Source organism: Garra rufa, chromosome 18, assembly GCF_049309525.1.
Source record: "Garra rufa chromosome 18, GarRuf1.0, whole genome shotgun sequence".
Classification (NCBI taxonomy): Eukaryota; Metazoa; Chordata; class Actinopteri; order Cypriniformes; family Cyprinidae; genus Garra; species Garra rufa.
Window position 1 is genome coordinate 27,570,757 of NC_133378.1, and position 144,179 is coordinate 27,714,935.

Below are 144,179 nucleotides of genomic sequence, written 5' to 3' on the forward strand. Positions count from 1 at the left end.
ATTGTATAAAACTGATACAAATGTTTTAAAAATACAATTCACTTAAGCATACTGTAGCAGTGATTCATATTTCAACCACAAAAATTTGATTTTTAATTTAATACAGTTATTGCTATAATTGGTCGCACCACATGATAAGTGGTCACTCCACATGACACAAAGACCTTATATCACTAAAAATCTGTTTAAAGAAACGTGTGAAAAGTGCAGCACATGACATTAACTGCAGGCATTTCTTTAGCCCCAGTTATTTCTGAACTTTGCCCAGTCTTGGGTGCTCAATTGACCCTTTGCCAGGAGTTTAATTGACAGGCAATCTGACCAGTCATAATGCAGATTCTATAATTTGTGTCCAACAAACCCGACAGGAGAGTAGATAAGCGTCAGTGAACATATTTTATGTATATTAACCATCAATTAAATATAAAAGCACAAAAACGGCCAATCTGGGACATATATCTATAACAGAAAACACTCAGTGGTCGCACCACATGACTTTTCAAATTTAGTCAAAAATTACAAGCGCAGAATTGGCCACCTATACAAAACAAGCTAGCTTCCCACAAAAGGTCACTTTGAAATTTCTAATAAAAATAAATACTTGTAGAAATAACTTAGTATTCATTGTTTTTTTTTGTTTTTTTTTATGTTTTTTTTTTTTTTGGAGGTCATACCACATGATATCCAAATTTGGTAACTACATACCAGCTGTTAAAAAGGTTATATTTTTCCAAATTTACAAATCAGCTTGATGCTTCCATGGGTCCTTGGCAAATGGATATATGATGCAATGTCCTATCTTTGAATGGATTTCAACAGAAAATTCACAAAATGGTAGTTTCTTGATGGTCGCACCACATTTCATATGAAATTACAAAACACTTTGGTAATAATGCCAAATAGTGCAGAAAATTATTCTGAATACATTTAGGATAATTTAAAATATTTTTCCAAAACAAAAATTATGGCAGGGCGGTCACACCACATGATATTTTGATACTTTGAACAATAGAAAAATGACAAATAACTAATGTCAAATAACTAAGTTAAAGCGAGTACATACATGGGAGAGGTACTTAATATATATATGGCATCTTTTTTGGCCACCCACACTCACAACAGCTCTTCAGTCTCTTTTTTTTTTCTTGACAAGAAGTGTGTTTATTTAGTCGCAAAATGTCTTTACGACCACATCAAACAGGAGACTTTTCAGACGTGCTTTCCAACTTCACTTTAGCACCAGGTGCTAGTCAAACGAGTGCATGAAAAGTACAGGTGACGAGGAGCTTTACTAGAAAATGAGTGAACTGTGGTCAGATGAGATGTTGTCAGACCATATGTCAGTAAAAACAATTTTACCTGTCCTCTCAGCCATTATACCATTATACGTGCTTGTAGCACGCACGCTTTAGTTGACACTTTGCAAACAGGATGATTGACAGGCAATCTGACCAAACATAATGCCGAATCTGCCAGGAGAGTAGGAATCAGACAGGAGAGTAGATTAACTTTTATGGACTTAAACTTGAAAAATTGTATGTATTGACGTTTTTCTGTGGTTGAACTAAAATATATTCTGATTAATTCATGTTTATTTAAGTAAATAGGAAAAGACCATCGTTCACTTGTTGATTGATCTAAGGTGGCAATTCAGTAATCTATCATGACACATTGAAGAGCTGCAAAACGGTATTTATTGTTTGAATTTCTTACAAAAAATGACATTTTTAAAGTGGAGACCATGTTTTATACCAGAAGTAACCTGCTCTGTCTTGTCTGTCAGTGTATAGTTTCCTCATTGTTTCGTGATGTATTTTTCACTGCGTGAGAACATATGTAGCGTAAGAGCGGCATTGTACATAGCAACAGTAACTAAGGAGGGTGGGTTTTTGCGAATGGTCACAAATGCCGCGGTGCGCCCTGTATCATTTCTTATTAAACCACGAGTTAAACTACAAGCATGCGTGTCAGATCTGTGTTACGTTCAGCAGCGGCAGCTCTTAAAGTAGTAGCAGCCAAATAACATCATAACCCAGCTGCTGTAATGTCTGTTTATCAAGGAACAAAAGAAAAAAAGAAGGAAATCAATTACTTTTGTAGCTTTATGAATTCGTCTGTATTTAATGTAGTATTTAGTGTTTGATAAATGTATTAATTTTCTTTATATTTCCTACTTGCTGAAGGGCACAGGTAAATAATGCTGGAGAATGTTTTAAGTTAGTCTTAAATTAGTTGTTATTTTTAAAGTCAAATAAATGGTAAAATTGATAGCTTATGATTCTACTGTAATGTTGAATGGCTATAGTCAATAGTTAAATATTAGGAAAAATAATTTCCTAGAAACATCAGTATATTTAAATATTAAAATACACTGTCTTTGTTATTTCTACATTAATTTGAAGATTGAATGTGAAATTATTGCAATATAAAAGTATATTTAAAAACCTTTTAATCGTGATTAATTTTAGGAAAAAAGTTTTTAGCATTTATTAATACATTATTAAGATCAAAAGTCATATCTGTTCATATTAGTTTATTAAACCTGAGCAAATGTGAACCAACAATGAAGAGTTGTATTTTTAGGTTATACTTTATTTTACTCTGGCCTTGTTCCAATGTAATTATGTATTTAAGTATTGAGTAATATTAATTAAGTACTGTGTGGCTAGGGTTAGGATGAGGGTTTGGTTTAGGGTTAGTTGCATGTAATTATGCATAATTTATTGCTATTACAATAGTAAGTACATGTAATATATGTAACAAGGACAACTTAAAATAAAGTGTTCCCTGTTTTTGTTAACTAAAGTTAAAGATGAATAAATACTGTAGCAAATTTATTGCTCATTGTTAGTTAATCCTGTACATTAAAGGTCCCATATTGTACACATTTCTGGAGGTTTATTTTAGTTTTAATATATATTTGCTTTATAAGTGCCAAAATCCATCTCAATATATTTTTACAGCTCCTTTTTTAGGAGCTCTGTCAAAAACACGTCGATTTTGGCCCAAATAATTAATATTCATGAGCCTCTCTTCTGATTGGCCTGTTGTTTTCTGAGTGACGCACAGCCAGGCCAATCACAGGTAACTACGGTCATGTATGCTTTAGCCGAACCCAGAGCCATAGAGAGAGCCTAGCCTGCTGATACTCAACAGGATTTTTCAGAATGATCATTAATGTGTTTTCTTTTTCAAACACCGAATGCAGTAAGCTACATAACTGTTGCTTTAGTAAAGCCCCTTTCACAATGCGCGCTGATTCTGGAAAATTACGGGAACGAGCGCTGTGTGAACAAAAGCCAGAACCATAAAGGCAGTGTTGTAGTGATAATGCACGTTACCCTGTGACTCTTCACAACGAAAAAATACGTGCAAAGTGGAATGAAGCGGCGATTGGGCAGAGCCAGCTCCTCACTATCAGCGCTGAAGCACAGTTTGTTCAGGTTAGTTTAGTTTTAGTGAATCCTACGCGTCGCATTACATCTCGCATCCAAACGTCACGTCTTTATGGGTTGTGTGTAAAGCACGCACAGATTCCAGAAAACAACTGTGAATGAACCAAATTAAACAATTCAAGAACAAATCATGGGACACATTATCCGTGTATTTACCGGAATCGCTGTGTGAAAGAGGCTGAAGTTGACGTGCCACTGGTCTCTTATATTAACGTTGTTCTGAAGCCTGTGCAATGATGTAGTTTCGACATCTATAGACTGAACAGGGTTTTCTAGATTAGTTTTCGTGTTGTTGTTGCTTAGCAATGTTATGGACGCGATGTTGTCTGGGTTTGACAAAAGGAGGGTGGGACGTGATTGGTGCTCAGGGTGGTGACTGAAGGCGGTGACTGAGTAGATCGGACGTCACATCGTTACGGAAGTCACAGCGGCTCGTGAAAATGAACAGCTACTTTAACTCCCTGGGGACGGCTGTATAGCAGGCTGTGTGCAGTTTACTGTGGATTGACTGTTTTGAAACTCATATGGTAGTTACATTGCCCCTAGACCTCAGTTATTATGAAAAAAGCCAGGAAATTTCGATTTTGACAATATGGGACCTTTAACAATCATTGGCTAATGGAACCTTATTGTAAAATGTTACTAAAACTTTAAATACAACTTTCATACATTTCATTAAAAACACTTATTTAACTACTTATAACAAGGGCATTTTGTGCCTTTGCATTATGAAGCGCCTTTTTTCTTGTAATGTCTGTAATGACCTTTGGGTTTGAAATGATTATTTTAAATCCCACTTGGTAAAGTTGCATTTACTCAAGAAAGTGGCTAACTAATGCACACAGAGAAAGGACCTGTTATCACTTGCTCAAAATTGCTATTAAAGGATTGTGACTTTGGAAATTTGGCACTGTGAGATATGTGTGTATCTCAGACGGAAATTCTTCACTTGTTTACGTGCAGCTGCGCAGCTTCAAGTAAAAACTTGCGTGATTTCGACAGGTGTGTCTTTAGTTAATGTTCAGATAAGAGGATATTAAATCATTCTGAGCTTTGGTTTTTGCTTTTCTGTTACACTGATTTGCCAAAATCAGAAATGCTGTCTGCTGAATGAGCTGGCTGTGTCTGACTACACACATTTAAAGTCATATTTATGCTGAAATCTCCCCTGATCCAGAACATAATTGAGCATTTCTCCTCATTTCAGTAGACATGAATACAGAGAATAGCATTTGTACATAGCGGGCCTGTGACATTACCGCCAATAAGGTCTTGTTAAAGTTAAATTGGCTGAATGTGTGTCTAATTCTCTTTTTCCTTTGGGGTCCCTGAACTTAATTTTTCACACAAGCAGCAGCTGCTACCAGTGGCACGGCGGCTTCCTTATGAATCCTTTTTTTAAACTCGGACCAAAGGTCTCTTTAAATAAAGCCATGCATGAATGGAAATGGCAAAATGAATGTGAATGCCAAAGGTTACGAGGAAATGGATGAGATTTACAGACGCTAAGTCAAAACAGAACAATGCCGCAATTATACGCACAAATGGAATGATTCTTTCAATGTTTATGACAAGCATATGAAATGTGATTTGTAGCCAAACAACTGTACGCTTCTGAATCGTCAGAAACGCACAGTTGTTACAATTTGTTTGTGGGTGTAATGCAATTAAACAATGCAATAAGAAACTAAATATACACACGGCTTTCCCGTGAACTCGATTGCTTGAAATATTATGCTTGATTCTTGTGCATCCTAATAGGTTGTGTAGATGATGTGTGACCACCGCTGCTGTGACATATGTACAGAACACCTGTCGCATGTTTCTGGGCCTCATTGTTCCTCATGAGCTGCTGCTGTTGCTGCTGCTGTGTCTCACACAACCTGTTCCTGGAACATCAACCCTCAGTACGAGTCAGATCCAACCCCGGTATGACTACACACACACGGCTCATTATGATGGGATTGACAAAAAAATAAACGAAACAAAAAACAACAATTATTTTAATTTCACGTATGGTGGTTACATTTTTGGACATGCATGCCATGTATGCATTTCATTTTCATTGTCACAGAACAAACAGAAAATCAAGAGCAAATAATGCTAGATATTTTTTTAAGAATGAATGTTTTTGCATTGTCTGAACTTATACTTAATGCTTCTGTTTAATATTATTACAGTATATTTAATTATATAAAATTCTAATTGTGTATATATACACTACCAGTAGGGGTGGGCGATATGACCTAAAATTAATATCACGGTATTTTTCATCTTTTGAACGGTGCCGGTATAATATCACGGTATTACTTTTTTTGGTACATTTTCGGAGGAGTAGCCTGTCCTGTCCATTTAGTATGTGAATAAAGTTAATATTTTCATAATATAATAAGTATATGGTAGGTATCCTTATCAAAAAGAGACATGGGAGAGTATTATGCATTCTCAACATATTTATTTTGCAAAAAACCTAAAGATCTTACTTAACAGTGTACAACAAAACAAAAAAATATTTTTTATTGAAATTTAATTTCTGCAATATTTACAACCTTTAAATAACTGGGGGAAATCAACCCATGGCAACAGTTTAAAAGTAGACCAATTCTGTGGGGAAAAACGCAGACTTGACAACCCTGCATCCAACAAGAGTTGCTGGAGTTAATGTCTTTGCACACATGAGTACGAAATTTTCGTCCGACATTTTTGCACGTTAAAAAAAATACAGGTTATGTTAATAGAGTTTACACACTGCCTCTGAAACTTTCGTCCGTCATAAAAAAATTTGGATCGTGTTTGATTTTCTGCATTTTCACATCCATAATAAGCATTTTGATAAGGATGGCGAATATGAGAAAACTAAAAAAAAAAAAACGCATACGAAAATCGGACTCAGTGTACAATGACCTTTAGATTTGAATGATCACGGGTCGAAAGTAAAGAGAGATGACAAAAATAGACTGGAGGATTTGTTGCAATCTTGTACTCACTGACAAATATCTATTATAAGACGTGCTGCTCCCTTTACAAAATCGAAAGTAAAAGTTAACAGGCCGGTCGCGTTCGCCTCGCGCCTGCTCAATTTGTGATCCGCTGTGTAAATCCTTTTGCTGGCCGACCGGGAAAAGTCCCGGTCGTCCCGATTGCCACTCCGCCCCTGGTATAGGCTACAGGGCCGACCTTTCACGATGTTTCACCAGTCGTTTAATGGCCACTCCCCTTTTACCACCTGCAAAGCTGATACGAATATGTTTTACTTTTTTATTTACAACAAGATATATAGTATAAGGACAGGTATTCAGACCACAACTGAACGTTTGAAGAAAATTTAATGTTTTAAATATACCGGTATTGACGGTATTAGAAAATCCATGTCGTGGCGCTATCTCACACCGGTGATGACTATGACACCGGTGTACCGCCCACCCCTAACTACCAGTCAAAAGTTTTAGAACAGTAAGATTTTAATGCTTTTTTAAGTCTGCATTTATTTGATTCAAAGTACAGCAAAAACAGTCAAATTTTGCAATTTAACTGTTTTCTATTTTAATATACCTTAAAATGTAATTTATTCCTGTGATTTCAAAGCTGGATTTTTAGCATCATTATTCCAGTCACATGCTCCTTCAGAAATCGTTCTAATATTCTGATTTGCTGCTTAAAAAAACATTTATTATTATTATGTTGAAAACAGTAGAGTAGATTTTTTTTCAGGTTTCTTTGATTTATCTGAAATAGAAATATAATCTTACTAACATAACAGTATAAATGTCTTTATCATCACTTTAAATTTAATTTAATTAAAATTTAATTTCAATTTAAAGCATCCTTGCTAAATAAAAGTAATAATTTCTAAACCAATTATACAACAATTCTACTGACTCCAAGCCTTTGAATGGTATGTGTTACAAAAGCTTTTTATTTCAGAAATGCTGGTGTTTAGATTTTTCTATTCATCAAAGAATCCTGAAAAAAAAATACTCACCTGTTTTAAATATTGATGATAAAAATAATAAAAATGTTTTCTGAATGGCAAATCAGCATATTAGAATGATTTCTGAAGGATCATGTGACACTGAAGACTGGAGTAATGATGCTGAAAATTTAGATTTGATCACTGGAATAAATTACATTTCAAAATATTGAAATAGAAAGCAGTTATTTTATGCTGTATTCTGGATCAAATAAATGCAGGCTTGATAAGCAGAAGAGACGTCTTTAAAAAACAAAAAAAAAATTACTGTGCAAAACCTTTGACTGGTATAGTGCATATATACACACACATTTATCATTTAAAATTTTTGGTTTTGCATGAAAAGCATGCTTGTGCTCACTTGATTTGTCATTTGACTTTCTTATATAAACAAATGCTTGCATTTTTAATTGTGGCTTAAGTGTCCAAATCATGTTTGCAACATCATTTACATAATTGGATGCAATTTATAATTTATACAACAAAATCAGAAATTATTCTATCCTTTTTTTCTTCCCTTATAATTTAGACAATAAGGTGATCTGTTGTTTCAACAGCAGCCTGCGCTAGTTTGGAGGTTGTTTCCGTCTGGTTTTTGTGTAATATAATTTCCATAGTTGTCTTTTTTTTTTTTTCAAGATTATATGCAGGATGCCAGCTGGCAGACAGATGGTGGTGGCTTTACACGTTTTTATTTAAAGACACATCAGAAGGAAGAGGAGGGTGAGGCAAGAGAACAGCTGTAGCGAGTGGGACAGGACGGTATTTGCTGGTCAAAAGCGACGAGCAGCCTGAACAATGAAAGAAAAACAAACAGAGTGCTAGAAACTTTCCCAAAATGCACCAGAGAGCATTTGCAGCCTAAATATGGCTCCATGACTCTGTCCGAGTCAGAATTTTATGAGCTATTGTTTGTACATAGGTACTGGCTATAGAGGAAAAGTAATAGAGATGTTAAAACGCTGTCTTCTTCAGTCAGACCGGCGCTGTTGGGTGTCTTCTGTGTCGTACCACAGACCCAGGGCCTTGTGCCCTTTAGCGGTGTTCGTCTCAGCGGGAGAGGGCCTTATTAACCACAGTCTCGTTAAACCTTTTCGCTACTGCACAGCAGTGCTACCTAAGACTAACCGCACTGCATTTCGGGACAGCAAGCCATGAGATCGAGAAACACCGTGTGGAACATTTGCATTGTTATAATAATTAGAATTTCTTTATTTCGACTCTTTACAAATCCTGCTATTTTACACACATAAAATGTATTCAAGTGCACAGTATCTCCCAGGCAAACAGCTGCTTCAGTGTGAGTCCTGCGCCTTTGCACTTGAGACCAGAGAACAAACGGCCTGTGAGAGGGGCATGCCATATGCAAAATACATAAGTTCAATTAAATAAAACAAACACCAAAACAATAGCAAACAAAGAGTTGTGGATGGTATTAAATTATGCAGATATCATCGTTATTGTGATCGCACATGATATACAGCTTTGAAAATGATGACTTTGTTGCGTAAACGGTAGAAACACACTCCAATGTTCAGTGCTACAATAATGTGACTCGTATAGATTTAATTACCACTAATTCCTCTACCACTATGGGGAAACCATGGTAATAACAATAAAACCTCACACACACACACACACACACACACACACTCTTACATACTGTCGCACACACACACATACAAGCAAACTATACTGGTGTTAGTTCAGTTTTTAACTTTTTATTCTTTATTTTTCCTTTTTATTTTATTTTTAAAGGAAGCTTTTAATCAAAGAGCATTTTTGTTCATATATAGTTTTTACAGAAGAAAATACTATACAACCTTTTTTTTCCTCCTGAAACAATATTGTCGAAGATAACCATCTACACATTTAGTTGCCTATATTATGTTCAAAGCCGTGTTTAGGAAATAATAATTTCCTCGCCTCGCTTTTCTTTGTTTATAGTCAATGGAGGCCAAGCAAACAAAAATCACTCTTCTCTCTTTTTTTTTCTTTTAATTTGGAGCGAAGCACTGCAATAATTTCCTCTGTATAGAATTCATTTAAATTACAGTCATCATTAGTGTTACTCGTTAGGCAAGCCAGGTTCTAGCATACCTGTTTCATATTGAAATCATCCAATCTTGGAAGCAAAGAAAAAACTTTTTTTTTCCTTTTTTTTTTCTTAAATAAAACACAGAACAACAGTTCTTCGTCACACTGAAGACTATTTGTGCATCAAAGCAAAGTGAACTAAACAACATTGTAAAGCAAATTCCCTGTTAAAAGATATATGCCATAATTTCAAAAGGTAAAAATGAACCTAAAAAGTGCAAAAAACACCCTAGAATTTTCTCATTGCAAGGTCACATAAATATTAAATAACTTCTTATTATTGGAGCGAAACCACAGCTGTTGTAAAGAGAAAACAAAAGCTTGAAACATTGTTTTCTGTCTGTACAATTCATAAAATCCACACACTTGCCATCACCAGCGTTAGCATTCCTCATGTGATGCCTGTCCTCCATTCAGCCCTCTAGAAAAAAAGTCTCTTTCCTCCACGTTTCCTCTTCTTTTAGAAATAGATATATGATGCTTCTGAAAAAAGAAGCTTGAAAAAGCCAGTCTCCATCCTCTGACTTTGTTGCAACTGTTTTTTTTTCTTCTCCATGCTACAGAAACTGCGAAGGGAAAAGGAAACTAAAATAACACCAACAAATGTCTTTTCCCTACATTCAGAGACGCTTGTCTCCTGCTCTGTGTTTGATGGACACTCTAGGACATCTATTTGTGGATCAAAACAAAGACATAGCTGTAATCTCCTCCCATTCATACTGGGCAGTAGCACCATCATCACATTACAAACTCTCTGAAACACAGGGGGCGACGACTCTCGCCTTTGAAACAGACCCATTTACAGTGAGACACCCCCACGTCATCTGGTCATGCCTGTGCAATTACAGAATAATGCAAAAACAAACAAACAAACAAAAAGCCATAGTAATGCAATCAATGTAAAAGATAACAAAACTTAAATAGAGGCTTGAGTATCTGCTCTCATCTATACAAAAGTGCACTATGAATATGCAATGCCAAATGGGTCCTCATTGAGAAAAGGAGAAGGAACAGAAATCAAGTGAGAGCTAGCGTTCACTGAGATCAATGCTTTATGGCCTGAAGCTTTGCAGTCACTGGTCACTGTTTGTTTGTCCTGAAGATGCAGGCGAATCTCCACATGGAATGGAGCCTATGACACCACTGACCATGACAGCAGGTTTAAGTGAGAACTGTGATAACAATTAAAAAAAAAATCAAAATCAACGGAGAAGCATACAAGTCAAAGCACTGATGCAGGCCCCTGCACTTCAATAATATTAATAATAATAATGACACAAGGTGTTTCTGAATTAATTATTTGAGCAACATTCTTTATAAAAGATTTCCTGCAATGTACGCTTTTCGTCGCTTTCGGGTTGGTACGAGGGTCCTGCAATCCAGTGACTGCAATTAAAATGTACATTAACATCCACACACATCTACTTTTTATAGATAGTCATATATAGAGAGATTGTTTTTTCCTTATTTTTTTTCCACACACAGAAAGTAACAAATGAAATCAAATAAATTAAAGTCAAACATGCACACACACAAAAGACTGATGTGTAGGAAAAAGGTTTACATAGCCACCCATGTGTAAAAGAGGGCCTCGTCTGTCTATTTCTCTGTTCATTTTTTAATGCATAATTAAATTAATAACGTTGGTCATCTTGTAAACATCATAATAAATCATTTTGGGCCTTCACTTTTCTTGTAGTTGGTTGTTTTCTTGTCATCTGCCGCGTCTCTAAGCATGATAAATGAGGCCACTCAAACTTGCGTTTGTTCAGGGAATTCATACAGTTCTCCTTCTACAGCATAGATTAGGGCTCAGCCTCCGGCTCCTCTTTATCCAGTTGGGAAGTCTCGGCGTGGTTCATGGAAGCATCAAAACTCTCTCCAATGTCTTTGTCTACTTCTGGCTCTGGCATGGAATCTTCATACGAGTCTGTATTCATGTCCTCCTCCGCTTCCTCCTCTTCATCGTCGTCGTCGTCGTCATCGTCCTCCTCAGCCATTGGCTCTTCCTCGGCTGACAGGTCGTCTTCGGGATCGCCGGATGTGCCGGTAGTGTCGTCCTGAGGGTTGCCCAGGCCCATTGAAGCAGCAGGGCTGGAACTGGTGACAAGGGACAGTGGCTCCCGGTGCATCTTTTTGCTCAGGTCCATGGAGTCACTGAGGCCCAACCCAGCAGCGTTTTTCAGGAAGAACAAGGAGCTGTTGGTGTCCGTCCCCAGGTTCAGGGAGCTGTTGAGGTTGACCGCTGAGCCCGGATGCTCGTATTCACCGGCGGCCCCTGCCGAAGGGAGGTACATGGCCATGTTGTTGTGGACCAGCCCCGGTGTGCCAGGTGAGGTTGGGGGCATATTCATGGGCATCGGGGGCATGACTAGGCCTGCGTGGTGGTGGTGATGGTTGCCTTCCTGGTTGGGGGAGACCGAAGGCAGCTCTCCCCTCTCCTGCTTCTCATGCTTGCGCTTGTGGGAATCCATCTGTGACATGCCCACCACCGTGTGCTTGCACTCGGGGTAAGTGCAGTGGAAATGCGAACACTTGAGCTTGTACTTGCAGTCGGCCACCTCGCAGTCCACGCTGGAGCTGAACTGGCAGAATCCGGCGGCGCTGATCACATCCTGCTTGCCGTGGTGCTTGCGATGCGCAGTCACCTTGGTGCTGTCCGTGCAGCGGAAGCCGCAACGCAGGCAGTGGAAGTGGGTGCTGTTGCCGGAAAACTGGCAGTCAGGGAAGTTGCAGCACAACGACGACTTGAAGCGCTTGAAGTCGTCCAGGACCAGGTTGTCTACGCGGTCGTGGTGCTGGGCGTGCTTGTACATGTGGGTGCGGCCGCAGAACTTGTAGCCGCAGTTCTCCCTTGTGCAGTGATAGTGGGTTACCTTCAGGGAGAACTGACAGGCCGAATCCTTGCAGTCCTCATAGAGGTCGTAGCGGCGGAACCCTTCCAGCATCATGCCTTCGTCGAGCATCTTGCGAGATGACGCGGTCTTGCGGCGTTTACCGAAGGGTGACATGTCCTCAATGATCCAGAAGCGTTTCTTGGCGCCAGTTGCAGTGGGAATAGAGATGGTGTTACCTGTTTGCAAAAGAGGCATATATACAGGTTAGACTTTAGCCACCTGCGCCCTACCCACAAAGGTTCCTCCTACAGCAATATACTATATAATGTGATTCCATGCCATAATCAAACATAGGCAGTCCCATTTGTAAAATGTACTGGTGACATTTTAACGTGATTGTCACGTCTAGGTATTGGGAGAGTTCAAAGGTGCTTCCGTACATCTGGCTTTATGGGAGAGCAGGAGTCCCTCCCGTAAGCCTGAGGTCAGTGCTAATGATGTGCTCCCTGTCCTAGCCGGCAGGAATCACATGACTCTATTAAAGCCTGGCATGATTAAACCAGCCCTTTACAGCCGGCTACTAATGGACAGCATTTTGACAGTGGACCTAATGGCAGGTGTGCAATGTACTACACAAGACTAAAACCACCACCACAGTGGCTTGTATGAACTGCACTGCATGTGTAATATGCTGAAGAGTTTTGTAACTGCGAGATAGGTACCTGCGGCGTCCTGCACTATAGGGACGTCATTTTTAACCGAAGATGAAGTAGGAATGATGGGGCTGAAAGCTGGTGTGTTGGTTGGCATGACAACACTCCTAGTGGCTCCGAGAGAGGCGCTGAGCAGAGAGTATGACAGACAGGATGGGGAGAGGAGATATGGGAGCGAGGGGAGTGGCGGCCGGAGAAGAGCCGAGGAGAGAGATGGCTGACTCTGGAGTGCAGGCTGATGAAGAGGTGGAAGAGGAGGTGGAGGAGGAGGTGCAGATTGAGAAGGAGGAGGAGAGTCAGCAGAGGTAGTGGTGGCAGGGACCTGACAGCCTGGTCCTACAGAGACACGGTGCCAAGGAAGGATGGAAACAGAGACAGGAAGGTACAAGACACAAGGGTGGGGAGGTAAAAAGGGAAAGAGATCAAGTAATGAAATAATGAAAGCCAAATGGTAACAAAAGTCAGACAACAGCCAAAAGCAACAGTGATGAGAATGGAAGATAACATTTGAAATCAAACTATAAAAATCAATTCAATGAAGGAAAGCTCAGATTCAAAGAGCAAAGGCCCAGATTTAAAGGTGCCGTAGCATTGTTAGCCAAATCCCTAACTTATGCCTGTAAATTAGACCCGTCACCCAACTTTTCAATCAAACAAGCTCTCTCAAAACCACCCTCTCCACAGACAATAGCTGTGTTTCTTCTGCTGGATCTTAGGGGCAAGTAATATGGCTTCTCCAACTTAGTGATATTTAGTGCCATCAGGAAGTGATGATTTTTTTCTATTGGCTCATTGGATGGAAACTGCTTATTTGCAGATGTTTTTTTTGCAATATTCCAATTTTGCAAATATTCGCAACTTTGGATGGAGACCCTGCTATTGCCTGATAAGCCTTCAATTGATTGGCTAAAAAAAGCGCAGACCGGACCCAGATGATTTTTTGCAGTTTATAGAGTCTAGGGCTGTTCCCAGGGCACATCTGTATATTTTATGTGTCCTATTCCCAAAAAAAAACACTTTACGCCTAGAGGAAAATGGTTGATTACCTGTGCTATTTCTGATTTCAATGACAGGAGAGTTTCTATTTCAATGACAGTAGAGATGAGAAAAGTCTGGGATGTCTCTCCTATGTAGTCGCCACAGGGCTGGCATTAAACTGAGCTGTGTGTGGAGGACTATATAATAAATTTAATGCTTTATAATTTAATAAATATCATTACAGTGGAAAACATTTGGTATGAGTCAACTACTAAGGAATACAGAGTGGGTGTAGGTTTTAACATAAGGAATACAAAGAAATTTGGTCTGACTGACCAAATAAAGCTCTACATATTTGCTCCATTGGCTACATCGAGCCTGTATTTTCATTAAATCTCTCATACATTTCCTATAATATAAGGCTGAAAATTGATTGTAATGAAATAGTCGCTACTGAGGCCGACTCACCTGCTGGCGAACTATCATTGCCCACGGGGGTGCTGGTGCAACTGCGGTCTTGGTTGGAGGACTCCGAAGAGAGACCCAGTGGACTTCCACCAATGTTGTAGTCCATGTAGTCATCATTATCCTCCATCATGCTGGAGAAGTTGGCGTTCAGATTAGGGTGGCTGCCTGCCATGCCGGATGAAGCTAGACCGGCCATGTGCTGCATCTCCTCAGGTCGTGAATGAGAGACCACCTAAAGTACAGAATACCAAATAATCCAATAAATGCCCAATGAATAAAATAATTTTCACATTTTTAAAAGATAAAGTCATTAATTTCTTCTTACCTGGGAAGGAACTCTGTCAAAGTTTTTACCCAGCATCCTCCTCATGTGTTTGCGGGCATGGGAGGTCATCTGGTGCTTGAGCAGGAACGAGAACTGACAGCCCTCACGGATACAATGGAAGTGGCTGTTAACTTGGTTGTATTTGCACCCTGCAAGAGACGAGCGACAAAATTAACTTGAGCAAAGACCATCTTCATCGCGCCTGGGTTTCAGGGACAACATATATCATGGATTCTCAACGAGGTAATGAGGACATTGTGCTTCCGTCCCGCGCCTGCATAATGCGGAGAGACAGAGCAGATGAGTCCAGTGTCACACTGGGAAAGTCGAACCTTTTGAAGATTAGACCTGTGGTGCTCTTTTATTACAATGACATCTTTTATTCAATTTGGAATTTACATAAATACATTCTGCATTTGGAGAAGCAATAATGCACAACCCTGCAAACCAAAGTAAACACACAATTATTTCCATATTAAATTCATTTTTCACGACCTATCTGTTGCTGCTGTATTTCCTCCCCCTCACGTCTGTCCCCTTGCCTTTTTTTCATTATTATTTATTTTTTTCTACACAAAGGGCCCTACAGATTTTAATTGCTATATGTTTTCAAATTTAAAGACTGCCTCTGCGCACTAATCAAATATCGTAGGGTGCTCCTAATAATTTTATTGTGAATAATGCGTGCTGAAATAATTGAAAGAGTAGCATTCAGGGCAGGTGCGGGCTTGTCCGTTACCATGGCACCCGTGGCGCCGTGCAACAAGCCGCCTGTTGTCAGATTGCTTTTGTACACAAGGGTGATATACTTTAAAAAGGCAGAGTTGAGTAAATATGAGCACATGCTGAAATATCAGGGCTCTTGTGCCACCAGATCCTGGTAACCTCATCGCCGGTGTTCTGTTTAATGTTGCTGCCATGGATACCACTTTCCCGGTCCAGCTGAACCATCAATTCTTTATGACTCTACGGCTTGCTTTTGTCATATGTCCCTGGTTTATGCCACTAACAATGCAACAGGAGAGACCTTATACTCTGTGGACACTTGTGATACTTTCCACTCTTTTTTTTTCTTCAAAGATTTGTTATTTTTTTTATACAATTACGGCTTGGAATATATAAAACACTTGGACCATAAAGACACATACAGACCTCTTTTCATCATGCTTTTGTGTTCTTTTATGGCTCAACGGCACATTCCCCATTTCTTTGTGTTCCACAGAAGAAAGAAAATCAGATGGGGTAGGCTTGAAAATGAGGATGCACAATTTTTGGGTGAACTCTCCCTTTAAGGGGAGGGAAGTGGAGAGAAAATAAAATACAAACTTTTAATCTGCCTGCTCGTGATGATGATCGAGGCTTGAAAAAGAGCAACACAAACAGACTGAGCTCGACAGGCACAGTAATTAACAAACATATGTAATTGCTCATTCCTGACAGGTTAAATATACCCAAGAAAACAACCTCTGTTTGATTGCCTACTATAAATACTGAAGTATTAATGTATGACAAAAAGGCAGACACCATTTTTCTCGGCCTGTTTTCTGTAATATAAATAAAACGTCCCCAGTTTTACAATGAGACAAGACCATCTTTAATTCCGCCAAACGTGTTTGTTCTGCAAAATGTAAACGGCTGCTGGCGCGCTGACTCTGTTGTCAATGTAAACCGTTCAATTGACAAAATATCAATGCGCAGATACTAATGAGATAACAGCTTCTGAGAAACATACTCAAAATTCAGTGAATAAGTGTGAAGCGCTGCCGTTTCACGCTCTGTATGTTGTTGTGCTGCGAACAGCATGGCAATTAGTGACTTGACTAGAGGAACAGCACTTTTCCTGTAGCCAGAGCCAGTGGAAAAAGTGTTTTCATCGCAGGTGATGGCATCGATATGAAATTACAGTTACATCATCTCTGATTTCACACCATCTCTGATCCTTCCAGCTGCATTACAAACGTCGAGCTCGCAGCCGCTGCTTGAGAACAACGTGGGAGATTGTTTGGAAACACGAGTAACTAATGTGAACGGTGATTGAAACAATGAAGAGTGTGGGAGGCTGGGACATGGAATGTTTGTACGATTTCATGATGCTGAATTCACTAAATTACTTAGCAAACCACACCGAATCAAGCCAATTAGATTTCCAAAGGGTTGAGAGGATTAAAGGAACAGTTCACCACAAAAATGAAAATGTACTTTCTCACATTCTTGCCGTTTCAAACTTCCATGGAACACAAAAGGAAAAGTTTTTGAAAGATTTTTTTTTTCAATTACATGAGCGTGACTAAATGTTTTGTGTGAACCATCCTTCTGTGACCTAGGTGCTTCTTTTAATACATGAAAAGCTGGTTCTTACCTAGTCTGCCACATTCTTCTCTCTTGGTGAAGTATTTAAAGCCGTTAGCGGCACGCCTTTCAGCTTTCTCGTGCTTCTTGACGTGCCAGGGCAGTTTGGTGGTGATGTTGGTGACGAAGTAACAGCCAGGTCTCAGACAATGATAATGGCCCCTCATGCGAAACTCACAGTGCTGTAGAGAACAGCAAATAAACAAAACTCAGACCGAGAACATCTCCGTGGTTCAGTTTTCCACAACCCAATTATTACATTCATTTACAATCATGACTAAACCAAGCATCTTTTGAACAAAAATGGGGTCTGATCATTTGTCAGTTAGTTACTCATTACTCAGGGTACCAAAGGGAAGAAGTAGGTTACGTGTGCTCATTAAATCCCTTTCCCAAAGCGTGGGACAAGACCGGCCTCACTGACCAGCGGAAGTCTGAAGTTTAGGTTCACGTCGTAGCCGCTGACCCCAATAACAACACACCAATTAGTTCATTTGGCGATTCATCTATTTCTAAAACAGCTCTTTTATCAATTCATTAGTCTGCGTGTGCGTGCATGTGTGTGTCCTCCGCAATGTAACCTGTTTCTGCACCACCATCTGTTTCCAGAGAGGCTGTTCCCCCAGGAGCACATAAACAGAACCCACTCTACTCTGGAGAGGAGGGGGGAGCTCCGAGAAGTGGGGATGGGACGCATAAATGAATTCATTTAAACAGGTTTTGCTCCAAATGCAAGTTGCAGGAAGGGGAGGCTCTTTTTCTATTAATGATGGAATTTTTGATGAAAAGCAAAACTTGTTTATTTTATACAGCTTTGGGGTCTCCAAGGTGGGGTTTTTTTTTCAGTTAGTTTGTTTGCTTGTTGTGGAGAAATATATACCTAGGCTTTTGTCTACAGTGTTTTAAATGTAATCTATACATTTTCTGAAAAAAAAGGTGTTTGTGCAACAGCTGTTACCATGGTGCTATGGTTGTTGTTGGTGGTTGTTGTGGTTTTAGCATATTGTTGTGAATTGCTGAGCGGTTGCTATGTGATTGTATGCAAGAGATTTCTAGGTTTACAATTTGAAATCATTTAGATAATTTTATAATTTAAATTTTCTTTAAATAAGAATATTGTAATTTATGGGTTAAAGTTAAATTAGGACTTTTTGATTTGTTTAAATTGATTTGTGCAAGATCTAAACTATCATTCAGAAGTTTTTTTTTAAGAATTAAATATTTTTATTTAGCCTGGTCACATTAAAATAATCAAAATATAGACAAAATATGGCAATATAGAAATTAATTATGTTACACAGTATTTCTATTTTGAATAAATGTTGTTCTTTCTATTCATCAAAGAATCCTGAAATGAACACTTAAGCAGATAATCAACATATTAGACACTAAAATTTGGAGTAAAAATTCAGCTTTTTCAGAAATAAATCACATAAGTTATTTTAAATTGCAATTGTAATATTACTGTGTTTACTGTATTTTTTAACAAATAAATGCACACATAAACAGAAAGACATAATTCAAAAATATTAAAAACTTGGTCCTACTTTATATCAGGTGGGTTTAACTGCTATGAACATACAGGTAAATTAATCATTTAATACAGTGCACTCATTGTGTACATGGGCAAAGACAAAAAGGGTTAAAGCATTAAAACAATAGTGTAATAATGCTTTAAATTGCTTTTGCCCCTCCCTCCAAAAAATGTGAACATTTTCTTTAAAAAAAGTTTAATTTAATTGCATACTGTATCATACATATATAATTTTCCTTAATTTACAGAAGACACCCACTAAAATGTCATTCAGTATAACAATCTTGCCAGAATTTAAAAGTTTCAAATTTGCCACTATCCAAGGTTTTGCCCATTTGTATTTTTTTAATCAATTTAAAACACAATAAAATGTAATATTCTCCCTTATTCTTTTACAGATTTTAATATGTACAAGAATAAGCATGTTGTTTAATTTTTACATAAATATTGTGTAACACTAAATAAAAATGTAACATTATAACACCCAAATTCTGACATTTTATTCCCCAAAACGTATTTGAAACCTTAAAAGTAGACAATTTACTTACATTTAATGTGCTTTCTATGGACACAAAACACACTGTACTTATATTTAAAAATAAATAAATGCATGTAATTACATAATTAATTTTTGTAATTACATTTATAATTACACCGTTGACGCACCTTAACCCACCCTTAAACCTACCCATACCACCAGACCTGTCTCTAACCTTACCCATATCCCACCTCAATAGCAGCAAGTGTTTTGCAATACAGTATGAAGACAATAAGTACACTGTATTTATTTTTTTGATGTAAGTGCATAGTAGTTAAGGCCACCTAATATAAAGTGGGACCAATAACTCAATAAACCTTTGAATGGAAGTGTAAAGTATATGCCGCTAATAATGAATGTTAGGATACCTCTAAAAGTCAAGCTCACCTGGTTGGGACAAAGACACTGCAGAGAATAGTAGGAGAACTGGTCTCGCACATTCACCAGGTTGTTGTTGGGGTTAATGTGGTCCAGGCAATGTGATTCAGCCTTCCCGGATGTCTTACACACATATTTGCAATTTCCAAACAGGCAGTGGAAGTGGAACTTATTCGAGTATTTGCAGTCTGTGGCCAGACAAGGATCACTGTGGGAGATAAGCGTGACGAAACGTCTGTCAGATATTTAAAACTGCACAGAAGACATGGAAATACAGGCAGCACAGACCATTCAAATCATACCACCACGGTATCGCCAATTTACAAGAATGACAACGTCTACTCACTTCTCCTGAAACTGCAGGAAGCCAGGCTTGACCTGAGGCTTGGCGTTTTCCAGCGAGGTGGTGGCCAGAGGGGAAGTGGCTGGCATACTGGGCATGGAGGCGGGAAGTTGGGGGATCGATCCGGCCAGCTGCTTCCAGGCTTGGAGAGTCGGGGAAGAGCTGTAGCCCCCTGAAACAGCCAGGCTGGGCATCTCCATGGGAGGCGTCTTGGCCATGGAAATGGGGGCAGCCATTTGATTAGGGGCGCTGTCGTTGGATTCCTTGCTCTCATTGAAAAGGGGCTCTGATTTAACCTTCAGGTTGGCTCTCAAGTGGAAGCTAATGACAGAGAGGTGATTCACCCATTAGATGCGCTTTAATAGAGCTGCCAAACATAGTAGCAAATTAACATTACTAGATCATAATCATGTAAATTTTGTGTACGTGGGCTTGTGTGTTGCTATGAACTCTAACATTTAAAAACTTTGATTTATCGTCATTATGTGTGATTGTAATGCTCCAGAACTGGAGTGCTCCTCACTTGGCGTGCTTGATGGCTCCATCCACCGTGCTGAAAAGCGCCCCGCAATCCTCTACCAGGCAATGAAAATGTATCTTGTGCAAGAAATCGCACTGGGCTTCACAGAAATCGTCAGTGTCATACCTGTACAAACATGTGAGACAAAAGGAAACTTTAATAGAACGCAAAGAGTCGAATTGCTTGTAAATTCAGGTCAGTTGCTCTCGTATTCTCAGTTTAGCTCATCAGGATCTGACTTTGAATGAAGGTGGTTTTTTTGGCGAACTATGCCTGAGCCAAAAGCATCAGGTCTCTGGCTGGGACGTTTTGCTAGGGCTTTGTAACTAAATACTGTACATAACATCACATGCTCTGGATAAATCTTCTCTTTCCACATAACAACCCGGGAACAAACACTGTGGATGGCACTGACAAGCAAAAGGGTACATCATAAAGACAGATGGTGACAAAAACCAGACACCACCTTCAACAAAACACCAAGGATGGGGAGCCAAGACATGGCTGTGTTTTCTGTAATGGAAGATCTATTTAGGCATACTGGTGATAGCAGCTGACATAAATAACATGTTCTTGATTTAAGGTTACAATTTATATGTATGTATAAGGGAAAGTGTGCTACCGTTCAACCTTTCTTCTCACGATTTAACTTCAGTTCTAAGTCCTGTAGTCTGAGAATTTCATTTATTATTATTACTATTCTATTAAATTGATTTATTTTACACCATCAGCACTTAATAATGGAGTGAGCATACAGCGTAAAATTATGAAGATTGAAAATAAATAAATAATTGAATGATTGAATTAATAAAGAAAATGCAAATAAACAACCTATATAATAAAGAAAAGCAATGAGAAAGAAAGACCCACATAACTTTAACTCACAACTAGTGTAGATGAGACTTTGAAAAGTAAAGCTAAAGCTGGAAATGACACTATAGGGATACAAAATGATTTCAGGCACCTGTGCAGGTAGGTCCTCCACAGCTCAGTGTGTTTTTCTGGGTTTGACCTCTTCATTACCCTACTGAGATACTGAGCTGCGTCTGAGCCGTCTGCCGCCTGAGCTCCCTCCAGCTCTGACTTCAGATCCAAAGCACTGAAGAAGCCAGGATTCATCTACACACACACACAAACACACGCTTAGGCATGTTTCATCATCACACAGTTTGCAAAAAGACTAGTTCTACTTGAGGACAGACCAAACACACAAAAGAGTTTTCGTGCGCTTTACATTTGAGGCTTCAAATGTGTTTCCGCTCAGTTTTGTATATGAAGCCGAGAGAGCGAGAGAGAGACAGGAAGAGAGAGAGAGAGAGAGCTGAGCTAAGCCGTCAGGAGAACTAGAGCGAGTTTTCTATTTAAATCATCAAGGTAATGGTACATGCACACCATTTATATTAGTCATAGAAGATGTATGATTAAAACAATGTCCATTTTAATCCCCACAAAAACACACAACATTTAAATATCTGTTCGGCACCATTTCGTCTTTTTAAAAAATGAGGGTGACAGTTGCTCTTTTTTCTCAGCGCTGACTTTTTAATCAAATAATTTACAAAGTCCATAAATAAAGATAGAGCAGATGGAGGAGAAAAAGAAGAAAGCCTGGGAAAAAAAAGCACAGAGAGTTCAAAACAGCTCATCAAAAAACAAACATCTCTATATATCTGCCGTGGCAACCGGCTCCTGCTTCATTATATTAATTTGCGAGCGGCGGGCTGAAATTACACTGTATGAAAAATGGCTGGAAAATTTAAATGATACAAACTCATCCTATTAGCGGTGAAACATTAAAAAACAAACAGCCCCCTCTGCATCCTGCTAATTTGTCTTGGGATGAAAAGCGTTTGATGGATGAATCTTACCTTATTCATAAGTGAGGATAAAAGAGATGTATTTCCCGGCGCAGGGTGTCCGTTTGATTCAGCGCTAGAACACGCAAAACGAACAGTGTTTAGGCAGGATTTGCATGAGAACAGTAAATATTATAATTTATCCGAGATTGTGAATATACAATGAAGAAGAAAAAAAAAAGCGAAGGAGGCTGGAAATTAGGGTTTATGCAAACACACTTTCATCTAAATGAATGTGCAAACATGTCATGCCTCATACTTGATGTGCATTATGAAAAGAGGGCATTATGGGAGAATTTTTGCATTCGTATGATGGATTTCCTCAAAGGAGGCCTTGCTACTAGGAGAAGGAGGAAGCGTGTAAATCTCGTCCTCCTTGATCACTCCACGGACCCACCTTGCGAAGGGGGTTTTAACAAGAGCACTCACACTAATTAACACAATACGGCATTATTCAAGAGATAAATCACAAGCGGGCGGGGCGGGAGGGGTCTGGGCGCGAGCCGAGGGGGGGAAAATCATGATGGGATACCTGTGGTCCTTCTTGCTCAGGTCCAGGCTGTGCTCCTGGATGGACTCTTGGGAGGCCGCCGAGGCGCCGTCCAACGGCTCCTGCTTCACCTCGACCGGATTAAACCGGCCCGTCTGAGCCGGCTGCCCCATCCCTGAGGAGAGAGAAGGAGAAAAACAAAGTTATTGTTGGTCAGCATTATTCTGCCGTGATGAGATCCAATCTGACTTCTGTCCCGGCCAAGGAGAAGACCAGGAGTGATAATTATTGCGGAATTATGTCAGGCCGTCAAGGCGTTTAAATGTTGATTGAGAGGCAGCAGGAATGAGGGAAAAAGACTCCGTTTTCAGCAGCGCTTGTCACAACTCATTTGCGGCCCTGCCTCTTAACTGGTCATTAAGAGGCATGCTAATGCTGAGGGAAAGTGGCAGATTCAGACTGCCCGCCCCTCCCTGCCGTCGCCGCATGTCCTTGTTGGCCCACCGACGGATGCCACTGAGCATGCCCGTAAGGAACATCTGCTTGTCCGTCAGATTAGAGGTGACAGCCAATCAGATCGGTTCAAATAGCGTGACCTCTCGATCGGATTTTCAAAATAGGTATGCAGACGACGTGGAGAGGAGGAAGGAGGCGGGAGCGACGCTGACGGGAATGCGACCTGGCTTTTCCTCCAATCCCCAAATGATTGAAATATTAATTTGTCCTCAGGCTATACAGAGAAAGCCGGGCTTTTGGTAGCCACTAAGTGGTATTTTATTAAAAAACGGCTAGGAGTTCAGGGCACAAAGACGGAACGCGTTGAGTGCATCTGCAGTGATTGCGAGGCTGTTTGAGAAACCTGAGGAAAAGTGACAGCTAGCATCCACCCTGCCCTTGGCCTTCAGTTCAGAGGGCGTTTAATCATGTGAAAAGAGAAGAGAGCCGCTCCTCTGGGTCACAAAACACAAACGCCCACATACAATGACGAGTTTATCTGATAGTGTCACTCTAACCTTCCCGACGCATGAGATTTGACTCTTATGTGTTGGTTATGGAGGTGAACTAATGACTCATTGTGATGTGTCTGCTTTAGGCGCATCACATTCTAATAAAGTCGGTAGCTCATTCCAGCCCTATTTTCAGTCTTCTACTAATTACCGCCTGTCTTTTCGCCTAAAACTAGCCTAGTTCGTCCACCTCCATTCCATCCAAATCTGCAGTCTTTATGTGTGAGAAGTGTGCTGTACTGATATTAACCTCCCTGCCTGTCCGTAAATGACTCTGCCCTACATCGGCCTTCTACAAAGCTCTCACTTTCTTTTTTTTTTGTTCTGGGTATAAACTGCCTGACGTTAACAAGGGACGTTTAAATAACGACCATGTGAGGAGAGAGTCATTAAACCTTCAGCTTTGCAGTTTCTATGACAAAAATCGGTGATGATCTAAGAGAGTGAGGAGGGAAAAAACGCACATGCTCACGACGCTGTGTTTTTCTGGAAATTATCCAAGAATAATGTTGTACTGTGTAATTACCTCAACAAAGTTACTGAACTCATGAAAGATCATTTGTACTGGGTGTCTAATTAGCGAACCCCTCAGATTTCAAGATCCTCCGAAACACTCTGGGGGTGAGCATGGATTTAAAAAAAAAGAAAAAAAAAAGAGTATTCAACTAGGAAATAACGCCACCTGAACAAATTAGCAAGCTACTCGTTTTACACAGTAAGACTGAGATGTGTTTTCTTTGCAAACTGGCCCTTGACTAAAAAAAAGAGTTTGAAAAAACAACAAAGCTGTTTGAAAATAGCCGCAGTAAACATCGTTCTCTCTTTTCTAACGCTGAGCTCTGACCACATCCTCTTCAAATTTTACCCAAATGTCCTGTTCACACGTCTTTTCTGAGCAAACGTGTAAAATTAGCAATGCCACATTTTGATCTGCACTCTCAATTCTGTCTAGTAGGGGATTTTCTTTCTCTACTTTTCTCGAAGTTACCAAAGGTGCTCACACATTACTCGTTTTATCTGCCTTCTTGTAAGGTAGTAGGACTTTTATGAGAAGATCTGATCTTGCAAAGAGACACGGAGTTAAAACTATGACAGCCTTACAGCAGCCAAAAATCCTTGGATTTCCACAAATACCAGGTTTTTATAGTACCATATACAGTAAATACTCATGGTAATCATTTAGTCCTGTGGTATATATTAAAGTACAGTACCATGACACCCTCACAGTACATTTTTGTAAGGAAACCCTCTTACTCACTTGCCTAAAACGCCTGAAGAGTAAAGACTTCACTTCAGTGTTTTCATAGTGAAACAAGTAGTGCTTTTATATCCACACCAACACATACACACATCCCCCTCTCTGGAGCGCTGAGTCATTTCTGCTTCAACAGTTTCTGATATTTCTTCCTCTATATCAGAGTGCATATAAAAAGCTGCTTTGTACCTCCAATTTCTCAACTTAATATTATTCAGGCTCCATTTGGTTGGAACGAGTGCACGTTCAGATAAGAGGCCGGTGATGAGGAAGCATGTAGAACACAGGCCCTGGGATCCTCCTGAGAATGCTATTAGAGGCAGCTTTACAGAGCCCACTCACTAGTTCAGCACTTATCTGCTAATGGATTGTGGGTATCATGACAATGATCGCTGCAATAACAAGACTGGAGCAGCAAACCAGCCCTTTAATATTTTGCCCTAATCCTGAAATCAGAGATTTGTGTAGCGTCTGTGGATAGCATGAGCAGATGACCTGAAAGTGCCCTTTCGCTGACGGGTAGATACTGAGAAACACATGGACAGACTGACCCAAAGAACTGATGTTCTCATGATTAAACGCAGTGAGGAAAACTGATCCTTTGACAAAGTATCTTTTTTCACTCCTGTTGAACATTGGTAATATCTAGACTAGCGGTTCTCAACTGGTTTTGATTAAAGACTAAAAAATACTTAAATTAAATGTTGAAATTGAATAATATTAGGGATGCACAATATTTTATCGGTTATCAGCCGATATCAGAGTTTTTTTTATTTTTATTTCTCAGTATTAGTTTTAAAATGAATATCCATCCAGCCTAAATACACTTTTTTGTAGAATTTACAATTATTTTATTTTTTAGTGGTTAAATTTTAATTTATTTAGACAAAATAGCATAATTATAATGCTAACCATCTATCAGTTATTGGCCATAATATAAAAATAAATATGGGCTTATTGGTACTGACCAGAATATTAATTAATAATGATATTTAAATTTTTATATTTAACATTAATGATCACATTGAAATTGAATCATATAAAGATTAAAATTTCCATGTATAAACATAATGTTGTGAGGCCTAAATTGTAGTATTTAATATTTACATTTTTGGTCATGCATTTAAAAATAATCAGACAATATCAATACCTGCCACTTATCGGTAAAATATCAGTTATGATAATAAAATCAGTCATTTATCGGTTTATTGATATTGACCAGAATTTAAACTAACATTAAAATTTTAATCATTATTAAATGTAATTACTTTAATATTTAATACAAATTACTAATATTTAAATAAATAATTCACTAAATAAATATTAAAATTACTGTGTGCAACCCACCAGTTGAGAATCAACAATCTTACAAATGAGTAATATGACATAAACAAACCTGCATCTGGGTTACTGGAGGGCTTCAGGGCAGCGGCTGCCAGTCGGGCCATCATGGGCGATATCAGACCCTTGCTGGCCGACATCTTCTCCATAATGGACGATGCAGCAAAAGAAGTCGGAGTGGAAGCTACAGTAGCAGCGGCTGGGTCCCCAGTCGGAGTTGAGGTCTGGGGTAGAGAATCGCTGGGCATGGAGTGACCTCCAGAGGTGGCCGCGGAGATCAGACCGGCGGTAGAGGGCGTAAGCGGCATGGACATTCTGGGAATGAGGGGGAAGAAAGGGTTGGAAGCACCTGCCAGCGCACTGTTGGAAAGTGCCAGGGCCATGGGCACGTTGCTGGGCAAAGCCTGGGAGAGCAGGGTAGAAATGCGGCTGGCCGGAGGCAGAGCGGCAGTGGGCTTGACGCTGTGGCTGGAGGACATGGTGGTGGTGGGAGTGGGCAGCATGTGTGGTACGGTGGAGGACTGTTGGGTTGTTGGAGAAGCACTTAAGCTGGAGTTCTTGCTGCTAATGGCTGAGTAGTCCATGAGGTCATCATTGCTGGACTCTTCCTGTTCCTCTTTGGGCAACAGGAAGGAGGAACCGAGGCCCAGCACGCCCGAGGAGCGAATGTGGCGGCGCTCGTGCTTGCGCTTATGTGAGGTCATCTGGCTGGTGGAGGTAAAGGTGAAGCCGCAGCCTTGGCGTATGCAGTGGAAATGGTTGGTGGCCTTGCTGTAGACGCAGCCTTCGTACTTACACTCTTCGTATTTGTAAAACTTCTTGAAGCCATCCTTGGCGTAAGCGTCGTCTTTGATGTGATAGCTCTTGTGCTTCTCAATGTCACACTTGTTCTTGAAGGTGAAGGTACAGCCTGGACGCCTGAGAGGTGGAAAGGTGAAGGATTAAACTCTAAAATGCTAGTTAGCAGGCATTAAATTGAGCTTGAGCGGCCACCGTACCTGCAGTGGAAGTGGGTGGTCTTCTGCCCGTAGAACTGGCACCCGACCGTCCCACAATCCTCAGTGGCCCGGAACCTCTGGAAGCCATCGTTGATCAGCTGTGCGTTTTTCTTATGGAAGTTCTCATGAGTCATGACATCAGAAGTGCTTGTGTACACCTTGTTGCAGCCCACCTGACAGACAGGAAATGAAAAAAGTGCTTTCATGAGACAAAGCGTGTGCACGGCTTGGAAATAAACACCATGTGTGAGTTTCAGTTTGTTGCACTGGATGAAAAATGCTCAGTATGAAACAGTGGCTTGGTGCTTGAGCTCTTGTAGTCTGCAGGGACATGAAAACAACAACTCGAGATGTGACACAAAAATAGCTCAGTTTGGCGATGAACTCAATGTGGGGAGCAAAGAAACAGGTGACCTAAAAAAATGAACAGGAAACATTTTCTCAAGATCTGAGCTTTGTTAAAAATGTACTCTTGAGACAACAACTCATAAAATATGAAAAGCAAACCCTTTACCCAAAAAAACAGGTGTGCGTTTCATGAAAACAGCTTCAAAGAGATAAAAGACAGGATTATTTTTTTGTGATTTGCAATATGTGGCATGCGAAAGCAGCATGGTGAGGTGGCGTGTGGTTGAAACCTTCTTCCATTTAAGGTTTTAAGTCTATATTAGAGGTCTCTGCTTTAGGAGAAGAGTCAGGGGGGTTGTTCGGGGAGACTGTCACTTAGTTCGGTTTGAAAGGCTCTGTTACTCAACAGCAGCACTCTGGGCAGCAGACGAACGTGAACTAATGTTTGAATTAAAAGCAGCAATTGTATATCATCTCTGGCACTTTTCACCCGTGCAAACAGGGCAACTTGGCCATATTCAGTCAAACAATGAAAAAAATGCCACTCTGTTTTTTCTCCGTAAATCAGGAGAACGGGTGCCAACATCTGCCTGTTCTCACTGCTGTTAAAACAAGAGCTGAAATGTCTAATAACAATTACGCCGTTAGGAAGGCTTTAAAAAAAAAAGAGAGAGAGAGAGAGAATATATCTTAAGTCTTGAGCCACTGTTGCCTGCGGTGAAAAAGTGTTCAGCATGAAAGTGACACCTTGAAAGTAAGCAGACGTATAGAATTAAACAGATCTGGTGGGAAATAATCTTTAACTCACCACTTGGTACTAAAAGATGAAAAATGTTGACTTCATATAAACAACTCACAGAATTTTGTCCATGCCAATTAAGGAGTGAGGGAGAAAGTGACCGATGGGAGAGGAGGGGCACACCCTTTTCATGCTTTTAATTTTTATTTCATTCATTCTGACAACTTGGATCTCATGAATAATGCTTTTCTTTTCTAATATTCATAAAACTGTAATAATTTTGTATTATCTCAAATCCTGCTCAGGTAGGGGAAGTTGTATTAGCATGTGTCTATATAAGGGTGAATGCGCATTTTTTTTTTTTTTTTTTTGCAAACTAGGGGTTTTTGCTGTGGTTTACCTGCATGCAGTGGTAGTGGGTACTCTTGCCGTTGAGATGGCAGCCGTGGTAATACACACTGCAGTCATCCAAAGGGCTAAAGCGCATGAATCCGTGCTGCAGGGAGTTGTCTCTCTTCTTATGCATGTTATAATGCCTTATCACATCCTGCTTACTGGTGAATCTCTGTAAACAACAGATACACATAGTTAGTAAGGTGGGGGAGGTGCTGTGTAGGTTCTGAAGGAAACTAGCAATGAGTTATTTTATTACTCATGCAACAGCTGCAGAGCATTGCGGCAAATTGCAGCCAGGTGGGTGAACGCTGCATAACACTAGCGGTCGTAGCAGCAGGTATAAGGTGTATTCACTGTTCCTAACTCACACTGAATACTTTGAAGGGTGTATTTCATTTGCCCTACAGACTCTCTTAACACCAAAGCATAGCTTTATGGCTCAGATATGACATTATAGCATTTTCAGGCTCACCTGATGTTTGAATCCGCCTAATTTGCTTCTTAAAAAGGTTTCCGAGCTAGACTGTTTATTACGTTTTATTTCACCATTTCTAATTAAGATGGATCACTTGACATGCGAGATCACAGTTGCGATATTCTCCGCTTCTGAAAAATCATGTTCCATGCAGATGGTTTTGGAACGTGCACAGGGAAAAGACAGCAAACAAACAAACAAGGCAACCAAAAAATGTTTCTCTTTTAATTCCCGTCTGAGATACGATTCCATTTTTAATTAAAGTATTAAAGCACAGTTTTGTGCAGGGTTAGACAATAATAATGAGGAAATATGCTAAAATACCCCTCCTCAAAATTAAAATCTCCTACACCACGGAGGGAAAAAACGGAGCGATGTGGGGAAAAAAACCTCACTCTTGAGAGATCAGGGCAACCAAATCTGCAGTAATTGGGCTTGAGCTAATATTACAGGAACTGAAACAAGAGTAGCTGAAATCAATGAGACTCCTCCAACGTAAATCCATATTTTCTGCATAAATGAGCAACAGGAGGAAAAGAAATATGACAGAAACATCCACAAAACCCTCATTGCCCATCTAGGAAGCTTATCTTACAGGCAAATAAATATAAATAAAGATATATAAATACACAAAGATAAATACTTAAATCTTGGCTATATATAGTGTTACATTTCCAATCCTGTTTCAAAAGAAGAGAACTGTATTTATATGATATATGAGTCGATGTCCGACAAACGGTGATGACAGGTATTTGGGATGTCGACAAACAAATAAAAAGAGATAGTGATCTAGATCCGGCCACACTGAGCGGAACTGTGGAAAACAGCAGGAAATTGTATCAGTTGGGCTTCTGTACTTAGCGGAGCGGCCACACGGTCGTGCGGACATTTATTTTAGGATTCCCATCGCATTGCAGGATGGCCATGAAAGGAGAGGCAGGGCCGGTATGAAGTGGAGCAAAGGCTGGCAACCGCAGGATAATATTCCAGCACTGTGTCATGTAACATTTTAATGACTTATCAATTCCAAAAACAAGTTCATCTGAGCCTCACCTTTCTGCTAGGGTGCGCACAGCCTCCTGTCTGTCATTACTAAACTGCCAAGTTTCACTGACGCCTTTACATGCACGAAAATATTCCGGTCACATTCTAATTGTGTAAGTGGCATGTGAAGGCAGTAACCGAATTACGCCAAAGTTACGGGTTTACGTAAATATGAATAAGATCTATAATTATTTACATTTTTTGTGCATTTGGCAGACACTTATCTAAAGCAACACTATAAATTCATGAATTCCCTAAGAATCAAACCCATCACCTTAGGGTTGCTAGCACAGGAATGCTTGCACCCATATTAATCAGAATTTTGGGTTAATCATATCTCGTACCGTAGATTTGCACACTAACATTTTACAAGCACTAAAACAAACTTTATGGCCTAAGTGGATAAAGTTTGTGAAAATTAGCGAAAAAGTGAAATTATAAGAACAAAGGCTTATCCAGAATATCGACCTTAATCAGAAAATGACGTGCATGTACAATGGCGTCGATGAATTCTTAACAGAATTTTTTTTAGTCCCCAACACGGACAGCTTCAAAGGGACTTTTCAGCCGACTCTTCTTACAGTTTGAGGAATTGTTCTTGAATAACAAGAGGCAGCCTGCTGGGCTGAATAAGTCTCTTTTAGATACAACAGCTGCCCTGTTGTCTTCAGCAGGATTCCTGGATGTTTATAATGAAAAATGTAATCAGATGATTAAAAATGAAGTGGGAGATTATGACTAGAGAGGACTTGATAAAGAAAAGACTGAGCGGCTCTCGTTGTGGGAGGATTTTTGATGTCTTCGACAAATGCGCCCGTCTTTGCCTGCTCTTTTCCACCATATGCGCGTGAGCCGCTGCTGTCTGTGTTCTGATCTGCTTAATGCTGATTTTGCTGTGCTGAACATGACAACTCTTGGGACATGGATCAGATTAATAATGTGAAAGGGGATTATGAGTGGCCCAAGAGTATTAGCAGATGTCCTTAGGAAAAAAAAAAGGGAGGCATCGTTTGAAAGTATTTACCATTAACTATGAAAAAGAAAAAAAGGAAGGCCACTGTCTGATTGAGTTTTGAGAAATAGCCCTCATCTATCTAAACCTGTTAATCCAGTACGGTGCCAAGATAAAAGCCTTGTCCATAAGGTTTTGTTTGGCTGTTTCCTTGTGTGTACCCTGGCACGCTTCAATCATTTCCTCTAACAGTTATCTTTCTCTCCTGTCAGGAAGTGATGGGGAAAGAGTGAAGGCGAGCTTTAAACGCTCTGGGCATTATGGATTGTATTTTAAGCAGTGAGGGATGAATGTTTAGGTGCGTTGAACTATGCCAGTCAAATTGAAAAAATGACTCATTTATCATCAAAAAGGAGGAAAAAAGTAAACTAAGACAGCTTGTGGCTGTCGTACTCACCTGATAGTTACATTCAGGGTCCATGCAGTGATAATGCTCTCTGTACTGGTAAGCACAGTGCACATGGCCACAGTGTTGGCTCCCAGAGAACCTACAATCAGACAGAAATATCAGATTTGTGTCATTGTTAGTGTTTTGGCCTAGCATTCTGAATGCAAACATTATTATCATATTGAGCACGAAGATAAACACGATTTGAGAAACAGCAAGTGAGATAAAGCGATCAATTTCAAAGAGAAAAAATCTGCGTTCACTGAAACAGAGTAGCATTTGGCTATTTCTATTCCATATACGAAACCTCTAACAATGTGGGGGCTGATCTTGAAAGGGCAATTTAGCCTTTTATCTCCGCTTGATAGATGCCCTAACACTGACAGAGTCATCTTCACGGAGCTCAGAGTCATTACCAGGAACTATAAACACATAGAGAAAACAGGCCTACGCTTCCTCGACCATACGATTGCAATTCACTCTCCAGCCACAGCAATCTCCACCAAATTAGTTCCATTGCCTTCAAAGGCAGTAGGTAGACTCTTATTAAACTGTAACCCCCGACATAATTCACTCATTTGCTCGTGCTTTAAGCCCTGCCAAATCAGCGCTCAGCTCTCCAGGTTAACAGCCTATGCTTTAATCAGGGAAAGGTTAGGCCTAATAGAAAGGTTTGAGTGTGTCTCTGCACGGCTTCCTCCTCTTCACTCTCGCCGACTGACTCGCCCGGTCTTCCGCGGATTGGCGGCGCTTTAAAGAGGCACATTTCCTGAGTGTTTACAGGCTGATTATAACCCTGACGATGATGACTGTTAAAAACCTCCAATTACAGCTCAAAACACACAAATAAACATTCGCACCGCCGCTGCCAAGAGCACCATCTGCTGAAGTAGAGAAAAAGCTAAGTAATTTTTTTCCCCCTACTGCCTGGATTATCCCTAGACTGCTTTTACAAATCACTTTGCTGAGTTCATTAAGCTAATTGAATGGCGAATCCACTACCTGCTAAACGTGGGTGGTGTTCTGAAGGACTGGGGAGGTGGCAGGTGCTTTCGTTGGCTTCTTAAAGGATCAGTTCACCCAAAAATGATTGTTTACTCACCTACATTTCAATCCAAACCCTTCTGATATTTTTCCTTTTATGGAATTCATTGGCATTTTTTTCAACGCAATTAAAGTCAATGAGGACTAGAGAGTTCAAGCTCCATTAAAAATATCATAAAAATAGTCTATGAGTACATTCCAAGTCTTCTGAAGCCATATTAAAGTTTTATGACAGGTATATTAAAATTTAGGCTGCATTCATGAGAGTTCATCAGAGAAGTAGTTTGTGAATGAATCATTCTTTTGAGTTGGATTGTTTTGATGAATTATAAGATTTGATTCAAAATGAATGATTCGTCAACTAAACTGAACTCAATGACTCACTGATCCGGTCACAGCAGTCAACAGCTCGCTGAAAATAGAAATGATGAATAACACTAAAATGTGTCTGTTTCTCAATTGGACCATTTTAATCTTAAAAGCCTCAGTCCTCAGTCATGGGGAAAAAATGGCCAGAAAAAGAAGGTTTGGAATGACATTGGGGCAGAATTTAATTTTTTGAGTGAACTAGTCCTTTACAAAAGAGATTACAGCACAGGCTGTACAGTATGGTATATCACACACCAGCACAGATGCACGTGTTCAACTCACCCACCATTAGCAGCCCCTCTGCGTCGCACTCAAACATTCCCGGTCCTGTGTACACAGAAGCCCCCTGGGATGGCAGCCCACCCCGGCTGTATCACGTTGCCTCTGGACAATTCCCACTTGCCGCGTCAGGGGGCTAATGGGCCACGCTGCTATTCAGCGGCGGATTAAATATTAATATCACCACGATACAGAGATTGCCGCACATCTCCCGTTACAATAGAGACACGCCGATCAAAGTTTGGCGCAATGGTGGGTACATAAAAGCATTTAGGAGGGAAAACAGTGACTAAACACTACCAGGGAAGCTCTTTAAACATCAAACCGCGGCAGCGCGAGGAGATAAAGAACTTTTTCCCCTTTTGTGGGGGGAAGGTGGGTGTAGACAAGTTTACAAAGCTGCTTTTTAGCACGACTGTTCTCTCATTAGCGTGGATGATCCCCCCCCCCTCCAACCCCCCCGATCCTTCAACAACCCCCCAATACACCAGGCTGCATTTGCCCTTTTTATGAGTCCTCATTTTTCTTTTTTCCCCTCCTCTCTTTCCTTTCTTTTTTTCCCAACACGGAAATTGAAACTGTATCTGGGCTTATCTACTGCCTCCCCGCGCATCAACTGCCGAGATGTTTAGACAAATTTTATGCATTATGCAGTGCAAATATCAAAACAGTTCTTGGCAGTGCCAGCAGAAGCCTCATTAAAAATTCCTTAATTAAATCTTCTTGCAAAATGTAATCAGTCCAAGGAGGGTTTTTGTGTGTGCACAAGGATGTGTGTGTGTCTGTTAGTGCCAGGGCTTTGATTTGTGGCCTTCATGTTACGGCTTGGGAGAGTAATCATTAACGCCAAAGCCACTTTGCCTTTTGAAACGCGCCTTTTTCTCTCTTTAAGGCTAGAATAAATAAACAAATGATAATCACCTTTCTACTGGCGCGACAAAAGGAAACAGAAGCCGATATTGGAGTGCGCGGCATCTATCTCCGTGCTTTGTCTGCAGTCGCGAGTGCCTGTCATTTAGTTGATTCAGTATCTTCATTTGAAGTGCAGATATTAGAAATGAAAGTCTCAACTATCTGTGCAGTCATGCCCAATGACACACAGGCACATGCAGGGCAGTCTAATGTGTCCGATGTTTTCACAAACATTTCATGCTGTTTGCTCAAGATTTTACGGAGTTCGGCTTCAGCGCTGCCAGGGAAACTGACACTGGGGGGAAAAAAATTACTCACTTTCCAGCCTTTAATTCAATTAATTTTCCTTAGTCCATAAACCTGGTGTGCTTACGCGTAATTTATCGTCCACACAGAAAGTGTATTTTCGCAAATCTACGTCCTACTTTATTAAAGCGTAAAATATGTCCTCGATTAAAGAATGTAGTCGTGAAGTTTTGTGAGGGTGAGGATTTGCATACCTGGCGATATATTTCTGGTACACGTTAACGTCCTCTGTGGCAGGTTTCTCGGGAGGAAGGCCATTCCTATCATAGCATGGTAAAAAAAAAAAAAAAAAAAGAGAAAAGGATTAATGGTATGCGTTCCGTCAGTAATAAAAACAAACTGACGCAGTATTTACTTATGAGCCATTTCAAAGTTTGGGCTATCAATATGCATTTTCTTCGATGGAGTAGCGATTTGGTTTGGGAATGAATCAGGGAGGTATATACGCGCGCTTTGATGCATGGCCTCCCAACAATGAAAGCACAGAGGGGAAAAAAATGTTTTTGAATGCATAAATTATTTATGTGTGTTTTTGGAGAGAGCACAAATGCAAAGACGAGGGTATGTGCCGAGTGTCAGAAAGCCAGAAAATGGCTGTGTGCATTTTATTTTGTTTGATTGGCCCTTGTATGAGGGATGACTACGGCTTTTAGGACCAATCCCCATCGATTTACCAGTTACTTGAAGGTCTTGGTTTGGTGGCAGCGTTTGACTTGCATCCCACCTTCATTGAATAAGCACTTAAAAGGAGGAATTCATAATGTAACACATTATGCTCTGCGTGAAGCATTTTGTATACAAGGTGGCAGCGGTTCAGGAGCACTAACTCAGGACTAAAAATGTGAGCAGCTCCAGCAGGGGATGACCTGGGGTTAATCTGCCTCTTTAGGGGTGGTTTTGACAACAAATCACTGTATGTGTGTGTGCTTGCACATGGCCACATTGCTGGACCGCCCAGGGATTGCTGGAGAACAGCCTTTAGGTTCTTGCCAACCTGAACCATTGACAAGGTTGAGAAAACTCGCAGAAAGAATGCCAACCAAAGCCTTACAAACTTGTAATCTTACTTTAAAGGCAACGCAGGTCTTCTGACCCCCACCCACAAGTCTCAGGGATCCATCTAAAACACTGGTTTTTCTCTAAACACTTAATTACAATTTTCAGAAATTGCCTTACTTGACTGAGGAGACAGTTCCAGTAGTAATGGAGTCAGTCTTGGAGAAGCTGGACTTCATGTAGTCAGTGTTAAAGCCGAGGTGGCCCGCCTGGTCTACGGGCAACCCGGGAGGTCCCACGACCCCGGCGGGAGCAGCCGTATTGATGACTGGTGTTCCTGGGGTACCTGCCGTAGCTGGGAGAACGCTAGGCATCATCGGAGGATCAACCTTCCCGGGGACAAGCTTCTGGATGTTTCGAACATCGTACTTTGATGGCCTCCCAACCTTGCCGGTCTTAAAAGCGATGGCGCCGCCCATGTCAGGGTTGCCCTCTCCAGGTTTAAAGAGGTGCAGGAACTTGACGTTCTCCAAGTCGTACTTAGAGGGCCGCTTGTAGGAATTGCCGTTCTGCTGTCTGAGGCTCTCGCCCATCTTCAGCTTCTGAATGAAGTAATCGTACTTGGACGCACGGGACGCCAGATTCTGGATGTGTGACGGGTTGGCTGGGGGTGGGTTGAGTGGGCTTTGTTTGTGGTCCATTCCGGGTGGAAATATCTGACCCTCTGACCCTGTGAGGGCCGGCTGGATGAGGGCAGCGGCGCTCTTCTCCATTTTGGAATTGAGCTCTTCGGGCTTGGTGTGTACAGGCCAGGGCAGGGTCTCCCCGGCCTTCAGCTTGCGGATGTACTCCTCGTACTTGGAGAAGCGAGCTCGACGGGTGGCCTCCTCGCTGCTCAGGGAGGAGGGATCTGAGGTAGCTGCTTTCAGTTTCTCAAAGCTGATCTTCTTGGCCAGCTCATCCCGAACCTGCTGGTCATCATAGCCGAACATGTGTAAGAACTCATTCATGGTGTTGGCGGCGTAATCACGTAGTGCGGAGGCCTCTCCTATAGGAAATACAAAAAAGTATGTTATTTAACAAAAAATAAAAATAATAACAAGGTGGACAGAATGAGGTAAAAGTGTAGTTTACTTGCAGTATAGTGAAATTAATTCTGGACCATTAACTTTCATGTCGGTCTGGAGGGAGGTCAGATAGACGAGCAAAAGGAGACAATTTGGGTTGAAAGCTTCCCATGCTGCTTAACCAGCCCTTATAAAGGCCAAATTACTGCTCTTTCAGAGTCTGTTTGTGCATGTGTGTGAGCGAGAAAGGGACACAAACCCCTCTGGCACCGATGCACTTAGTTCTTGGCTCTGATATAGTGTTTACCACAGCAGATGAATGCAAAAAATCTCATCTTGTCTCAGTTTGTCTGTCAAGAGAGCTACCCCGGTACAAGCACACGGCTCCAAATGACAACTTCACAGAGGTGTCAGATAAACTCCCTCTCCACCCTGCCAGGACCCCTGCCCTCCACCAGACCTTTTTTCCATTTATTTGATTGCCTTTTTCATTGCTGGGCAAATGAGACGGTTAGAGGTAACATTAGCCACGGCCATGGTAATTAATACTAAAATATTTCAGCTTTGGTCTCATATTTCTATGTTATTGCTAAATCGGTCTCTCGCCCGTGCTTTTCACATCTCCTTCTCAGCATGTAAAATAATCCCCAAATTTCCATTGCTGCATTGGGGCTAGTCCTAGCCGTGCTACATCAGTATGAAAGGTGATCCGGGAGATCGAAAGGGCATGAAAAATTTAAGAGAAATGTATCAGGTATTTGAGAGGAAACTCCCTACGCTTTGCCATGCATCATTTTAGCAGCTCCTACTACTGTGTTTGAGCACATCATTTCATCTTAAACTTAAAGATTAGAGCTTCATGACAGTCCTTAAGGGTCTCCACATCTACTTCTTTTCTCAGTTCTTTGCTGCCTTGGAGTATTACTGTCATGCTTGCCAAATGTGGTAAAAAAAAAAGGAACTGAAAAAGACTCTAGGTGTGAAAGGTATATATAAATGTATAGCTTTTAAAGCTTTATTGGTCACATATGCAACCATATGCAGCACGACATGAAGTGCTTAATGTGACTCTGCAAAAAAAAAACTAAAAAATATATATTTAAATATACATATAAAATGATCAGAAAATGCGCTGAAAGCTATAGCCAGATTAGATTTGTGCCTCTAATGCTTTAAAAAGTCATTAGGCACCAAAGTGCACTGTATTCGTGAAAGTGCCTGCTATTTTGACTACGTTTTGACAAAGTACACTCATTTATTGTTAATTAGCCTCAATTTAATCACTGCTGATTCAGCCACAAATACAACACTAACTGTAAAAATAATGAGCTATTATTACTGTGAAGGATATTTAGTGCTACTGTACGAATCTCCAGAACTTCAGTTTGGCAGAGCAAGGCTTCAGTCATAAATTTGGCATCCAGACACTGTATTTTTGTATAGGTCATGACTGCTTAGAAGGGTTTTGTCAGGTCATGTGATTTTTACACCGCTTTAAAGTCAGGACCGGCTCTTTAATCTCTGTCCCTGAACATTTTCCAAGGGCAGCAATCAAAGACACTCCTGCTTTGGGTAATTGGACATATTCCATCTGTACCTTTTTTCAAACAGTTGGGAAACTCCCTTCATTTTCTGACAGAAATCCCCCTCCTGTCTCTGAGTGTTATCAGTCTATCATTAGCATTATTATTAGTGTCAAAAGTCATCTGTATGATATGCAGCCACTATACTGTTTAAAGGGATAGTTCACCCAAAATTAGCAATTCATGTTGTTCCAAACATGTATGTTTTTTGTTTTCATGGAACGCAAACAAAGTTATTTAGTAGATTTATTTTATGTTCCATGGACAAAGAAAAACAGGCGAGTAGATAGCAATTTAGGGGTGAACTTTGTCTTTAAGAGCTTTTTTAACATTTTTGAGTGAACGTCTCTTTAAGATCAATTTGTTGGTATTAGAAGAGATCGGTTGTATTACACAGAGAAAAAGTAATAGCTGTGGCAACAGTAGTAGAAGGTGGTAACAGTAGACAGGACGAGAAGTCTAGCATGCCAGTGGGCGGCTCTGTATGCGTTTAATAGACTATCAGTGTCAGGAGAATGATTGGACTTAAACTGCACAAATTATGCCAGGACCTAAGAGGAGATAACCTTTTAAAACAGCATGTAAATGAGTTTTCTCCCCTCATCCTTATCTCACACGCTCCAAATGATGTCATGTGCATGTGGTTGGAAAGCCATGGCTTTGGGGGAAAGGTACGATTTGCCTGGCTGAACTCCCAGCACTCTCTCTCTCTTCTTCATGTCACTGGAGAGTACAAAAAGAAGTGCTCCTAATCTCGCCACTTCATACTGGCAAATTCCAGCCTGTGACAAAGCCCTTGTCTACGTTTGAGGCAATTAAGGTACATTTTTCCCTCCGTGGTGTGATAACAAATGGGCATTATATCTCCTTTCTGCTGACCAAACATGGCCATCAGAAGCAGGCTGATTCGGTCTTCATGTGCTCCAGAGGGGGTGATGATAAGGACGTACATGTAAGGATCTATATATATATATGGACTTATCAAGAGTCCACTGACAACACTGTCAAAGCTGTCCTCTCAAATGGACATTTCTGACACTGATTTGTTCAGTTTTAGACTCAACAGTTTATAATTTGAAAGATGTAGACTTGTCAAAATATGGAAGCCTGTTTCCGCCACTTAATAAAAATACAAAAAGGTAATTGCAAGTTTTTATCTCACAATTCAGACCTTTTTCTCAGAATTGTGATATACAAACATTTGCAAGAAAAAAAGTCAGAATAGCAGGATATAAACTCACAATTCTGACTTTTTTTCTTGCAAATGTTTGTATATCATAATTCACACTTTTTTTTCTCAGAATTGCATGATATAAACTCCCAATTGCAAGTTATAAAGTCAGAATTGTGTGATATAAATTCAAAATTATGTGAATTAAAGTCGAGATAAAAAATCTGAATTCAAACTTTTTTCTCGCAATTGTGACTTTTTTCTCACAAATGCGAGTTTGTATTTCACAATTCTGACTTGTTTTTGGCAATTCCGAGTTAATATCTCGCTATTATTCCTTTTTTCACGCAATTCAGATTTTTTTTGCTTAGAATTGTGAGATATAAATTAAAGTCAGAATTGCAAGATAAAAACTCTCAATTCAAACTTTTTTCTCGCAAATGTGACTTTGTATTTCACAATTCTGACTTTTTTCCTCGCAAATGTGAGTTTGTATCTCGCAATTCTGACTTTAATTTACGCAATTGCGAGTTTATACGCAATTCAGATTTTTTTTGTGAGATATAAACTTGCAATTGTTTCTAATAGGAGAAAAAAAGAAAGAATTGCAAGTTTATATCTTGCTATTCTTCCTTTTTTTTGCAATTCAGATTTTTTTGCTTAGAAATGTGATATATAAACTCGCAATTGCATAAGTTAAAGTCACAATTGCGAGATAACTCAATTAGAACTTTTTTTTCTCACAATTGTGACTTTTCTCACAAATGTGAGTTTGTATCTCACAATTCTGACTTTTTATGTCTCGCTATTTTTATTTCACGCAATTCAGAATTTTTTTCTAAGAATTGTGAAATATAAATTTGCAATTGTTTTTAATAGGAGAAAAAAGACTGATGTTTATATCTCACAATTATGCCTTAATAACTTACGATTGCATTTTATAAAGTCAGAACTGCGAGATATTGTGAGAAGTTGTGAGTTTATATCTCGCAATTCTGACTTTATTTCTCAGAATTGCTACTGACTTTTTCAGAATCTGAGATCTGAAATCCCAGAATTCAGATTTTTTTTCACAATTGCAAGTGTATATCACGCAATACTGACTTTATAACTTGCAAGTGCAACTATATCTCGCAAATCTTGCAAAAGTCAGAATTGTGAAATAAAATTTACAATTACCTTTTATTTTTTATTCAGTGCACCGATCTTCTGTATCAAAAACACACCTCCATATTTCTTTTCAGAAAAAAATTGCATCAAATTTTCTGTGATTTTGAGAAACCACTCATTAAATAAAAACATATATTAACAGCAGATCAAATTAGCTTCTGTTGATTAGCAAAACTAAAGGTAGCTTAATCGAGCAAGTTGGCTAAATTGTGATTTGTTTTCACTTTAGCTTAATAAAAAAAATTAAGTGTGATCTATGTGTTGTTCTTAAAAGCTTAATTTGAAGCGAACCTTGAGCTGTGTTAGTGTCTAGTTGCAAGAATTTTTTTGAATGATCAGAATTTCAAAATTTAATTAAATTCTATTAGAAATTATTCTGAACTATATACTGTATATATAAGTGAAAAAAAAAATCATTTATATACTTCAAAAAGATACGAGTGAAAAAACATATATAGGTAATATTTTCTTCACTGGTATTTTTACATGATCTATTGCCTAGCCTGGTTGCAAAGCATGGCATGCATTTGACTGCTATGGGAAAGGCATTCTGTGATTTTATGCTGATAGGGATTCTGCTCAGTCCCCTGATGTGAGGAGTTAAATGTTTTGAAGGTCGCAGTTTCTCTCATTGATCTTGCGATGTTTGTTAATTACATTGTCACTGATGTTGTGAGAGATAATTAAGCCACTATGTTTATATGCATAATTATGTGCGCTCCGCATCAGCCTTTGAAAGACAGCAGCACGAGGGAAGAAAAAATATTTTAATTGTGAGCCGCTCAGTAACATGGCAGTATAGATGCCCTAGTTACAATCAACAAAGAGAGAGAGGAGGGAAAAACAACTCAAGACAAGAGTGGTGACTAATGTCTGCTCACTGCAGTCTTCAAACGCTTTTTCTTCATTTTGAGATGCAGAAGCAGTCGGGCCCCAATGAAAGCAAAGGTGTACAACACAAACACATATTTACAGACAGCTTTCTTTATGACCATGAAATAAACACACAATGACTGATTAAAACCACAAAGCACTCATGTTTGCCGGAAAATACTCGATTTTCTGAGAAGCTCTTGGCCCTACTTCTGCAATAGAGGCCACAAGCATATAGGTGCTTCTACCGTAAGAATGAAAAAAAAAAGGGCATGAAGCAGAATAAAAACTGAAAGAAGAAAGCATTTAACAAAAAAAAGCACCAGCTTAACCTGATTTCGGTAGCTATCTGAGAAAAGCGGCTTTTAAACAAAGTGATATCTTTTATCTCCTGTTGTTATCTAGCATAGTTTCTGTCTTGATGTACCTTTGTTGAGTACTGCAGTCTTCCTGAGATAGTCAGAGGTGAAAGTTCATAGAGGTTTTAATGTGGAGATTGTGTCAGTTTCTGCAGATTTTGCTTGCTTGTTATCACTTTGTGAAAGATGGCAATGCATGCTTTGTGTTATCTAAATGATTGTATTGCAAATACAGAGGTAAACGGAGTCTATGTTTCTTTCCATACTGATTTAAAGGTCCACTCGTCTGGCTTTTGCTTCACTCGAGACTTTATTTCTCTGAATCTCTAGGATTTAATCTCCTGAACTGATAGAGACCTGGAGTCTTGGCAGAGTCGGGTCTACTATGTAATTGGGTCCGGGTGGTAGCTACGTTTTGTGAGCTTATAGAAAATCAAAGAGTCAGAGTGTAATCCTGGGTGTAATATGAAGCTTAGCCGGCCTGCCAACACTCTTGGCCCCTCGGCTCCTACACACATACGCGGCAGTCTCTGTAAGCCTCTTCTAAAAATTAATTTCTTCTTTTAGTTTCCGTTTTTCCCAATGCAGATTGTTTCTATGTGTTTGCGGATGGCAACAGCCACTCTTTCATGTTATAACTATAGATTTCGCTTTCCAAGAAGTGCACTTGTGTAGCAGTGGCCCTGTCAAAGTGTCACTGTAATTATGCTTGCAAAGCACACAGGTAAAGTAAGACCTGTGAAAACTGAGCTGCCAAGCCTTTGAGGAGAGATTTTATCTTGCTTATGCACACTTTGTTTTGGCTACACAGAGAAAAATACCGAACAATGTGATCTTAATAGTATTCGTAGGTATTTGTACTGTACATCAAGTGTAGATCGACATGTTTTTTTACACGCTGAACTGCACGAAATCAAGATACAGACAACATCTAAAAAGTAAACGTTTTGAAATTCATAGAATAATAAATCAATGGAATTAAAAGTTTTTTTTTTGTTTTTTTTTATCTGGATTTAAATTATAAAGTTTTTTTTTTTTCATTTATAAAGAGTTTCTCAGAAGCCTATTCATCCCAGTATGAGACTAGAAGTATTGAACTTATTCATCAGGGTAAATATTTGTTCTGACAAGTTGAATTTGTACATTGCCGTTCAAAATGTGGGATGAGTAAGATTTGTAATGTTTTTAATAGAGTCTCTTATGCTCATCAAGGCTGTATTTATTTGATCAAAAATACAGAAAAAATGTAATATTGTCTAATATTATTGCAATTTCTAATATGTGACCCTGGACCACAAAACCAGTCTTAAGTCGCTGGGGTATGTTTGTAGCAATAGCCAAAAATACATTGCATGGGTCAAAATTATTGATTTTTCTTTTATGCCAAAAATCATTAGGAAATTAAGTAAAGATCATGTTCCATGAAGATTTTTTGTAAAATTCCTACTGTAAAGGTATCAAAATGTAATTTTTGATTAGTAATATGCATTGTTAAGAACCTAATTTGGACAACTTTAAAGGTGATTTTCTCAGGATTTTGATTTTTTTGCACCCTCAGATTCCAGATTTTCAAATAGATGTATCTCGGCCAAATATTGTCCTATCCTAACAAACCATACATCAATAGAAAGCTTATTTACTGAGCTTTCATATTCTATGTACATCTCAGTTTTGTAAAATTTAACCTTATGACTGGTTTTGTGGTCCAGGGTCACATATTAGTTTCCTATTTTAATATATTTTTTAAAATAGAATTTATTTCTTCGAGGCAGATGCTGAATATTAATCAGCCATTACTCCAGTCTTCATTGTCACCTGATCCTTCAGAAATCATACTAATATGCTGATTTATTATCAGTGTTGAAACAAGTGTGCTGCTTAATATTTTTTTTGGAACCTGTGATACTTTTTTCTTTGATTCTTTAATGTTTAAAAAATGTAAAAAGAACAGCATTTATTTAAAATGGAAATCTTTTATGACAATAGAAGTCTTTACTATCACTTATTATCCATTTAACACATCCTTGCTAAATAAAATTATTGATTTCTTTAAAAAAAAAAAAATAATAATAATTTTACTGACTCCGAAACCTTTGATTAGTAGTGTATATTGTAACAAAGCTTCAGCTTTGAGAATTCAGCTTTGCTTTACAGGAATAAATTATATTTTAAAATATATTAACATTTAAAACTTTAATTTTAAATTTCAATAATATTTTCAGTATTTTTGGTCAAATAAATGACCTTGTTGAGCATAAGAAACCATTAAAATCTTACTGATCCCAAACTTTTGAATGTCAGTGTATGTCTACAGTTTGAGATGCTGATATTGTACGCAAACATACAAAAATGTGTCTGCAAATGTAACGTGTCTGTAAATTTAACATCATCCTAAAAGTAAGAGGTGATACCTGGTGTGGAGAAGGGAGCTTGGCGAGGAGGAGGTTCAGTGGTGGGCTGGTAGCTGTCGTCCTTGTGCGGGCTGCCCTCCGAGTCCCTGTCCTCGTGATAACTGCCCTCGTGGGAGCCGGGCATGGTCTCGGCTTCTTCTGCGTTGTCTTCTTCATCGCTGCAGCCTTTGGGCTGTACCATGTACACGCCTTCAGGGGGACAATCATCTCCATTGTTGGGTTTGAGTGCCCTGTGCTCGCCCCCCTCTAAGGACTGCGGATCGTCTGCGTACTCGCCGTTCACCCACTTCTCAATGGCCTCGCGCCGTTTCTGGTCCTCCTCAAGGCTCTGGCCCAGGGTCAGGCCCTCTGGGAAGTCGCTTTCAGGCCTGTCGCCCTCATCGTAGTGCAAGCTGCCCCGCTCGCTGTTGTCCACTAAATCTGAGTCTCCCTCGGCATTCTGGGAGCTGCCGTCGTACACCACCTGCTTGCTAAGCTTGGCACAGATCGCATTCAGTTTTAGGCCACCTTTCCTTTTGGCGGCCATCGTGGATTTTCCTGAGGTCTTTTCAGTGCATAAACTCCTCTCAGCTGTTGACGAAACAGAAAGAAAGAACATTTTAGTGGTTAAAAACAAGATTTATGGAAGTCGTTCACAGTTAAAGACTTACTCATTGATAACAGTTGCATCATCCTTCAAGCTAACCACAATGCCTTTCGCTAAAAACCACAAACCTGTTTAACTAAATGCATTTTAACTAAGTTTTTGTTTGCTGTTACTCTTAGATACACACCGGCACTCCTTTTCTACAACAATAGAGAATTATAAAGAAAAAGTCACATGCTTGTCTGTAAGTCGCAGATGTCATTCACACCTACTTTATGAGAGAAGGTGAGAAAAGGAACGAGAGAAATATCTCTTCCTACAAAGCGAAAAGAAAAACTAGATCGCAATCAGACCCCCAATAGTGTGTCAAGCCACCGCTACAGTGAGATTTAATCCTGAACATGACAGCAGAATAGAAACAGCCTGACACTGAAGACTGTCTTCACCTAAAGAGGTCCAGCGTCCTGCCAGTGTGAGCCTTAACTCTGACAGAGCACAGAAAGTGCATCTGGAAGCTGAAAGAAAGAGACAGAAAGCATAAAAGAGACAAACACAGAGAGGAAAAGTAGCTGCCATTCCCTCACCTCACATCACCTCCTCTTGCTCACCCCGCTTTAGTCTCTACAAATGTCACTCAAATTCTCCATCAGACCTTTAAACCTGCTTATACAGTACAGTACAGAGGACCACCACACTAACAGTTTTTTTTTTTTTACCACATAAACAGCTATTCTCATTTCAGTCGACATTTAAGACATCAAAAGAGTGGTTTGAGACTCATACACCAGTCAGATGTACACACTTCCTGTGCATCCCGCTCGAATACAGACAGTTGAGAGCATACTAGAACAGATCATTCACACACAGTTCGGGTTCGCAAGACATTGCCTGGCTGCCGCACACCAAGAGCATTTCCAGTTTCCGATTTCCACGGGTCAACGTTGTAATAATTCTGTTGAAATCTGCATGTGAAGATTCCGCATGGGCCTGGTCATTTGCTATTTCACCCCAATGTGCTATCTATAATATCTATCCCAGTGTCAGCTCCCCCCCTGCAGCTGTTCTGAGTCCGTCCATATCCAGAGATGCCTTTTTAAGGGCAGAATTCTCTCACTGCTAAGTCACCCAAATCTGATGCAAAGATTTAGCAAAGTTCACTTTTAATAGGTTTTCCAGGCTTAAAATTGAGCCCGCTCGTAACGTTAGATGTTTATCATGCAGTAAATAAAGAATGGGAAACCTGCGGGACGTATAACGGTCTGTGGAACGCTTTAGCTGGTAGTTAGACGCTGCGTTGAGATGAGCTATTTCTAAACATCCCATGAAGCTGTCAATACAAAAACTGCTTTGGTTCAAATAGATGCTTTAACAAGAAAACACCACATCGTTTTTGACGCGAAACTGTGTAAAAATGAAACCTAAATGCTTTTTTTTTTCTTGCCATAATGAGGTTTTGAAGGGACTCAAGGTTAGCCCGTTACATATTAGATGGTGCCGTGCACCCTGTGGCCCCCGGCACATGCTTTCTCAGTTACTGTATTTACACTCAACACTTCCTCTCTGAAACAATGAGCTGAGGAATTATGCACGCTCCGCGCTGCACCGCATACATCTAAATGCCTGAAATGTGCTCATTTTTACCTTAGACAATTGCAAGGCCCGGGTTGAAGAGGTCACCCAGTTGAGGACGGCAATTTTGAACCCAAAAAAGGAAAAAAAATATCAGCTGCAAAAACTATTAGGAAGTGGAAACATAAATTCTGAAGTATTTTTTCAGAACACCTCCAAAGGAAGATTGAGGTCATTTGGGCGTAACAGTAAAGGTCATTTACTGTTTACCCTGCTCAGTATTTCACGCTTTAACTAGTGATTTCCTTTGCATTGCAATCTCGCTTTTCCTTGTAGGAAATGACCCCTGAGAAGCGATCTCGTTCCATTACCCACAATTTATGTGTTTTTTTTTTTTTTTTTTTTTAACAATCAAAACACCCATGGCCAACACCCTGCATCTAAAATTAGCACTCGCCATGTGGCAAATGCAAATAAAAATTTGCTTTTGTGAGAAAATGCAACTACTTGTCAGCTGATAATATATCAGGAACTGTAAATAATGCAAACAATACATTGCCGCTCATTGGGAATCATTACGATTTTTTAAAGCTTTTAAAAGGAGATTTTTTTCAAGGTTGTGTTTATTTGATTAAAAATACAGAAAAAAACTGCAATATTATGAAATGTTAATGCAATTTAAAACATCTGTGCTGCTTAATATTATTATTATTATTATTTTACTTTTTCAGGATTCTTTGATGAATAAAATGTTAAAAAGAACAGGATTTATTTAAAATAGAAAACTTTTGTAACAATAAATGCCTCGTTTATTTTTTTCTTTCTCTATCTGAAAGAAATTAATACTACTATTCAGCAAAGATGTGTTAAAGTGATAAAAAGTGATAGTAAAGACGAGAAAAGAAAATATTTCTATTTTGAATAAATGCTGTTATTTTTTTTTACTTTTTAGTCATCAAAGAATCCTGAAAAAAGTATCACAGGTTCCAAAAAAATATTAAGCAGCACAAGAAAACTATTTTTAAACTGAATCATATTCGTAATAATATGAAAAAAGCTGCATTTCTTTCAAAAAAATAAGGCTGTGCACTTGAAAGACATCTTTGTCTAGAGATGAGATCTGAGGTTTTAAATGAGAGAGGATCAGGGCACTAATGAGACGCTCCGGAGCTCGAAAAAGATCACGGTAAACCAGTTAGTAGCTGCTGCATTAAATACATGCCCGGCAATAGATACGCCTGACCAACAATGGGGATCGCTATGGTAACACCGCTGTTTACTCCAAGTCGTTTGTGTTCATGATAGCATGCAGTGCGATAAAATCAGTAGGGACGCAGATAAAAGAACAGCCTCTCCTCTGGGATCCCTCCCACCACTCTGGGGACCGGCACTCAGATTAAGAAAAATAGGTGTAACAAACAGCAAACCTCAACGATTTGATGCGTCCAAACGTGTTTCAGCGAAACGCTATTATTTCAGGGCCTCGAAGACGACTGTCAGCGCTGAATAATAAACGAACGGTGGGGATGATCAGAGCAAAAGCTTGTTTTCTTTAGGAGGTCCTGTTTATTGTAATGCTGACAATATTTTTGACTGGAAATAGTGCAGAGCTGGAATTGCCGTAACGCTTTTACTGTATAAGGAGAAAACCTTTGCGAAAAAGTCAAGAAACTATTCTAAACAGATTCAACAATAAGAGTGAGAGAGCTTCTTCTTTTTATCTGCTCGCACATCAAAGGCCCCACAAGCCCTGTTTCTTTTCAGAAGCGTGAGGCGGAGGACGCCGGGAATGACAGAAAAGCTGCCTTGAACGCGGCTCTCCGGGCCCTGCGTGTCTCGTTTAATGCGGAGCTTCTGTTTATGTGCCGGAATGATATCATGCCCAATCAAGTGGTGTTTCAAATCCTAATAATGCCGTTGGAAGTGCATTATTTGTACGAACGTGTGCTGACTGCAATCAGCCCACCAGAGTGAGGAAGTGGCTGTTAATGACTGCTTAGATTGGCGTGTCCTGTTCTTCCCTCTCTCTCTCTCTCTCTCTCTCTCGCACATTCTGACAGGAAGAGTATGCACGCTAAAGCTGGGATATGACATACTCCTCACCTGGCATCCACTGCACCGATTGTTTTAGAAACAAACTCTGTTTACTTGGCTAAACCCGAATCCCTCGACTTAGCGGTGATCTAACACTCTGATCTGCCCTGTCTGATTTCATGCAGACTTTCAAAATACGTTGACTAATACGAGGACAAAACCCTTGTAATATGGAGCATTCATTAATGCAACAGGCCTAGGCCAGCGTTGGATTATTTTTCATTATTTAGAGATCCTCCTGTCAGAGCAGTTTCTATCTATCCTGACTTTTAAAAGCTTTATTCTGATATTATAAGCCTTTTCACATATTTACTGACCTGGAATGTGTAGGAATGAACTTGTTTTTTTCGTTTCAGGTAGAGGGACCAAGACGAAGCAAATGTCAAGTAAAGGCCCTGCAGTTTCTCAACAAGATGGGGCCCTCATAGAACCAGGTTCCCAGGTCTTTCCTCACCTACTAAAGCTCGGACACACACATATGCTGAAATAATCCCCTCTGTTTTATTTTGCTAATTTACAGCTTGCAGGAAGGAGTTTGTTTCCCTCACCGCTCCAAGGGAAGGGAGCGGAAAAGTCAGCGTCGGACCTGTTCTCCACACACCCTCGTTCCCCAGCATCTGGCCTCTCTTTCGATTTTATTACACAAGAATAACAATAAGCAGGTCTGCGACCCCGTCTACGGAATTTGCCGTATTTTTTCCAACGGTCTGTGCTGATGCTCCGAATTTCCATTTTCTGCATGCATATTTAATTGAGTTTTGTCCCAGTGGTGCGGAAATGATTTGTTTTTTGCTCTCTGTTCACTTGACTCCTCTTCGGAGTCGGTAACCCTGATTAAGACGTTCACGTTAATTTCCCAGCGCACACCTTTTTTTGTGCATTAATGGTTCTGATCGTCTAATTAAAACTTCTCAGCTTCGCTGCTGATCACCGCTCGTTGTGCCTCTGACCTGAAGTTTTAATTGCCGCGTCAGAGGCGATAATAATAATTTCTGGGTTCCGATGATTAAAAACAATGCCATTCCCAACTGCCGGGAAAAGATGGAAGGAGAGGCTGAGGTGAAGCATAAAGAAAAAGGAGGTGAAAGCAAGAGAATTAAAAGGCAAAAGATGGTTATTTGAGGTTTGAAACAGGTTTGTTTGGTATCGCAGTATGAGAGGGGAGGATCGGCGCTCACGGGGCAGGTTTACCTGGTTTTCAGTGTACTGTAAATGAGGGCAAATATGACAAAAAAAATAAAAAGCTTCTCAGAACTGTGCATTCCGCATCTCTATGATACTTATTTTAATAGTTTTGCTTTTGGTCTTAGTTTTGTAATGTAACACGTTGCTGGTAGCTGATGTTTAAAAGCAAGTTGTTGCATTAAGAAGTTGTGCCGAAAATAAACGTCAGCTGACATGTGCATTAATGGCAAAACTATGATGGGGTTTTATAAACTGCTCATACTCATACACACTCTATCATTCTGTCCTTTTCTTTTTTTTTTTGTCTGATGGACTCTAATGGATTTTTCAGATTCCCATGCAGGGATCAATTTTTTAGTGGGAGATACACATCCGGACAAAACAATTATGCTCATGAGTTTTTTGTTTTTTTTCTGACTTTAAAGTTTTTTTTTTTTTGAGAAGGAAAATATGAATGCAGAGGGCATGCACACAAGTACACACACACTCTCACTCAAATCTGTTGTATTATTAATCAGTCCGTTGCACATCTGCTTGCTTGCAGTGTGTGTTTTTCCCCATCAATAAAGCACTTATTGCTTTTAGTCTGGAATGTGACCTTGCATGTTGCATGCTGTCTTTGGACTGACCTTGAAGGACCTACTTTGACTTCTCCCTCTCTCTTTTTTCTCTCTCTGCCAGACTGGAACCTTATGCCACATACAATAATTCAGTTACATCCCGTTGCAGGTAACAAAAACAAACAAGCCGTGGAGAAAAAAAGGCACGCACATACTTGCCGCTGAGGACAATGGACAGAAAATGGCAGATGCATATTTTGACGCACAGACGGAAACGGAAACATTTTGTTTAAGCAGCGCAGTTAGGCAGCAACCCTTCAATTCTGAGAACAAATACATCCCTGAAGCCTAATTATAAGACAAAGCATGTAAGACATCCCCTGAGGATAGAAGGGCTGGAATAGGGAAAAGTAAAGTCTGAGGTGATTCGAACGGTTCTGCACGTGCCCCGATCACGCTCGCAAAGGAAATTTGGCTCACAGCTGGCACAGTGTTTTCTGAAGAATGGGCCTAATTCATTCACAAATGAAATCCTGCCATAATTTATTCAACATTTTTTTTTAAAGTCATTGGACCCCTATTGTATGGGCCAAAAAAAAGGTTCAGTTCACAAGTTTGTGGTCAGTAAGATATATTTTATTATATTTTTTTTACATTTTATTTTATTTGTTAATGTTTTTGAAAGAAATGTTTTTGTAGTGTTTTTTTTAATATATATTTACACAATAAAATAATTTACAATTAACATGTATTCTTAATGGAAAATCTGAATTTTCAGTACATTATACATTAAGTCTTCAGTGTCATGTGATCTTTCAAAAATCCTTCTAATATGCTGATTTAGTGCTCAAAAAACATTTCTTATTGTTATAGTGTTATAGTATAGCATAATGTTGAAAACAGCTGTGATGCTTAAAAGTTTTGTGGAAACAGTGATATGTGTCCCTGGACCACAAAACCTGTCATAGGTAGCAAGGGTATATTTGTAGCAATAGCCAACAAAACATGTCAAAAATCATTAGGATATTAAGTAGACCATGAAGATATTTTGTAAATTTCCTACCGTAAATATATCAAAACTTAATTTTTGATTAGTTTTGCTATTGCTAGGAACTTCATTTAGACAACTTTAAAGGTGATTTTCTCAAGATTCCAGATTTTCAAATAGTTGTATCTCGGGCCAAATATTTTCCTATCCTAACAAACCATACATCAATGGAAAGCGTATTTATTCATCTTACAGATGATGTATAAATCTCAATTTCAAAAAATGTACCCTTATGACTGGTTTTGTGGACCAGGGTCACATATGTTTTGTTTCAGGATTCTTTGATGAATAGAAAGTTCAAAGTTTTTTTGTAACAATATACTGTAAAAGTATTTTTAGTTGAACAAACTCTTTTGAGGGCCTACTGTAAACTAAGATTTTTAGATTTAAAAATAGCACTTGATGGTCTCATCACCCGTTGGGTGTAAGTTTGATTGAAGCGGACCCTGGCACACAGGGTTAATTGACCGAGCTGCCATGTTTGAGGGGCAGCCCGCGTGCGAAGCGAGAATTCGACAGGAATCAAGGTTATGAGGAGAGGCTCCCTTTGCCACTGAAGGGCACTTGAGCTGATATCTGCACAGATTAACTGCTTGAGATGTATTTTTGTCACGAGAAGCCGCGGTTAGCGTGGGGCATCGGGGAGGCGAGCGGACGCAGAAGGGGGTGGGCTACTCTAGTTCCTCCAGTGCAAGGGCACAACGAGAGGTTGGTGGCCGCTGGAGCCGCCCAGACCGGAGTCTGTCACTCAGAGTCATTATCTGTGGGGATATATTTAATTTAGTGGTTCCGGAGCTGCGCTGCTGAGTAAGCCAAGCCACCATTAGGGCCGTCCTCCGGGGGAAACACAGCACACGCCGCTCGATTAGTTATCAATTAAGAGTGCAGAAACCTCCACCTGCCGTGTGAGAGAGAGGGAAAGAGTGGCAGAGAGGAGCAGGACCCGGACCACGTCTGACTTTTTAGTCTGTTTTCCTCCGCCTCTTTCCCTCTCGGGCCTTCCAACGTCAGGTTAACCTTGATATGAAGCGCTGTCAAGCCAGATAACGTCAATCAAGGAGGGCCCTTTCAGATAACCTCAGTGTGAAACCTAAAAAGCAACCTGTTTAGATGTTTAGACATGCCCCCTTTCACCAGCATATGAATTTCATTAAAGAGAAATGAGTTGTGGCACTTCTTTAACAAGACTCTTAAAACATTTTGACAGGCTTTAAGACACTTTGCTGTTAAAAAAATGAATGAATTAACGTGCCATGGAGTAAAGCCTCTGGGTAAGCTAGTAAAAGAAGGTAGAACATCTAAAGGCCTCATTGAATGTCGTATTAGTGTTAAAACAAAGTTTGGGCAGGGTATATTTTATTAAACATATAATTGGTTTAATTGTCACAGTCATGAACCATGATTTGCTACATGTCAATCTGCTGCAGAAGAGGAGGCATTTGATTGGACAAAATGTATTATCATTATTCTTTTTTTAATTTAAAAATGTCATAGTATTCTTTTATTTCTCTACAATGTACTGAGAAAACATTTTGCCTTTGCTTAGAAAAATTCTGCATGTAGGTAATTGTTTTTTAAGCCTCTTTTTAAATTTTTTTTCCTAAACACTGTAGCGGTTTCTTAAAATCTGCTTGCGTTTTATCGCACCCTGTAGTTCCCGGTGCACATCTTCTTCAGAAACAAAATAAGGAGGTGACGTTAAGTCAAAAAAACTACATTTCCAGACAGGAAGCCTTGCTGACAGCTTCGATCCCTGGCCACCATTAAAACATTTGCTCTGCTTCACAGACTCTGACATTTTTTTATGCATTTTATGCACAGAGGAACAATTTGCAGGTGTCCCCTGAACTTCTCAGGTTCAGACTCTCTTACTTCTCTAAGTTCCCTTCTGCAACAATACCTCTTTAAAACAAACCTGAACTCTTTTAATCTAGGCTTTGTTTCTGTGAAATGCGGTCAGTTGACAAAACTGAAAGATCTGAATCATCCTGCGAGTGTCATGAAGCTCAATATGCGTTGGGTGAAAACACAAACAATGCGAACAAAGCACTTACTGTAACTATAATAAGACACTCAAATCTACATGTGATGAATACATACAGCGTCATACCAGTAAAATGTTTCACTTATTACTTTTTAGATTTTTAGAACTGAACAATCAGTATGAAATTCTTTGCAAAATGGTACTTATTTATTATTTATTATTTAATGAATTGTATGATTATATATACACTTAATATTTTTAACATGCAAATTTTTGACTGGTAGCGTCACTGGTTTCAGCTGTATTATATATTTATTGCAAGGCGACGTGCATGATTTTAAACACCTGCAAATACAAGAGTCATTCTCAAAGATGCTTTTACCATTTTTTGCAAGAACACACAAACTCAAGTTCGAAAGTGAGAACATTTCATACCTGTGTACAAAAACAAACCGATACACTTGTGAGGGGAAAAAAAGGCTGTGGCTGCTCTTTCTGAAATCATCGTGAGTAGAAAAAAGCTTTACAAAAGGTAAGCGTGTATATGTGTGTGTGTGTGTGTGCTATTTTGGTCAAAGAACAAGAGGAAGTATTGCATACTGACTCAAACAAAGAATATGCTTTTGATAAAACCACATCAGCTTCTTGTATATTCTACACTAAAACAGGCTGGTTTCCTGATTTTTTAGATGTGATGTGCCCTCAAACGGAAGCTACACAAGTAAACAGCACAACAGCTCAGTGCACAACAAAACGAGCGGCACACAAATGATCACAGACATTGATAACAGTTTCTAAACGAGCAGCGAGGGCAATATCATTAACACGCCGTTGTTTTTCCAATGCACTAAAAATGGCACAAATGCATTTAGAGCTTCAGCCACACATGGGTGGCAATTTTGCATTTCACTTGCATTAGCATTCGACTTATTATTATTTTAAAATGAAAACGGATACTCTGTTGAAGTGCAAATCTGATGAATTACCGTAGCAGATTGCTGTTATCAATTATTAAAGCATATTTTATAAATATTCAGGTCTGTCATGCATCTAATAATGAAGGCTTTGGAGAAGGTTACTTCCTGTGCGCATCCTAACGTGTCAGAAATATCACTTTTAATCACAGCTCTGTCAGGGTTTTTGCATTTGAACTCTAAAAAAAGGAGAAAAAAAAAACAGCACGGCTCACTCTCTCGCTGTCTTTTTCCTCTTTCACTCATTCAGGATGGCCAGTTGCATGACCACATCGTTCAAAGCTGGTACGGGCCATGCACACATGGCCGCGGTGTGCTGCGGCACTACGAGCCTGATCATTTGAGGGGAGAATAATGCATTAACGTGGTTCTACCTTCTGGACACACCTAGTCCCAGAGCAAGTGCAACCATATGGTGCGATGCATATTCATATTCCTCTGTCTGCACCTCTGTAATGCTTAAACAGTACTTCATAAACTTCAAATGGTTGGAAGAGAAGATGAAAGGGAAAGACTGACAAAAAGGTGAAGAAAAAGTTTCCCCCTCCATGTTTCCTGTAATTTTTTTGGTTTCTGCTGTGGATTGTCTTTGAGATAAGGATGGCTGCTGAAACTGATCCTGGTGCAGTGTGTGTGTGTGTGTGTGTGTGTGTGTGTGTGTGTGTGTGTGTGTGTGTGTGTGTGTGTGTGTGTGTGTGAGCCTGAGGTGTCTGGCTGTGGGTAAACTGTGTTGTCAGGTGGGCTTGCCGCTCTCTCCCCAGCAGGGTAAATACCAGGCGAGGACGATGTGGAGATTAACGCTGTCAGATCTGCAACAGTAACCCTTCATTATCAGAGCACCAGGGCCTACACACACTCACACACTGTCCTCCACTGCCTGGGCACATAGTTAGTAATTACCAAACCAACCTCTTCCTTTCTCTCCTTTTCTCTTCCTTCTCTGCTACAGTATCTACCATGTTTATCTTTCTCCCATCTATGTATGTCAATCATTTTGTAGCAGAAATACACATTTTCTCTGTTGGAGCTATGTACATATTAAATCCTGGATTCAATTTACGGTGGGTGTGTTTGCCAGAAATTCACACACATACAAAATATGGTTCTAGGCTTCATGAGATGAAGAAAATCATAATATAATACAATAAAATATTATAATATATTATTATTGTAATAATTTATATTATTATTATAATCACATTATTATATGGCAATATATATATATATATATATATATATATTTTTTTTTTTTTTTTTTTTAATAAAATACAGAAAATATAGAAAATAATTAAATGTATAACAGAAAGTTCTGGAAATTATAGGAGACTTTTTTTCTTTGACTATTTTTTTTTTTACATGTTTACAGTATTTTACAGTAAAATGACATGCATTGATATGTTATCTATACATATATACAGTTGATGTCAAAAGTTTACATATACCTTGCAGAATCTGCAAAATGTTACCATACAGGGATCATACAAAATGCATGTTATTTTTTTATTTAGTACTGACCTGAATAAGATATTTCACACAAAAGACATTTACATATAGTCCACAAGAGAAAATAATAGCTGAATTTATAAAAATGACCCTGTTCAAAAGTTTACATACACTTTGTATGATTCTTAATACTGTGTTGTTACCTGAATGAGCCACAGCTGTTTTTTTGTTTTTTTTTTTGTGATAGTTGTTCATGAGTCCCTTGTTTTCCCTGAACCGCCTGCTGTTCTTAAGAAAAATCCTTCAGGTCCCACAAATTCTTTGGTTTTTCAGCATTTTTATGTATTTGAACCCTTTTCAACAGTGACAGCATGATTTTAAGATGCATCTTTTCATACTGAGGACAACTGAGGGACTCATATGCAACTACTACAGAAGGTTCAAACATTCAATGATGCTTCAGAAGGAAAAACAATGCATTAAAAACAGGGGAAATGAATGAAAAAAAATACGATATTTAGGCAAAATGAGAAAAATGTACACATGTTCACTCTGTTCAAAAGTTTATACCCCTGGCTCTTAATGCATCATGTTTCCTTCTGGAGCATTAGTGACCGATTGAACCTTCTGTAATAGTTGTGTATGAGTCCCTCAGTTGTGCTCAGTGTGAAAAGATGGATCTTAAAATCATGCAGTCATTGTTGGAAAGGGTTCAAATACACAAAAATGCTGAAAAACCAAAGAATTTGTGGGACCTGAAGGATTTTCTGAAGAACAGGACAAACAAGGGACTCATGAACAACATTCACTGAAAAAAACAAAACAAAAAACAGCTGTGGATCATTCAGGCAACAACACAGTATTAAGAAACAAGTGTATGTAAACTTCAGGGTCATTTTTATAAATTCAACTACTATTTTCTCTTGTGAACTATATAACGATCTTTTTATGTGAAATACCTTATTCAGGTCAGTGCTAAATAAAAAATAATGTGCATTTTGTATGATCCCTCTTATTCTGCATGGTGTATGTACACTTTTGAATAAATATACTAAAGTAAATACATTATTGTAAATAGGCTATTGTAAAATTATTTTTTAACAATAATTGTTAAATAAAAAACAGATTTTCATTAAAACATAAGGTAAGGTAATTATAATACAAAATGTAAGGTCATTTATTATTTTTTAATTACAAAAATAATTTATTTAATAATTAATAGTAATGATTTATAAACTTAAAATTAAAGTAAAATTACACACATTGAAATGTTAAATCTATACACACTATACACAAAGTACAGTAAAAAAAAAATTAGTTTGAGCAAACTCTTGAAATATTGAGTTGTGGTGCTCAAGTGGATGATGCAAGTTCGAGTCCAGCTCATGTCATTTCTTAATAAAAAAACTAATCTAAAAAAATAACACGACATGTTTAAATGACGTCCCAGCTTTTTGCCGGGCGGCCTGACACAGTTGATGGCGTGCCAGGCACGGTCACAGTATGTGTGTGTTTGGTGTATTAAGTGGCGCTTTATCAAATTAGTTTGGTACCCAGCTGATGAGTAATAAAGGTACAGTGGAGCCCCCACTGACTCCCAGACATCAATCCTCTGAGCGGGAGCCAAACGCAAGGCCTGGCACTGCCTGAGGCGTACAGAGCGCCTCTCCCCACTGATCAGCTTATGGACTCTCTTCAACCAAACTAATATTAACACTGGGCATGTGGAGGGCTTCAGCTGTCTTACCACTGCGAGGAATAACGCTTAATGGACGCCGTAACAGGTAGGTCTTTTATTCAAACCGTTGCTGTGGGCTTTTGTTTTTCATCTTGTTTACCGTCTTTATCAGAGTCGATGGCCTGCCGCTGTACATTTTTCCAGACGTCGTCCTCTTAAAGCATTGGCTCTCAGGTGTCGAACAGAGGGGAGATGATAGCGAGATCAAACGCAGGACTGGAAGGACGGCGAGAACAGAGAAGAAGAGAGAGAGGGAACTACCGCCGCATGACTGTAATCTCGCTCTTGTTGGCTTTTACACAAATATAACAAAATGCAAAGCGCCAGAAGAAGGTGGTACGGCGGGGAGGGTGGGACATCAGAGGGCTTCAAGCCCGTCGAGGAGTTGTGTGTGTCAGTTCAGAGCAGCCGCTGGGACTAACAGTGGAGAACAGAAGGTAGCAGCAGGCGGATCACAGCCGATCAGGGGCCCTGAGAGAGAATCTGTCTCCTCCACCCCAGAACTGAGCTCGAGTCGTTCTCCGCAGTCACATATTTATCCCGCCCGACTTTACACAACACCCTCTCCGATACAATTCCCGCTAAATTTCACAAGCTTTTAGATGTTTTGCTTGATGCTACTGTGACGTTTGAACCTTTAGACACTATTTAATATCAGAGTTGCAGAGCTTTGCTGTGGCTAGAAAGTTTTTGGCAACAGACCTTGAAAAAAATAGTTATCACTAACATTTTCTAGGACAATTTTTTGAAATGTGGGCCCAATCTTTGATTGGCACCATGCATAGCTTTTGTATTTCAAAGAGTCCTTTTCCGAAGGCCATTTCTGTCTCAGCTACACCTCTTGCACTGGTATTTTTAGCATTTTAATAATGTTAATCTAACTAAATATAAATATTTTAAGACTTTTTGGGCCCCCCTGGAAGTTTTCTGAGGCCCCAGTAAGGCTCGGCCCCTGATTGAGAGCCATTAGAGTAGGATATATCATATACTTAATAAATAAATATGTGACTCTGGACCACAAATCCAGTCTTAAGTAGCCCATAGCCGAAAAATACATTGTATGGGTCAAAATAATACATTTTTCTTTTATGCCAAAAATCATTAGGATATTAAGTAAAGATCATGTTCCATGAAGATATTTTGCAAATTTTCTATCGTAAACATATAAAAAATTTACTTTTGATTAGTAATATGCATTGCTTTTTTGCACCCTGAGATTCCAGATTTTTAAATAGTTGTATTTCGGCCAAATTTGTCCTATCCTAGCAAAGCATACATCATTGGAAAAATTATTTATTCAGCTGTCAGATAATGTATAGATCTTATACATTTTTAAAAATTGATATATATATATATATATATATATATATATATATATATATATATATATATATATATATACACACACACACACACATTTAAATAATTAATATATAAATATTTATCTAAAAATAATTATTTAAATACATAAAAGAAAAAAAAAGTTTCAGATTAGACTCCTTGCAGGTGTAAAAGTTATTTATCAAGGCCTAGGACAATAATCTTGGTTGTCCAAACTGATAATGGTCCTGCCAAAAAATCAGCTACTAAAAATGTCGGAACATCAACAAGTGCCACCAGCAAAGCACAATATCACAATTCCATCTACATTCTGATCGTCAGAACTCTTCGGCTGGAAAAAATGGCTGTGATGAAGGCGAGCGAGAGATCTGAAAGAGGCAGCTGTCGACGTGACGGATCTGATCGAGCTGAAACAAAGACAAACAAAGCTCTCTCTGCAATATGAGTTTAGTTAGCGAGAGAGTTAAGAGAATGAGTTACGGCCGGCATGCTGCTGGGGAAGGGTGTATTTATGGGGGGATTGAGTAGGTTTAAATCCCTGCTAAGAAATAAAGTCATCCCTGTGCAAACTGGGGAAACATTTCACTCAGCCTAAAAGGTAGTTTAGAAAAAACACAAGACCTTTTTTTTTCCTCCAAGCAGAAGTTTCGCCCATGTGCTGAGATGGAGGGATGAGGGATGAAGGGAGCATGAATACTTCTGGTTCCCAAGTGACAGAGGTATAAATGAATTAAAAAGCTGATTCCTGAAATTGCATGCTGTTTCAGTGGAATACCTCTACTTATGATAACCTTATGTCAAGCCTTGAAAAAGAACCAAGAACTTGCAATTTATTCCTTTCCTCAGTCTGTGAAATGCGTTTCCTTCACAGCTTGCTCAAATACACCTCATTTCTGGCCAAATGCCCGTTCATCCCTCCCTACCCCCCGCCCAGTAATCACAATTATTACTTAAAAAGGCTCTATTTCTACATTAACTTAAAAGGCCTATATCTTTTTCTTCCCCTCTTAGTTGGTGCACCCTCACTTACTCTAAGTATCTCAATAAATCAGCAGTTACTGTTAACATGTACTCAACAATTCAGTCATCAATCTCCCCCAGCTCAGAGTGAAAACAGAGGGGAAATATCTGCTCAGTAAAATCTCCCGTGCCCGTGTTTATGCACGGAAACACACACACACACACACACACACACACACACAGACCTCGCTATCGCACAAACAAACAAACCAATCCGCTGGGACATCGGAACCATTGCCAGATCACCACGGAAACGCAAGCCAAATTCAATTGTGACCTCACCTTTCACTGAGGGCTCAATTCCATCAGCAATAGAAACAAATCAACAAGAGGGTGGAAAAGAGACAAACTTCCTTCCTCTCTCTCTCTCTCACTCTCTCTCTCTCTTTCACAGCCTCACCTTTCAGGCCTGCGCTAGGCCCGAAACAGCACATTGCATCCTTGGCAGCGCACTGAGCTCCGTGCAAATGCATGTTTAGATTTAAAGACACTGTATTTATTTAACAAAAAGGGGAAGATCTAATTGAACGCTGGAACAGAGCGCATCTTCCAAACAGAAGCCCTGTGGAAAATCCTCCAGTTGACAGAACAGCTGTATCTAAACAAGCGCGCGAGAGCACGCTCGATACCGGCAGTCACTTGCTTAGCTGGGCAAATAATACCACTTGTCATCTAACTGAGAAATTGTGAGCAATCACTAGCTCAGGCCTTGCTCGTAATTAAAAACAGCAATTTGAGAGAAAAAGTACACAGTGACTAATCCACATCCAATATAAACAAAAATTACAGGAGACTAAACGCTTGACTCATTTAAGACTAATAAATAGTTCTATTTTAAGAACGTTGAAAGATATTTCACACCTGTGGAGTGTATGCGTGAAGTCTGAAAGCTGCTATTATTATGAATAATCTAATACTGTATTTTACAAATAGAACTGTAGAATTTTTAAGGATTCAGTTTAGCAGAAGTTACTATAATAAAATTCACTTAAGGTTAAAACATGTTTTGTGAAATTCTAAAACTTGGGAAAGTACAGAAAAAAATAATATAATATAAATATTTTAAAGTTTTAAAGCTGGAAAACTACAGAACAAACTGCATCAAATTTAAATTAATTAATTAACAAATTAAAAAATACTTTTAATTGTAAGTAAATCATCTAAATAAATGTAATAAACTATTTCACTTCTTGTGAAACTAAACAAGCACATACAATGTCACTTCTGCCCCTAAAAATAAAAATCACTCCTCAACTTCATATTTCCATTCAGTCATCACATCATAGTGAGGTATTATTTTACCAAAACACACAGTGAAAGTAATGAGTGCCTTTGTCATTCTACACCCTCACGCCCACCCCATCCACAGCGTGCTCAAGCCACCAGCATCTCTCACTCTCTCTCTCTCTCTCTCTCTTTGTGTGTGTGTGTGTGTGTGTGTGTGTGTGTGTATGTGTGTGTGTGAGTGTGTGTGTGTGGCGCCTGGCGCAGGTCTTACCTGGCAGGAGACAGCCCTCCTCTCTCTGTCTCACCTCTCCCTGCTGCTTTGGAGGAATTCTCTCCACAAAGCAAGGCATTTTTCTCTTCTCTCCCTGTGCGCCTTTACGGCTGGGCTGCACTCGCCCTCTCTCACTCTACCCTTCTCCTCTCCCTCTCTCTCACTCGCTCTCTCTCCCCCTCTCTCTCTCTCTCTCTCTCTCTCGCAGCACAGATGTCAGGGCTGCGCGTGTTTACCCACTTTACCAGTAGGGGTCCTTCAACACCCTCTGCTCCCCACAGCCACTGTGGAAAAACAGGCCCAGGAGAGTGAGATGGAAAGAAAGAAAGATAGAGAGCGAGAGGAAAAAGGGCCACTTAAGCCGATCTCCCGCGGTACGAGGCTGAGTGAGACGGAGCGGAGAAAGTTAGACTGGTCAGTCACTGGAAGTCACAGTGAGCTCAGGCCGTTAAAGTGAGACGCAGAGAGAGAGAGAGAGAGTGAGTGCCTGCAGCTGACACTAATAATGTGCCACATACTCCTCTCAGTCCACTGAAACTAGATACCACACTCGTACCTTTAAAGCAGACATGTTTTACTTTATTAACCGAATCAAAATCAGCCTGATTAGCTCAACCAATAGCATGAGTTTGGGGCGGGGCTATCTGTTCTAACCCAATAGCTGTGTAGAGAAAAGGAAACCTGTTAGAAAACAATCATTTTTTCTTAAATACTTTGCAACTTTATTAGTTTTGACGCTCAAAAATAATAATATAAAAAGGCAGCAGAAAGAAAAAAAAAACTTTTTTTTCTGAGTAATTGACACAAGTCTGTCAGATTTGTCAGCTTTGGGCTATTCTTCGGCGAGGAATTTCAAGTTTTGCTCCTACTTGTGGGGCACTTTTCACATTGCAGTATTAACGCTGGGGCTGTTGCCCGCCCGGACCCTCTGTCACGTCTAATGACAGCCCTCTCTCTCTCCCCAAGTCGAGTCACTCAGACAGAAGAATTTGAGACTAAGCCTCAAATTAATATCACGGGCCGGACAGCCTCAAACTGCACATTATGGTAAGTGGAAGGTTTCAAGGGTGAGCTAAAAAACAATCATTCTTTAAATACGAGGTGTGTCGACGGAACAGGGGAAATAATGTGGAATGAGAGCAGGGACCTGCTACTGGACTCAAATGGGAGGATGAGCCATGTGTGTGTGTGCGTGTGTGTGTGTGTGTGTGTGTGTTAGGGAGACTCGTACCCTCCTCCATTCGAACGAGAGGTGTTTTGCCTCTCAATTCATTCATGCAAAGATTGATTGATCAACACAGAAGCATTGACCTGCTGAATATGGAAACTTGTCCAGTGTTGTTAAAGTTGACATGGAATCAAAATCGACCCTGTTTGCTTTTGCATATCACTGCATATTATTATTAAATTCTTTATAGTCTTTAATAACTTTCTATGAAATGACTTTGCTTAACCTATAATGCTAACCAATAGTCAAATGACTTCCCAATCATTTCCTAATGTACTAAATAATGTTCCAGTTTTACAGCAAACTATGGATCTTTATCTAACAAAACAGGATATAAAAGTCCCAATTTGGCTTAATTTGCTTACAGCTGTGAGCAGGATAAAAACCGGACACATCATCCTGGACTAACCGCTAATGGCGTTAGAATGAAAGCAAATTGACAGTGTTTGAGTGAAATTAAACAAACAGTGAAATAAATACATCAAACAAAACACTGACTGAAACAGGTTTAACACGTTTCTATTACTTTTTGCAGAGCTATCATTATATGTTTTGGTTTGTGGGCTAATTAAAAAACGGCGACAGAAAAAATGCTAACTTAAAATGTATATTACAAAACAGTCACCGGCAACAAACGTGTACTGTAGCTGTGAACTTTATGAATGAAGGTTTAAGGCAATTCTGTGGTAAAATGACTGTAACGCACAGCCTCTCGAGGCCCATTGCTTTATTATTTCCAAAAGCAAAGCGAGGCAAGTATCTTCTAAGTGTACTTCACATACAAAAGCAAGTTATTTAGTCGACGACCCCAGATCACGGCACTTGCTCTCTCCGCCAGTGTCTGTTTTTCTTGTCTTTTTCTTTTTAACAGGCACTTCTGCTGTCATTGCGCTGGGACGTACGTGTTCCCTCTAAATGGCTTTTCTGACAACTGATCTGTAAATACAGCCAGATCTGCAAGTCTCTCCTTCTCTCTCTCTCTCCCTCTCTTTCTAGCATCAGCAACCCCTACCCTACAGCAACACACACACACACACGCACACACTACACACTGCCCCCATCGCAGCCCCACGGCACGTCCCCCCCTCTCTCTGACAGCCCCCTGCCCTCCTCCCCATCTCCATTCCCTCAGCCACTATAAAAACACAAATATGCCATAACTCAGCTTGCCCTGCCACGCTGCCTCCATCTTGCCCTGTACCAGGGGGCCCCTCAGGAAGGTCACCAACAAATGGCTTTCCGATTCACTGCCCCTGAAATAATTTTGTGTATTAAAACCTGAATCTGCACTTTCTGGCATGAAAGCTTTTCTAATTATTCTGCCGTCCTTGGGATAGACACAGATCCTTCACACGGGGGGAAACAAGCGACGGACCTGGCTGTTCAGCCGCCACAAACATCCGCTCTCAGTCTTTTTTCTTCTCTCTTTCTCTCTCTCGCTCATGCCCCCCTCCTCCTGCCCTCCTCTCATCTGCTCCCCTCTCGCCGCTATATAGCTACCCCCCCAATCTGTTTTCAAAGCGTGCCTGTCCTTTATTAAATTGTTTTCTTTTCCACATTATCAGTTGCCATGGAGACCTCATCTCTCGGATTATTTGAATTTCATTATATCTATTGATTTGGGAGCATTTCATCTTTTTTATTGTTTTTCTGTCAATTTTCGAAACGAATAACCATCTAATTTGCGTCAGTGCTGATTACGTTCGTCCCTCAATAGAGGTCGGCAGCTGCGCCGGGGAAACAAATCAATGAAAAACATCATAAAATTCGAAAGTACAATCAACCAGGATATGGGTGACATTCCATGGTTGCTGAAACTAAGTCATCAAAAAATATATACTTTTTTTTGCGCCTCTGCGTGCGAGCGTGTGTTCGCGCGTGTGCGCATGAGATATATATGCATCTGTGCAGGCGTGTGACTCAATATCAGGCGATGCTATGGTAAACTCAATCTACTCTTCAATGCCCCCCAGACCAAAACAAAAAATGCTTACTTTGTGTTTAAATAATTTATGCAATTTTAGCATTTATATATAAATTTTTTAATAAGCCGCTTGGAGCAAAGTGGCCATTAACAAAATACACAGCTGTCCAGTGGGCTGAGCACTCCAGATCAATTGCACTTTTTTATGACATGATAAAATGCTTTTAAAGCAATTTACACAAATATGGGGGGGAAAAAACCCTGCACCCGGGCTTCATTTATTCATAAGCTGGGGTATTAAAAAAAACGTGCAAAAGCCAGCATGAGAAGATGGTCCCAGGCCTAACTGAATCGGACTAGCTGTCCTTTCTACAAGGACATAAAGTTTCATTACCGATGCACGCAGTCAAAGGCAATTTAGAAAACACAATGTGCAAAAGAAAAACATCAGCATATTGGAGGTGTTTGCGTATTAAGGGGCGCCAGCGCTTTGTTTCCCAATTTTATGTTCATTATTTATTTTTGCCCAGGACGGTTTGCCATTGACACCCCACCCTCGAGGGAAGAGCGAGGGAGGGATGGATGGATGGATAGATGGGGGCATGTCCAAGGTGAGAGAGATTGTTGGGAAATAATAAGAGGTCCTGACAGGAGTCCACACCTCAGCGGTACACACATACACGTGGCAGACGGGTGTCACCGGGGAGGCAAACGCCGGTGTGTTTGCATGTGTGTGTGTGTAAGGAGGCACAAGCAGGTGTGTGGCACCAGACCAACACTATCCATCAGCCACTCTACAAACAGTCCCGGGTCTAACGCTGACATTCTAATCCGTTTCGTAACGCCAGTTTAGTCACAAACACGGTTACATTACGTATGTCATGCGCTGCACGCATAACAGGTGTGCTATTATTTTTAACAAGAGTATTGGGGCGACTTAATTTCCTTTGTTTCATTTCCGTCGATGCTGTTCAAACATTTTAAGCCAATTTTCAAAGCATCATGAAAAAGAAATTGGAGTTTTATGGCTTTTAGTCCAGACTAATAACTCCTAAAAGTTGACAAATCACTTATTACTTTCTATTAATAATTACTACATATATATTTATATATAATATATAGATGCTACCATTCAAAAGTTTGGGCTTGGTAAGATTTTTTAAATGTTTTTGAAAGAAGTCTCTTGTACTCAAATGAAAGCTCAAATAAATTTGTGAAGTATTTTTACAATCTAAAAAGTAATAATTGTTTTTTTTATCAATTATATATTTATATATATATATATATATATATATATATATATATATAAATGATAAAAAAAAAAAACAATTATTACTTTTTAGATTGTAAATATACTTCACAAATTTATTTGAGCTTATATATTAAAAATTATCTAAAAACTGAATAAATAGGGTTTCCATTGATGTATTTTAGGATATGACAATATTTGGCCAAGATAATATTTGGAAAATCTGAAATCTGAGGATGCAAAAAAATAAAAAATAAATAATAATCTAAATATTAAGAAAATTGCTTTCCAAATGAAGGTCTTAGCAATGTATATTACTAATCAAAAATTAAGTTTTGATACATTTACAGCAGGAAATTTACAAAATATCTGCACTGAACATATTTACTTACTATCCTAATGATTTTTGGCATAAAAGAAAAATCTATAATTTTGACCCATACAATGTATTTTTGGCTATTGCTAATATGTACCCATGCTACTTATGACTGGTTTTGTGGTCCAGGGTCACCTTTGGTTCTCAAGTAACATTTCTCATCTGCAAATTATATCCAAAATTAAAATGCATTTAATTTAAATTACTTATTGTATTAAACATTTATATACATTAAAAGAAAGCAATTTCTAAATAATTTTGTATTATTATGTCACAATTACTGTCACTTTTGATCAATTTAATACATCCTTGCTGAATAAAAGTTTACATTTCTTTAAAAAAGGCTTTTTGATGGTAGTTCATACGCAGTAATATTTACAGTTACTCTCAGACCAAAAGTATTGATGACTCACCCTGCACTACAAATTTCTGTCCAATCAAATCTCTCTAGAATAACAATGCCCCGCCCCCTAATACCACCCACTTTTGTAAGCAGCAAATAATGATACATATAGCACGCTTCAGGCTATGTATATACACAAAAGAAAGGCCCTTGAATATGTCCTTCCGAAACATATATATATATATATCATATTTCAACAGAACATTTTGCTGTAGTATGAGCCGTCTGTACTTCAGCAGGTTTAGCGTCTATGTGCGCGTGCATGTTGTGAAGACCCATCTACTATTTGGTTGAGGAGTGCAGAAGCTGAGCAGCAGGCTAATCTCATTTCAAAGCTTCTCTTCTCCTCCTCATGTGCTGACAGTCCTGGCCGCCTGCGCTCTTTATAAATGCTCTGCTAAGGGCTCCATGTTTGCGACACGTGTCAACATTTGACAAAGCATTACTTTTCGTACACAATATCCCGCGCCCGGGCCTCTGAAATGAGGTAGCTAACAAATTAGCTTTTTATGTTTATTTGCGCGTGGGTGTGTTTGAGGAGAGGACGGGCGGAAGGGGGGAGGCTGTGGGGGGAAAAGCAAAGGACATTTACGTTAACATTTCTGTTACGCTGAATGCGTTCTTTCCGAATCAGCTTACAAGCCTTACACACTCACACACAAAAAATACTCTTGTGGTACCATGGTAAAGTAGTGTAAGATGGAAGATAACACTGTTTTTTGATATGTAACATGCATGTAACACTACACATAACATGTTTAGTTACTGTTAGAAAAAGTATATTACATTACAGTGAAGCAGGAGACAAAGAAGGTGCTAAAGTCACGACTCCCACTGTCTATTGGGCAAACACATTTCACTATCCTAGGAGACTGGATAAATACTATTTTATGTATCACTATATGAATTCAGAGACAGTAATTACACCATTCTCTTTAGCTCCCACACAACAGCGGTAGATCTGAGCTGTGACGGCACAAAAGTGCAGTATACTGTACAATCGTAGGTGTATAAGTCACTTGACAGCTCTAGTTCTTGACAAATGAACACCACAGAGGCTTCATTGATCCGGTTTTTAAATGTTACATTAATAAGCTGTAAACACTGTGTTAAAACCACTTGATGTTAAGGAAATGACAGGTACTGATAGGATTGCTCTTCCCTGTCGGCTGTGGGTTAGAAGTAAGGACGGCAGTTTTCAGAGTGATTTCAATATTTGCCACCCCAGCGGCTCGCCTCTTCTCTCTTATCAATGTGGCAACAATAACACGCTTGTGTTTCAAACCAAACATTCCCACAGTGAATAATAGGCTATGTCTGAGTCCAGCCACCAGCAGCAATTTGTTTACACTGGACTGATCATAAACTACAACTTCCTACTGAAAAGCTATTTCTGCTTGACTTGATGCTCACAACAGCATTTATCAATACAGAGAGATATCTGGCCACACATTCACATTCGGTTTTGCTTTTTAACAGGCGTGAATTGACCATTGTTAATGACAAGTTACTATTATATGTACATATAAATCTATATTTAGTATTTAATATGTAAATGTGTCTAAATAATATTTAAATTTATTTTTAAATATTTTGGGAAAAATGCAGGACAATGATAATGACTGAAATATGACTGTTCCCATTTTTCTTTTTAAATAAGGCTTTATGTTTGTCTTTATCGAGGTCACCATGACCACAGTATTTGTTGGATATCTCTCGCTCTGTGCCCAGAGCCATCATGTCAATCAATGCATCTTCTAATTAAAATGATCTGTTGCCTAAATGTGACTCACTTACACAAATAAGCACACAAACCAGGGTCACAGTAATGTACAGGGTTTCCACACCTTTAGAACAATGGATTTCCATTGTGATTACTTTTCCATGTTGTGATTACTGAATTAAATAATACATTTTTTTTTATAAAAACTGCACTCACAAAAACCAATTTCTAGCCAAATGGAATATTTTAGAACTAACCCTAACTAGAAAAATATGTGACCCTGGCCCACAAAACCAGTCATAAGTAGCACAGGTATATTTGTAGCAATAGCCAACAATACATTGCATGGGTCAAAATTATCGATTTTTCTTTTATGCCATAATCATTAGGATATTAAGTAAAGATCATGTTCCATGAAGATATTTTGCAAATTTCCTACCGTAAATATGTCAAAACTTAATTTTTGATTAGTAATATGCATTGCTAACAACTTAATTTGGACAACTTTAAAGGCAATTTTCTCATTAATTGAATTTTTTTTTTTTTTTTGCACCCTCAGGTTCCAGATAATCAAATAGTTGTATCTCAAACAAATATAGTCCTATTTGTGATCCAGGGTCACGTATGTACATACTAAAATGTTACATTGGATAGAAATTAAATGAAAAGATTTTCCATGACTTTAAATGAATAAATATTAAAAATACATTTAATTTAAATAAATAATTATGTTAAATCTTTCAAAATAAAAAAAATTATAGATTACATTAATAAAAGGCCATTTCTAAACAATTGAACATTAATTTAAAATAATTAAACAGAGCTAAACTACTGTAGCTTAAATAAAAACTTTTTTATTAAATAATTTATTAATCAAAAAGTAAGTTCTGGGCTTACTTCTATTTCTAACATTTACATATTATACGTAGGGGTTTCACAGACTAAGAAGGGTGAAAAAGAAAAAAAAGAAAACATGGTATTAGAGCCCAGCGAAATAGAGACTGGCTTATAGAAGGATAGAGGTCTGGTCAAAGCTTGCCCAGACTAACAGAGCAATAAAGCATCATGTCCGTGCACAGAGGCTTTAAAAAGCACGATTAAGAAGGACCCAGGTTAATAATTAAAATGCATAATTATTGACCCCTATTTTCAATTCCTCGTAAAGTACATTAGATCAGGAAAACAGAGAGGACAGAAGTGAGGTGTCTCTAATGCACTCTTTCCTGCTTGAACTTCCTCTACATCCTAAAGTGCCAGTTCGCTATTGAGATTTGCACTTAATGAGGGTCCGTCACAAAAAAAAAATCTCTGAGACCATCAACAAGCATTACAATCACCCCCCCACCCCCCCAACCACTCTCAGTGCCAATGCCCACCCGGAGAGCCGGGCCAGACAGGGGAAATTTGAGGGTTAACTGTCCCTTAGGGGGCTATCAATGCACGGAGAAACCGTCACTACTGGTGCCCCCCATTCTCGTTTGACAACCAGGCCCTAACAGATTAACATGCAGTCAAGAGTGATATATTTCCTGCCAAGTAGTCAAATCACTGCTGTATAATGATTTTGTGTGTGGGAAGACACAAGAGGGACACTCTTAATTAAGAGGAAATATTTGTTTTGGGGTTATGAATCTGGTTGATTCTGATTGGTCCACTCGCAGCGACACAGTTTAAATAGGTCAGTCGGGTGATAAATTGTCATTTTGACACATTAAAATTGTGACGTCAAGAGGCTGGAGGAGAAAGAGGGATCAGCCGAAGAGGTCACAATGAAATGGCCTGGTTCAAATAGAGGCTGCTGAAATTACCAGCGGAGTTCTTCAAAATCCTGAATGCCAAGGACAGGTGGATTAAGGTATTAAAACAATCGCATTTCAGTCTTGAAATAGTCCTGCACATGACTCAGCATCAAGCCTATCTGTTCAAGATCAGGTGCGAGCGAATTCGCAACCGTGCGCAAGATCTGCTGTAAACATCAGCTAAAGCTAATGCGAGTAATGATTATGGCAAATGTTCCTGAAACAATCCCATCACCGGAAAAAAAAATTGTAAATGCACCCAGATGGTGAGCTGCTTCAGACTGACATTTTCCGATGGCATGCTAACATGCACAATTGAGAAAGCTACCAGAATTCAAACGAACTGAGCATTTCACTGTATTTCTTCCTCCTCTAATTAATATCAGAGAGCTGGCTGCAAGGGAGACGAGAAGACAAGGGTTACGCTAAAGTTCAGTCCTGAATCTATTTACAGTGCCGAATTAATAAGAACCGGAGGTGATAATAGTGCCAACACATTCAAGCATTTGGGTGAGTGATTTTAATTTAATCAAAGCCGTTTAGTACAAGTCTATTCTTTAGCGCAACAACTGTGGAGAAGGAAAAAAAACACTTCTTTTCCCTCTCGCTTTCCAGCTAACCGAGTGGATGGAAACCTATAATTTCTTCATACACCGCTGTATAAACTAATGTGGTGTTGATGGTCAAGCCTTGAAGTGTATGTGCTCATTTATGGCTGTTCCCTGCGAATGAGGAAATGGTTGAGAGAAAAGACTCTTAATACTTTAAAAATTCCATTAGTGAACTCACTGCCATCATGGGACTGTCTCCAACAGAGGCACTTTCTTCACAAGACCAAGAGTTATGTCTTACATATCTCTGTCAAATGGACGGCTCTGTGAACCTAAATACTCCTCAAACCCTGTTCAAACCCTTAGATGACAAAGCTTTTTTCCCCTTTGTCTTTATAGGATAATTTTAGAAATAAAATAAAATAAAGGTTTGACATTAAGGAGAAATCTACAAACTGCACTGCTTGTAATGCTGATAATTAAGGTGAGCCGTGATGAAAATTAAGCCTCTTAGTGAAACGCAAACCATCTGGGACAACAATATTGCTGTGAATGTACAGGCCATAAGCATCCACAGTCATACTGTACCCTTGGAATGCACAGAAAATGACAGAGAGAAAACAGGAAGCCAGAGAGAGAGAGAGAGAGAGTAAGAGAGAGAGAGAGAGAGAGCAACCTGTGCCCTTCAGTCTCAGTTAAGGCACAGCTAACCAAGTCTGACAGCTGCCGGCTCCTTGACAATTGGGGTCAGTTAGAGGAAAAGTAGCTCAAGTTTTCATGGCTTTGCAGGAGATGTTCAGGAGCAACTGCCCACCGCAGCATCAAAGGGGATTAGAGGCCGCAGCCATCTGCTGCCAGGACAGGCCATGGGCCTTTCATGTCCTTCTTGGAGAGAAAGGCAATCCTTCCGTTGCACACCGTAGTGGAGGAAAGGTCTAGCTGGGAGGGACATAGCCAATTAGACCCAAATCAGCAAGAGAGAGAAAAAAAGCCAAATGTACACTATTAATAGCAGGATTGTGTTGGCGTCTACTTATGTGGATATGCTTATAAGGAGAAACACAACACTTTTACATCCTCACCATTTAGTTCTTGTTATTAAAGATACCTCAAACTTAAAGGAGAAGTTCACTTGAAGAACAAAAATGTACAGATAATGTACTTACCCCTTTGTCTTCCAAGATGTTAATGTCTTTCATTCTTCAGTCAAAAAGAAATTATATTTTTTGAGAAAAACATTTCAGGATTTTTCTCCATATAATGGACTTCTATGGTGTCCCAAATTTTAAACTTTCGAAATGCAATTTAAATGCGGCTTTAAACGATCTCAAATGTGGTTGGTAAATGATCCCAGCCGAGGAAGAAGGGTCTTACCTAGCGAAACGATCGGTTATTTTCATTAAAAAATACTTTTTAACCTCAAATACTCCCCTTCTCTTGCTCTGCCTGAACTCTGTGTATTCTGGTTCAGTTAGGGTATGTCAAAAAACTCCCATCGTATTTTCTCCCTCAGTTTCAAAAATCACTTCAAAATCATCCTACATCGCTGCAGAAGTACCAACCCAGTCTTTGCAAAGTGAACATGCAAAGATGATCAAAAACCCTTAACAAAAAAGGTAAAACAGTGATGTAGAATGATTTTGAAGTTGAGGGAGAACATGAGATGGGAGTTTTTCGACATACCTTAACTCAGAGTTCAGGCAGAGCAAGACAAGACAAGCGTCTGACATTAAAAAGTATATAAATTGTATTTTTTTTAAATGAACATAACTGATTGTTTTGCTAGATAAGACCCTTCTTCCTTGGCTGGGATCATTTACAACCGCATTTGGGATCCTTTGAAGCCGCATTTAAGCTGCATTTTGTAAGTTCAAACTCGGGGCACCATTGAAGTCCACTATATGAAGAAAAATCCTGAACTGTCTTCCTTAAAAAACAATTTCTTTACGACTGAAGAAAGAAAGACATGAACATCTTGGATGACAAGGGGGTAAGAACATTATCTGTAATTTTTTGTTCTGGAAGTGGACTTCTCCTTTAACCCCAAAAGAAGAGTCAAAAGCATAGACTTGCATTGAAAAGGGGGCTCAAGATCAGAATCTTATAGAGATTATTGGGATGAAGCAACCAGTCATGGTGAGCCTTACATTTCTGTGCTCTGAATCTCATTTTTCCCTCTCTCTTACACATTTATTGACAAGCTATGCCAACATTTTTCTTTGAGCAGCTAATTTGTTTTGGGTCCTGTTCCTGGCCTCCCCCATGACTGTTACCTCAATAGTCTGCTACCTTTCAGCTCAGCAGCTCAGCACTTGACCCGCCGTCGTCGCTTATTTCCAGCGCTCTAATTGTCGTTTAATCACATATCAACCTGTCACTTAAAGAGCCCCTTTTTCAATTGCAGGAATTTGCATATTGTGTGAAACTAATTTCTATCAAAAGCTCTGCTGGCTGTGAAAGCTTTCGCCTACCCGGGCTCTCTCTTTCTCTCTCTCTCTCTCGCTCTCTCTTCTCCAAAGCGCCTGATATTCTCCATTCTGAGTACAGGTTTGTTAACAGCCTCACACATATGGTGACAGGCGAGATAAGGAGCTGAGAGCTCATGACGGAAGGTGCCGGTGAAAACATGATGTCATAATGGAGGGGTTCGTTGGGCAACCGCTGAGGTTAATATTACCCTCCACTCAACGGTAATGGCATACATAGGGAGCGCTCTTTTCGTTACAAGTGTAGGCCACACGTCCGCTTCTATCTCACGCTGGGATTTGATGATCCTGGCCGGTTTTTACGCAGGGTCCTCGCGGTGACGGTCCTCCAGAGATGGACAAGTTTAATTAGGGAGAGGAGGGAAGCTCTTTGTTCATCCTTTTATTATATTAATTGATAAAGGGGGCTGGGAAGGGGGCTCTTGGGGGACAAGGATGAGGGAGTGTGTTCAGAGGGGTTTAATCCCGTTAGAGGCACCGGTCCGTACCCCAGCCTCACTGGGACCCTACGCTAGCTTTTCACCTCCACCCCCCTTTTCCTCGATCTTCCTAAGGGCTGTTACTCCGCATGACGGACCATAATGAAGAGGTCTTTTTTGGGTTCAGATGGGACGAGGCCTGCAGATGCCACCCTGCTTGAGAGAACTGATCTGACCTTGTTTTCTATTATACATATTATAAGTATTATATATGTAAAAATGTGCATAGAGTCAAATCAAAAATTACACAAATTTGGGACCAAAAATTTGATTTGACACTTTGACCTGACCATGTTTTGTTACATACCTTTCTATCAAAGTTATCTGACATTATCAAGATTAATTTGTTCTGACACAGTTTAACTTTTTGAGTTGTCATATTTTATTACCATTTTCTAAACTATAGCAAATAAACTGTGATAATGTGAGAAATCTTGAAGGTGCCTTAATAAATTTAAGTTTGACTCTACATATCATATACACTGTATAAAATGAGTTGAAAAAACTTAAAGCTTTAATGCATCTTTGTGCAGATTTTTAGGTTCCCTCAACAATCTCTTTGTATTTTTGATTCAAAAGGTCCTGTAAACTAGAAAAAAAAAAGAAAGAAAAGAGTTTTACAGTATAGCGGATGCAATATTGAGATGAAATGGTCGTTATTAGTAGTATTTCAAAATTTCTCAAATTTTACCTTTCCAATATTGAATATTTGGTTACATTTTTGGTGAAAAATAATATGTTGCTCCATCAGACAATCTAAGCATTCATAGAAATAATTTGAAATACTGTCACTATCCTTAAAGTGCACGCTTCATGTACTAATACACACTAAGTTAGTTTCAGCCCTGATGCGTTGGCTCATTGAAGGGTTCATCTCAACCTGACCAAGTTCCTTGTCATTTTTTTTTTCAACAAGGAGTCAAGATGTCTCAAAACTGTCAAAAGCATTTTCCACGAAGCTGAAGAGAGGGACAAGAGGGAGACGGGAAAAAAACCTCACGCGCAGGCATACGCACCGACACGGACACACTTGCACGTCCACGCTCGCGAGGCTGTCAGGTAAATTAGATCTGAAAGCTGACAATTTCTGACCATATTTCCTTGATTATTTCGAACAAATGCACACCAGCCGCTCTAAGGAGATTAAAGTGACATAAAAGTCTCAAGTGGGAGGAGGGAGGGCAGAGAATCCAGGTCACCCCCATTTGTCCCCCTGCCTGACAGCAGCTATATCGCTATCCAATCCAATAAAAATCCCCCCTCCTTTTGCTTTAATTAATTTTACAGCTAGCTTGCTTAATTACTTTCAATCAAAATCCTCTTGCCATCACAAAATTAGAAATGGTTCAACTCCATTAGTCTAAATTCTTCATTTACATACACAAAGACTGTCAGCTCTTGCTAAGCAAACGGCCTCTCGCCTGATGAGATTGTTTTTTTCTTTCCCTTCACTCTATCTCTCTCTCCCTGGCCCGTCTCTCTCTCTCTCTCTCTCTCTCTCTCTCTCCCTCTCTGTCTCTATCACTGTCTTTCTCTAATCATAAACATGTTTAGTGTTAAAGGAGTGGTAGGGATGTCCAAAACTTACTTTCAAAACTGGTGGGTTGCCTGTACGACTAGTTGACTAATCAGAAGTCCTATATAATTAGATTGATTTCAGGTTCACCTGAGCTTTCAGGAGGCATTTAAATAAGATGAGAAGAGCTTGACAGAGTGCAATGGAATAAGAATGGAGGGTTCTTGAGATTTTTTTTAACTTAAAAAAAAAAACACTTTTTATTATTTAAACTAGTCAACTTTCCATTGTGAATTACTGAATTATTATTATTATTAAAATATATCTTATTTTTATTGCAGTTCAGAACTTTTTAAATCAAAAATCTATTTTAAACAAATGTGCTTTTGAATACTGTTTTTATCAAAGAATCCTGAAAAATATATACATTTTCACAAAATATTAAGCAGCACAAAAGTAATAATAAAAATTTTTTTTTTTAGAAATTTTAGAACAGAAAATGTATTGTGAATTCAATTAAAATATTCCTTTTTATATGATATTACTGATCAAATAATTGTAGCTTTGGTGAGCATAAGAGACATCTTTCAACTTGACATTAAAGTTATAATAGGCCTTTACAAAAATGTTCAGTAAATCAGTCATTTTGCAACTTTTCACTTCTTGTTCCCCATCAACAAAAACTGAATATGCACAAAATCTTTGACCAAAACATGCTCTTTAAACAGGAACAAAAAATCTGCCTCAAACCGAAACAAACATTCCTTGTATCAAACAAACACTGCAGCAAGTCATACTGTAAATATATATATATAAAAAAAAATAAAAAAAACACTAAAATGCTTTAAATGTAATTGTTGCGATTAAATTGTATGTAAATAAATAATAATAAAAAAAACACTAAAATGCTTTAAATTTAATTAATTGATTATTTTTTTAATAAATTTTTTTTTTTTTTTTTTTTTTTTAAATTTCGATTACATTTTCAATGAAAATCAAAGTGTCAACCGGAGGTTATGCATTTATTACATTTTCCTACCACTTGAAATTTAATTATGAGTTAAGAGTTTTTACTGAAAAATCAGAAAATTGCAAAGTTAAATGTAAGGAAACATTGTTATGACATTTTTTGAATAGATAGGTGGCAGAATAAGGCAGTGCAGTATGTTGTGCACAAATACACCCATCCTGGGTCTCTTGCCTTTTAGGCCGGGGCCACACAAGCAGTCATCAACTACCGTAGTTTCGACGTGATATTCAGAGGCCACACAATAATTTCCACTGGTGACGCGTCCTCTCCATCACACTCAGTGCCCAAGGCCTGCACATCAACAGGAATTAAGGACATGCAGACACAGTTAGTGGGCTGGCCATGGAATCAACCCCCAGCCCTGCTCAAATAACTAGGGCCCTGTAATAATGACAAAATCAAAGCAGGCCCTCGCTGGTGCTATGGACGTCCCCAAGCATCACCACTCAACCCTGATATCCACACACACACACACACACACGCACAAAGTGCTGACTCTGGCATGGCACGTTGTTCTGTTTGCCCTCACTTTCCTTGACCACACGCATACAAAGCCGCAAACACTCACTAACTGGGATGAGCTTTGATCTGTTGTCTGCACGCTAAACATATTATCTTTCAGCAGCTCGCCTCTCGTGCTGTCCTCGCTGGTGATGATGCAAAGAGAAAGTGACTTTGGAAAAGACTTATTTGCAGGGTTTCATTTCAGAAGGTTCGTGACACTTAGAAAATTAGGCCAAGGAGCTGGAAGTGTCTCCTGTTTGGATGTCCCAACTGGGACATCAACCCTTCTATCATGTCCTCTTTATTTTTTGCAATCATAATTTTAGTTATTTTTTTTTAAATATGCCTTCAAAGTCCTAAAATTATGGAAGCCTGTTTCTGCCACTGAATTAAAAAAAAAAATATATATATATATAGTTTCGGAGGTAGTGTGTAAATGTGATTGCAAAAATTTTGGATATAAACTCGCAATTCTGTGAACACATTAGTCTTTTTTTCTCCTCAAAACTGGACTTTATAACTCACAATTGCAAGTTTATATCTCACAATTCTGAGAAAAAAAATCAGAATTGCGAGATACAAAGTCGCGATTGCGAGAAGAAAGTCAGAATTGCAAGTTTATATCTCAGAATTCTGACTTTATTTCTTGCAATTGTGAGTTTATATCCCACAATTCAGACTTTGTAACTCGCAATTGTGCGTTTATATCTCACAGTTCTGAGAAAAAAAAGTCAGAATTGTGAGATAAAAAGTCACAATTATTATTTTTTTATTCAGTGGCGGAAACGGGCTTCTGCATTTTTCCTCAAATATCATCTTTTGCTCATGAATATGCCATGTTACAAAAATAAAATGGAAACCGTTTAAACTTTTCATTTAGAATATCAGGAGACTGCGATGGAGGAAGGCCCTGAAGGAGGGGGGCACTGGGTCTCTGTTGGCTGGCTGGTGTTGAGCAGCAGTTCTGCATCCTTCAGAGTGCCAGCAGTGCTTCTCTACCAGCCCTGCTCACTTGGGCTTAGCTAATTCTGTCACTTTGCTCCACGCTGCCCACGCTGAGCCTCTTTAAACGGCTCCGCAGCATCTCCGCTGCTTCCGCTCTTCCTGCGCTCCTCCTTAACGAGGGGTCGCTCATACCAGCGGAACAGTAATTGGGAGCAGCGGCCTGATCGTAGACCACCAGTCCACTTTAGCGGAGCTAAATAACCTGTCTGTCTGTCACTGGCTTCCCTCTGTACTCATGCAAATCCACACCATGCTGCAGGGCAGATTTTGTTTGTTTGTTTGTTTGTTTGTTTGTTTGAGGACAAACACTATATAGTGAGTGCATTAAAGAGTATTATATATAGATACAGAATTTACATCTAAATGCATTTAAATGTAAATACGAAGTTACAAAGTTTAATATGATATAAATATAAGATAATTATTTATAAGAACTGATCAAATGTAAACGTGCACCTTCAATGCTTAAAGCAATGTAAGAATAAATGCATAATTATAAAACTTAATAAATAAAATTATCACTGTTCCTAAAAAAAATGGCTGCTGAAAAACAAAAGAGATACAGCAGCTGAACAACTTTCTATTATATTATTGTAAGATTGTGAAACATTGCGTGTTGAGAAATAATTGCTATTCCAAAGAAAGATTATAAAATATGATTACATTCAAATCATGCAGTGACACCACACGCTGCAAAATAACAGCACAAAGGCACATTCATTACACGCACAAAACAGCATAAAGACAGAAACATAAACAGTGAACTGGAGAACTGTCCCCTCATTGTTCATCTGACTGCACATACATAGAAAAACAGTGTTTTCCCTTTATGCAATTATTTAATGAGAAAGGGAATTTGCCCCAATTCCCTCATTTTGCAATGTATGACATGCTATACTACACAAAACAAACACACATGGAAAAAAAACAAGTTTAAACCCCAGGCTTTCCCTTTGAATTTCCCAGACACTCATTGTTCGGAAGAGTTTCGGATGATTTTAGCCGTGATTTAATGTAGCTTGTTAAAGAGTGATGATGTCAGCACAATAGAGGAGCCTCTAAATCCACCACATTCACCCAAAATGCCTCGATGAGATAATCACGGGTGACGTCTGCGAAAACACTTATTATATTCGCCCATCGCCTGGCTGAAGCTGCTAAAACTCATCAGCGTTATTCCCTATTTCTCTCTGGGAACGAGGAGGGGGGATAAAAGATGATCTGAACTTTGAGGGAAAACTAGCTTCTCTCTCTTTTTTTCTTTTTCTATGAAGAAATGGCCCGCTTTATTGCTTACTGAACATATTGGTCTGATTTTCTGTGAGCAATCACACAACTTTGACGTATTTTCCTTTAATAAACAGCTTGTTTTTTTGAATGCTAATGCGGGAATGGTGAATCTTAGGCTGTTGTCCCTGTTCTTGTGCACATGGGCTTTACCAAAGTCCCATAAAAGGCTTGGAGCTGACAACTCAGCACTAGAGATAAGAAAAGGATCAACCTGAGCCTTTCTCATAGCTTAATTTATTTTAAATCCCGGCTCTATTTACCCAGCGCAGGCCAGCAGCCATTGTCCACCTAAACCTAGAGAAACTAATCGGTGCTTCAGTGTGGCACCTCCACGAAACTAGTCAGGTATTTATATGTATACGTCGATAATCTCACTATGTTCGGGGGCTTCGGCCTGAGTTGTGAGTCTGCTGGGTCGAGGGCAGCGGCTCCCTGTAGTGTAAGTTAATAATGAGCGGCTCTTCGGCAGTATGTGATGTGGAGGTGAGGTCCTAATCCTCCGGCTCGCCCCCACGGGGGCAGGCCTCCACCCGGCCCCTGTTTATCATCGGCAAGAGCCGCGCGGTCGAGGGAGGGGAAGCGCAAGGCACTCGGGCCGCTCACGTCAGACAGGATATCTTCTCCGATGCGCCAGCACTTTAACCCGGCCTGTTATTAAAACTCTAATCTGTTAAACATGTCAATGTTAGCACTTTTAGCGTGATTAATAAAGCGAGACATAAAGCGAGACTCCAGAGTGCTGCGCAGGCCTTTCTGTTGCCTTGGGTTGTTTTGTTTCATGCGTTTCTTTTGTTTGATTTAAATTCTTTTTTTATTTTGCCTCATAAACGGTTTGAATTATCTCCTCGCACATACATAATTCTCCAAACATTTTCTTTTGGTATGCGCCTCACGTCAATCAGCTTTTGAACCTGAAACCGAGAATTTATTAACCTGAAAGATAAATATTCAAGACTAACCGAGACATATATCTTCACGGAGCAAACTCGGAAAAAGGTTTCCAAGACGCTAGTATCAAACTGGCTTTATAGAATCTGAAACAGTGTATGTGCTCACAGGGAAAATAGGGTGATGCACAGCAACGGTACTGAGGCGGAGGGGGAGACTTAAAGGATGTGATTTATCTGAGCTTGATTGCGTGTTAATCGAGGTTACGTGTATTAAGTGGAATCTAATTGGAACAGACACTGGCAGCCTGACAGATCGACATGATGCAGATGGATTGAGAGAGAGAGAGAGAGAGAGAGAGAGAGAGAGAGAGAGAGAGAGAGAGAGAGAGAGAGAGAGAGAGAGTGAGTGAGAGAAAAAGAGAGAGAATGCAAGAGAGGGATAGCGGTGAAGCAAATATGAAGCTCCTAAGAGGTGCTTTCCAAAATGAAACAAGAATTCGTACTTAACCTACTGGAGTTATATTTAAAGAGTTGAAAACTTCAATAATACACATGCAACATAAAATTAGAATGTACTGTATTTTAATGCAATTTTGTATTTAATGCATGCTGTTATAAAGAAATCAAATCAAAATGTAACTTGAAAACAACTTCCTTGGATGATGACATCACTAAGGCCATCATCCATTCACTTCTCAATGGAAAAAAATCAACATTTTTTCTTATAGAATGTCCTGTTTACATTGAAATTTTTTTTATCACACTATGGTAAAATGGCTATTTACATTGATTTTAAACAGATAGTTTAACCAAAAATGAAAAAAAGGGGTCCAGTGTTTGAAATTCATTCTATGAGAAAAAATGTTTTACAAAAAGAAGTTCCACAGAAGAAAGGAACTCATACATGTTTGAAATTACACTAATGATAATGATGTTTATCCCACTAAGAATTAGGAATATCACAGTAATTTTATGACAGTCTGGCAATTTTTCTGGCCCTTCCAGAAGACACAACTGCACCACTCCACCGCCTCAGTTGCCACAAACACTCATTTATGCTTTATTGGAAACAAGAGGGGGGGGGGGGGTATCCTCTCCTTCAAAAAGAAAAAAAGGGCCCAGCTGCTCCAGTACATCTCACCTCTGGGAGCCAACTGCCCATGTGTACTCAACTCCTCAGCTTTTTCTATCCCAGAAGACAACTGGTTTGAAGGCCCTTGCTTTAAATCTGAAGCATTCACCCTATGACTATGTGCCCTTTGCAACATTAGTCAGAAAAAAGGCACAAGAGCCACACCTGTTGTGCCAAACAACTGCTCTCTGAAAGGCTACACAAACACGTAACAAATTATACCAACAGAAAAGGAGGGGGGGGGGGGGGTGAAAAATATCTGCAGCCGCATGCCAAATGCCGAACGGGAGGAGGTGACTTTAAGGGTTCTCTCTCAAATGAGCGTGTGGACACAAGCCTGTTAACAGACATCGATTCCATCGGGTCTTGGACTCAGAAATGTCATTTGTAGTCATCTTTTATCACAACTGTGTTCAATAACAGGCTTGTGTTATTAACAGCGGCACATACCCGTCGTGGATGACTGTGTCCATTCGCGTCCCTTCATTTTGCACTCGTTCTTGCATGATAATTACACAACTGATGATGGGAATGATATCATTTTGTGCTGTAATCTCAGATTATTTCACGTTCAGTCAACCCAGAGTCTAAAAAAAAAACTGAATTGTTTAGTTTTAGAATATGATTATGGTGCAAGTAGGTGGACATACAATGTTAAAATAATGCTTTTTAATACTTTATTTTTACTCTCTTTCTACTTTCAAAATTTCACACTTAATTCATTGTTACGGTTATTTTTTAGTAAAAATTAACTAGCAATTTTTTTTTCAGTGTTGGAAAAAATAAGTTATACATTTTACCATTTCTAACCCATGACGTTGGTGTTGCAAACTTCAAAAAAAGACACTAAAACAATGAATCAGAAAGACGTACTGCATTGTTTAGCAAAGACTAGAGAGAATAAACCCTCACTCGTCAACACAAAATGCTCAAATCGCTCTCGACACAGTCCCGTCACAGTGCTGAGACAAGGGACTGAGCTACTCCTCTCCTCCTTTGATTTGATGCATGCTGACTGTTACACTAATGGCATTAATAAGGACAAAATTACTATTTTGAAACACTGACTTTTCATCTTCCTAATCTGTCTGGCCATGTCCCTGCCCCCAGCCCTCCATTACGGGACCTGCGGACGAGTAGCCTTCCCATTGCTCGGTATGCCATGCAAATTGATTGCAACATTTTGAGAGGCCAAGAAGACTATGATCATTGAAATTTGACCCTCAGCTATTTTTAAGTGTTTGATTGAGATAGCAACTCATCCAGTTCAGCCCAGATTGGCCAGATAAGATTTCTCTCACTCGGGATATTTTTCTTACGCGTGGCACTTGGCTTGCAAAAGCAGATTTCGCAGCAGAAACATGCAGGAATTTAGATCACAAATAAAGGAATATGGATATATATGTATTGTAATGTGCAAAGGGAGGGCTGGTCATGCTCTGCTAGGCTTTGAGCTCTAACATTGAGAGAAATGACACAGTATGATCAAGGACATGAATTGCTCATTGATTTTTAGCGCCAGCTTAACTATCCATTCCAATTGATTTTAGCCCGGCCGGGTTATGCGAGTTATGGCACTTTTAATGCATCTTCTGTATGGCAGCTCACTACTGACAGTGAACAAATTTCAAAGCACACAGGAGGGAGGAAAAAATGTTGATATGTAAAACGACTTGCCAAAACATGCGAGTTGTTTTCTCTCTATCTTTTCTCTCACTTCAGCCCTCTCTCGCCCAGTTCCTGGTTGGGAAATATGCACATCATAAAAAGTGTACTTCAGTCTCTAATTATTGGGATATGTCAGTATTTTCACCTGAGAAAACCTTTGCTGATTACAAAATAGAGGCAAAGTGATATAAGTCTGCCGAAATGTTAATTACAGCGCATAGCTGCTCTTTGTGAGCCAGTGAGAAAGAACATTCTAGGTGCACAGGAACCAAATAAAACCTTTACTGCCTCAATATGCACACCACATACAGTATACATTTCACGCTGAGAATATACAGAGCCTGCTTACCAGAAGTGAATCAAGTTTCCACCAAACACGTCCAAAGAAAGTGGCCAAAACTTATGAAAATGCTAAATATCCTACATAAAAACATATAGCCTATTTTTTTTTCCAGTGTGCAATTGTGTTATTATTCTTAGGCAAAAGCATCAAATAAATTCAATTTCGTGGATCATTCTTAATGTATCTCTTCTCTATCAGTGGTATTATATCATTTGCATCAATTATTAATTAAGCCTGGGTTTAGTGAAATAAGAGATAATGTGAGACATGTGATCCAATAGATGGGCTAAATGTCATCTGTCACAGAGAAACACGTTAAAATAGAGGCTCACTTTCCTATGCGGGCTCAGCTTTCACCCTGGGGAGGGGAGATTTCTTTTACTTCTGCAAAATACCATTTTCAAATATCACAAAGTCTATTACGGCACACTCATTTCAGCCCTATTGGTTCAAGTAGCTATTAAGTTCGAAGGACATTTCGTTCTGTTTTCAAGTAGGGTCGGATTGCAGGCCGAACTGAAACCCTAAATTTCAGAACTAACATCTTCCCTTCTCTCATCCCACCTGAGACATCATTTCATTTCCCATACTACAGCTTCATGAGACAGGTTTAATGCAGATTTTGGTGCAAATGGGACGTGGTGAGTGTGTTTCCAGCACGGTGAGTGGAAGTAGCCACCAGCGCTGCGTCTATAAGAGTGTCAGAGTGTGTGGGTCAGGATGAAAGACAGGCTCCCTGTTAAAGCCGCGAGAGCTTTCAGCCATGCGCTTGTTTCTCTCAGTCTCATTCATGCTGTGGCCGTTGAGAGCAAACTGCACATTGATTCATTTCAACAGGACGACAGGCTGTATGTGGGGAACATGGTTTAAACGCAGTGTATATGATGTCGGTGAAAACAGAAGTTAGATAAAACTGACATCTGGGAACACCCGGGGACATCCTCTATTTGTAAATTGTTCAGAAATACATTCCACACAAAAAAATGCATACATACATATAAATAATAATGCTAATAACGAATGATTAAGTTATTAATTAGTATTTATATTTCAAGCTTTAGCAATTATAATTAGCTTAATTTAAACCAAAAGTCCATAGAAGTACATTTGTGTGCAGAGCAGTACTCAAACTCTTAAAATACTTGCAATGCTTGAAATATCTAAGATATTATATATTCTTTTCAAGGCGTAATTAAAATATGTAAATGTAATTTATGACAGCGTACAATAACTATGGCCTTTCTATCACTCTGTTCTTTCACAGGCACACACACCTTTTTTGAAAACACAAACAGCAAAAAAAAAAAAAAAAACATGAACGCCCTCCAGCATTATTGACGATGTGATAATTCTCATTTGAGAAAGCGACTTTGCACTTGTGCTTGTGCTTTGCATGACAGCATAATTACAATATTTCACTTTTCCTGTTGATTCACTCTATTTGTGCACAGCAATGATAGAGCCAGCACAAACCGTCTGCCAGTTACAACAGCAATGAGACACGTCATGGAAAACTTTATGATCTCATGTTCCTGTTAATCAAGGTTTGAAAAAAGCGAAGTCCTTCACTCCTATTTACCTAAACCAGCTCACTTTGTGTAGCATTATTTTATGGGTTTGTTGTTCTAGCGTGAGGTATTATAACTTTGCATTCTTTCCCAAGGTCAGCTGCTGGCGTGACACACACAATATTTGCTTATGGGGCTTTTCAGGTCAGTTCTATTATATTTACATCAAATAATTTTTGATAAGGGATGTAAAAGACCTATAAAACTGTACCATAAATGGGAGAGGTGTAGTTGGAAAAAAAAGTACAAAAGATCAACAGGTTGTTTTTTTTTCCCTTTCCTTTTTTTTGATCTTTGACACGTTGACATTTTTGCAATGCACCTAAACTAGGCCAACAAAGTGGGCACCAGCTCTTGTTTCTGCCCAAAGTACCTGTCTCTTATCTCTACAGCTCTATAATCACTTAACAAAGACTCGGGCATTTGCACAAATTAAAACATCAATAATGCACGAGTGCTTTTCAGTTTCTGCCACACACACCCCAGTGCTGGGGCAGCAGCACTCTCTCAAAATGTGCCACGCTCTCGCCCTGAGAGACCTCAAATCCAGTACCAACCCACCACCCCCTCGACTCGGGAGGGGGGGAACTGAATGCAATAGACGATTGGGGGAGGGCTTATTTTTTAAGAATGAGGGAAAGTGGCGCTTCAGTGTAAACAGCCAACACCCTTGAGTGGCGTACTTCCATAAACAACATCACCACGGCATGGCCACCGTTTGTCATTAGCGGTCTCGCTGCGAACACAGACACAGCTTTAATTCGGGCCTGGGATTCTGCCCTATCTTTACATATCTAAATCGGCAAAGGCTAGTCTCTTATTTACAGGGATGAGAGCGACCAAACCATCATAGTGAGATGAAATATTGCATGTAAAATATGCATAAAAGGGGTCAAAACAAGTGCACTATGGGAGAAAAGGAAGCGAGGAAGGGTGGAGGAGAAAACATTAAAACTTAAAGGGTCCGAAGACGGAGCTAGGGGGTGTTCCGTGCGAGACGGTCCGTTAGGGCATGAATCTTGTCCCTCGTCTTTACGTACTATCCGCATACCTCCCAGAATGTATAGTCTATACCTTAAATAGGAGATAACCATTCAAATAGTGCAGGATTTGTAATGTGTGTGCTTGAGCCAAATGTGCATGTTTGCGAACATTAAACACATTCCTTCTACGGGCAAAAAGATGTCAAAGACAAACTAACTCATGGAGATTCACACACACACAGGCTTTTAAGCTGATGCATTACAATTAAGTTGCTTTATTTTTCCCAAGCATAATATTTGAGCTTTTTTTCCAAACAGATTATTTCATGTTCAGAGCTAGTTTATCATTATTCCCTAGTTTTTTTCTCTCCTCCCGTTACCCTTGCAAACAATCCCCTTGTTAGCAAACTGTTAAGACAGGCGCTTGGTACACAAATTGCGCTCGACCAAGCGAATTTGTTTTGCAAGGATGACCTGTTTAATCATCTCATTTTCTTTTGCGGACGTTTATTCATCTGGTTTCCACGGTTACGGAGAACATTAAGGGGCTACAGTAATAAGGCTGGAGAGTCAAACAGGTAATAAAAAAATTAACGCCATTTTCCAGCAGCCGAGGACGGTCTCTGAAATGAATCAGGGGAGAGGGGAGCGCACACGCAGGTGAAAAGGGGCCTCCAATATTTCCAAACAATTAAGGGCCGGGCGGGTTATTTCACTCTGTAGAGAAGCTCAGATGGGCGTCCTATGGACACGACACTTTCATAACAATCAGTGTGCGGCTGTTTTAAAGTCATAATCTTCCCTTATTTATCGTGATACTCTGATTACTTATCAAGACAATCAAATCCATCTGAATTACGATTATTAAAATTTCTTTCCTCCATTCTAAGATAAGATTACTGTTAGTTCAAAAATACATTTATAGAGACATGTTGTATAACTATAGATAAAAAAAAGTGTTTAAATAAAAAAAAGATATAATTTCTTTATTACAAAAGCTATATAAAATACAGCTTGGAAATTATTTTTGGCCCTTTTTTAAATCACTACAGAAGGTAACGTCTCTCTCTCGCCCTCGACTTTGACAAATGTTGCCCCTTTGTACCAACCAATGAGTCTGACTATAAGCCAAATATAGAAAATTCCAGCACAATAGGACAGGACAGGTGTTGGAACCCCTCTGAAAGGGTCTGTGCTCAGTAAGTGAGACTAACAAAATCCAAATATGGTATTCAAGGATAGCAGCGTACAGGCAAAATAAACAAGCCATTAGCATTCTCTATCTCTCCCCTACCTGCCTTATGCTTTCACACAATCCACACATACCAGGGATCTACACCACAGATTGCATAATGTAAGGTATAAAGGAAAAGAAAAAAGTTGCAAAAAAACTCCGGGCAGACTTGAACAGGTATTTTCATTCTATTTCTGCTGCTTGTGCAAGCCATAACATGGCATTTGTCGTGGTCTGCGCAGTGCTGGAAAATATCTAAATCATGCTGGAACACTATTTAATGAAGGCTGCCTTCAACAACCCAACATGCCCTTTCATTCATTACTCAGTGTGTATGAATAGATGGACATAAAATTGCACAAATAATAGCACACAAGCCGGGTGTCAGGTGGCTTGTTTGCCACATAGCTTGCACAGGGTTTGACTCATTTCGTAAGTTGGACGTTCCAAAAATATACATTGGCCGCAAAAAGTGTTTGGATACTTTTTGACACTTAAAATGTATGAATGTCATTGCATTAGATAACAAAATATAAGTGGAGTCTGCAAACAAATCACTTTAGAGCTTTTCTCAGAACTACACTTTCCAGATACATTTTTGTAATTTCTTTTAACCACCTGATGTCAAGGTGGTTTTTAGTCGGTTTATGAAGTCAGTTCCCCTCAAGATCACAGTTTTTCTAGCAAAGGAACCACAAGTGTAGTTCATCACTTTAATTATGGACATAGAAAGTGTACAAATACTTATTTTTAAACAATATATATATATATATATATAGAGAGAGAGAGAGAGAGAGAGAGAGAGAGAGAGAGAGAGAGAGAGAGAGAGAGAGAGAGAGAGAGAGAGAGAGAGAGAAGAAAGAGTTTTATCATTTAAGCTTAATATTCATTTTGCTTCAACGGAATGATTCTAGACTCTCAAAAGTAAAGGTTCTTTATTGGCATCGATGGTTTAGTGAAGAACCTTGAACATCTATGGAACCTTTCAAATGCAGAAAAGGTTCTTTATAAACTTTAGATTTTTAAAATGTTCTTTAAAATGGTTCTTTTAACAACTGTTCACTGAAAGGTTTTCTGGGGAACCAAAAAGGGTTCTTCGATGGCATCACTGCAAAAACACTTTTTTGGAACCTTTACTTTTAAGAGTGTATCTATAAAATAAATGCCACCTTTTTAGTGCTTTGAGATATGCATCTTTGAGATATATAAGATGCAAATGCCATTCAGACAATTTGAAGTGTGTATAAAATGTCCAAATACATTTTGGGGCAACTGTATATAAATAAAATACTTACATTAAAATTCAATTGAAATAAATTTTTTAAAATTATTTTTAATAAAATAAAATGTAAAGGAAAAAAAACTACAATTAATAAAAAATAAATTAAATAATAAGTAAAATAAAAATTAAAGCAAATATGTTTTTCATTAGCTCCATGTCTTGTTAGAATTCAAGCTGAAGCAATTTAAGTACACCAAATCCACACCTGTCATCCAGACAGTTCCAATGTGAAAAAAGCAGGCGGTCGGTTTCTCATGCAGACTAAGGGTATGAACTAGGAGCTAGGACACAGACTAAAGAGACATCTTAGCCTCCCCCTTTTGGTCTTAACAAAAGTCTGGGGCCAGGACACAACAGCCTTAAGTCCCAAAACTCCCTCTTGTAAAGGCAGAAATTCCCAAAAGTGGACACAGAGAAGAGTCTAAAAAAGCTCTAAGCTCTAGCCATGAGACCGCCAACTGCTCTGTTAACAGCCTCTTAACAGGTGTGGGTCCAAGAGCCATGTAATCCTATCAAGTTACAGAGTTTAAAAAAAAAATTCAGTCAAACAGCAAACTCCCGAGCCCCCTTTTGCTCTCTCTTGTTCTCTCTCTCCGCTCGGTTTAGTGTGTAGGCTGTGACAGAACGCAACAGCTGGGCTTCAGATTTATCATGTACAGACTGTAATTATTGCTGCTGCTGCCTGCTACTGACCCAAGTGAATAGAATGTCACAGGCAAAAGCACACACAACCAGAGGATTCACGGCAGGGGAGGTTTCGAACGCAAGCACCCCTGTTTGCAGTCAATTACCAGAGAGGACAGGATATCAGCTCTGTGGTTCTCTAATGCAAACAATCTGAGAGGAAAAAAGGCAAAAGGGAAGACGTTCATTTCCCTTGCTTATCATTGGAAGAATAAAAAAGTGAGGATTGTCTTTCAGAAAAAATGAACAATAAGCAAATAAGTTTATATTTTTAAGACTGGGGAAAGAGATTTGACATTAGACCACCGGAAAAGCAACGGTCTAATCTTATCACTTGCCCCACCCCACGTGACCTGTGTGTTTAGGTCCGAGATAAGGAGCTAAAGACTGCTAGCACGCAGACAAACCATCCATCAGCTCGGGCCAATCGGTCCCTTAACTGCCGTACCTCAGACTAAAGGAACTCGTCAGAGTGGCTGAAGCCTGTAGCTGCAGTCAGCCGTCAAGAGCGGGTCGCGGTAGCCTCTCTAACAACCCTGCCTCAAACCTGCCTACAGGGTTGTTCACACCTTAAAGACCCCTGCCACATTTAAAAGGATTAGTCGCCACATTTTGTACCGGCTTAATCTTCCTTTCAGACAGCATAATAAGGGAGCGCCGATAAGCGGAGCATGCAAATTTCATTCGAGGCCATTGGAGCTCAAGCTTTCAGACAAACAGACTAAAGTCTTCCACACTGTGCTAATTGCTTCTTCATATTCTTCTTTTCCCCTCTTATATGCCGTATCAGCTGCCGCAGATTATTTGTCTCCCCCACTTTGCATGAAATTAGAATTTCATGTGGAAGATCATAAACGTGAAATGAAGCCATTCTGCGAGGCCCAGCGCGTAGAGGAAGATCTTTCCACAACTTTTCGAACCATATGTGTCAAAACAAGAAAACTCAATGTTGTGTCTGCACCGAGGGGGAGAAAACGGACCATAAAATTCTCAATCGTGTGGCACTTTTCTTGCAAAAGGTGAGGTAGATAGCACAAGATAGCAGCACTACGAGAAGCTTTTTTTTTTTTTTTTTGCGAGATGCAAAACTTAAACCACAAGCCCTGTGAAGCACCAGTACCTTGATAGTAATTTCTTTTTTTTTCTCTTTGTACAGTTCACTTTTGTTTTACTGAAAACGACACCTCAGCTCACCTGAACTCTATGTTCATAACTGGATTTGCTTACAGCCAGGGAAATTACATTCTTGGAAATTGTCATTACTCAAATAATATTCCAGCTCATTCACAAAGACGTAACGCTGCGATGTATTTGTTTACATTATTATGGAAAACCTTATCTCGTGTTATCCTATTTAAATAACCTTTTTTTATTTAAATATATTGTATAATAATTTATATTTATCATACAGCAAAATTACACATTTTAAGCATATAAAACTATGGATATCTGTGATCGATTTATTATTCCACAAGGTTTTCTAGCACAGTATCAATTAGACCATTACTGTGTATAAGTGACAGAAAGGTTTTGAAGTTTTAATTAGGGTCTGGTGTCTGCATGAATGCACAGGAGGAGAGAAGAGGAGAGGAGAAGAGAGCAGAGCATCACGTTCACATGCCTCGAGATTGATCCGTTCCTGTATTAGCCTCCGTTATCGTTTGCCCGACTGTGAGCTCGGGGACTGTTGGGGTATTAGAATGACAAAGTTCATTTTGATGGTGGGGTGCCGGTGACTGATCAGGAAACTCAAGCTAGACTCAGTCGCCCTCTTTCTGTCTTTGCTAGCCTTTGCCTTTTTTTTTAATTCATAAGAGTTATACAATTAAACAAGTAAATATATTTACTATAGCAGTTAAATCTACAGTAAATTGCACTGAGTATTATAAATAATAAACTACACTATTTATATATTAGTTTTGAAAATTAAATGATTTTATGTAAAAAGTAAAAAAAAAAATGTATGAGCTATGAATTCAACATTTCAATAAATACAGCTATATATAAATGATTTAGAAAATTAAATTTTTGCCTTATTTTAATATATAAAAATGAACTGAAAGATTTTAGTTTCAAATGACTGAAAATGCACAATGTACAAAATGCATTTCAGACGTCCTTCTAAAAGGAGCTCACCTTTCTTCTGTGTCATCTGTGCGTGTCATCAATTATAGATTAGAATTTAAAGAATATGCATGAGTTGACATGGCAACACTGATCACCCCTTCACTAAAGAGCGCTCTTGCCTCTCTCAGCGGTCGGGTGTGCCGGGGGTCCCTCAGGAAAAATAAGCATAAAAGGGGTTAAATGTGATGCCTAGCATCCTCTCCCCCTTTAATGTCCCCCCTTCCAAATGTACTTCAAAACTCTGTTAATCTGCGGCACACTACATTCCCATTAGCATAGCCCAGCCCCCTCATAAAAATTCCAGCTAGTTTAATTAAAAAATGTAAATTTACTGTCATCCGAAGAGCTGCAGAATTAGGACAGCAACAGCCTTTTTTATTGCTTAAGACATCAAATTGATTCGGTTGTTGCTAAATTGTGATAAAGGTTATTGAGGGCTGCAGACCTTGGGTTGTTTTTTCCTCCTCATTTGATCCTATTTTGCAGATGAGTGGTAAAGGTGCTCAGAGTGGACGGAGGCTAAAACTGCTTCTTGCACAGAACAAAAAAAAAAAAAAAAAAACTAGTGGAGTAATAAAATAACTCCAGTCATCTGAACAGAGGGCATGCAGCAATATGACAACGATTTAAAAAAATCTCGGGTGTGTCTCATTTAGAATAATAATAGAACAGAAAGCAAACTGTGTGAAGTTTCTGATAAATATGATGCAATTAATATAAAGCCAGTTTTGAACGTTTAAGATACGCTCTTTAAAAGAAACCACAACGATATTTATTTTCACTTTGTTTAATTTAATCTTTTACCATTCATCTTTTAGAACAAACAGTGTTTATTAGTGTCAAGAAAAAAAAAGCTTTCTTGCCTGAGGGCAATATTATATATCGAATTAAAAACTCACTAAAATTATTGATTGAATGTTTCAGTTAGGACAAAACTGACTCGAAAAAATCACTGAAGTATGTGTGTATTTATTTTCCAAGCTAAAAAAAAAACAAATCGTGGTTATTGACTAGTTAAACAACCTGACCTATTACAAAACTAAAAAAAGTACAAATAATAATAATAATTGAATATAAAAAATCTATTTTTAAATTAAATAAACATATAGCAATTACACACCACAATGTATAATCAAATAAGTGTCAATCAAATAAGTGACGTCCAAAACTCGACCTGAACAGCATCGAGTAAAACACATCGAGAGCCAAGCAAACAAGTGTGTGAATAAACACTACAATTCTGGCCTAAATTAAAACTATTAAAAAACAAACAAGTTTAATTTTCCAGGAGTACTATTTAGAACTAAACTGAAATAAACTAAAAGCACAACCTGTTCTAAAACAGAATTATTTTTTAGGAACATTTTATAATAATATTTATAGCTCGGAAAGCTGGATTATTAGGTGATGAAATTAGGAAATAGGATGGGACAGTATGACCGATATCAATTTCATAATATCCCTAAACGGAGAAACAAGGAAAACGGAGAGGGATATCATTTGTTCTGTGTGCCCTTACATGTGTCAAAACAACGTTACTACAGCATTTTGTTTACTCAGTCCCCTTGGCAACAAACCCCTAGGCCACAGCAGTCACTTCACTAATATTTTTACATGCCTATGTACATTTATGCCACACCGGTGCCTCCATAAAGTTATATCAGCACCGACAAGAAAAAGAAAAAAAAAATCCCCTGAACTCAGACAAACATGACTGCTTTAATAAACACAGATATATGAGTTTCAAACCTTGCCGAATGCCTGTAGGTAAGAGTGATACACTGTGTCTAAATAACAAATAAACTCGACTACTTCCAGGTTTAAAATGAAAGTAGTCTACTTAAATTCTTTCCCTCCTGAGAGGCATGAGTAAAGTACGAAAAGAAAACACGGGACTCAGGGACAGAGTGATCGTATTAAACACTGCCATCTTCTCAGGGCTTGTCACACAGTTATAAATAAAGGTACAGTAAACTCAGAGCGACGATACGCGACACTTCAAACAAGAGCAACTTCCCTGTTCAAGACGTATTTTATATTTAAACACTCACCTATGGACACACACTCTCACACACACAGAAAGGTTAGAGAGGAGGGTCACTTACCATATTCAGGGTAGTCGAAGTTAAATCCTGTCAAGCATGTAACTTTCATAATATTACTGAACTCTGTTTGAAAATCATCAGATGTAAGCTGGTCTGTGAGAAAAGGAAAACTAAAAGAAGTTGACAATAAACGCCTTTTTTGCTCTCAATCATGTACTAAACTCCTTGACATGTAATCTGTCAATAGTTTGTAGCAGAGATAATGCCGGCTGCCACGAGTGAGCTTGATTGGCAGCTTGGCCTGGCCCCTCCCTCCTGTGGTTTGACGGGGGGTAGGTGAGAGAATACAGAGCCGGCCCCTTCCTCGACTGCTCCTCCTGCCTCTCTCTCTCTCTTACTCTCTCTCTCCCTCTCTCTCGGTCTACGGTTCTGCTCCTGTACACACGCACACACACCAAGCAGTTGGCGATGTCTGAATAGGCAGATAGGAAATTACAGCAGTGGAGGAACCTGAGCACACTTTTTTCCTCCCCTTAGTGGGCTGGCCTTCCCATCTTTGGGCTCTTCTAGCCTTTCAAGTCTCTCGGGGAGGAGCCTTCCACGATTCCATGAAAATGAGGAGGGAGGGAAAACTCAAAGGCTCAGAGAAAATATCAAGCTCATTAGATATATCAGTCGGACATTTTTGCATGCGATTCTGATGATAACAGCACGCCCGTTTTAAAATGAACAAAGTGTTCTGGTTTTTGTTTACACAAAATGTCTCACGTTGTGGGAAAGACCCTCTCTGGCCTACCGTACATTTGACTATCGCTGTTCATTTTATGAGTGTTATTTACTGAAAACAGGAAGTTTGCGGAATATTGCAAAAAAGAAAAGCATACCAGCAAATTCACGTGTACAACTAAGGTGGTTATATAAATGGGAAAAAAAGGCTAGTATCAGTTACATTTTATTGCATATTTTAAAGTTTCCTCATAAAAAAAAAAGCATCAGTATTGAACCGCGGTCACATGGTGAAGTAACCTTATCCTCGGAACAGTTGGTTGTATATTACGAGGAAGGGGGGGAAAAAGCTACATGTCCCATCCCCCGTTGCCTTCTTCTCCCTCCCTTTTTCCCTCCTTCTCTTCTTCATTCATCTTTGCCTGTTCTCTATGTGCTTGTCCCTCTGATAAGGTATCAGTTTTCATTGTAATTTCAGGTGAAATGATAAACGGCAGCCGTTACCAGGTGACAATGAATACTTTATAAGACAAAGCCCTTATTTGCCTGGCAGTTTCTTCCGCTGTGGCATGCAAAAGCGCACCCGGACAGCATATTTTCAGCATATTTTCTATCTAAACACGGTCGACTTTGGAAATATTTTCATTTGCAACTCGGACCGCAAATGATATGAGTAAACATCCAGGCAGGAAGTGCCAAGTTTTGGTCAAAACAAAAAGAGCTTAATTTCGTGAAAGCCCTGAGAAATAAGGCCAATAAAAAGGGGAAATGCATATTCTGGGTACTGTCTCATAACTGTGAGAAATGAGTCAATCTCAAGTTCCTGTTTGCTAACTGTTACATCTCATTTGTGAGCATAAAACAGGTTTTGGTTGATTTAGTGATTATGTGGATGACTCATAAAGCAACAATGGCAAAATGTTCCCACCTTAAACTCAATAATCCAGAAGGGAAGAGCCAGCGTAGTCAGTCATCAAATATCTTTGAGACGTTCAAGAGAAAACCCTAAACATGCAAAATATCAGCGGACGCGCCACACCTATCGATCTCTGCCAACTTCATAAAAGTTTTGCAACAAAACAGCATAATGCCACCTTTATGCGCGGGACGTTTCTGAATTAGTACAGCAACACGTGTCGAGCGCATTCAAAGCGCTGACTGACACCGTAACAAGACGCGCAACGAGCGTGCACCGATCCGCCGAAACGCTTTGTACGGTAGCGAACGGCCAGCGGTCGCAAATCATTTTTCTTTTCGCTGCCATTTCTGTTTCTCGGAGAGGAGCTGAATGGCGTTTGATGTGGCCCATTATGATGGTATGCTCAGGGCATGGGGGCGAGTGGGGAGGGGGGACTGTGACATGGCAGGGCTGCATCCGTCAAAGGGATGCAGGGGCCAGACGTTTAGCTGCCCCTGACCGCGCACTCCAGGAGGGGCTGGTCTGATGGCCGCCCGCTCCAAGCGCCTCGCTCCGCCGGGACAAAAGCCAGCGCCCAGTTGAAAGATGTGAATTGAGGGGCTTTTGTGCCTAGGGCCCGGGGCCATGCGGAGTGAGAAAACTGACCTTTGCTGGGAGTTAGATTGTGTTTGAACCCTCTCGCTGTCTCAGCCAGTGGGACGGCACACAGACCGAGTGGACAACTGTGAGGTGGAGGGCGTCACAAAAAAGAAAACCAAATAAAAAAGACAGAAAAGGGAGCATCACTACCACCACCATCATCATCATCATCGTCTCTCTGGCCTGAAAAAGAAGCTTTCCCACAGAGAATTTTTTTCCCTCTCAAATCTCAATTGTGAAATTGACAGGAAATTGAATATGACAAATCTGGAGTCTAGTGCAGTGGCTTGAAAAGAAGGCCTGAGAAAGCATTTGCCCTTGTATTGTTCTAGCGAAGCCTGTGATGTTGGATATTATTCCCCCTCACGTCTATTTGGATAGCATTATATATTTATTTTTCCCGGGGTAAGCGTATTGAATACCAAAATGGGAGCCCCGAAAGGAGCGGTCAGAAGTTACTTACCATAAACTAATTGGCCGACTTGTGGCGGTGATCTTTATAATGAAAATATCTTTATTAAATTAGCCTATCATCATTTTGCAAACAAATGAAAATGCTTCCAGAAAAAAAAGGAAAGGTTAAAGATGTTCCTGGAGCGAAGAAAGGTGCACGTCTATCTAGCGGCAGGCATGAAATGTCCAGTTCACTTAAAAAACATTACTTAAAAGTCTAAACATTTGTCTTGACGCAGCTTTCATCCCCTGCCTCCCATCATTACATTTTAGTATCTCTCCCGGATGCAGACAGTCCTAATGTAATCTTCCTAATTTCGGTCTCTCGCAATCTGGTTTTAAAAGGGAATGAGAGAAAGGGCCACATTTCTGAAGGCCCTGACCATAATCATTTTAGACAGATAGCTTCTCCCATCACAGATGAGCAAATATTTGTAAACTAGCTATCTAATGGAAAATTATAGTGAAATTAGAGCGAAATTCACGACAGAGAAATCTGATTACCTCTAATTTTATTATGCCATCTTAGCCCACACAGCATATTTTTGTAGAGTTTTTTCCATAAATACCTATGCCAGGGGTCCCGGTAATCAAATAAAATTGAAATTCATCTCCCCATTAAATTCAATTAGATGCAATTTCAAAAGCCTATCAAAGATTTTAATTACTAAATTATAAAAGTCTCTAAAGCCAAATTGGGGAAGAAAAAAGTACATCCCTGCATCGGAGGGGGCAGGAACGTAAATATAAATAAATAAGCACGAATCAAAATAAAACCAGCAGAGGAAATTGTCGATCCAAAGAAGATAGCCGACGGAAAATAAAATTAGCCGAGCAGAGGCCTTATTCAGCGGCTCTGGGTGGAAGAGTGACGTGCGGCCAGGACCGAGGACTCCTGGACCAGAGGAAATGAACTTAGCTGAGGTACGCTCTGCTTCTAAACGTCTGCCCTCCGAGTTATTACGCCATAATTGACTAATTGACACCTTAATTTCATTTATGGGCTCCTGCATTGAGGAGTCAACCTCTGGGTATGGAGGTGGTCCAGGAAGACAGCAGCAGCGAGCCAGTATCCTGCGTGCAGGTGGATCCGAGCCCCGTTCTCCCCCCTAGACGCCTGCGATTGCGAGTACGATAATTAAATGGCAAAGGGAAACATATTGACTGAGCGAATGCTTGCAGAATATGCTAAAATCCTCCGTACCTGCTAACGATGACAGCTGCGGGGGTTCAATCGTGCGTGCGCAACCAATATCCCTGCAACTTGCCTCATTGGGCATCAATTTGTTTCCCTGCGATAATTCTTTTTGCTAGAATACATGATAAAGGCTGTTTTTCTAGGTGATGTGCGATGCGCCGCTTAAATTATGTTTACCCACCGAAAGCTCGGTATATCATAACACAAATTCATAAACAGCAAATTTGCGGATGAATGGGTTTCAGCATGCCGTGCCGTAATGCGTAGGACTGACTCTTTTAAACCGACATCAAACGCTGCTGCTACCTTTCCACAAAAGTGCTCACAATGGGACAGTAGAGGGGTCTCGGGTCACCTACTAGGCCCGTTTCCCAGCCACCCCCTACTCCACGCCAATGGGCGGCTAAAACAACAGCACAGCAGCCTGGGAGGACTACAAAGCTCCGTCTGAAAGGACACCTGCTGCCTTTATTCACTTAACGCTCTTTAACTGCTCCCTGTGTTTGTTTAAAAGCCATATCCTAAAAAGACAACCTTCAGGCACTGGATTGGGCGATGATGAATTAGATAAATATTGGCATTAATTGTTGCTAGACAAACATCTCGCCGTCTGAGAGAGAGAGAGAGAGAGAGAGAGAGAGAGAGAGAGAGAGAGAGAGAGAGAGCGAATGTGGGGGAGTGCGGCTTCTGGAAGACTCTGCCCGATGCAGAGCCGGGATCCGATAGAAGAGGCTCGGTAAATATTACTAAACTGAAACTTTAATCTGCTTTTTTCCACACTCAAGCTGGCTGGGTATTAAAGCTAATCTTTTTTGTGTGTCATATGGTGGGAGATATGGATGGAGCTAATTTTTAGAGACAAATCTGATATTTGTCAACTGCTTGAAAAAACCTGGGGATTTTCCACTAATCCTCCCACGGATGTGAAGGCACGTTAACAGCAAAATGCAGATGGTGTGGAGCTCTCAGCACCCAGTCCAGACCCGAGTTAGCCTTGGAACGACTAACTGCAACCTGTGCTAACACCCAGAGCGCCACCCTCAGCTAGTTAGCAAAGCGGCTAGAGTGTTTTTCGACGCTGCAGTTTTCTCGCTGTTTATTTTCTATTCTTCCCCGTTGTTTGCCTGGCTACTTCCTCTGCAGTTATTAAAAATGCAACACCGAGCTAACTTTACAACTCTTTCTTTTTCTAATATGGAGACAAGGAAAATTTTTAATTTAGAATGTTGCATAAATCTTTAAGGACGCCAATTACAAACCCACTGGGTAATTTTCTTGTTTACCTTTCCAAATGATGCTTTTTCCTTTCCTCTTTATACTTTTGAAACTTTAGAGAATAAGGAAAGTCCTTTTAGAGGTGGACAAAATTTTGATTAAGGACTACAAAACATGCAACAATAGGAATATATATATATTTAAAATGAATCCTTTCAAAACATATTGCAAAATGTAAAATGGGAATAAATAAATAATAATAATAATAATAATAATAATAATTATATATATATATATATATACACTGCCCTTCAAAAGTTTGTGATCAGTAAGAAGTCTAAAAAGTCTCAAAGTATCAAAAAATACTGAAAAAAAGAATGCAAAGTGTTATTACAATATAAAATAATGTTTTTTTTTTTATTTTAATATACATTCAAATATTTTTTTTTCCCTGTGATGCAAAGCTGAATTTTCATCAGCCATTACTCCTGTCTTCAGTGTCACATGATACTTCAGAAATCATTTTAATATGCTGCCTTATTATTTGAATCATCTATGTTGGCAACAGTTGTGCTATCAAATATTTTTTTGGAACATGTGATACTTTTTTCAGGATTCTTTGATGAATAAAAAGATAAAAAGAAAAATATTTCTGAAGGATCATGTGACACTAAATACTAGACTAATGATGCTGAACAAAATTGATTTTTAATGTATATTAAAACAGAATAATGTTATTTTACATCATAATATTTCACAATATTAATTTTTTTTCTGCATTTTTGATTACACAATCTATCTATCTATCTATCTATCTATCTATCTATCTATCTATCTATCTATCTATCTATCTATCTATCTATCTATCTATCTATCTATCTATCTATCGCAAAGGTTAAAGTGCAGTCCACTAAAAAGGCAGGTCATTATTGACTTCATTGAAGTATTAGAAAGAACAATCTACAAATAGAAGTGTTCATGAGGAAATGAGCCTTTAAAGGTCTATTTAAGGAACAGTGCAGTTGACATAAAGAAAAGGCTTTTTAAGAAGTTAAACACTACCCTCCCTCAGATGAGAGGCCCCTTATGAGCAACTGTGTGACTGAGACAGAAAGAGAAGAACAAAGCTGATCATCATCAGCTGGACAGACAGATCTGAGATCAGTGAAGGTGTGAAGCAGAAAGCCTGTCACTCCACCAGGCCGAATAGACTACAGTGATACATTTTCCCACTTCCCTAATCTTCATCTTTTTAAAAGTCAAAAAACAAGTAATCCAAGCCTTTCATTCTGACCACAAACGTGTATGAACAATCTCCAATATTTGAAAGAAGCTGCATGGACAGGCTCAAATGTTCTGCTAAACTTATCTTCTTTTGTGCACTTTGTCAGCATGTTAGTGTTTTATTCGACAGTTTTATTTCATTTGTACGGCACAGGTTAGCTTGTAATAAAATTACTTATTTGCTGCTTTAAAGAAACACAAGTTGGATAAATCTAAATTTGAAAATAAAAGCATGGTAGACTTGATTTATGTAACACAAATGCTTGTTGAAACTAGCAAGCATAGCTGACATCTATTGATCAGTCCTACAGTGAGCTAAGGACCTGAAAAAAGTTTATATTATAGGCACAGTGAAATTCAGCATTTTTTTAACCTTCAGAGATGCTTTGCATTCATCTGTAAAATAAATAAATATATAAATGCCGACAAGAGGCTGGGAAAAAAAATCACTAAAGCTCTTTTGGTGTAATTGGCTGAACAGCAAGGGCAGCAGAAAATTTACAGGCAGACGACAGTGTGAAGGGGACTCGGTCACCGCGCAAAAGCAAGCCCTCAGCACTGACTGCTCCGATCTAGCCTGGATTTTAGCCACTGGCTTGGCACTGAGATCATCCAGTGCTGGCCCACCTACACTAGATGGGAAGCACTACAGACTACCGTCATGCAGTACTAAATGCTTTTAAAGGAACAGTTCACTCGACAAAAAAAAAAAAAAAAAAAAAAAAAAAAAAAAAAATATTTTTAATAAAATTATTGTGTTTGTGGAATGCGTGGAAGTCTGTTTCCGCCAATGAATAAAAAATGAAAAAGGTAATTACGACTCTTTATCTCACAATTCTGACTTTTTTTTCTCAGAATAGTGAGATATAATCTCGCAATTCCAACTTTTTTTCCCGGAATTGCAAGATATATACTTGCAATTACTAGTTATAATGTCCAGCTCTGAGGGGGGAAAAGACTGATATGTTTTGAGAATTGCGAGTTTACATCTTACAATTCTGACTTAACTTGCAATTGCCTTTATAAAGACAGAAACTCGCAATTCTGAGAAAAATATCAGTATTGCGTGATATAAACTCACAATTCTGAGAAAAACAGTCAGAACTGTGAGTTTATATCTTGCAATTCTGACTTTCTTTCTCAGAATTTTCAGTGTATATCACGCAATACTGACTTTATAACTCGTAACTACAAGTTTATATCACGCAATTCTGAGAAAAAATAACTGTGAGTTTATTTCTCGCAATTCTGACTTTCTTTCTTAGAATTGTGAGTTTATATCACGCGATACTGACTTTATAACTCGCAACTACAAGTTTATATTATGCAATTTTGAGAAAGTCAGAAATAAAAAAAGTCAAAATTACTTTTTTTAGTGGTGGTGGAAACTGGCTTCGATAAAAATGTGTCAAACTACAAAACAGCAACAACAACAACAAAAATTATATTTATAAAGTATATTTATTTCAAATAAATCCTGTTCCTTTAGAATTTCTATTCATCAAAATACCCTGAAAAAATACAAATAATGTTTTCATTGAATATAAGGATGACAAATCACCATATTAGAATGATTTCAGAACTTGAATTGGAATAATATTGCACAATATTACTGTTTCTACCACATTTTTGATTAAATAAATGCAGTTTTTGTATGCATAAGAGACTTTCTACCAAGAAAATCTTACCAACCTCAAACTTTTGTAAAAAGGTGTTAATTTACTGGAAATATTTACTCTAGTTCTCCTAGGCATGTTTATGTGAAAAGTGGAAATGTCTAAAATAATCTCTTTTTTGATTTAAACCCTTCAAATGAATCAATTGATTAAATTTGGTCTGAATGATTCATTCATGTTAGACCGATTCATTGACTCAGTGTGATAGGCAGGTAATTAAAATTAATATTACCAATAAAAACAGTTGTTGAATTGGGTGTATTAGTCATATGGACTAGATTTATGATGCTTTCATGATAGCATTTTAAAAAAAAAACTGTATGCTCCCAGTTTATTGTAATTGCATGGGAAAAAAGAAATCAGTACTATATTAAAAAGAGAGAGAAAAAAACGCAAACTGGTTTGGAACAACGTGAGGGTGAGTTAATAATGACTGTCAACTGTCACTTTAATGTGAACTATCGCTTTAACATGACAAACGGTGGCACGAAGGCAAAAATCCTTAACAGAAAGTGAACAAATCCAATCAAACTGTAATGAGGGCTGTCAAGGAGGCCCAAAATTGGCCCGACTTGTGACAGTGGTGCCTCTTTCAACACCAGCCATCTTGAGAGGATAGAGAGGATAACACTTAAAACCTCACAGCTTTATCTCACCCGCTGATTTTCCATAAAATGCCGGGCCAGGGAACCAGGCCATGTGACCGCCATGTAGGTCAGGCAAACGGGGGTAGAACGGTGGGTGGCGGTGGGGCTTGCGAAGGGAGGGAGTTTTCGATGGAACTGTCGAAAATAGCATGCAGTAAACAGATTAGATCAATAAGGATTGTTGCTATATCTGTCTTTGAATACTACCCAGAGAGAGGATAACAGAGAAAAAGAGCAATGGGGGGAGAGGAGAAAAAAAAAAAAAGACAGGAAGAAAGATGAACAGACCGTTTTGTTTAAACAAAGTTATAAGGTCATAAAATGTTTGGGTGGAGCTAATCAAACAACCGCCTGCATGTGGAATACGCCTGAATTTACCAAGTGTGAGAAATGTGTGTATACGTATACTCGCCTAACATACTGTTAATCTTGACCCGAGAGAACCTGAGACACAAGTGAAGAGTTTAAGACTGCAATAGCTGACAGCTGGTTTGGGCAAAGCCAGGAAATATGACACTGTGTGTCAGTTGCTCAAATAAATGTTGAAAATGGCAGCTCTTAGCTTAAACTGCAAATCTGAGGCTGGGTCAGGAACACACAACACTAGTAGGTTTGACAGCGCGGTTAAAATATACGAAAAACCAATGCGGTGCCGACCATTTTGCGCAATTTATCAGACGATAATTGATATTAATGTAGAAGGGGCCTGTCAGCCGGCATAGGCTGGAGTAATGAATAGGTTCCTCTAATGTACTCACTCCCAGACCCTTCAAAACTTCTCAATGTTTCATTTTTTTTTTGTTCCTCTTTAAAAACCAGCACAAATGTGAGTGTTTGTGTGCGATATGATAGACCAACCCACAGGGAACACAATAGTATGAGCTGTATGTTTCGGTTTGCTTACTTACAGAAAAAGAAGCAGATCTATTGAATGAGCGATTGACACCCAGACTGGATTTTTCACTGTCAGAGTATAAAAATAACACTCATCGACTGGTTGACCTTGCTCTGTGAAATGGCGATATATTGAACATTTGTGTGAAATTACTGTATGACGTTCATTAAACGGACATCAGCGATGGCGGACCCAGGAGTGAGATGAGTCACAGCGGGATGTTTTTGTCTTATTAATTGACCTTGACCAATCGTTCACCCAAAACCTCCATTTTGTTTTGGAGTTTATGTTGCATGTAACTAACGCGAAATGGCCCCTGTGACCTAAAATTGAGATATCGGCACGGCTGTTCATCATCCGAGCATTTTTTCTATAAATGTGAGCATTTGGTGCGTTTGAACGTCAAACCCGAAGCCATCAAATCAAGACACTGTATCCCTGTTTACAATAATTATTGATCATAAGTCCGCTCTGGCTGCTCATAAGGGTCCCTTTCAATTGATTTTTTTTCTCTCCTGCCTGAAAAAAAATATAATAGAGTTGGTATGAATTAAAGGCTGTTTTGCTTCAATTCATCTAAGCAACCAGACAATAATTTCATGTTACCAGGGAAACGTGATAACACAGACTCCTTGTTGCTAAACAATCAATTAATTTTATGCTTTGTACCGCTGTTTACTCTCCCATTAAAACCTGAAAAGTCAGTTTAGCTTTTTGCAGCGCTCCAGTTTTCGGGTTTTGTTGAATAAATCCTGAAATACAAAAGAGAGTGAGAGAGAAGCCAGGTGGCTGTGAGTACAGCAGCTCCACACACAGACGTGGCCTTTTGTTGGGATGCTGAAATTCAACAAACCATGCCCCATCACGAATAGAAGCTGTGTTTTTGTTGAAAGGATGTTTTTATGTCACCATTCTTCTAATGAGGGGGCATGACAAAGCATTGACTTTTATCCATTTTAATCAAAAGCATTAGCCTGGCTTATAGTGAACAGATACCGTTCCTCGTCATATGCGGCCGTTTTACAGTGTTTTGTTCAGGGATATTTATGCTCTTAATACAGCAGCTTTAATATAAAACTTCTGGAAACAGATACTAGAAATTCTATATGGTAATTCTGTCATCACTTACTCACCCTCATGTTGTTTCAAACTTATATGACACTTAATAACACAAAAGACACTCATGCTGCTTTTCATCAAGATTTATAATATCATTTCATATATATAATGAAAGCCAATGGTGACCAACAGTTGTCAAGGTCAAAAATAAAATAAAGCACCATAAAAACATTCTTGTGAAGCTTTGTGTGAGGAAAATACAAATATTTAAGACACCTATTAATTATAGTATTTAATAATAATCTTATATCTTCAAATATGTCATGTCATGGATAGTGATGGGAATAATGGTGTTATAAATAAACGGTGTTACTAATGGCATTACTTTTTTCAGTAATGAGTATTCAGACTAATTACTGTTTCCCGTTACAACGCCGTTACTGTTACTGACAAGAAAATGCGGCGTTACAATAATTTTCGCTTTGTGTTTTTCTGAGGTAAATTTTGGCTTTATTCCTCTCAGCTAGCCTTCTTCCAGAAATGAAACGTAGCCGAGATGAATTTAATGAATGTACACGTTTTAAAATTTAAAAAGCAGAGCCGCTTGTGGGCATGATTACATCAGAGATAAGTTTAGACGGAAAATACTGGAGCTTGCGTTCATATGATACGGATTACTTTATCAGAGAATATTTGTTTTCGACATGACTTACTTAATTTAAATGTAGACATTTCAAGTTTCCTATACATATATTTCTCATATCTGTGAGGCACACATTTCGGAGATTCAAACTGTTTTATTTACGTGTCTGTGAAGAAAGGTGACGGAGACCGAGACTGCAGAGATGTGAAGAGCACCCTGTTTTATTTTATTTATTTTACAAAAGAACACTGTTTTCTTGTTATTATGACTCTACACAAATAAAAGTAGACCCTTTGCAGTTTCAAAATTACAAAATATTTTTTTGTTATTTTCATGGTCATCAGGACAAAACGAAACGGACCACACTGGTGCAACAACTATGTTGCCATGGGATGTTTTTCATGTCCGCGCCGCGGGTTGAAACGACCCAAATAACATTATGTTGTGTCTCTCACATTGTCCCACAGAAACATTAAAATAGTGCAGATTAGGGTACAATGTTTTATTAATTTGCCTTATTTGAATTTTTTTTTAAAAAGTAACACAATATTTACTTTCCCTGGTAATTAGTTACTTTTATAATGATGTAACTCACTTACTAACTCAAGTTACTATTTGTGAGAAGTAACTAGTAACTATAACAAATTACTTTTTTAAAGTAACGTGCCAAACAGTGGTCATGGCACATTAGGTTTAAAGTCAATTATGCTAAATATCACTGTAATGCATTTCATAACTGAACACAATACGCCAAAACTGAATATGTGCATATTCAAATTTCACAAATAGGAATTGAGAGTTTTAGCAGAAGGGAAGATATTTAGTAAAAAACAAATTACATTTCAGTCTGTTTCTTACATAAAGCTATATGACGACATCAGAGGACTTCAGAGGAAAATAGTGCATGAGTCATTTGGACCTTTTATAATACATTTATAGAGCTTTTCTTGTCATTTTTAGAGCTTGATATAATTTGGTTACCATCCACTTTCATTGTATAAAAAACAGCATTGTGAACAGTGTGAATAAAATAATATATTTTCAAAATGACATAAGGACAAATAAATGATGACAAAATTTTTTTATTTCTGACAAAAAAAACAATTTAATTTCTCTATGGATGTGACGGTATATTTTTGAGTGCCTTGTTGAGAAAATGAACTTAAACATCCCTCTAAATGCTGACAGGCCAATGTAAAGAGGGTAAAGGGATTAAACGATGTGGCCCAGCAATCGCAAAGTAAACCGAGGGCTAATCTTGCCTTTAAAGCCAGTATCTCCTGACCCCTAAGACTTCAAACTAGCAGTAAGAGAAAAACACAACAGGGGTCTTTTCAGGTGAGCGGGTGGCTGGGCTGTACACCCACACCAATACAAACACAAATTATCATATCAATAGACATCCACTGTCTCTGTTTCAACACAGGAAGCTCCTCATCATAATGATTACATGTATGCGTATATATATATATATATATATATATATATATATATATATATATATATATATTAGGGCTGTCAAAAATAACGCGTTAACGGCGTTAATTATTTTGTTGTTGTTAATTACGTAAATTTTTTTAATGCATTTCACGCATGCGCAGTGTGACAAATTATTTGTCAGGAAAGTGGTTGGGGAGCTAGAGCCGAGATGAAGCAAGGTGAGCCTATGGACAGAATCAAATATAAAAAGAATGATGATGGTACAGTTAACAAGTACAAGCATGGGCGACAGCCCCTCTGCAACTGGAGTGGTTAGCCAAGCTTAGGGCCGGTTCTACTAGGGTAGACGGTGCTATATTCCCTCAAACGAAAGCAAAGCAATTGAAGATCTGGCAAACAATCCAGCGTGTTTTTGCAGCGTTGAGAAGTGTTGATTTCGAACAATTAGAAACAGTTTGTCAGAATTCACTCACCGCTGAAAGCGCCAGATCGGTTTTTATTGCCGTTTTGCGCACTTGTGAATCATCTCATGACTAAGTGCAGACGCGATGTAAATAAAAGATTCATTGTGTAGTTTAGAAAGCTTTATTGATTATAACGGAACTTTGTGAGATCTCTATGAACTAAAATTTGTGATGCTTTTAGTGATAATAAAGGGAGCGCGCTTTGCACTTTCCATGCCTTAATCCATTCAGAATTTGTATGAAACTTTCGTTTTTCTTATGTTTTGGGAATTACATCTGCATAGTTATGCTGGGTTCATTCTCGAAAGAGCGGTGACTGACACAGTGATATCAAAGCAATTGACGGGGAAAAAAAATCCCCCTTAGTTCAATTTTGTATGCAATGGCAAAGTGTATATATTTAGTTTCGTTTTTTATTTAGTTAATTTACAAAAAATTTTGGAACATTTTTTGTTCGTTAAATATAAGTTTTTGTTTTTTTTAAACGAACAGCGCCCAGCGGAAGACTGATGGTCTGTTTGATCAGTTTGCCTTCTCAAATCATCACGACTTGCCTAAAATAAAATCTATAGATATAAAACAGTTCAAGTATAGTTTAAACGTTAAAGATAAATGTGCGCTATTAGGCGCATAGTTTGTGCGGAGAGTGGAAGATAAAGCCGCTTTGCAGGTCATCGAGGCACCAGCGCAATCACTTTGATGCAATTTAAAATTATCCGTCATTTTTGCTCACAAAGGAAAGAGTAATACATCAAAAAACGTTGCAGTGTTTTTATAAAATAAAGAAAACAAAAATGATGCGCTTTCTGTTGTCTCGTTCTTGAACAGGAGTGCTTAACAAAAATAAAGCGAAATGCATGCCTCACAGACATGATAAACATATCTATAGAAAGCTTTAAATTATTACTTAACGAAATAAAACAAATCGAAAACAAAAACTTGTTCATTGTGTAATCCGTAAAAATAAATTTCTCTCTCAAGGCGCATCCAAAAAGGAGATTGCAAGTCAGGATCTTTGCGACATTGACTCAGAATACACTTAATACACTAAATAATTCAGATATGTCCTTACTCTTTCCTCGACACATTCATTATTTATTTTTGCCGGTGCTTTGTGGCAAGTTTCAGCCTACTGCGTGCGATTGAACGCGGATCTCTTCCAGCTGCGCCATCCGAGCTGGTCTCGAAAGTAAAAGCGAAAGTCTTGTGTTGTTTCCACCAGCGCGGCATTTTTTTTTCTTCACCATAATTGATGGATGTCTAAAATAAAAAAAATGAGGAGTAGCCTAAAACAGGCCCGATGCCGGCCCTGACATAATATGAAAATATGAAAGTTATGTATCTGTGTCCTGTTATTTTTTTTTTTTATGCATTTCAGAAAGAAATGGTTAGGATTCAGGCGTAGTTGCAAATAGTGATTAATCCTGATTAATCCACTGAAAATTCTGATTAATCTGATTAAAAATTTTAATCACTTGACAGCCCTAATATATATATATATATATATACATATATACATAAATATATATATATATATATATATATATATATATATATTTAACACGCTTTGTTTAATAAAAAGCTATCTTTATAATATAATTGGAATATAATGTCCAGCTATGCTCAACTATAATGTAAAATTACATTTTCCCTGATACAGGCTGACATATATCATTATCATCAAGATAAGAGGGATCTTAAGAAAAAATGGTTTTGTTGAGTCAAGCAGTCTTGCATTTAAAGACTGCGCAGTTCAAAGTGTCAACTGTCGGCCACATAAAAGACATAACCCTTCACGAGAGCGTCAAAGTTTCTCAAAGCCAGCCAGTCCAGGGTATCCGTTTGATTGAAAATAATACGTCGTTCCATCTTTCAAAGATGTACTTTTTCTAAAGCATCGTTGATTGCCCTGTGTCCATTACTAGGAGAGATTATGATAATATTCCACATTGTGCTCTGTGTGATGCAGGGGAAATTCAATACTCAAAAGGTTAATGCAATCAATTAGGATGACAAAGGGGTAAAGTAAAACCCTCCTGCTCGCTGAGAAAGGAGCAGGGACGGAGAAGGAGAAAAAGGTATTGAAAGCTTGAATAGATCTGCCAGGAGAGAAGAGGCACTCCAAATATGTGAGAAAGAGGTGAAAACGAGTGTTGTCTATTCTATATGAGCTCTTCAAAGCGCCCGCTGTCCTTGTGTCACACAAATGCAGACGCACACAAGACAGATAAAGATTAAAGAGGAGCTCTCAGTAATACTCAATGGCTACATCCTTTTCCTAACACACAATATCACATATTCACAATTATTTTAAAAGCAGAACAAGCACACTATTAAAGCAAAGTCTGTCACAAAAAGAAGCTTGTTAGGTTTTAAATGAAAAAACAATAGACATACTAGTAAAGAAAAAAAAAACATTCACCTGTGTGAACTTGAGGGCAGGTGACTTCATACTCCTACTTGAAATCACCTTGAGACTAGCTGGTTAAAAGTAATTACAAAAAATGGCTATATGTTCCACTTCCTTAAGCTTGCTCTGGCTTTCAACTTCTGTTTTGGGTTTAATATTTCAATTTCATCTGCACAGAGCAGTCACAGCTTGAATATTAACAATAATAAAACTGCGCTGAAATTAAAAAGACAATCCCTTCTCTTCAAGAGGGAGACAATGGCCTTTATTATTTAGATAGATGCTACACCGCTGCACAACACAAAGGATTCCCATCATTGCAGATAAATGGATAAAGTTAGATAGCAGTATTGAGCTGTACAACTATTGTGATAATCCATATTACCTTTTCAGTCCTCAGCACAGTCTATCAGGGAGAGACGGTGATAATTACATCTTAGCAACCGTCTGTTCTGATAAAAAAGGCAGAGAGTGGCACTGTAACGTCGCTCTATTGAGAGACGCTGCAATGCCTAATTTCCCACCCGACACAGGGAGAAATTACATAAAGGGAGACGGCTGTAATCCACCACATCCGGGAAGAAGCCAACTTAAACCACACCTGTTTACACCAGGCCCAAATGCAACAGATGAATTTTAGGCACAATGATGCCCGCTGTCACTATATCTGTTTGCATTCGTTACGCTTTTTTGAGATACCATAATTGACATAAGGATTTGTAAAGAGACAAATTTCCAGGAATTTGTCCTAAGGAGATCGCTCCCTTCTAAAATGTAGCAAGTTGCCGTAGGCAAAATTTTAAGGCATTGCAAATACACTCCAGACATGAGGCCTGTTTCGAAAGGTAGGTAACTTAAAAATATAGTACACCCAAAAATGAAAGTTGTCATCATTTACAAATTCAAAATATCTTCATAGATATCCACAGAAGATATATACAGGTTTGGAACAAAGTAAAGGTGAATAAATTATTTTTGGGGGTTTATCCCTTTAATTTTACTGGCTCACAAAACCACATATTCATTAATATTTTTGCTAAAAGTGTAAAAACTATATAAAAACAAGAGGGATCATACAAAATGCATGTTATTTTTATATAGTACTGATCTGAATAAGATATATAGTCCACAAGAAAAAAATAATAGTTGAATTTATAAAAATGACCCTGTTCAAAAGTTTACATACACTTGATTATTAATACTGTGTTTTTACCTAAGTCCACAGGTGTGTGTGTGTGTGTGTGTGTGTGTGTGTGTGTGTGTGTGTGTGTGTTTTTGATTAGTGATAGTTGTTCATTGATAGTTGTTCATGAGCCCCTTGTTTGTCCTGAACAGTTAAACTGCCTGCTGTTCTTCAGAAAAGTCCCTCAGATTCTTTTGAAGCATTTCCAACAATGACTGTATGATTTTGAGATCCATCTTTTCACACTGAGGGCAACTGAGGGACTCATATGCAACTATTACAGAGGGTTCAAACGCTCATTCATGCTTCAGGAGGAAATATTATGCATTAAGAGCCAGGGGTATAAACTTTTGAATGGAATGAGGATTTTTTTTGTTTTATTTTGACTAAATATCTTTTTTTTTTTTCATTTAGTACTGCCCTTCAGAAGCTACAGAAGATACATACATGTTCCCCAGAAGACAAAATAAGTTAAATTTATCCTGGTTTTTATTCATTCTTAATACATTGATTTTTCTTCTGAAGCATCAGTGAGTGTTTTGCATGAAACTGTATTGCTATTCATAAATAAACATAAATAATCTAAATAATAATAAATTTGAATACATGATTATGTTAGATTTACAAATGTATATAATAGTATGCATAATATTTATATTTATTTAGTATGTTTTTGTTGGCTTACATATATTTAGAATTAAAGCTATGTATTCAAAAAAGTTGCCAGCCTAATAATAACTTACTTGTGGTATTTAATCATCAAATCCCATTTTGCATTTGGCGTGTGTTAACTTTGGACTGGGCCACTTGGCATGAGAGGTAACCAAGGCCTTCCGTCGACATGCTAAGAAATTTCACTTTTTATAAGCGCAACTGCTGTAATTTGACCTACATCACATTTCCCTGTCGCACCATTTTGGGGGCCAGTGGACGTACCACTGAGACAAAAAGCCCTATAGGCTTTGAAGTTTCAGGGTTTGTGAAAAGCAAGAGACCACGGTCTCAAAAGATGTGGCGGCCTGGAGGCCCCGGTTCAAAAGAAAAACAATTACTTTGAGCGCGAGGGGAACGCGATGCTCCTGTCTTGGCTTCCTGTGGCCTGAGTGGCGGCCGGGCGTTGGGGGGGTCGAGGGGGCGATTTGAGGAGGTGGCGGGTTTGATGGATGGGCTAGAGAGAAAGTCTATTCACATGGAGATGTTACATCATAAATATTTACACAGGGCTGCCGTTTCCATGTAGCCTCTTCTTGTTTTGACACACTGGAAAAAAATTCAAAGGCCAAAAAAATCGAAGGCAAAAAGAGAAAAAGTAAATAGGCGACGACGTACAAAAGAGGCGATGGCTTTTTTGTTATCACAGTTTGGACGGATATACCAAAGGAAAGTAAGCTGACAATGTATCTTGTTAACTCAGCAGATACATGCTCTCTTCGGTCATATAAAAGAGGGTTTAATATATCAATGTCTGTAATTACTTAAATAAGAGAGAATGGTCTCCGCAATCTGTCTTTGCACTACATTTGACCCAAGCGATCGCTGAAAACAGCCCAGTTCGGCGGTCTAGCGAGAGGGAGCCTGCTTTTTTGTTGTCTTAAAAACAGCTCATCCAATTCTTCACAGCAAGCGCAATTAAAAGCCTTCCAACTCCCCGCAGAAGGCCTGAACCAACAAAAACAAATTTGGCAGTTTAATTTTCTTCCCACTGTTTGAGAGGGAATCCATTCTGGGAGGCTTCTGCGCTGCACCCGCCTGGTCTCTGGGAGCTTTTGGGGAAGGGAAAAGGCATGCAAGGCCCCATGTTGGAGCCAGTTTGGCTGATTAGCCGAATTAAATATATCAAAACCCAATTAAGCTAACTATACTCCAGCCATTCAGGTTGCAATGAGGAGAGAATTGGGTCATGATGCTGGGGCTGCCTGGCTTGGCACACTGTCCTATGTCTGAATGCGAAGAGGGACTCCTAAAGCATCTGGCTTATTAGACCGAGACGCAGAAAAACATCGTTTTGACTTGAAAGCAGGCCTGGGTATGATGGTTTATGCAATGGAACAGTAGTAATGTGTCAATTTATTGCATGAAATTAACTGGTGCCTATAGTAAATGTATAAAATGTATTATGGTTTAAAATGTTTAATTATGAGTGTCATGTGATATTAACCCGTTTTTAAACAGAAGCCTGATTCATTAAAAAAAAAAAAAACATGCCAAAAAAAATGCCATAATTATGTAATATCTAAAACATTTTGTGGCCTAATTTTAAGCAAAAACAACTAAATATGCATGACATTTTAAATGTCAAATTGTGACATACTATTACCGTGACTCTTGCCGCCCACCCCTATCTGATAGCAAAACCAATCGCTGTTATCTTACAAGAAAAAATGAGCTTTAAAAAGCCTCTAAAGAACAAAGATGTTCGAATCGGAGAACATCTCATCCACATATCGCCTGACACAAAGAGCATGATCTGTGTTGTTCTCTCTCCATTCCCTGCCCAGCCATGCATGACTGCCGGTGGCTGCCGAGACATTGTTTAGACATAGTTTGCCCGTGATTGATGCTGCAAGTGTGTATTTCGCCCTGTGCTAAAAGACACTGGCAGGACAAAAGGGTGTTGGTTTCTCTGAGCTGCGTATCATGGTCAGGCCAGCACCCCCTGGACATGAGGATGACCCCGAGACTGACACGAGACAACGCACAACATCACTCCTATCCGCTGAGATCGCTGCTGACTCAGGAGCCACGGGCAAAGCCATGGAAAAGAGTGTCATTCATCCCAGAGAGCAAATCTTTATGCTCTTAACTTTGTCTGTAAACTTCCGTGAGCTGTATTAATCATTTGTGGCATCTTATGCTTATCGAGATGGCAGCTGTCAAGTGCTACAGTAAATATGATGATAATGGAAAACCGTGTGCTAAGCTGCATGCACTTTTAACAAACACTGCAACCTCGGAGTAACAGTGAAAAAGTTAGCAATATATTACAGCATCGCTTTGAAACCTAAAAAAGGAATCGCTCACTGTATGACTTTATTTTGTGAAAGGAGAAGTACTGCCTGTGGATATGAATGGCAAGCTTTCACGTTTCAGAAAGGATGCAAAACACAATAAAATGTGATGAAAGATTCATATACTATATGTTTTCCTTTGTTATGTATTTATTTGTTTATTTAAAACCTTTACAACTGGATTATTTAAACTTTTTATTTTATTTAGTTTTGCCAGGATGCCCTAAATTGATCAAAGATGACAATAAGTATTTGATTTTCAATTTATAATGTTCAAATAAAATGCTGTATAGGTTGGTTTCCACAAAAATATGAATGTTTTCTACATTGATAAAATAAGAAATGTTTCTTGAGCACCAAATCAGCATATTGCACTGAAAACTGGAGAAATGGCTGGTGAAAATTCAGCTTTGCCATCAAAAAATATTATACTTATTTTGAATTGTAATATGATTTATTAATCATAATTTTTCATATATCTGTGATTAAATAAATGCAGCATAAGATGCTTAGAAAAACTTTTTTTTTTTTAAATCTAACCCAAACTTTTAAAGATTTGTTGTGCTTTTTGTAATTTTTGAGTTTGACAGTCCAAGATCCCTTTCAGTCTTTATACAGAAAAGTATATATTTTTTCAGCATTTCTCCTTTTATGTTATATAGAAGGCACAATTGTACAATCATTGCACAAGGTTATTCCTATAAATATATGATTAAAACCATGCCATCGGTCAATGTGCATGCTTCCCCTACCTTTCTCTTTCTCTGACAGAAAAAGTCGCTCCACTCACAGGCTTACTTCATCTGCAAGACAGAGAGAGAAAAAACACTTTAGAGTAAATAAAATCCAAATCTCTATTTATCAGGCTTTACATAAAACACTCCATTAATACCCCCATATCCACACTGAGCGTACACTGGCTGAGTGTCTAAATGTGAAGATATGTCTTCCCCCTTAGTATTCTGGGTGCAGAAACTCAGTGCTGACTGAACAAAAGGCTCTCAAACGGCCCCCGTTGTGACCCATCGCATACACACAGAAAACTACTGTATGGTGTCGCAGTTGGTGGGGACTGACAGGTGACAGAAACTAGGGCTGGGCAATTTGGCTTAGAATCAAAATCTCGATTAATTGAACATTTTAACCCGATTACGATTAATGAACGATTATTTTATTTATTAATAAAATTATATTTAATTATATTTATATAATAATTATTTTTTTGCCCTCATAGTTCACTGACAAGTTTTGTACAGTAAATATGTTCACATATTACAAGCGAGAGATTTTTGGATGAAGGGTGCATTACTTGATTTTAAAATAATTGAAGGAAACACACTATCTATGATCTATGATTATTAATTGAACATCAGTGTTGAACAACTGAAATTAAAGCAAGCATTGCTTAAAATGAAAAGTCACATTTTTCTTAAATTAGTGAAAATAAATAACTTGCACTATTGGAAACAAAATAAATAATTTTCAATGTTTTTCATATTAAAAGTAGAAAATAAGCAGTATCTCCTCTAAATAAAATTACTCTTGTATATCCTGTAAATACTTTTTACTGTATAAATACTGTTTAAGCTCTCCATCGACATGTCGGCGGAATAACGTAACGGAGCGCTTTTGTTTTTTAAAGGGAAAGTAATTGAAATAATCTTCCTGGAAAAATTTTAACGATTATAGGTTCTGAATGTCGATTTCGATTATTTTTCGATTAATCGCCCAGCCCTAACAGAAACCCACCACAAACCCCCCTCACATTACTCATCCCGGCCCAGGAGAGCAGGTGTGCCATCAGTTAGCCAGTTTTTCGCAAATATTCCAACGTGGCCTGCCGATGATAATTTACTTAGAATCAGTAATCCTAAAATCTGATTGAGGGAGGATTTTATTAGCCACTATGACCTTGGCTGGCGTGCATTAACCAAGGCCAGCACAACACTCATATTACAGTGGGCAGTAAAGCCAAGCCAACTGTGACCACTTTCTTCTGATTTCTCTGTAAGCAAACATCCATGATGAGATGTCTGGTGATATATGTGGTTTGAACAGCAGAGCCTAACTGAGCGTGGATGAGAGAGCGAGATAAGCATTGTTTAACGCTATGAGATGTGCACACAGCAGGGTAATTCTTAGTTATTCTTCACTCTGGAACATAACTGTATCACTTTAATGTTTGTTTAAAGGACAACTGTCTAATTTTTGTGCCACTAGCGACACCAACTGGAACTGCGAAAATAGCTTTAATTAATTATTGTTGCAAACAGGTTTCCAAAACGCTTACCCTGTCTGTATTGGTCTAGCATACTTATAGCTCCACCTCAATCTCACGTGATTGGTTAAACCAGAGTTGCTATGTCAGCTGTTAGGGATGTGCAAACAAACAAAGCAATGTTTTGATAGGTGGTTAATACTTTTTTTTCAGGAATTATTCTATTTATAGTTGTATCTGCGTATTACAATAAGGCAGCATAAAGTATTTTAACAAGCCTAGTCTTGTAATCTTTAATCTTGTAATCTTTTTTAATTTGAATCATCATCAATTTAATATATTGAGACTTTCATTACAGAGTTAATGACTTAACACAATCTTGCCAAATTTACACATTACACTTTTTTTTACTCTCATGGAAAAACACACAAAATATTGATGACTCATCCTGCACTACACAGAGTTTTGTCCAATCACATGGTATCTACTGAGAATGCCCCTCCCCCTTTAACCAACTAACAACCCAGTTGAAGCTGGTTCAAGGTGGTCTTTAGTTGGTCCTGAGCTGGTCCTGAGCAGGAGCTAGTTCCTTAGAACTAACTAAGGACCAGCTTAAACAAGGGTTCCAAAAGGGTGTTTTTGCAGCGATGCCATAGAAGAACCACCCCAAGGAACCTTTCAGTGAACAGTTCTTGAAAGAACCATTTTGAAGAACATTTTTTGAATATAAAGAACCTTTTCTGCATTTGAAAGGTTCCATGGATGTTCACGGTTCTTCATGGAACCACTGATGCCAATAAAGAACCTTTATTTTGTTGAGTGTATGCATTTTTTTTAACAGGGAAGTATCAATTTGTGGTTTATTACTGAGTGACATAACTAAAGCCGATTGGCCATCAAAAAAGTAGGATGAGCTTTTTGATAAACCCCACCCACACTCTCTAATTCATGTGTCAACATGAGAAAGAAAACTACCCTTGTCATGGGGTCTCAAGTTTAGCCAATCATGTAGAAAAAGTTAATACACACACACATAGGAAAACAAACACCCAAATGAGACTGTGGCAACCGGCAAAGTTTCCTAACCTTGAGAGCACGAGCAAGCGAAAAAGTAATAATAATTCTAACCTGATCTTCCTACTTATTTTATATCTCCCCTCAGCAACCTAACTTCTACTCGGCAACAGTGCAGTTATTAATTCATGAGGCACTAATTAGTTCTTTGTTTAATTTTGTGTTAAACAGACTGACCGGAATGATAACGACTCGCGCTGTAGCGCTCTGGTCCCACGCCGCCCCTGTTTGCTACAACAAGGGAGCATCGTGCGACTAGCATGATGAACCCAATTCCCTTCTAAGTTGCACTTCATTAAGTCAAAATGTGACAAGGAGCTTAGAGGAGGAACTGGCAGATCTGATCGTACATAACAATGCAGGCCCCGTAAGTTTGGGATGAGGGGGAGCCGTGCATTCCGGCATCCATGTTGCTAATTTTCTATTTTTAACCCGTAGGGGCTGCCTTTCATTTTCCTTTAATTGTTTTTGTTGGGAGCTGCAGTGTCCTCTCTTTAAATTGACGCTCCTATCAACTCCCCAGATCAAACCCCTGTGCAACATCTCCGGCGCAGAGTAAACAACAGGCTTGCCCTTTTGCATGAAGTGGCGCGGGCGGAATGTGCCGGTAAATAGGTGACTTTAATAACACGTTTGGCGCGCCGCACACGCCAGCTCACGTCATACGCACGCCATGACAGGGTGTATGTTATAAAAGGCTGCAAAGAAAACGTTGCATTTTATGCCTTGGGAAACCTGCTGAGAAGGAAACAGAACAAAAGCCGGCCTGAAACTGGGAGGAATGTGACTGTTTTCCAACCTCCCCATATTTCACATTCTTCACCAATGTGACGAGAACACAAACATAATAGAGAGACTAATCAAGTGCATGTTTGAGATTTATGATGATCTGCTTGAGAGCCTTTGCCAAGTTTTTTCTCTTTCGCACATGAGAAAGTGTGGTATTCCTCATTCTTGCAAATATAAGAGACACACCTATACCCCATCCCGGCACAATTATATAACCTGTGATATAATGCATGTTTGATCTTTTCATTCTGCCCAATTCTGTGTCTTATATCTTTCTGGGTAAGTTCTAAAATTACAATTTCATTCAGTTGAAAAAAGTTTCTACAAAACGTCTGGTGTTTGGTATCATTACAAATGAAGTTTTGCACCCAATATATCAGTTTGCTTATTTTAACACTTTCAGCAACATGATAAAATCCAACTTGAGTTAAGTTTCTCTTGTGCAGTACTATTTGTGCAGCATGTAGAGTTGCTGGCAATGTTAGTCATACCAAATAAGTCACTTATCAGGTTCCCGTGACAATTAAGATGCTCCCTTAGAAGGCAGCTGCCTATGTAGTAGGCAGCTGGGCAACTCAGATTTTGTAACAGAGGTGGACATGGTTTGACAAGAAGTTTTGATATACATGAACTTATATTTCATTTAGCTGCAAAAAGTTTATGAAAAGAGTTTACTGCAATTAGTATTGCACCCAGTATTTGTATTCTTATGCTTGAAGTATTGCACTGTTAGCTCAGCAACATGATATCATCAAACATCAGTTGAGTCTTTCTTGCCTCTATATTGAGTTACTGGTGATGTTGGCTGTTCTATGATTACTAAGATGCTCCCTAACAAGGCAGCTGCCTATACAGAAACTAGACACTGATGCATCTCACTAGGTTTTGGAACAGATCTGAGATTTCATGCAACTTTATTGTGAGAAAACAAGTTTATATATTAAAATTTAAACCTCTACACACATAGCTGCTTCAATGCACAGAGAGTTGTTTTTTTAAGGGAGCGTCTAAGGGAGCTAACCATCATGGAACCTCTTAAGGGACACAACTAGATTTAGAACACAACTAGCATACAAATAGTTCTCCAAATAGATCACTCAAATTGAGTTTGATGTTTAGCAACATGTTAACATGATGTAAAGCTAATATAGAATAAACAGAAATATTAGATCAAACAATCAGTTTTAATTATACTGATTTTTTTGGGATATGTTTTATAGGGCTGGGTTTTGACACAAATTTCACAATTCCATTTGACTCTTATTCACAAGCTTGCAATTCAGTTCAATTTTGGTTTCGATTCAATATTGATTATTTTGGATATACAGTATATCAGGTACAATACATGCCAAATTTTTTCATGAAAACAATCTCTCAATGCTCTAAAATATACATGAGAGTAAGTCGGTACTACATTATTATAATATTAAAGGTTAAAATTAACTGATTTCTACACGAACGTTTAAATTACACAAAAGTGTTTATAATAATAAAGTTACTATTACATAATTATATTTCTACTTCAATTCGTTTTCTGAAATATAAACAAAAATATTTAAGAAAATTTGATGGATTTATTGAAAATTATTTGAACAGTTAAAATTATAATGAATTAGCTATATGGTGCATATATTAAGCCAAATGCTCCACTAGAGTTCATTTTTCAAGCTGACTAATGAGTTTATGGTCACCAAATATGTTTTTTCTGAGGTAAATGTGACATTATGTGACATTGTTTACAAGCTGTTATACTGACATCTTTGTTCGGTTGATTAACACTGATTAAGCAATTACATAAGACTGGATATGGATTTCAGTAAATTGTACTCTTTTTTTAAAAAACATACCTTCAGATGTTCATTCATGTTTATTTCGGGATTGAAGAATCAATATTGTTTCATAAAAATGAGAATCGATTAAAAAAAAATTCCAGAGCCTTAATGTTTTAGCGTTTAACTAAAAATGTAAGTAGTAAGTAATATAAAAATTTTTCCAATATCATTCGCGATTTTTGCATTGAGCTTGTCACAATGCATTCTGGGATTGGCTTCTCTGCAAATAATACTGCCTTCGAATTCGGCTAAAACAAGGCAGCGTAATTAAGTTACCTACCCTTTGCGACGCCTCACAATGCTGCCTCCGTAGGCAGCTCGCTAGGTTTTGAAACAGAGCATAGATGAGATATTTACCCTCTCAAGGGTCTCCCCATTGGTTAAAGATACGATAAAAAACCAGACTTGTAATTACACTGTATAATAGGCAAGATTGGCATTTTCAAAATCATTTTCATGTGGATGGAAATGACATTGCTCTGACTATTCTGTATTCACTGGTGCAGATAAATAAACAAGGCATGAAGAAAGAGAGAGAGAGCAAGCGAGGGAGAGAGAGGGGAAAAAAACATGAAGAAAGAACGCAGAGTACAATGGCAAGCAGGTCAGTAATTAGAAAGTCTGTTTGCACAGTAATAATTTTAATATATTCATCAGGAAACAGGGCATGCTTCGCATGATAAAACGCCATCAAGGAAGATATCCCAGCACCCCCTTAACCTTTACTGAAGACTGACAGCAGATTGCCGAGGATCTCAAAGACAAACTAGCTCGCCAATTATTGACACATACGACTGGGCTTCGTTCGGCGGAGAAATTACGCGGCGGACAGTTGACATGAAAACATGACATTTAGATGCTACCTTTCAGTCGGCGTCACAGTTATACCCACCGTGGGTTAGTCTTATTAGTTAAGTAACTCAATCAAGAGCGCGCTGTACTTTTTAACAAACCCGCGCGGAAGCCACGACACCTGTTAAACCAACAGAAAGTGATGAGCGCCGCACTTCCCTCAGCGCTAGAAACACAAAAACGGTCATGTACATGACAAGAAGCGTTGAAGGGAAGCAGTAACCTTGTTTGTTATTGTGGCTGGTGATGATGCTATGGAAATTATTGCAAATTGTTTAAAGTAGCCCTGACACGCACACACACATAAAAAACTTGACCTTATTAAGTCATTTCACAAACAGAAAAGCATTGAAAGGTGAAATCGGTCTCGCCATAAGATCGTGCTTGGATCAAATCAGGCATGAAATATACTTCTAAGCGCACGAACCAGGAGAGCAAGTTCTGTTAATACGCTTCTCACACCTTGAAGAAAACATCCATTAAAGATATTTTTTTCTTCCGCAGAACTTGATTTTCTTTAAAACCCCAGAGTCTACGTGCATGACAAAACTCTTACATGACAGCTTCCTATCCTGAAAGCGAAGTTAGCTGCTCCCAGAGAATCCACAGAGGACCTGTAGGTTTAATAATTAAAAACAGGAACATACACATTCAAAGTAGCATACAAAACAGCTTGAGATAACAATCCTCTGTCCTCTTAGTTAGGATTTATGGCCGATCCATTGTTTCCATTTCCTGGCTGTGTTTGTAACTTATAAAATTAGAAACTCGGGAACCCTTTCTGGTGGACGCAGACTCGGCCCAAATAAAAGCTAATCGCTAATTACATGATTCAGATGACATACTTTGGGAGCCATTAAAGCGAGCAGCCTTTCCTCCCTGGCTCAGACCTTTTCATTCTTTACGTACTCCCCTCTGAGTCGCTATTCAACGGCTGTGGCACAATGAAAAATCGAACATTTACTTAATAGCGCTGCTTATGCGGAGCTGACAGAGGCGAGAAGGCCCCCCTTTTTGCTGTCACTTCTTGGCGCTATTCTCCGCTGCCTGCTGGAGAGAAGGACACTGGGCCGAGGGGCAGCTACCTCTGCACCCCACCCTGCCCTCCTGCCCTAATTTTTGTCGTCCATCTCTTTGAAATCCGGCGCTCACGTGGGAGCGAAGAATGGTGAGCGATGTGCAACAAGTGCCGGCACCATGGAAACCACTATTTTCCTCTCAAAATATTCCTTTCTGGCCCTTTTGAGGAGCTGTCACCACGCAAAGCGAGCATCACACGACCCCGGGCCCGGCCGTGACAAAGCCTATTTTCTGCCTCGTACTTGATTGATTAAAGAACTTTTTAGCAAAACCATGTAACGAGACAAAAAAAGTGACACATGGAAGAAAGGGCCGGGGGTGAGCTTCTATCATGCTGTTTCCCCGGTAATATGAAAAAAAGAGAAAGGGTCGGGAGGGGGAGTCGAGGTCAGCGAGAGCATGAAAACCGACCACAATTGCAATTAAGACGATCGGGAGCTCATCTCGTGGCCAACAAGAAATCAAAACTGACCCTACTTCTAAATACATGCTCCTGGCCTTTATTTACTACACATTTGTTAAAGAAAAAAAGAATCTGGGACCCTACCATACAGTATTTACTTTAGCTAACTAAAATTAACACTAAAGCCTTAAAAAAAGATTTTTGTTACTTGAAATAAATGTTGACTGAAATAAAATATAAAAAACTTAAACTGAGTACTGAGTACAAAATAACTACAATTTAAATAAAATTGAATAAAAATATATATTTACTATGCAGTGACATCTTTTAAATTTTTTTTTAAATTTTAACTAAAATAAATAAATAAATAAAATCTAATTCAAAACGTGTAATAAAAATTATAATCTTAATAACACTGGTATTTATCATTTACTGTCTTTTTAAACAATGCTTGAAAAACATCTCTGTATAAATCTCTGCATAAATAAAAAAATAAAAGTGTGATATAAATATTTATATAATATACACATATACATATATACATGCATAAATAAATGTAAAAATAAATACATTTTTGAAATAATTTATTAATAAATGTAATGAAAAACCACAGGTTAGTTTTAATCAGAATAGCCATGCAGATGGTGTAGTTCATGCACATACCAGCAGGGGCTGACGAACTAAGCCACTTCCTCCAAACACTTGGAGCGATGAAATGAATTCCCAACAGATAAAATATGCGTAAGTGGGAAAATGGGTAGCGAACCGCATTTTGTGTTTCTTTAATACGATTTTTTAATCTTGCCGAGAGCAATTTGTTATACTTACGCCCCGAGAGTTCATATATCTTCCCGTTACAGAACTTTTTTCATTTCCACCGAGAACCTCCCTGGCACATTTGATTAGCCATGTTACCATAACTACCCACCTTCAGTCTGATTCATGATCTCTGCTTCACCGCTATCAATGCCAGCGCATAATCTCCACTAATTCCCAGTCTTGGTTCGAGAAATGCTTTTTGCATTAACTTTCATCTACACATCTGTATAACCTGCTCGTGCGACTCGAGTAAAGCGAGAGATCAATATGCTACACGGAGCACATTTCATGTATCTTGTTGGCCTAAGTGACAGGCCATTTAATATGAAGTGAGGCGGATCCAGCGGGCCAGATCAGCGCCCGAGTCGGGCCGCAACATTTATTCATCTCCAGAAACAAGTCAATACAACCAGTTCATCAGCACTCGATGGCTTTTATCCGCTCACACATTTCTTTTGCGGATCATTACGGCTTGAAAAACAACAAAAGGTGGGGAAAAAATGAAAATGTTTACGTTGAAAACATCTCGGATTGTAAATGGCCTTTATTAGCTGGTATGAGGCAGACGTGCACATGTAATGTTTCATCCCAGCTGCCTTTATTCGGATGAAAAAGGGGATATTTACCAAGCGTGTGGGAGGGGGTGTGCTTTGGCATCATGAGTCTTGGCAGGAGAAAATTAGTATTCCAGATCTGGCCAATCTGGGCTCAAAAAAGAGCCTTAGCAAATCCCCACGGTGGAGGTGTCAGCCGCAAAATGACAAAAATCTGCTCCTTGACAGGGAGTCATTTATATTTTAGCTCCGTTCCATTATCTTAACGAATCCATCATCAGCCAATGCAATATTAACAGCAGAAAATCAACTCATTAGATCCAGGGGGATTTAATCAAGATTGCAATCATGTATGCGGTTCCTGGAGAGTTTGATTTTTTTTTTTCTTTTTGGTCCTTTCCACATAATTGGCGCATCTCAGATCTTAATAAATTATTCTCTGTCTCAGACTGATGCCATTTTTTCCCTCCCTCTCACGCCAGGCTCACTCCGGCTCTGACTATAATATTTACAATAAACATTATTATGTCATGGGCACACTGTTTAAATGGCCTTTAGCTAACTCTGAGAGGTAATTGGCTTTTCCATTTCTCTCTCGTTTTCTTCTTAATTGCCAGATGATATTGCTAACTGTCTCCCAAGGAAAGAGGAAAGCGTTTTGGTGGGGCTGTGCTCTTTTGCCTTTGAAACTCTTCTGCTTAAGATAGTGAGCAACTCTTTGAATTGTTAATAAACACAAATATTAGAATGACAGGTCACAGTTTTAAACACCTGCATCAGAAAAGCTTAGTGACTTAAAATGGACTGAGTAAATATATATATATATATATATATATATATATATATATATATATATATATATATTATTTTTTTTTTTTTCTTCTCACTATTTTCCAATGACACATTGGATTAATCCATTCACACTAGGCTTGGGCGATGTCAACCAAATTGGCATCAGACAATGTGGATCATGACGATGTGATTGGGGGGTGGGGGTTATTAGGGGTGTGTCCGATGCGCAAATCCGTATGCGGAAAGACATGAAAAACAAATAACGTGTTCTATAGAACCGCCAACGGGACATGGTTAGCTGATTCACACATGTATTTGTAACTCATAAAATAATTAATCAAAAATGTCAGATAATAGAAAGGTTAGCAAGATAGGAAGGAAAAAGTATCAAAGTCTCACTCTATTGACATCTTGGCAACGTCCCTGGGCAGCTGTTTTCTAGCCATCTATATACACTATCTATTTACTTTATTGGGTAAAAATTTTAATGTCTTAGAGTGAACATTATGTTTCAATAACATCTCAAAATTATAATATCATAAACTGTGCTTCTTTAGCTCAAAGTGAGATTTTTCCCCAAGCCAATGTGGTTGCACATTCAAGAGTGATGTTAATAGTAGTCATGTCAAAATTAGCACATTAACGTAGGTGATTAATTTTTCCAGTTTAACTGGTCTTAAAGTAATAGCAGCCAAATAATCTAATAACCAGCTTCTGTGATGTTTGTTAATCGATAAACAAAAGAAAAAAAGGAAATTAATGGCATTTGTAGCTTTAAGGATTCATCTATATTTAATTTAGAATTTAGTGTTTGACAACTTTATTCAATTTCTGTATATTCTGTATATTTCCTACTTGCTGAGGGACACAGGTAAATATGACATTGGGTTTATGTGAAGATTGTTTAAAGTTCACTTCTTAAATTAGAAGTTATTTTTTAAAGTCAAATAATAAATAATGAGGTGATATTTAATGCATATTTTGAGAAAACAAAAGCGTTGTTTGACCTTGCATCCATGTAAACCTATTGTAGGAGACTCAAAACAATATTATGAACCTTAAAAATGGTATAATAGGGGCACTTTTGTCTCAGTTTTGAAAGTTTGAAAGTAAAAGTTTACACCCCCTGTCTCTTAATGCATTGTGTTGCCTTCTTGAGCATCAATAAATGTTTTCACCTTTTGTAATAGTTATGTATGAGTCCTCAGTGTGAAAATATGGATATCAAAATCATAAAGTCACTTTTGGAAAGGATTCAAATATGCAGAAGATGCTGGAAAACCAAAAAATGTGCAGGAGCTAAAGGATTTTCGAACTGCTCAAGACCAGATCATCCGGGAAATTACATACAGTATTAATATTCAAGGGTGTGTAAACTTTTGAATGGGGTAATTTTTTTATAAATTCAGTTAATATTTTGTCTTGTGGAGTATATGTAAACATCTGTTCTGAAAAATAGCTTAAAAAATAACATGCAATTTGCATGATCCCCTTATTTTGTTTCAGTTATTAACATTTTGCACATTCTGCAAGGGGAATGTAAACTTATGAGCACAACTGTCTATATTTATTTATTTATCAATAATACTGATAGAAGTCTAAAAGAAAACTAAATGTCACACTTGACCTCATTACTTTACATGTGAGAGGTGTCCAGTTATCAACTTGAATTTATATTTTAATCTAAAAATGTTTAGAAAAAAGGCCAGGTGAAACAATAAGAAACAAACATTGTGTGATTGAAAAGCCTCAAATGTGATAAAGTACAAATAGTGAGATACAAAGTTTCAATTATGTCAAGTCATATTTACAAAATATAAAGTCACAATTCCAATAAATGAAGCAACAATGACCTTTACAAATATATATTAAAAGGACTGTTTACCTGTTCTTACCGTATAATACGAAACAGGACACCACACAAGAATTTATTATTTGAGTTGAAGTACCATTTCATTTAATAAATGATCAAAACAAACAGTATAGTCAAACCCAAGTTAAATAGGAGTCCTGTAACGTGCCCGGGCCTGGCCTGTTTCCACGGCTACACGCAGCCAACAGACACAAATATGGAAGCGTTCACATAAAAACAGTCAGAGGAAGGAAATGCATGGATCACTCAACAAGAATATCAAACAAAGTTCATCCCGAAGACTTTGACTAAATCTGCCTCTACACATGGCAAATGTTTGAAAATTCTCAAATTTATTCAGCCCAACTGTTTCCCACAGGCCTCTCTCCACCTCCCGCCAGCAGAGCTATCCTGCCCGGATTAACACACAACATGTCCTACAAGATCCAAAAGTATAAAAACTGGGGAAGAGCCTTCTAATCTGCCTATGGAACAAAGCCTTTTTGTACAAGCCTTACCCTGACCTTGTCACTACCAGTTAAACTCACTGTCTATTCTGCAATATAAAGTCCTGGTCATCTCGCCGTGTCTCCTCCCGTTTCCTGTGGCCGCCCTCTGCCTGTAGAGAGCAGCACAGAAAGCCCAGCTAATCCGCGTGTCACTCCGAGATGGTCAGCGCTAAATCCTTCTCCTCGGTAAACCAATCTCGGTGTTTTTTATCTAGATTTATTAGATTATAAGCCCTTCCTGGCTCTGCCTGAGTCAGTGCGACACATACTAATCCTAATCGGAATAGACAAGTATTAGCCCAGTTCATGGGGAGCTAAACTGTGACGGCGTTCAGCTCGCTGTGACAAGAGCCAATAACACCTCAAGTCCTTTTTTTTTCATATCTATTTTAAAATACTGTAATAGCTTACCTCATTTTTAATTCATGAATAATAAAAAAATAAAAAAATAATGCTACCTAATGTGTTTTAACATGGTAAATAAATTCTCCCCATATGCATAAAAACAACAGCTCCATGATTATATCACATGTGCATCTTGTTATTCAATCAGATTCATTAATGCTGCTGTTATTTGTTTATAAGGCCATATGCGTTTAAATAAATTTGCTAAACCCTAATAGCATCCAATAAGGAGAGTTGCCCTATAAAGTGATCAGGGTTAAATGCCTCCCTGCTGGCCGGAGTTAAAAATAAAGTCTAATTCTAAGATACTTTTTTAAGGCTGTTTAGTCGTTCGCATGTCCACAAACACAGCAAGACGCAGGAAAGACTAGGAAAAGATGAAAATGCCAGTTTAATTTATCTAAATTGGCCCTTTTAGGGTGAATTTAATCTCATCTTGCCACACTTTGTGATAAACGAAGCAAATATTTTCAGAAGCTGCATTAGTTAATGTGAGCTGGCAGTGAGTAAGACCTACTGGAATGGGTCCATATGACTTATGAGGACAGGACTGACTGGATCCAGAGGTGTCTCTCTCCAACAGTGTTGCTGCCAGTGCTGTCAGGGCCAAAAATGTGGGTTCCAATAGCAGAATAGGCTGAAATGCTATTGAAAAAATTAAATTCTTCTGACTCATGTAAAGTAATTCAGCTGTTTTTTTTTTGTTGTTGTTGTTTTTTTTTTTTTTTTGTTTTTACAGATTAGTCTTGGTTTCAAAAATACATATTTTAAAAGGAGTTCCTGGGCCTATTACAAAAGTTATTATTAAAATATTACATGTATATATATTTATATCAGGGGTGTTTCCTCCAAGGAGGCAAAAGAGGCAGTGTCTCCTTGAAATATTGGATGAGAAAAAAAAATTGTAGTACAAAAATAAAACAATGCCAATATTACAAAATATACCATTCAAAAGTGTATAAATAAGTCATTTTTCTAAAGAAAACCTTAAACCCTAAAATTACAGCAAGAGCCCACGTCTCTCGCCTCCCCTGAGCCCATTGAGTTTTAACAGAACCCCTAAAGTGTGCTGTGACTTTTCTGAGGGGTAACTGAGAATGAATGGGGGAAAGTCACGTGAGATATGTCGCGATATGATTCGATATCACTGGTAATGTTTGGCTGTGATTGGTTCATGCAATAAATCTCACCTCTTTTGTTTGTGTGTGTTCCGCATTCGCGAATCAGTCTGAATGGATAATATAATGGCGTTAATGGAAAGACTAATTTAAAGTAAGTAAACAACTCACATACATATAATCTGTTTGGTGAAATTTAAAGAAAATCTCTGTGTTTGTGACCAATATTTACAAAGCTTTGATGAATGATGATCCAAAAAATTCAAAAATAGTTAAAAGTTATAAAAAGGTTATAAAAAGAATAGCTGAACATAAGTTCACAAATAAAATATATTGTTTAAATGGTTACTGTCTTGAGTTCTTATTTTGAAATAAATGTAACTTGATGAGATTCATATTTGGCTTTAATACATATTGATTACATTGTTAATGTAAAAATATAAAATAGAAATATTTTTTTCTGATGTGTAAGTAATGTTTATTTAACTAAGAAAATGTGATTATGACATTAATTTATGTTTGATTAAAAAAAAAAACTTTTTACAACACCACCGTAACATAATACCTACAAAAGTTGTATGCTATTCCAAACACAACCAAAGTTCTCAGTTTGTTCCCCAGAGTGAACGTAAGAAAAAAAAGATACATATGCATTCTGCATTGCAGCACATGGTAACAGATTTGCATGTCCATGTCTGTTTGTGTGAGACAACAACAGCATCCAATACACTACAGCCTGACCGCGTACAGCCGCTGGCTGACAGGAAGAGGTGAGGGAGATCTGACAGCAATGTCTGCTCCCTGTACATGTTAGCTTGGCCCTGAAAGCGAGAGTCTACTCTTAGGTCCTCCCCTCTGGGCAAGAATGAGACCCTACATATCACTTCCCATTCCCCATCACTGCTTCAACCAGTTCAGATCACCCTGGCTTTTAGAAGTGGGTCTGGTTTTAGAGTAGTTTTAGAGACATACCATATTGGCCAGGCTGTGACATCAACTGGACCAGTTCAAACCAGCTAAGAATTAGCTTGGATGTACACCTAAAAAAAAACTGTTCATACCCCAGTGTATCTTTGGCTATGTTCACAAGGTAAGTGTTTGGGATTGACAACGGTGTTTACTAACAGGTGTGACCCAAAAATTGTTGATACAGCAGAAAGAATAACAAAGTCAAAGCTCCTTTTCTAAGTAAACTCAACTATAACTAAAGCAAATGTCAAAGATATCTTATATAAAGATTGTTACAATTGACACAACCCTGTTTAACAAACTTGCCCCAAACATGACGCAAGTTCATCCATCAAATCCGTCCTAATGATTCTCGGAGCATGTTATGCGTTTATGTCTGTAGTATTTTTTTAATGAATTAATTAAATACCACTTATTTTTAGAATTTTTTTGTTTAATATATTCATGGCCAATTAGTGGATTAGTGGTAAAAATCCTATGACATGTCATTAAAAAGTCAGTGTAAACACACCTATTAATTACTGAAATTATCTCATCATTAGGCAATTTTTTTATTGTTTCTCAATATTTATTCCTTGAAGTATTTAAAGAATCATTATTGGAGCTGTTAAGAAAACTTAAGTTCTTTAGAAATCCAACCTAGAGTTCCTATATTAGGCAATTTGTGAGTTACGCAGTTGTCACTCCTTTTTAAAACTGAACTGTGTGTGAACAAAAGTGTATTTAGAACTCCAAACAATATATGTGTGAACAGCCATAAAGAACCAGGACCCCCTGTTGTTTACAATGACTCCTGTTTCACAAACACACAGGCGTTAGGAAGGGTGACCCACGCTTTACTCAACACTCACTGAATGTGCCTGGCATAGACTATTTATTTCCAAATCGGGACCTCGTCAGCTTTGTGAGAAAATCCATGTCTGTTCCGTCTGCACTTTTGTCTCTTTTATGTAAGTGGGAGATATTTCAACCGGCTATCGGTTTACCTTATACGTGCTGGTATATGCAGGAAAGGTGCCCATGTAGGGTCAGTGACTCTTCTCCAAACGTCCCTCTGAATCAACACTGCCTGTCTAGGGCCATTTGTTTTGCTCTGTACCCTCTCTTTCTCTCTCTCTCTGGATGGAAAATATGGCATGCTCTTCAGAGTGGAATGTAGTGCTGAGTTGCATGTCTGAGGAGGCTTGATAAAATGCCCACAAGTAACACAACCCTCGGTGGCACTTTGAGAATCAGCAGCGGTTGACGTTGGTAAGAGATTTGGCTGAGCTTACGCATATTTTCAGCGCTCGGCCATATCTACTGACAACAAAAATCAATCCGGTAGCAGAAAGCCATCAGTTTAGTTGACTGTGGAAAGGTTAAGCACTAAAACATCAACAAAAGGCCTCAAACGCAAACTTCAATCGAAAACTTCAAGCCTAGTCTGACTAGAGACAGTGCAATTGTCAATGTTAAAGAGTGAGAAGACCATTTGTACATTGACTTTTGAAGATGGCTGCCACATAGCTCACATCAACAGGACTTTTGTCTCTCATAGCCAGTTATTTAGTGGTCTAGCTAATTTCAAGACCACCCATGTAGATAGGAAGAGACTATATGACATAGAAAGTGAGACCAGTGTTCATTTTTGTTTTTACATGAGGGAGGGGTCATTCAGATTTATGTATTTATTTATTTATTTTCCTTTCTTTGAAAGAAATGAATGCTTTTATTTAGCAAGGGTGCATTAAAGTGATCAAAAATGACAATAAAGACTTTCACATTGTTACGAAATAATTCTATTTCAAATAAATGTTCTTTTTAACTTTTAATTCATCTAAGAATCTTAGGGGTGGGTGGCGGATATTAAAGAATTGGTTCACTCCAGAATTAAAAAATTTCATGAATTGTCCTTCACCCCTATGTCATTCAAGATGTTCATGTCTTTCTTTCTTCAGTCGAACTGAAATTAAGGTTTTGGAGGAAAACATTTTTCTCCATATAGTGGACTCCAGTTGGGATCAGTGGGTTGAAGGTTCAAACTGCAGTTTCAATGGAGCTTCAAAGGGCTCTACCCAATCCCAGCCAAAGAATAAGTGTCTCATCTAGCGAAATAATCTGTCATTTTCTAAAAAAAAAAAATTAAATGTATATACTTTTTAACCAAAAACGCTCGTCTTGCACTAGCTTGACTTCACGCATTACGTAGTCACGTTGGAAAGGTCGCGCATAACGCTGGCTGAAGTACCGACCCAGTGTTTACAAAGTGAACGTGCAAAGACCAAGTCAAACGCCCTTTACAAAAAAAAAAGATAAAACAAAGATTTTTTTAACAGGAGTACACAGACGAACAACCACGTGTGACCTTCCCAACGTGATTACATAAAGCGTGAGGTCGTGGACGCGCATTGCAGAGCTAGTGCAAGACAAGCATTTGTGCTTAAAAAGTACATACATTTGAATTTTTTTAGAAAATGGCTGATTATTTTGCTAGATAAGACCCTTATTCCTCAGCTTGGATCATGTAGAGCCCTTTGAAGCTGCATTGAAACTGCAATTTGGACCTTCAGCCTGTTGGTTCCCATTAAAGTCCACTATATGAAGAAAAATCTGGGAATGTTTTCCTCAAAAAAAAAAATCAACTGAAGAAAGAAAGATATGAACATCTAGGATGACATGGGGGTGAGTCAATTATCAGGAAATTTTAACTCAGGAGTGAACTTATCTTTTTTCAGCATTGATAAAAATAAGAAATTATTCCAAATCAGCATGATTTCTAAAAATTCAGCTTTGCCATCACAGGAATAAATTACATTTTAAAGTATTAAACTTAAAATGCTTATTTAAATTGCAATAATATTTCACAATATCACTATTTTTTCTCTATTTTTAATAAAATAAGGAACAAATAATGGCTGTAGTGTATCTCACACCTAGTTAACAGCTATTGTAGTGCCTCAAAAGAAAACTCTGAGCATCTTACAAAGTTCTGATGCCACTAATCTGGCAAACATCAGCAAATCCAGTGATTAGCTCTTCCTCAGAAGTGCTCACTGTGTCAGTCTGCTACTTTGTAAACACACCTGGAAGGCGCATAAAGTCAGCCAATCAGATCTGAACTAGCGATTTTCAGATATAGCCTTGTCAGTTTTGTGTGCAATATGCATCAGACGGACCGTGAACGGATTGCGGGTGTCTGTCTGAGCCTGAGCTCGGATAGTTTCTCCACTGAAGTGTTCCTCACATGCACAACGACTGAAATCAACACAATCTGCCAGAATGAAACATAGAGAGGCGACTTCTTTGGAAAACAGGAGCGCTATTATCTCCAGCGAGCGGGTGGGGAGGCAAACAGCTGTTTAAATGTGAGGGAGACAGGAGGAGGTTAAAAGGAGTCAATGGAGGCTAAAGAGACAGCAGGTCTAGCGATGACAAAAAGAGTGGCCAGGGACTGCAGATCAGGACTTCTGGAAACCACATCAAACAGGCTATGGAGAACAGCCAAGATGAACACACACCAACTGTTGCGGAGCGAGAGAGGGAGAGAGAATCAGGGAGGAAGAAAACGAAAGGAGAAGGAGGAAACTGAGAGGCGGCAGGCAGTAGTTAAGGGAAACACAAACGACCGATGCTTCACTGGCCCAATCAATCTGGCGCACCAATCAATCGTTCAGCAGCCTATCAGAGGCCGGCCACTCACTCAGACGAGCACCTGACTAATACCCACTACAATGTCACTTCTATATTTGTATCCCACTAATCTGCTCTCCGGGCTCCAATCTTTTCCACTTTCTTGCAAATTTATCACTAGACTGAAAGGCCGGTGCCAGAACCTAAGTGCCTCACCCCTTTAAATTAAACCGTGGCATTTCAGATAAAGCCCCTAAATTCCTTATCTCAGCGCTCTGAAGAGTCTTTAAAGGCAGAGTGTCACTTTTCCTAAAACAGAGGCCGTGACGCACATGACGCCCCCTGCCTCCCTTTCCTCCATTTAGAAGAGAAAATCTTGACAAAAATAGAACAAAATTCAAGTAAGGTGCATTACGAAACAGACAGCTATCTCTCTACAAGTGCGACCATGAGAGTTCTTGTCTGAGGGCCAGCAAAATACCAAACACCTTGGCAAACACACTGGACAAGTGATTTTAGGCTCTACTTTTGTTTTTCTTTTGGGACACCAAAAACACAATATACTATTTTACGAGCTGCCTGTTCTTTCTTAGCACTCTCAAAGAGATACAATATAGAATTAAATAAGACAACCGATCAAATAATATTAGTTTAGATAATCTTCTCAAAGGTACCCGATGAGAAATACAAGTTCATATCTCTGACTTCTGACCACAGACTTTGATATCTCAGCAAATCTGAGCACAGTTTGTGATATTATTGAGATTTTATCTCAAAGTCTAGAAGAGATACAACAGGAGATTACAGCAGGATACAAGTCTGTGAAATCTGTCTAATAGAAACCATGAGCTATTTAAATTCTAATTTGATCTCATTTTTATTTCATGGGTTTAAAGCTGAAGCTAAAACATATCTCTCTCAAACTTCTGTTTTCAGTCCCATATCTCATATCCAGGCTTCTAGCACACAGTGTAACAGCCGTAAGCAGATGTTACTCTGTTCTTGCTACAGGTCCACAGTAACACCAGTGTGTCAATATATTTCTCATTAACTTGCTTTCTGCAGGAGATTCATTACCTAATATGGGACCCAAAGCATTTGGAGATCTTTTGACTATGTGTGATAATGTGCTCTCTTCATCTCTGTCTTTCTTTCTCTCTGCTCCCTACAGATCTCTGTATATTTTCCTGCAACAACAAAGTAGCACATAGTGCTAAAATGCTGGCACTGAACCCAGTATGGACAGAGTCTAATAAGTTTTTTTTTAAGCATAAACCACACTAATGCTTTTTAGATTTATAAACGTATGCATATTAAACATTTTGTGCATTTTTTCTATTTAAGTAACTTTAGCACTTAAAGAATGTTTAAATACTTCCTATAGAAAAAGATTTTTTGGCACTATAAAAATCTTGTAAACAACAATTTATTTCAATGTCAAGAGGTTTACAGTGGTTTTATTTATCAAGGGTGGAATTTTAATGCCCTTTCTTTAGTTTCTAATCTCATTTTGATATGATGTGACTTCCTTAACCCACCCAGTCCATTGTTTTCCCCTTTTTTCATGAATGAGGTCGAAACCGACTGTTCCTTTTTAGAAGGTCAAAAAACATAATAGGAGAAAAGCACTCTGGACCAAAGGTAGTCCCACACAGCACTAACCAGAAAAACAAATTAACCCCTTAGATGGGTCCGAGCACTTGACACGCTACAAATCCCCACGCTTTGAAGAACTGCATGGCCGCATGCTCTTATAGCGCTGTCTGTGTTTAGCTTCAGCCTCTGGTGTTTATTTATCAGTGCTGTTATCTATGCTAGAGGACTGCCTGATTATTTAGACAAGTCACTGGAGTATTTTCAGGGCCAGAGGAGTGAGATCTCTAGTGCACAGCTCTAAGCAGGCAGTTTGCTTAATGCTTAACCTTTCACCTCTCAGGGGTAATAATACCTCTATATCTTGCCTCACACACACATATACGGCTGCAAAGCATGAACAAATATCCAGGTGACTTCTGACGAGGATTACTTGTTATTATATACACACATACTCACATGAGGTGCTGACTATGGAGGGATCTTTCAGCTAGGCCAGCACTATTTATATAGTGCAGTAAATAGAGTAATACTATATTAATTGTAATATATTTTAGCGTATTCCTGTGATGGCAAAGCTGAAATTCCAGCAGCCATTACTCCACTTTTCAATGTCCTATGATTTAGTGTTCACATAACATTTCTTATTATTATCAATGTTGAAATAAGTTGTGCTATATACATGGACTTTTTTGCACAGTTTGTATTAACATTTTAAAGGTAAAGTATGTAACGTGCATGTGAGTTAATTTCCCTCTCTCTGACTGTCATTGGTCAACCAAACACATAGCCCTGCCCCCAAATCTACACCATTGGTTGCTATAAAAGCCCGTTGGAATGCTTAAACAAAACTCTGTATGTGACCCTGAACCACAAAACCAGTCATAAGTGTCATTTTTTTTAAACTGATGTATACATTCATATGAAAGCTGAAAAAATAAGCTTTCCATTAATGTATGGTTTATTAGGATTGAAAAATATTTGTCAGAGATACAACTATTTGAAAATCTGAGAGTGCAAAACATTCAAAATACTTAGAAAATTGCCTTTAAAGTTGCCAAAATTAAGTTCTTAGCAATGCATATAACTTATCAAAAATTTAATTTTGATATATTTATGGTAGGACTTTTACCAAATATCTTAATGGAACATGATCTTTACTTAATACCCTAATGATTTTTGGCATAAAATAAAAAATATGATCATTTTGACCCACACAATGTATTTTTGGCTATTGCTACTTATAACTGGTTTTGTGGTCCAGGGTCACGTATAAGATCGGTCATTTCTGGTTGAACTAGAAATTAAACTTAGATTTTAAAGTTTGCACAGTGCATTGTGAACAGTGAGTACTGAGGCCTAAATTAAGCCTACAGCATCCATTACTAGCCTCTCTATCAGTTCTTTCTTTCCTCCAAAGGTTAGTTCCGTTCTTTTCCAATCAGAAGAAACGCTCCCTGACCCTTATTGAGAAATTCTGTTTTCCTTTCCATTTTTCCTTGAGATTTTGAAAAGGAAGCAGATAAATGTAGCCTTGTCTCGTAGTCGCAATTTCCTGCTTTTTCCATTTTTTCCAGTTTTTAACAAAACAGCTAGTCTGCTCATATTTTCCCCCTCCTATTTAAACTTTACACCCAGCACACACTAACAAGCCAAACAGCAACTGCACAATGAGCTTTCCTAACAGAAAAGGCAGGCTAAAAATAGAATTAAAATAGAATAAAAATGCTGTTATCCAGCTGTCCCCTTTAAATCACTCACAGCCACTGTGACCGCTTCAGCAGAGACCTCAAACCGCCATTGCTTTTCTCAAACTCAACAACTGAGATATCCATAAGCAGAATGCATTTTTAAACTCTTTTCAGCATGCTCCCTTCTTCCTGACGGGGCAATGACTAGTGCCTTGCATTCCACAGCCGGTGCAAGGTCACCGCCGGTACAGACAGACCCTAACCCCAGACCTGAACACAGAGAGAGTGTAAAACAGTCCCAGAATTCATGCGGCAGTGAGTGGGACATACTCACGTACAGGACCCTCGTGCATTACACCCCAACTGAAAGACAGGGACAGACGGTGCACTTGGCAACACGGAGAACACTGAGCTTAACAGTTCTCAGGTTTTCTACTTTATGTAAAGTTAGACGCGTTTGAAGGTTTCAAATATAGCGTCTGCCAAAGCGATTACTTTTAACATTGGCAAGCCCCAGCGCAGTTTCTATGAAGCATTCTTTAACACTTCCCTTCTTAACAGCCATGTGCTCTAACGCAAAGTGCAGCCCCGGCCACAGCACAGAGGGGAGCATAAATTATCACTGATATTTAACGTGCTGCCTGGGAGGAGCCGCACTTCAAACCAGCTGCCAAAATTAGTGGCATTTAGCTGTTTTGGAAATTGATCATGTGGGGCCTGATGCTGCCTGTAACAAACAACTAGATGAGCAAATCTCACAACACATCTTTCCTCTGAATCAGAAGAAAGAAATAAGAAACTAAATGTTGAAACACACACACACTCACACATACACACACATACACACACACACTGTGGCACATATATATATATATATATATGCCTCCTCAAAATATTTGATGAGAACAAATTTGTAGTACATAAATAATACAACACCAACATACAAAATATAACAATGTTTCTAAAGAAATTTTGTCTAACAGCGACACAAGCAGGTAAAGTTACAGCAGGAGTCCGTGCCTCTTTAGCCTCCCCTGACCACATTGAGTTTTAAACAGACCTCCTAAGGCATGTGGTGAGTTTGGTGGGGTAATTGAGAATGAATGGGGGAAAGTCACGACGTCTCCATTGCGATATGATTGGATATGACTGGTTATGTTCGGCTGTGATTGGTTCATGCGATAAATCCCGTCTCTTGTGTTTGTGTGTGTTCCGTGTACGCAAATCAGTCTGATTGAATAATACAGTGATGTTAATGGGGGAACTAATTTATCCCTTAAATGCATTAATGTTTCGGCAATCACTATTACATATTCGGCTCTTAAGCGACCCGGACCTATATATCCAGCACGGATGAATCTCTAACTTCTGCAATATCAAAAAACTATCTTGAAATTTTAAGAACAATGACAGAATTGTTACCTTTTTTTGTCACCTTTTGAAACCTAGAAGGGTTCAGTCTGAGCAGATGATTTTATGATCGCAGTCATCCTCAGAGCATACTTCCACAGTGCATTCAGTATCCGACTCATATTTGCGATCTCAACCATATTCTCAAAACTATTGTTTTCAATGACTTCAAAGTCAATGTTTATGAGTGAAACACCATGTCATTATTGTCCATCAAACAGTGCCACCTCGAGGAATAAAGGTGAACTGCACATATTGAGTCATCCGAAATGTACATATTTTTGGTCACAAAAAATACACTTACACTATTACACACCTCGGGTCTCTAGCAACCCAATACACTTTTTACAAAAAAAAACAAAAAAAAACAGAAAACTGATATTCTTTTATATATTATATATTATATATATTGTTTATAATGAATAAATTTAGAAATACTAAGAAAGTTGATGTCAAAATTGGAAAATAATGAAGATCCAAGGAATGCATTTAAGGGCATTAAAGTAAACAACTGACACTTAGATATAACCACTTTGTTACATCAAAATAAGACTTAAAATGACATGATCTGTGTGAGTTTTTAGTGAGTGATCACTTTAGTGAAATTTAAAGTTAAATATCTGTCTGAGACCAATGTTTACCAAGATTTGATGACTGATGATCCGAAAAATTCAAAAATAGTTAAAAGTTCCCTATCAAAAAGAATAGATGAACATAAGTTCCCAAATAATATATACTGTTTAAATTGTTACTGACTTGGGGTGTTACTTTGAAATAAATGTAAAACTGCTTAAAATACTTGAGACTCATACTTGGCTTTTATAAATAGAATATTGATTACATTTTTTAATTATTTTTCTGATAGTGTAAGTAATGATTATTTAACCAAGAAAATGTCACTGGGGCATGACTTTACATTTGATTTAAAAAAAAAAAAAGGACCTTGCCTTATTTAATGCCCCACTCATAGTAATAATAATATTAGTAGTGAATTCAACTATAGTGAAACGTAGTCTGGACATGTTTCTGTTAGATTCACCTTCATATGAAAAATGTTTTCTGATCACCATAAACCATACAAATCAAATGCCTCCTCCTCTCAGGAATCAAATACATCAAATCCTAAGAAGGATATAGTTCTCGCAAAATCGCTTGCTGTGAGCGTGGTTATTTTTCACCTGCGAAATTTATAACATGTATTCAGCATTTTTTATATTGTTAAACTACTTCATTCTTCATTCAAAAGAGCATCACTGTATGTATAAATTAAGTCACAAACCAGTCTTGACACAGCATTTTTTTCACCTCTCAATATAAACATGGCCAGTTGCTCTGCATAGTAACTGCTCTAGCAACACTATAAACAGTCTAACACAAGAGCAAAAAATGTGCATTTCAGTTCAAGGAAGTTTCTTAATAAGGGAAAAAAAAGTGGACGAAGATACATCCCAGGCACTCCCGACGTGTAGGAACTAAATTTTCTCTGTTCACAGACATTCCTATCCTGGAATCATCAACACATATTCTCTTCAATCCTTAACTGGCCAAAATGTTCTTCCAGCTAGTCATTCAGCACACAGGCACAACAGCAGACGGGGAGAGGAACGGTAAGACTTACTCTGCAATAAATCCAGCGGCAGGCAGGAGAGCAGGGCTGCTTTCTGAAAGGCCCACAATCAGGCACCAGATAAATTGCATTTTGTGCAAGCTGCATTGTCTCTGCTTCTGTGTTCTGCTAATCTAATGTGTTCAACATGGTCTTGGTCACCTTGACTTTGGTTGCCATAGCGCTCCATACAAACACATCCCCACCCAGAAATGCACCAAATAAGGCCAAGGGAAAAATCTCATAATCAAAGAGGTGAAACAAGAGTGGAAAATGCTTCCAAATATACATGCGCTGCATTAAAGAGCGTATTAGAGCTGGAAATGCGCTAAGATGATGATGAAGACTAATTATTCTGGGACAATAAACGCATTAAAGCGGGAGAATGTTTACGCATTCGTAATCATCATTCATTTTTAATCGACAAAAGATAAATTCGAGTCGTTTGAGACGGAGGCCCTTTAAGCTGCATCAGGGCCAGCGTTGTTTGTTCTCAATATGACCTTTAAACACTTCGCCGAAACACAGAGGAATCAGCCAACGCGAAGGCGGCCGTCCTGTCTGGCAGCCGACCCCGGCAGATGCGACTTCTGAGGAGTTCAAAAGAATTCTGCATGGGGGCAAGGCTATTTACATAATCCTTCAGATATATTCCCCTGCAACCTAATCAAATTATTCACAAGTCTAGCCCCTAACCATGTAGACCCCGCGATACACAGCCCTTCCATTACCGTCCTCTCTCTTCCTTAATCATATCGAACCAAAACCAGTGTCGATTTTCCCTTTAGAATGGAAGGCAGCGGCAGAAAACAAAAGCATCGCGATGTCTGACACACACAACAGTCTTTTCCCTCCAGGTCCATTTCGCTTGCCATCTCAAATTAGTCCTCCATTATATTTGCTTTTCATCCGACACATTTCAAAGGAGAGAATATCGGCGCTAGGGTTAAACAAACTGCGATACAAAGAAACAGATAATTTGCCATTCCATTGTGAGCCCAAGATCATAAGTTAATCACTCGAAATAATGTCACTTTTTTCTTTCTGCGCTGAATTTGCGCATTAACTCGTCTAATCGACCGAACAACGTACACTGCGATAACCTGAAATGCCCCGCGCTTGATTGGCTTGATCTATTATCATTCACCTCCCCTGACAAACACACACACAAAAAACCATCGACTTAAACAACAGCGATGAAAAGGTGCATTTAAACACGCATGCAATATGAAACTTGTCCTCGCGATGTCTCATTTAGGCTCCTACAATGCCTAATTCTGCACGTTGCAATTACAGCTTTGTCTCAATAACAATAGGCCATCACCACAGTTACGGCTGGCACCTAAGGGGTTAAGCTGTCAGGCTCCATCAACAAAGTTTACATCATATGTGCGGTCAATTTTCAATGACTTCTTTTCCCACGTCGAAATAAACTATTTTATGTCTCCAAATATGCAGATCATTTTGCTTAATGAAAGATGCTTGACGTCTCCGATCCAATTAATATGCAAATGCAAGCGAGGATTTATTTGTGACATTCTGTATGGGTGAGAGAAAACAAAAAGGGCTCTTAACAGTTACACTAATTGCTGTGACTGATTGTCACATATCATCATTCACTCTGAATCTCCTAAATACCACATTTCAGATAAAATTCGCGCTTGCACTTTGTGAAGATTTATTTACAAAGGGGTCATATAGATCAGAGCGGCCGGCATTGAGCGGGATAAACAGTCCTCTCCCTGTCTGCTTCTCTTTTTCCGTCTGAGTGGAACACAAAATGCTTGTTTCTTATATCAAACACGATATACATCAGACGTTCGCGTGTTTCCTGTATCCTAATGGTCAGTGTACTAACGCAGTTTGGCCTCTACTGGGAAAAAGCTTCAATAAGTGATGTATTTATTACTGTAAAAATAAAATGTCTAATGCTGCTTCACTATTAAAAACATTTAATGGACAGTGCAATATAATCTGCTGTTTGCACCATCCTATAGCTTTAATGTATGAAGCAATATACCATATACAGTGATTGACTTAAGACAAAAGATGTGGCCTTCCCATAAAGCCGGCTAAATAAAAGGAGCCGGTCCACTTTTAAAGCGACAGAACCCTATTATTCCACAAAACAGTCAAGGAAAGGGTTAATATGCTAATTCAACTGATAATATGTGGGCATTCAATGCAAACACCCTCAAGGATCCTACGTTGAGAGGAAAAAGTAACAAATTAGTTCAGAATGATCAATTTGCAGCTGTTTTAGCCTTGTTTTTTAAGCCAGCCTCAGTCTATAAAACTAACTAGCATGTAATTGGAAGATTGGAAATAATGGTCTTGAAAAAGACACTTTATCAATGGAGCAGCAGCGGCAGAGCTGTCAAGCTTAAGACATCGAACTGCCACTGACAAACGACTTAACGGCGCAAGATAGAGTGTATGACACAAAAATGATTTGGATAAGAAAAAACATTACCTATTAACTAAATACAGCAAGATTAACCCTAAAACAAGGCTAAAACGACTGTTGCATGACGGTGTGTGTGCGTGCTATAAAGATAATATCTTCCAGCTCACTATGTTCTTTCTCCTCTAAAGAGGTTGGAGCAGACAAGGCAGCTATTTGAGGATGTAATCACTCGCTCCTCTCCTTGAAGCGGCCCATAATGCTCCGCTGCACACTGGTTAGCAGTTAGCGGGCAGGGCAGATTGTAAACAGATCTCTCATGAATTGCGGGTTTAGCAGTTTTGCGCATCTCCAAACAAGGTGCTTCCGATAACGCCATTCTCTCCCCGACAAGGGCTGACAAAAATCAGTCACTTTGCTGCAAACATGTGATTTGAGAGCTGTCAGTCAATGTGATTGATGGCTTTAATCCCCCCCAGGAGCAAATAGGAGAAGACAAACCCAGCCCTGATATACAATGTTTGTTTGTAAATTCAATTAAATGTACCTTTGCCTTTCTAAGTGCTCTATATAGAATAAAGTATGTATACAGAAAAAAGTGCACGTTACTTAAGTTTTAAGGATGAGATAACTAAATATTTTGACCCGACTATCATTTAGCTGGTAATTATGGAAGCCCTTTTATGCTTTAGATTAAGAGAGAGAGAACTCATTTATCTCACGATGTGACTTTATATATTGCAGTGGCAACATTACACTTTGCAATGTGACCTAATATTTAAAAATGCTATACATCAAAATTTGTCATTATATCTCCCAAGGGCAACTTTACAGGTACAATACAGCTTAAAAGTTAGGGGTCAGTACTTTTTTAAAAGACATTAATACTTTTATTCAGGAAGGACGCATTAAATAAATAAAAAGTGACAGTAAAGACATTTATATAATGTTACAAAAAGTCTATTTAAAGCTGTTCTTGTAAACTTTCTATTCAGCACTCTATTTCAATATTGATAATAGGGAATGTTTACTAAACACCAGATCAGGAAATAGAAAACCGTTGTTTTTTATTTTCTCAAGGTTGTTTTCAACTTCTCAGACCCCAGAGGGTTACATCTGAACAACATTTTCAATGTTTTGACACAAATTTCAGCCTTACGACTGAAATCGATTCCGGTTTTGATTCGACATTGATTATTTTGGATATATCAGGTACAGAACATGGCAAATTTTCTTAAGGGAAAAAAATCTCTCAACTAATGCTGTAAAATATACATGAGACTGAGTTAGTACTACATTACTCCAACACTGAAGGTAAAAACTGATTCGTATACAAATTCTTAAATTACACTCAATGAAGTTTTTATAATAAAGACTGTCATAAAAACTTGACAGATTTATTCAAACAAATTAAACAGTGAAGAACAGTAAAAATTATAATGAATATGTTACATAGTATATATATTCAGCAAAATGCTCCTCTCTAGTATAAATTTGTCTAGTTGACTAAAGAGTTTATGGTCACCGAATATGTTTTTTTCTGAGGTAAATGTCACCTTACGTGATATATTGTTTACAAGCGGTTATATTGATGTCTTTGCACGGTTGAAAAAATGATTTAATTTACATGAGACAGGATACGGATTTCAGTAAGTTGTTAACATACCTTGAGATGTTTATTCATGTTTATTCCATGCTAAAACTGGTATTAAATTGGAGACAATCAGTTAATTTGCCACTTCTCTTGAACTGAGACATTATCTGTCACTCAGCACCAAAATGGCATTTATTGTTTGAATGCAGTGATGAAATGTACAGAATTTGAAATTTGAGACTTTGTTTCATATCAAAAGTAACAAAGCACAAAACCTATTGCAATTTATTGGATGGGAGGCGTGCTACAATGTTTAGTTCGATTACTGAAAACAAGCTAGACTAATCGATTCTTGGGATTTAAGAATCAATATTGTTTTGTAAAAATGAGAATTGATAAAAATAAAAAACAAAAATTATATTTTTCACCCAGCCATAATTTAAACTGTTTTTGAAAGAAAACTATTTCTATTTCACAATGGCATCTTTATGTCTCACATTACAACTTTGTAACTTTCTATCTCACTGTGTGCCTTTATATCCCACGATACGACTTACTTTGAACTTCATTTTATGTTGTATTCTGAGGCAGAAACGGGTTTCCATAGCTAATCAATCCAAACAAACAGAAATGCCTGGAAGCATAATACATCAGCGTGGAACATTCCAGAACTTTCCGTAGCTTCTATCTCGCTTCCCGCTAATTTGCGGCCACTGACTGGCTGTAATGAAGGCCTCATGCATTTTTACAGCAGTGTCAGGCTAAGTACTGTCATGTATAAATTAACCAGTGAGCTAAAAGCTTTGTTGTCCTGCAGGAAAATGCAAGTCATCAAGCATTAAGCACATATTAATTTTCAATGGACCAGCAATAATGGGAATGTTTTATGAACAGGAAATCACTGTGGTTTTACCCGTCAACCGGCCCGCATCAAACAAGGTGCTATTGCGCACCGTCACCCCCGATGCCCTGCGTACGGCCTTGTCGTCTTTCGGAAGATTGCCGTCAAATGTGGGTGCAACTTTTGGACATGTCATAGAGCTGCAAATCTGGCTCTGACCCTGTGATACAGTCCCCGTGAAATGGTCTTTGCCGGGACATTTGAATGATGGTCAGAACTGCCTATGTGAGATTGAGGCAGCGCTTGTGTTAAAGGCAGATTGCTATGGCTTTTATGGCTAACTGCAGTATTCTTATACCAGGTAGCAGGTTTTCATTCTCTGGGCTTTTATTATGCCACATATAAAAAGCGTATTAGATGCGATGATGGGCACGGGCCTGCGCATCCTTCCAGGCCCTTAAAAGCTTTTTTCAAAACAAATGCGGTAGGGCGAGAAATTTTAATAACAAGTAGATCGGCCCAATTCCATTCTTTGCTAACTAATAGACTGGTGCGCATCATGAAAAAGCGGAAAATCCTACAGTAAATTTGAAGCACAAGTAATCCGGTGCATTGGAGGATACTCTCCCTCCCTCTCTCACGTCTCGGCCAGAGTTTATTTCACCTCAGACGGAGGTGAAAATGGCTTTGGATTTTTTTTTCTCTTTTAAACCAGACTCAAAGGGCAGGCAAAGCATTCTGGGGCCTAAAGCTGATGCCCTAGTGGCTCGGCCAGCCACTTTTCCAAGGCCTGCTACTTGATTAAATGCATAATCCACTACTCCCCATCCCCGATGATTTAGTGTGCCTTTAAATCAGCTTGCGCACACATAAAAACCTCAAATAAAAATCACCAAGAAAAACCATTGCACTCTAACTGTTCTATTAAAATGATACCCGGCCAAGCCTTTCTTCTCCGCAATACCGTTTATTCCACATGAATGCGTATCTTCATTTTTTTTTTTCTAGGTGTGCATATAAAATATTTAAAGTTTAAAATGTCAGCGTTGAAACATCAAATGCAGGAGTCTCTCATTAATCACCTAGGATGTAGGCTCCCTTTTAAGGTTATAACCCTTTGAAAGAGCAAAAATTACATTTCTGACCTTGAAGATGAGACAAACTCATAAAGGTAAAATAATTCATGCTTTAAAAGGAGGCAGTTATCTGCGCGCTCAAGTTGCTGCGCTGTGAGTTTCGGGGGGACACCAAACAACTTTCATTTTCGTATTTACATCGAAGCTGTTCAGATTAATTCGAAATCAAATCGAAAAAAAAAAAAAGAACAAAACTGTGAAAAAACATCAAACG

At 38.7% G+C, this 144,179-nt stretch overlaps 1 protein-coding gene across 3 annotated transcripts; it reads right to left on the bottom strand.

Moving 5' to 3' along the window:
* Nucleotides 1-8,607: 8,607 nt before the first annotated feature.
* On the bottom strand, nt 8,608-113,615 carry casz1 (castor zinc finger 1). 3 transcript variants are annotated; one of them, XM_073822934.1, is made up of 19 exons: nt 113,565-113,615; nt 44,395-44,964; nt 35,941-36,808; nt 34,959-35,024; nt 31,864-31,954; nt 28,940-29,104; nt 27,453-27,625; nt 26,510-27,372; nt 22,894-23,026; nt 22,374-22,437; nt 21,470-21,624; nt 20,509-20,631; nt 19,989-20,306; nt 19,652-19,850; nt 17,203-17,374; nt 14,844-14,992; nt 14,519-14,750; nt 13,082-13,408; nt 8,608-12,595 (listed from the first exon to the last, which is right to left on the bottom strand). In XM_073822934.1, the coding sequence occupies exons 2-19, from the start codon at nt 44,918-44,920 to the stop codon at nt 11,328-11,330; spliced, it is 5,892 nt and encodes a 1,963-aa protein (XP_073679035.1). In that variant the 5' UTR covers nt 44,921-44,964; nt 113,565-113,615; the 3' UTR covers nt 8,608-11,327. The 3 variants fall into 3 exon arrangements, with proteins under 3 accessions (XP_073679035.1, XP_073679034.1, XP_073679036.1); XM_073822933.1 differs by lacking the exon at nt 113,565-113,615 and adding an exon at nt 93,014-93,379; XM_073822935.1 differs by lacking the exons at nt 13,082-13,408; nt 113,565-113,615 and adding an exon at nt 93,014-93,379.
* Nucleotides 113,616-144,179: the final 30,564 nt, after the last annotated feature.

Excerpts from the sequence above, each read along its gene's own strand:
- casz1 (XM_073822933.1), bottom strand. The coding sequence starts at position 93,062 with ATGAAAGTTACATGCTTGACAGGATTTAACTTCGACTACCCTGAATAT. Across the intron at positions 27,373-27,452 it reads ACCACCCACTTCCACTGCAG|GCGTCCAGGCTGTACCTTCA; the intron begins GTACGGTGGCCG and ends TCCACCTCTCAG. Across the intron at positions 13,409-14,518 it reads CAATGATAGTTCGCCAGCAG|GACCAGGCTGTCAGGTCCCT; the intron begins GTGAGTCGGCCT and ends GTGTCTCTGTAG.